General features: G+C 43.2%; 3 protein-coding genes and 1 long non-coding RNA gene across 11 annotated transcripts in view; 2 read left to right on the top strand and 2 right to left on the bottom strand.

Moving 5' to 3' along the window:
• Positions 1–53402, top strand: part of LOC144603507 (protein kinase C and casein kinase substrate in neurons protein 2-like) — a 58670-nt gene extending 5268 nt beyond the window's left edge. The window contains exons 2-13 of one of the 5 annotated variants that reach the window (XM_078416782.1): positions 9648–9732; positions 24600–24738; positions 32706–32827; positions 36758–36914; positions 38501–38736; positions 39712–39867; positions 40938–41110; positions 44163–44283; positions 46374–46501; positions 48181–48288; positions 49521–49717; positions 50900–53402. In XM_078416782.1, the coding sequence (XP_078272908.1) occupies positions 32774–32827; positions 36758–36914; positions 38501–38736; positions 39712–39867; positions 40938–41110; positions 44163–44283; positions 46374–46501; positions 48181–48288; positions 49521–49717; positions 50900–51012 (1443 nt within the window). In that variant the 5' untranslated portion in view covers positions 9648–9732; positions 24600–24738; positions 32706–32773 and the 3' untranslated portion in view covers positions 51013–53402. Of the gene's footprint in view, positions 1–9647; positions 9733–24599; positions 24739–32705; positions 32828–36757; positions 36915–38363; positions 38393–38500; positions 38737–39711; positions 39868–40937; positions 41111–44162; positions 44284–46373; positions 46502–48180; positions 48289–49520; positions 49718–50899 lie in introns of those variants that run through there. The other 4 variants (XM_078416783.1, XM_078416781.1, XM_078416786.1 and 1 more) reach the window with 4 other exon arrangements.
• On the bottom strand, positions 41965–48925 carry LOC144603508 (uncharacterized). Its single transcript, XR_013548630.1, has 4 exons — positions 48822–48925; positions 48095–48254; positions 44146–44355; positions 41965–43264 (listed from the first exon to the last, which is right to left on the bottom strand). It is a non-coding gene; the product is annotated as an uncharacterized LOC144603508 (long non-coding RNA).
• A 15688-nt stretch (positions 53403–69090) lies between the features above and the next one.
• Positions 69091–102237, top strand: LOC144603506 (ADP-ribosylation factor GTPase-activating protein 3-like). Of its 4 annotated transcripts, none has more exons than XM_078416777.1 (17): positions 69093–69308; positions 74790–74908; positions 77113–77185; positions 78828–78959; positions 79063–79140; positions 80350–80440; positions 82436–82495; positions 83789–83833; positions 84967–85019; positions 88429–88574; positions 89497–89628; positions 90765–90890; positions 91395–91526; positions 91798–91918; positions 93483–93573; positions 99020–99108; positions 100772–102237. In XM_078416777.1, exons 1-17 carry the CDS (start codon positions 69240–69242, stop codon positions 100787–100789), a joined length of 1575 nt encoding a protein of 524 aa, XP_078272903.1. In that variant the 5' UTR covers positions 69093–69239; the 3' UTR covers positions 100790–102237. The 4 variants fall into 4 exon arrangements, with proteins under 4 accessions (XP_078272906.1, XP_078272903.1, XP_078272905.1 ...); XM_078416778.1 differs by having other exon boundaries at positions 69123–69308; positions 98987–99108; XM_078416780.1 differs by lacking the exons at positions 99020–99108; positions 100772–102237 and adding an exon at positions 93759–96588 and having other exon boundaries at positions 69091–69308.
• Positions 102238–105982: 3745 nt separating this feature from the next.
• Positions 105983–138191, bottom strand: slc23a4 (solute carrier family 23 member 4). The gene is made up of 12 exons (XM_078416477.1): positions 138010–138191; positions 134329–134475; positions 132633–132790; positions 121272–121431; positions 120181–120362; positions 119416–119536; positions 117293–117449; positions 115581–115834; positions 112989–113153; positions 109971–110079; positions 108375–108470; positions 105983–106206 (listed from the first exon to the last, which is right to left on the bottom strand). Exons 1-12 carry the CDS (start codon positions 138055–138057, stop codon positions 105983–105985), a joined length of 1821 nt encoding a protein of 606 aa, XP_078272603.1. The 5' UTR covers positions 138058–138191.
• Between the last annotated feature and the right edge of the window lie 5988 nt (positions 138192–144179).

The following is a 144179-nucleotide window of genomic DNA, read 5'->3' as shown; positions in this document are numbered from 1 at the left end:
ATTAACCTAGTAAACCTACGCTGCACACTCTCAATAGCAAGAATATCCTTCCTCAAATTTGGAGACCAAAACTGCACACAGTACTCCAGGTGCGGTCTCACTAGGACCCTGTACAACTGCAGAAGGACCTCTTTGCTCCTATACTCAACTCCTCTTGTTATGAATGCCAACATTCCATTGGCTTTCTTCACTGCCTGCTGTACCTGCATGCTTCCTTTCAGTGACTGATGCACTAAGACACCCAGATCACGTTGTATGTCCCCTTTTCCTAACTTGACACCATTCAAATAATAATCTGCCTTCCTATTCTTACCACCAAAGTGGATAACCTCACACTTATCCACATTAAACTGCATCTGCCATGCATCCGCCCACTCACGCAACCTGTCCAAGTCACCCTGCAACCGCATAGCATCTTCCTCACAGTTCACACTGCCACCTAGCTTTGTATCATCGGCAAATTTGCTAATGGCACTTTTAATCCCTTCATCCAAGTCATTGATGTATATTGTGAATAGCTGCGGTCCCAACACCGAGCCTTGCGGTACCCCACTAGTCACTGCCTGCCATTCTAAAAGGGACCCATTTATCCCCACTCTTTGCTTTCTGTCTGTCAACCAACTTTCTATCCATGTTTACTTATCGAGCAATGAGCATTGTACTCCTTAAGGGAAGGGCTAGAAAGAAACAACACAATCCCATATTCAAAGAACGTATTTAATATTAGTTCCTGAAATCTAATTTAAATAACTGACAAAGATTTCCTGATGGAATTTTATGTTTGTATCAATTTATCATTTGGCTTGTTATTACTGCAAAGCATCACGGTTCTTGAATTGACAAATATCTACCCTCCATTAAATGTAAACCATATACCATACTTTGTACATTCCAGCTATTACTGTTTGTCTTTTCGTCCTTCTTTCGGCCTCCACTTGCTATGACAATAAGAGTATCATGTATAGGATGTCAGGGGATCAATTGTCAATTTGTATAACAAGCCACATGCAATCTTTGCAATTCTGGACAATTTATTTGACTATTAGTTGCTTCTTTCTCACTTTCTGCTTTATTGTGCCCTGAAAAAAAGATTCCCTGACATTCACTGAATAAAAGGAAAATAACATTGTTACCAAGATCCTGATGATCTGATTATAAATTAGACTTGGGTCAAGATAATGTGAGCAAACAGCTCAAATCAAATCACTTTAGCTCCTATTTCTGCAGTACTTGTAGAAGGTTCTAATGTTGGCAGGGATAATATCCATCTGACAAAATGTTAAGTCCACCACAAATGTTGGGCTTATGCATGTGATCTGCTACCCACAATGTTTTAATGTTTTTGTGCTTTATGATTTGCATTCAGTATTTTGGCCAGATACTTTAATTTGGTTTAGTTTAGAGTTGCAGTGTGGAAACAGGCCCTTTGGCCCACCGAGTCCGCACCGACCAGCGATCTCCGTACATTAACACAAGCTAGGGACAATAAACACTTATACCAAGTGTACAAACCCACCAATTAACCATAAACCTGTTTGTCTTTGGAGTGCGGGAGGAAACCGAAGATCTCTGAGATAATCCACACATACAAACTCCGTACAGACAGCAGCCGTAGTCAGGATCGAATCTGGGTCTCTGGTGCTGCAAGTGCTGTAAGGCAGCAACTCTACTGCTGCACCACTGTGCTGTCCAAGATGATCTTCCTAGTTTGTTATTTATGTAAAGAGACCATTAAATGACTTTGCAAGAAGGATGTGTATTTGAAAGTGGTGGCATAATAAGAAAGGAGTTAGTGAAGCATAAAATGATCCTGGAATTCATAAATAGAGGCATGGAATACCAAAACAGTGAAGTTTTGATGGCTAACTACTATTTGGCCAACACTGGAGTAACATGTCCAATTCAGTAGGATCTGAGGACTTTTATATGCTAGATTGGTTCCAGCAAATGATAGATTTCAGCAAGAGGTTTGAGTGAAGAAGTTGAGATTATTCTCTTGAGCAAAGGTTAAAAGGAGATTTGTTAGAGTTGTAACACAGAACATGGAAGTTCAAAATCATGTCATTAGCATAATCCTAGGCTGAAGGATCACAGAATACAGAAATGGGGGAATACGAATAAACCTCTTTATGTTAAGTAGTTACAATCTGGAATTCACTGGATAGAAGGGGTAGGAAACTGAATTAATCAATGTGTTCAGAGGAAATTAAATAAACACTTGAGAGAGAATAATTTGCAAGGCAATGCAGAAAGTATTGAGGAATGGGACTGATGGTAAAGTTCGAAATGATGCTTTGATTTTACAGGTTATGCTGGGATGAATGGTCGTTGTTTCTATATTTTGGTTTAGGGTTGCTTCATGTCAAATGTGGTTTGTTATTTGGTTGCAAGATAAGTTTAGTTTAGAGTTTAGAGACACAGTGTGGAAACAGGCTCTTCGGCCCACCGAGTCTGCGCCGTCCAATGACCATCTGTGCACTAGTTCTATCCAACACACTAGGGACAATTTACAGAAGCCAATTAAACCTGCATGTCTTTGCAATGTGGGAGGAAACCGGAGCACCTGGAGAAAACCTATGCGGTCACAGGGAGAACACACAAACTCCGTACAGACAGCGCCCGTAGTTAGGATCGAACTCGGGTTTCTGGTGCTGTGAGGCAGCAGCTCTACCGCTGCGACCCCAAGCAAAGCTTTGACGCGCCAAAGTAATTTATTATAACCCCAGAACAAGCAAAATGTGATATGTGGTTGATGTTTGGCAAATACTTCAGTATTTATCTAATTATCTACTTATTTTGTGTGTGTTATTAACAGTTCAGACCACAAATGCTGTAAAGCCATCCTCTAATCAATTGTCTTTTCCATTTCTATTAATTACATCCAGCTGGTTAGAGCCAGTTGTGACTTCCGAGGAGAGATGCAGTGTTCAGGACTGTTGGGAGTATTTTGAACCCATTTCAAAGGGTTCCCATAATAGATTCTAATGAATCCAGATAACAAGTAGAGTCTGTGACATAGATGAACTCAATGCATAAAATTGATGGGGATTGGTGTACACTTCATTAGAGTGAAAACAAAATCATTGAGGACATGTACTCTAAAAAGCTAATGCCATTAAAATAAAAAGCCTTAATAAAGGCATATATTTTAATAGCATGAGAGGCCATTTGCCTGTTGGGTCCATGTTGTTCCTAATTGAGCAATTCTCATCACAGCTCTTTCAGCTGTGTGGCATTCTTTGTTACCGAAGTACTGCGTCAGTTAACAATTTAGAGCTCCAGTCACAGGACGAATTTGAACTCGGGCCCTTCAGAATGAGATGACAGTGCTACGAGTTGTTACTGCCAACACGCCGTTTATTAGAAGACAGCATGCTAATTTTTTGTTGCCTCTTTATTATAATGATTTTATCTGACTTGTGCTAATTAGAGTTATTTGACTGGAATGTTCAACAATGTGAGTGGCTAACGGTAATTAAAGTTCTGTCATTAAATATTCTAAATGCAAGTTAGTTAAAGTTAGTTGACTATTTTAAGGGGAAGATGAATTGTGACTGAATCAGTGCCAGCAGGAACCTGATCAAAGACTTTGTACAGTGAGGTGACACAGCCAGCATAGCATTTGGATTCTGTATTGTCAGTTTTGAATTGTAGGTAGTAGGGAAGAAAGTGATTTGGGGAGCAAGGTGGTTCGCTAGACACCGGCACAGAAGGCAATGGGAGCAAATTGCCATGCAGTTCAAGTTTTTAGAGTCTGGATTTTGTGTCTCAAAACATTCAATAATCTCACACGAGTAATGAAGATTGAAGGTGCCTTCAACTGATATATACAATTGCATAACTTGCCTGCTCAATTCACCACACCCACATCAGTGCCTCCAGCAGTCTTATGCTACTTTCTTTCTGCTACGAGGCATCCATATCTCAAAATTTTCACAACTGATTATCGTCTGTTTGTTGCATGGCTGCAGCTGGTGCAATTCCCTTTCCCACACAAGGTAAAAATAGTGCATTCTTGAGTTGGTGATGCAATAATGTATTGTATTACTCCTGATGTAGTACTGCTGCCCATAACTGGGTACAATCAGTGATGGGACCGAAACCGTCAAAATGATAGCTGAATATTTAAACCTCCACCTTGCATCCTTCTTCACCTTTGATTAACATTGTGCTCTGTAGTGTGGTTCAACCATATTCTCTTAGGATTTGCAAGCTGCAGTTGGTATGAAAATGCTCTTCATACTCCAGCATCTACCTGCAATACAGTTTTCCACAACTCTGCAATTGGAATTGTAGCTGCAACAGGTGCCAGCTGTCAGTGAGTTCATCTGCATGGGTTTGCAGACACCTTCCACACTATTGTGGTCAACATTGATCTTCCTAATATCCTGAGTGCCTAGGTTTTCTGAAAGGCCATCTCCTCCTCACTCTCAGTTGCTTGCCCTGCTCTGCACAACTTCTTTGCATTCCCACAACCACGTGCTGCAAATAAAAAAGCCGTGTATGCCCTCCTGTCTGCACCAAATATCAAAAATGTTACAGCTAAAAGTCCTTTAGTGATTGGGAAAAGTGTAGAACTAATACAAATTTAACCAGCTCCAGATAGCTTCCAACATTTGAGGAGCTGCAGCAAGAAATCAACCAAAACTAAACTGAGTTGATGTTCGGCAGCAATATTGTATTCACCGAACAACTTTTAAAATATAATGAGACGTCATATAATCAAAAGAAGTATGCCTCAAGTTTGACTAGAATCTTGGACAAATAAGTAATCTTTAAGATGTATCTGAAAGAGAATTAAGAGGCAAGACAGCTTACGAACATCCAAAGTTTAATGCACTGATAGCTGAAACAAGGCCAAAAATAGAATGCTTACATCTGGGAAGGAACAGGTCCAGAATTAAAGGGCAGTATCCCAGAGGAGAACAGGGGAAAAGTTCAAAGGAGATGTGCTGGCAATCCTTTTTTTACGCAGCGGGTTTTGAGTGCTTGTAACTCACTGCTGTGATGGTAGTGTAGGCAGATATAAACATAGTATTTAGAGACATAGAAAATAGGTGCAGGAGTAGGCCATTCGGCCCTTCAATATAATCATGGCTGATCATCCAGAATCAGTACCCCGTTGCTGCTTTCTCCCATATCCCTTGATTCCATTAGCCCTATATCCAACTCTCTCTTGAATACATCCAGTGAATTGGCCTCCACTGCCTTCTGTGGCAGAGAACTCCACAGATTCACAACTCTCTGGGTGAAAAGGTTTTTTCCTCATCTCAGACCCTTTATTCTTAAACTCTGAGCCCTGGTTCTGGACTCCCCCAACATCATCTTTCCTGCATCTAGCCGGTCCAGTCCCTAAATAATTTAATATGTTTCTATAAGCTCCCCTCTCATCCTTTTAAATTCCAGTGAATATAAGCCCAGTTGCTCCATTCTTGTCAGAATGTCAGCCCCGCCATCCCGAGAATTAACCTATTTAAGAGGCTTTAGGATAGACATGTAGATATGAAGGGAATGGAGGTATCAAATTATGTGAGAGTTGATTTTGGCATCGTGTTTGGCACGGACATTGTGGGCTGAAGGGACTGTACCTGTGCTGTACTGTTCTACGCACTTAAGTCAAGTCAAGTCAATTTTATTTGTGTAGCACATTTAAAAACAACCCACGTTGACCAAAGTGCTGCACATCTCATTAGGAAAAAAAAAAAGAAACATACCGTGGAAGTAGGTAAGGATTGTAAAAACATTTTAAAGTGTTTGGAAACTGACATAGGATGGAGAAAATAAACCAAGATTAAATGAGCCAGAGGAAGGAAATAGCTAAAGTAAATGTTGGTTCCTTTGGTTGTTAACAAGGGGAAATGTGGTAATGGCAGAGGCTTTTAGTGCTCGTTTCTGAAGCAAATAATCAGAACAAGTCATTTTAGATGCAGTCCTGTGTATCTGCCAAATGGGGAGGTGGTTTCCAAAAGACATTTGACAAAGTGTCTCTTTACAGGTTAATGACATGGATGAAAGGACTGAATACATTGCAGCTCCATTTTCAGCCAGGATTAGAAATTGGGAAGAAGGTTGTGAAGAGGACACCATCTGCTAAAGGTTAAATGAGTGATTAAAAGTTTGATAGAGCATAATGTGGTGAAATATAAGCTTATCCACTTTAGAGCAGATACAACAGAAGAATATTGTGTCCATGGAGAGTGTTGGAATGTAGAAACATAGAAATTAGGTGTAGGACTATGCCATTCGGCCCTTCAAGACAGCATTCAACATGATCATGGCTGGTCATCCAAAATCAGTACCACGTTCCTGTTTTTTCCCCATATGCTATACAGATGAATCCAGCAGTTTTTGTGTAGGAAATACATGAAGTCACCCTGCTGGTACAGTAAGCAATTAGTACAGTGAATTTAACATTAGCCTTTGTTGCAAAGGTAACAGTACAAAAGTAAGGAGAAACGATGCTGAAGGAACTCAACTGGTCAGGCAGCATCTGTAGAGGGAATGCACAGGCAGTTTTGTGTTGGGATCCTCCAATAGACAATAGACAATAGGTGCAGGAGTAGGCCATTCAGCCCTTCGAGCCAGCACCGCCATTCAATGCGATCATGGCTGATCACTCTCAATCAGTACCCCGTTCCTGCCTTCTCCCCATACCCCCTCACTCCGCTATCCTTAAGAGCTCTATCCAGCTCTCTCTTGAAAGCATCCAACGAACTGGCCTCCACTGCCTTCTGAGGCAGAGAATTCCACACCTTCACCACTCTCTGACTGAAAAAGTTCTTCCTCATCTCCGTTCTAAATGGCCTACCCCTTATTCTTAAACTGTGGCCCCTTGTTCTGGACTCCCCCAACATTGGGAACATGTTTCCTGCCTCTAATGTGTCCAATCCCCTAATTATCTTATATGTTTCAATAAGATCCCCCTCATCCTTCTAAATTCCAGTGTATACAAGCCCAATCGCTCCAGCCTTTCAACATACGACAGTCCCGCCATTCCGGGAATTAACCTAGTGAACCTACGCTGCACGCCCTCCATAGCAAGAATATCCTTCCTCAAATTTGGAGACCAAAACTGCACACAGTACTCCAGGTGCGGTCTCACCAGGGCCCGGTCCAGACTGATGGAGTGGGGGGAGGAAACTGGAAAAGATATGTGAGGGTTGAGCAAAGGCTGGTACGTGATAAGTAGATACAGGTGGGGGGCTAATTGGCAGGTGTGTGGAGTAAGTTCCAAAGACGAGGTGAAAAGGAGACAAAAGGTTGTCAGATAAGGAGAGAAGAGCAGTGAAATGTAAAGCGGGATGGAGGGATTTGGGTGGAAGTCTACTCCAGCAGTCTGATGAATGGTCCCGACCCGAAACATCTTCCGCCCATTCCCTCCACAGATACTGCCTGAGTTTCCCTAGCACTTTGTTCTTTGCTCAAGATTCCAGCATTTGCAGTCTCTTGTGTCATCCTGTTGCCACAGGAATGTTTGTGTACTGTAGATACCGTTTTCACCTTATGTTGTGCTTCTGTAGAGTCCCAAAAAAGATTCCCTTATCCAATGTAATGCTGGCACCAATTTCCTTCCTGTGGATATAACTCCTTTTGGTTAAGTTTAATTCCATATAGCTTAATTAAAATAGCTGAAATTGCAGGTTGGTCATGTGGAATAGTCTGCACCCACTTTATTTTGTGGAATATTTTTGGGCTTTTGAGGAATGTTGGCCTATGGATATCACTGGTTAGTCACTAATGTGTTCATTGCAACAGGTTGCTGCCATTTTACTGTACTTTCTGTGAAAAAAAAGCCTTGTGCATAATAAATGTATTTGGTATATAATTAATTGATACTCCAAATATTGCCCACATACAGATGGACAGGCTATTAGTTTAGAATCTTGTATGATGGATAATGTGGCGGTGCCCGGGGATTAGGCCACTCCCTGGGTCATCCCCCTCAGCACTGAGTGGACAGGGCTGGGGAGGGGTCTGGAGCTACGGGTTTTGCCTGAAGGGGCTAGAGTGAACTCGTGCGGGAAACTGAAGAGAGTGGATGTTCTGATGCTACATTAAAGTTACTGTTAATCCTTACCTGGCGTCTTGCCTGATTCCTGCTGCGTCCAGTCCCACTAAAATAACACCATTGACAATGTAGTGCTCCGATTGTTTTGCAGTGGTGTGTCACCCACGTCCTGTGTTCATGTCCTTCAGTGATCCTTTCCGTAAAGAAAGTGTGTTCTTTGATGTTGGGGGGGGAAATCTGATTGAGGAAACAGGCACTCTTCAATTTTTTTAAGACTGAGATTGATAATTGTTTTCAGAGATCATAGGATTTGATACAAGTCAAATGTGGTCAGATTAATTTGCGGAACAGAGACTGAATATAACTTCTGTTGGTATTTTTAACATCTGGAGTCCTCCTGGTCCATTGCATATTCTCAGCAGCAAAAAAGGCTAATGCCTCTGAACTATACAAGTGTAATATAGTGAGTTCCACTGTTTCTTCTAAAGAGACTGGAGATAAGTAGACTTCAGGTTCAATTTCTAAAAAAAGTTGTTTCTCGGTTTTGGAATAATATAAAATCGTGCAGATTGCTGGTAGGGCAGCAAAAGAAAAAGATGACCTCACCTAAAATAATTTTTTTAAAGTATTTTAGTAAGGAAGCAGGTGGGTGAATTTAGACCAGATGCTTTTGATGGTCCATTGTGCATGTACCCTTGGTAGAGGTTGGTTCATAAATGTTAATAATTTGGATAATACTTTCTTTGTTATAAATCTTCACATCCTGTGTTGATAGCAGCAACAATGCATGCCTGTCATCACAGCTGTCGTAACTGTTCTGGAATAGTTTTTTTTCTTAGGCCTGTGAATGTGCATATTTTCAGTTTATGAAAACTTTAACATTAAATCTTCAGCCTGAAGAAATTATAAACGTAGAAAAGAGGAAATGAAAAAACAAGGAGTGCAGCAGTTATTGGTCTTGTTTCTGAACAAGCAATCCAAAGGCCTGGGACAGTGATCGGAGACAAGGTTTTAAATTCCACGTTGGCAGCTGCAGAATGTAAATTCAGTGAATTATGTATTCTGGAATAAATAATTAGTAAGAGATAAAGGTATCTGCAAATATACCGCGTTAAAACCCCATCCTGTAGACTAGTGTGCTTTAGGGAAATGAATACCTGATCATATCCTGTGTGGCCTGTATGCAAGTCCTGACAGTGAACAATACGGTTGACTCATAACTGCTTTTAGGAATGGAATAGCAAGCCATCATCGGTTAGTGAGAATAGCAATGCTTGGGCATTAAATGACAATGTAGTCAGAGCTGCTTGAATTTGGAAAATACGTTTAACATTAGAAAGCTGAAATTAAATAAAAAGGCCAGAAATGAATAGCGAGTTAGCATTAATTCGTTTTGAGATCCAGACATGGCCACATCTATATAGACTTTCTGCAGAATGATTATTTGTGCAATCTTGTCATTACAGAGTGCATTAATTATACATTCCTGCTGCAAGACAGGGTCAGGGTTTAAACTTATGCAAACCTGGAGGACATTAGTGAATTCATTATTCAATTTACAAAGATTATTTTAATGCAATTTACAAAGATTATTTTATGTTAAATGAATTCTTATACAAATATATTGTGTGTACCACAGGCAGCAAAGGAAACCGTGCTGTTGATGTGAAGCTTTTCCAATTGATCAACTGACTACAAAGTAACTAAGTATTTCTATGCACCAGGTACAGAAAGTTCGTGTGTACATTGAGATATATTTCTATGTCTGTGCTATGTAGTATTTGCTATGAACTCTCGTGTCTTGTATTGGAGCTCATCCTGAACACTCCTGCTATTCACCAAACAGCCCTGAGCTTATTGAGACAGCAATTCAGTTAAACAAGTCTACAACTTTATTTTCATATCTCCAAGTGGCTCACCCTATCCTTTCTCCTAATCCATTTCAATCCTCTGTTAACTTGATTCTTCACCAACCTTTGGGTTTTCTGAGCATTCCCAGCTTAAATTTTTCAACCGAGGCCAACTCCACTCAACTGTCTTAACCATTCTTTTAAGTTGTTCCATATAACAAATGATTTGAAATATCATTTGGTCATCTGCCCTAATGGCTCTATGAAATTGTATTAGTGCTCTGGACATGCTTTGAGACACTATACCAAGTTATAATTTAAATTGTCTGTTAATAAAAGATGATTCTTTATCTCTGATCATCTTTGATTTTGTTTGTGATGAAAGTTGACTATAAAGGACATGCATTTGAACATACATTTTTGTTTTTCGGTGTTATAATGTGTCTCCCATATTTGCTTGATTCAAGAATGGTTTTAAACTTTCTCTTCATAGCAAGCTTTCCGTATAACACACATTTTATAAAATACATTTTTAAAAAATTGAAAATGAAATAAACTGCAGTTGCAGGAAAGCAGAAGTGCTGGAAACTCATCAGCTTGCAGCTTCTCTGGAAAGGGAAACTACAAATGCAATTATATTTGGCAGTCTTTTTTATGTTTATTTTCTGTTTCCATGAAAGAGCTGCAAAGTTACTATTTCAGGCCAAAGGCGCATCATTGGAACAAAGGGGTCTTTGACCTGAAATATTAACTCTGTTTCTCTTTCCACAGATGCTGGCTGACTTGCTCAGCGCATCTATTTTTATTGGCCCTGAACTGAATGGCTTGGTGGTCTATTTAAAGCGTGGTGAAGTATAAGCCACATTATTGTGGGTTTGCAATCACATGAATGTTAGTCAAGGCAGTTTTCCTTCCATGAAGTGTGTCAATGAACCAGATTGATTTTTATGGCAATAAACAATCTACTGGAGGTAAGCACTTCAACTCCCCCTCCCATTCCCAGTCTGACCTTTCTGTCATGGGCCTCCTCCAGTGCCATAATGAGGCCACCAGAAATTGGAGGAACAGCACCTCATATTTCGCCTGGGCAGTTTGCAGCCCAGTGGTATGAACATCGACTTCTCCAACTTTAGATAGTTCCTCTGTCCCTCCCGTCCCCTCCTCCTTCCCAGATCTCCCTCTATCTTCCTGTCTCCACCTATATCCTTCCTTTGTCCCGCCCCCCTGACATCAGTCTGAAGAAGGGTCTCGACCCGAAATGTCACCCATTCCTTCTCTCCCGAGATGCTGCCTGACCTGCTGAGTTACTCCAGCATTTTGTGAATAAAAACCTTCGATTTGTACCAGCATCTGCAGTTATCTTCTTAATCTACTGGAGGAACTGGGCAGGTCGAGCAGCACCTGTGGAGGGAAAGCTAAGGTCGACATTGCTGGTCAAAACCTGCAACTTTCCTTAGCCCCATAGGTGTTGAACCCACTGAGTTCCTCCAGGAAATTGTGTCTTTGTTGTTCCAGATTCTAGCAATCTCTTGTGTCTCTGGATTTATTAATGACAGTCTTAATTTCACAATCATTGTTACTAATACTGACTGTTTCAGTCCCAGGTTTATTTAATGAAAGCACCCAAATAGAGTAGAGTGAGAGTGTGCTGTAGCTAATTGGAAGGAAGGGGGAATTAAAAAAATTAGATGAACTACTGTAGATGCATTCACAGCAAAATCTGATCTCCAATTGTTAGAAAGCTCTTGGAATTACTGGTGATCTCTGTATTACAAACTTCTCTTTCTATCCATCAACATCCCACTGATCAGTTCCAGACTGAATGAGAGACCTTCTTTCTTCCCAGGATCTTGCTGAACCACAGCACCTTCCACCACATAGTCGTCTAACATGTGCTTGAACAAGTCTTGTGCTGCTTGAATCACTGTGTGCAAAGGGTGGGGAATTTGTTTTCTAAGTGAGCATGGCAACGAAAGGAAGGACTGGTTTGAATTCTGGCAGAGAGATTGTACGATGAGAGGATTGGTAATTGGTACACATCCCCGCTGAGGAATTCGCCTTCCAAACTAAACAGACAAAAATGAGCAGTTGCCAACTTTTAGAAGCCCAGGAAAATGAGTGCATAAGGAGCTGAAGCAGAAGTACTTATAAATAACTGAATTGTGCAATAGTGAAGAAGGCAGTACCATCTGACTCAAGGTGCTGCTTGTGATAGACCAGGTGATTAAATGTGATTGTAGTGAAATCTTTTTTTTCCTAACTCTAGTTTGTCTTGAAGATCAAGAGGAGAGAGTACTAGAATTAGGAAATCTTCAATGATTGGAGATACAGTGTGGAAACAGGCCCTTCGGCCCACCGAGTCCACGCCAACCAACGATCATCCGTGCACAAGTTCTACCCGACACACAAGGGACAATTTGCAGAAGCCAATTAACCTGCACGTCTTTGGAATGTGGGGGGAAACTGGAGCACCCGGAGAAAACCCACGCTGTCACAGGGAGAACGTACAAATTCAGTATAGACAGTACCCATAATCAGGATTGAACCCGGATCTCTGGCGCTGTAAGGCAGCAACTCTACCACTACGCCACTGTACTGACCAACTCTACCACTGCTTACTTTAATGTATTTAGGGAAATACCATGCCTCTAGCTCTCAACATCTCATAAAACTACAACATAATGTCCCAACTTGCATACTCAATGCCCTGACTGATGAAGGCCAGTGGGGCAAAAGCTTTCTTCACCACCCTCTCCACCTGTGACACCACTTTCAGAGAAGTATGTACGTACTCCTCGGTGCTTCTGTTCAACAATCCTCCCCAGGGCCTTACTGTTTACAATGAAAGTCCTACCCTGGTTAAATGTCTCAAAATGCAATTCCTTGCATTCACCATCTGAATTAAACTCCATTTGCCATTCCTTAGCCCACATACTCAGCTGTTCATGATCCAGCTGTAATTCTTGATAACCTTCTTCACTATATGATACCACCTATTTCGATGTTATCCACAAAATCACTCATCATTCCTTTTACATTGTTATCCAAGTTGTTGATATAGATGACGAAGAACAAATGGCCCGGGCTTGGCCCTGAGGCACATCACTAATCACGGGCCTCCAGTCAGAAAAACATCCTTCACCCATCACCCTCTGCTTCCTTACCATCAAACCAGTTATGTATCCAGTATTGTCTGGTCTTTCTCCGGCTCACGTTGAACATGGTCCATTGTTCAAAATTCCCACTTATCTTGACTAGTCCAGCCTTGTTTTTCAGAGGGCCAAACCATTGTATCGGAGAAGGGTGAGGAAAGCCTTCTCTGTCACATCTTTCATGTGCAATTGGAATCTCAGTGTTGCCACATACTCACAGGTCACCCTCTGCAGAAAGGACATTTGGCCATCTCTTGGAATGTCTGTTTTCAAAGAAGGCCTGGGAGGAGAAGCAGTGTTTATTTTATCAAGGTTCATCTTTTAAATTCAGCAACACTGCAAATTGCTTCTAATCTCTTGTGTGTGTAATTGCAGGAGAGCCATAAAATGTGGCCTTTCCACTATGGACCTTGATAACAGCTTCGTGTGTAGGAAAGAACTGCAGATGCCGCATTTGGAATATTGTGAACAATTTGGGGCACCATATCTGAGGAAGGAAGTGCTGGCTCTTGAGAGGGTCCAGAGAAGGTTCACAAGAATGATCCCAGGAATGAGTAGGTCAACATATGATGAGCGTTTGTTGGCACTGTGCCTGTACTCGCTGGAGTTTAGAAGAATGAGGGGGGACCCTCATTGAAACATACAGAATAGTGAAAGGCTTGGATAGAGTGGACGTGGAGAGGATGTTTCCACTAGTGGGAGAGTCTAAGGCTAAAGGTCATAGCCTCAGAATTGAAGGAATTCTTTGCCACAGAAGGCTGTGGAGGCAAAGTCAGTGGATATATTTAAGGCAGAGATAGATTCTTGATTAGTGCAGGTGTCAGACATTGTGGGAAGAAGGCAGGAGAATGGGATTAGGAGGGAGAGATAGATCAGCCATGCTTGAATGGCAGAGTAGACTTGATGGACCAAATGGCCTAATTCTGCTCCTATCACTTATGATCTTATGATCAAATTTTCCCTCCCAACCCCATTCTTTTGCCTTCTCCCAATAACCTAAGATGCCCTTACTAATCAAGAACCTATCAATTATTGCTTTAAAAGCACCCATGGTATTGGCCTCTGCAGTCGTATGTGGTAATGAATTCCACAGATTTACCCCTCTCTGGTTATAGAAATTCTTCCTAGAATTTAGAACGTTAAAAATAACACGTTCAACTGAATGATGTCACTGTTGTTTATCAGCCGTTCCTGCCAGTAAGCCAAGTTGTTGGATGCAAAGGTCCTCTGGGACCTCAATGATCCACTATTGGGCTCAATGGTGGGGTGAGGGGGGAGGGAAGTGCTCAGATGTGCTGCTGCTAGATTAAGGAGTTTTGTATTTGCACAGTTCAATGTACAAGCACGTACATTTTCCTTTGCTTGCAATTTTCCAGATGGCAATATGGTGAAAGCTTGTCAACAATGCATCTTGCAACAGATCGCTTTGGTTGATTGGAAATTATTTCATACACTGCAAGTCAAATCTTTATATCTTTTGAATAATTAGATTTGCCATGCTTCATACCAGAGTTACATTGACTAAAGAGAGCCTTGTCTTACATTGAGATTAAATTAATGCACTATTGCTTTTTATATGGAAAGAAGACATCCTTTGTGTTACAGATAGAAACAAAAGGTCTAGCAAAAAGTATCAAAGCACAAACAAATGTGGATGTTGGAATTTTGAGCACAAAACAAATTGCTGGAAGGACTTAACGGGTCAGATAGCATCTGTGGAGGAAGTGGGCAGACAATGTTTCAGGTTGGGGTGCTTCTTCAGGCCGATTGGAGAAGAGGGAGAATCTGACAAAGAGAGGTGGGGTAGAGAAACCCCTGGCAATGATAGAGGTGAGGATGAGGGGATTTATGGCAGATGGCTGGAGATTGTGACTAATGTTGGAGGTGAAAAGGAGACAAGAGGGTGTCAGGTAAGAGAAGGAGTGAAATGTGAAGCTAGAGGGAGGGGTATGGATGGAAGGGAGCAGGGGCAAGGGGAAATTGGGGATATATCATTTCATTTTTATATCCCCTCTTCCTCCCATATCCCTTCCTCCAACTTTGCATTTCACGCCTCTTCTTTCTAAATCTGACACCATTTTGTCTCCTATTCACCTCCAGCCATTTGTAACTATCTCCACCCATCTGCCAATCATCCATTCTCGCCTATATCTACCTATCACTTGTCAGGCTTTGCCTCACCCCTACCTCTCTTTCCCAGCTTTCTGCCTCTACACCAGTCTGAAGAAAAGTCCTGACCAAAAACGTATCTTGTCCCGATTCGTCCTTGGATGCTGCCATCATTTTTTGCCCGAAGGAATTGTCTGGCAATGTGTGTGACAACTTCGGTAGTTATCTTTCAATACTGCAGTAATTAGTTGAAATGGCATGGTTCCATTTGTTTTAAAGAGGAGTTTCTGTTATAAAAGCATCTGTCAAACTTGAAGCACAAATATCTTTGTAGCCTTTTTGGAATTTTGGGGAGTGTCGACAGAAACAGCTGAGGCACAACTTATACACTGTGTTAAACCTGGCAGACAAGTGATGGGCTCTTTTAATTGTAGGCTGTGACATATAATCACAATATAATGGAGGATGCCAAAAGATTTTAAATGCACAGGTATGCTGATGCATGTTTGAAATTCGATATGAAAAAGTCTCTAAAGCATTATCCCTATAAGTTTATGACTTGGCAGAACAGGTTTTTAGGGTCTAACAATGTCCTAATCAAGTTTGTATGTAATTCTACACCTATCAGGATTTTGAAAGGCATGCTTGCACAGACATTAACATGTGGTAACGAATATGCAGTTTGGAAGTAAAGTAAAAACAATGGCGACAAAAATTAAATTCCAACAGTTTACCAAGGGCAACAGACTGACAATATAACATGAAATGCATTAACAATGATCCATTATTACAATCCTTGTCAGATATAACACGTGGCTTAATTCTCAATTGATTGGGAAAACAGAGTTTATTATGAATTGTCAGTCCATGTCAGGTCATCAAGGTTTTCGTACTCTCCATTGTTTATTTCTTTGTGGAATAAATTGTACACTTTTAAAATATAAAAGGTACATGTCCTCATGAGAGGAATACATCAGGTAGATGCACAGAATCTCTTACCCAAAGTAGAGGAATCGAGGACCAGAGGACGTAGGTTGAAGGTGAAGGGGAAAAGATGTAATAGGAATCTGAGGGGTAACTTTTTCACACAAAGGATGATGGGTGTATGGAACAAGCTGCCAGAGGAGATAGTTGAGGCTGGGACTATCCCAACGTTTAAGAAACAGTTAGACACGTACATGGATAGGACAAGTTTGGAGGGATATGGACCAAGCACAGGCAGGTGGGACTAGTGTAGCTGGGACACGTTGGCCGGTGTGGGCAAGTTGGGCCAAAGGGCCTGTTTCCACACAGTATCACTGTATGACTCTTTATGCTTTTCTTTGCTGATTTTTTCTTTTAACCTTGCATGTTATTTGCAGCTAAAAGGGCAAATACTATACTCCCGATTGTTTGCCAAAAGAAGCCTGACACTTCACTCTCACTTTTTTTAAAGTTTGAACAGTTCTGCTCGGAATGGGAGAACTGAAATAATGCTGTGGCTGGGTGGTCAGAAACACCTTGACTGCAGCATGGTCTTGTAGCAGTGAGTAGTATTGTTGAAATGTGTAGGAAGGAACTGCAAATGCTGGTTTACACCAAAGATAGGTACAAAATTCTTCAAAGAAGGGTCTCGACCCAAAATGTCACCCATTCCTTTTCTCCAGAGATGCCGCCTATTCTGCTGAGTTACTCCAGCATTGTTAGTGTTTGGGATATGTGGCTTTTCACTTCTTAACTTCATAGTTCTTGCTGAGCAAAGGAATGTTTAATTTAGTTTATTATTGTCGACGCTTAGGAAGGAACAGTTCATGTCCAAGGCCAGATTTCCAAAACAGACATGCTAGTTTGAGGTCTGCCATGGGAAGAGAATATCAGTTGAACAGAAAAAAATAGAATCAACAAAGCTGCCTTGGACAAATGCAACATCCCCACTACCTCCTGGAAATCCTTGACATATGATCACATAGCTTTTTGGATGGTTTTGTAAACCTCTAGCCCGTGCCTCAGGAAGACTGAGAAGCCCAGCCGAAATGACATGAAGAAGGGTCTCAACCCAAAACGTCACCCATTCCTTCTCTCCTGAGATGCTGCCTGACCCGCTGAGTTACTCCAGCATTTTGTGTCTACCTTCGATTTATACCAGCATCTGCAGTTATTTTCCTATACATCACATAGGGATACTTAACTATTCCAAATACTCTTAACTCCAGAAGATGCAAGTAATAATTTCTTTCAATAATAATAAGCATATTATCACTTAGTTCAAGTATCAAAAACAATTTGATTTAGTTCTCATGTAAGTTCTGGCTTTCTATCATACATTCCTCCCCTAGCATGAATTGAAGGCAGCTTCTGGAGTAGAGAGGGTAATCCTTGTGAGCTAAGTTAATGATTTGTTGATCCACAATTTTTCTTTAGAGAAAGCACCACAGGGGAGGGGATTGGTGTTAAAGACAGGAAGATTTTGATTAAACAGGAAATGGGTCAGTAAACAACAAATTCAAAATTGTTTACTTGTTTTGCTTTGTTGGACCTGTGGGGTTACTGATTCCCACAATGGATTACATTCACTGCTTGCATAGTGTCTAGAGGACACCCTTGTTTAAATAAATCATTCTTTTGAATTTGAAATTTTAATGGTCAGGTGTATGGGGCATGTGTACAGTAAAAGATAATAAGCAATAATCATCTTCGTGGTTTAGTAAGATTCTTGACTGCAATTAAGGCTGCAGGCCTGTAGTGAGGGCAGTTGCCATATAGCTCCAGCAACTCGCGGTTGATTCTAATCTCTGCTGCAGTCCATGTGGAGTTTGCATGTTGTCCCTCTGCTCTTATGTTTAGCTTTATTATTGTCATGTGTACAGTGAAAAACTTTGTTTTGTATGTTATTCAGTCAAATCAAATAATGCTATACATAAATACAATCAAGCCAAACTCAGGTCAAAAGGGAGAGTGAAGGGGAAGTTACAGAGGGCAGAATACGGTTCTCATCATTGTAGCGCATTAGTTCCAGAGAGGTGAATTGGACAGTACCCTAGTTTGTGAAAGGGCCATGCAGAAGCCTGATTACAGAGGGAAGAGGCTGTCCCTGAGTCTGGTGGTGCCCATTCTGGGTTTTATTCTGGCTGCTCTGGGTTTTCCCACATTCCCAATTGTTGGGTCTGAAGGCAGATAAATCCCCAGGGCCTGATGGTCTGCATCCCAGAGTAATCAAGGTGGTTACCCTAGAAATCGTGATTATTTTCCAATGTTCTCTCCACTCTGGATCAGTTCCTATGGACTGGAGGGTAGCCAGTGTAACTCAACTTTTTCAGAAACGAGGGAGAGAGAAAATGGGGTATTATAAACCAGTTAGCCTTGCATCAGTAGTGGGGAAGATGCTGGAGTTGATTATTAAAGATGTTATTAGCAGCGCATTTGGAAAGCAGTGACAGGATCGGTCAAAGTCAGCATAGATTTATGATGGGGAAATCATGCTTAACTAATCATCTGGAATTTTTTGAAGGAGTAACAAGCAGAATGGATAAGGGAGAGTCAGTGGATGTGGTGTATCTGGACTTTCAAAAAACCTTTGACAAGGTCCCACTCAAGAGATTAGTGGGCAAAGTTAGAGCGGAGGGTATTGACATGGATAGAGAACTGGTTGGCAGACAGGAAGCAAAGAGCAGGAATTAACGGGTCTTTTTCAGAATGGCAGACAGTGGGGTGCCGCAAGGCTCGGTGCTGGGACCCCAATTATTTACAATATATATTAACGATTTAGAGGATCTCCAAGTTTGCGGATGACACAAAGCTGGGTGACAGTGTGATCTGCGTGAGGATGCTATGAGGCTGCAAGGTGACTTGGATAGGTTGGGTGAGTGGGCAGATGCATGGCAGATGCAATATAATGTGGATAAATGTGAGGTTATCCACTTTGGTGACAAGAACAGGAAGGTAGATTATTATCTGAATGGTGTCAGATTAGGAAAAGGGGAGGTGCAATGAGATCTGGGTGTGCTTGTACATCAGTAACTGAAAGTAAGCATGCAGGTACAGCAGGCAGTGAAGAAAGCTAATGGCATGTTGGCCTTCATTATGAGAGGATTTGAGTTTAGGAGCAAGGAGTAGGGAGGTCCTACTGCAGTTGTACAGGGCCCTGGTGAGACCACACATGGAGTATTGTGTGCAATTTTGGTCTCCTAATTTGACGAAGGACATTATTACTATTTAGAGAGTGCAGCGTAAATTCACCAGGTTAATTCCTGGGATGGCGGGACTGACATATGATGAAAGAATGGGTCGACTGGGCTTGTATTCATTGGAATTTGGACGAGAGGGGATTTTATAGAAACATATAAAATTCTTAAAGGATTGGATAGGCTAGATGCAGGAAAGATGTTCCCGATGTTGGGGGAGTCCAGAACCAGGGGTCACAGTTTAAGAATAAGGGGTAGGCCATTTAGGACTGATGAGGAAAAACGCTTTCACCCAGAGAGTTGTGAATCTGTGGAATTCTCTGCCGCGGAAGGCAGTGGAGGCCAATTCACTGGATGTTTTCAAGAGAGTTAGATTTAGCTCTTAGGGCTAAAGGAATCAAGGGATATGGGGGGGGGGGGGGGGGGGAAAGCAGGAACGAGGTACTGATTTTAGATGATCAGCCATGATCATATTGAATGGCGGTATTGGCTCGAAGGGCCGAATGGCCTACTCCTGCACCTATTTTCTATATTCTATGATTCTATTTGAAAGATGTGCTGGTTAATTGGCCATTGTAAAGAATGCCTAACCCAGGAGGTAGTGGGAGAATCAGGGCGATGGGCATGTGAGGCTGAAGAAATATAAGAGGGACAGTGTTATTGATGGACTGCTCTGAGAACCAGCATAGAATCAAAGGACAGAATGGCCTCCAACGTCATAAGGAAATAATGAACTGAAATCCATGCCTTGCATTAATACTTTTTTATGCTTAGTGCTGTGGATGTAACCTCATAGTATAGACCAGACTGTAAGAATGTTAAAGTGTCACTGTTTAGCGTTGTTCCCAACTTGTTCCCCATTTAGTAGAATTTTAGGATTCAAACTACAGTTTAACTTAGTTAAATGTGTTGCATGGCAAAATGGCGGATAAATTATTTAATTTGATTACCCTGTAGAGGTGCAGTTTTTAGTTTTAGAGATACAACACGGAAACAGGCCCTTCGGCCCATCGAGTCTGCACCAACCAGTGATTCCCGCACATTAACACTATTCTATACATACTAGGGACAATTTACATGTACGCCAAGCCAATTAACTTACATACCTGTTCGTCTTTGGAGTGTGGGAGGAAACCAAAGATCTCTGAGAAAACCTATGGTCACGGGGAGAACGTACAAACTCCGTACAGGCAGCGCCTGTAGTCGGGATCGAACCCCGGTCTCCGGCACTGCAAACGCTGTAAGGCAGCAACTCTACCGCTGCGTCACCATGCAGAAAAAATTCTGCATACTCTCAGATATTCCAATTTCTCCTCTTGCACTGAGACTATTTGGAAAATCCACTTTGGAATTTGTTCCGTAAACAATTTCCATTCAACGTTAAACAACCAAATGCAAGTCTGACGTACTCAGGATTTAAACATTATTAGCACTTGAGATGGATATGTTTAACCGTGCTGGTGTAAGTGATGTGGAATGTTTATTCCAGAGTTGGATGTAGAAGAAAGTGGAATCAGAAGGGAGGCACTGGGATGTGGTGAGAGATGGTTTAATTTGATTGCAACCTTAGGGAACGATAAGCCATGAGGTTGCATAGATGGAGAGGTGCAGAAAGCACAAGGTCCATGAGTTAAATCATTGAACACAGAATGGAGCTTTGCGCTTGTAGGAATCAAGCGTGGCTGAAAAGTGTGTAGGAAGGAACTGCAGATGCTGGTTTACACTGAAGACAGACACAAAATAGTGGAGTAACTCAGCAGGTCAGGCAGCATCTCTGGAGAAAAGCAATTGGTTCCGTTTTGGGTCGAGACCCTTCTTCAGATTTATTTAGGTTGAAAAGTGATGGGTTAAGATGAGTATTTTATACCAGTACACCCAAAATCAAGAAATGCAAGGCAACAAGATTGAATTAAAAGAGGAGTAGATGGGAGGGATCTACCTAAAACAGAACAAGAGGAAAAACAAAAATAATGAGTTTAATCTAGAGGAATGCACTACCAACAAATGGGAAAAGGAGTAAGAAAAATGAAGTTATGGATCTTAGTTTGTAGTGGCACACATATAGGTAGGGAGGAATTTAAGGGATGGTAAAAATTAGAAGTGACTTTCTGTAAAACACATGAGAAATTGTGAGACCCAAAGTGTGCTCTTAATGTAGAGAATTGTAACAGGTTTGGATTTTGAGGAAGAATAATTGAGGCTAGGTTGTTTTACTTGTGCGTTTTTAAAATCTTTCCATTGTCTTGTCCCATCTCATCTTTGCAGCTTTGCAACTCTCCTGAGCCTGAAGAAGGGTCTCGACCCAAAAAGTCACCCATTTCATCTCTCCAGAGATGCTGCCTGTCCTGCTGAGTTACTCTAGCATTTTGTGTCTAGCTCTCCTGAGAACTCTGTTCATCCAATTTAAGTTCTTTAACACCCCTTACTTCCTCTGCCGCAGCCATCTAGGTGCCAAACTCTTAAACCAAACTTTCTACTGTATTGAAATAGCCCTTGAGGTGAGCCCGCACTTGTATCTAACTGTTCACACCCAGAAACCCTTCTTCTTGCGGCCTGATCCATTGTTTTCTAATGCCTCTTTTGGCCCTGATTCTGATCAACTTGCTGCCCTTTGGTAATGCTCTCTGAAAATACAGTGTATTCAGACCCCATCACTTTTTCCACATTTTGTTACGTTACAGCTTTATTTTAAAATGGATTAAATTCTTTTTTTTTAAATCATCAATCTACACACAATACCCCATAATAAAAAAGCAAAAACAGGTGTTTAGAAATTTTTCCAAAGTAATTAAAAAGAAATAACTGAAATATCACATTTACATGAGTATTCAAACCCTTTCCTCAGTTCTTTGTTGAGGCACCTTTGGCAGCAATTACTGCCTCAAGTCTTCTTGGGTATGACACTGCAAGCTTGGCACACCTGTATTTGGGTAATTTCTCCCATTCTTCTCTGCAGATTCTCTGAAGCTCTGTCAGGTTAGATGGGGAGCGTCGATGCACAGCTATTTTCAGGTCCTTCCAGAGATGTTCGATTGGGTTCAAGTCTGGGCTCTGGCTGGGCCACTCAAGGATATTCACAGACTTGGCACGAAGCCACTCCTGCATTGTCTTGGCTGTGTGCTTAGGGTGTGTCCTGTTGGAAGGTGAACCTCTGCCCCAGTCTGAGGTCCAGAATGCTCTGGAGCAGGTTTTCATCAAGAATCTCTCTGTACTTTGCTCTGTTCATCTTTCCCTCGATCCTGACTAGTCTCCCAGTTCCTGCCGCTGAAAAACATCCCACAGCATAATGCTGCCACCACCATGCTTCGCCGTAGGTATGATAATGGCCAGGTGATGAGCGGTGCCTGGTTTCCTCCAGAAGTGACGCTTGGCATTCAGGCCAAAGAGTTCAATCTTGGTTTCATCAGACCAGAGAATCTTGTTTCTCATGATCTGAGAGTCCTTTAGATGCCTTTTGACAAACTCCATACTGAGGAGTGGCTTCTGTCTGGCCACTCTACCATAAAGGCCTGATTGGTGAAGTGCTGCAGATGTAGTTGGCCTTCTGGAAGTTTCTCCCATCTCCAAGGAGGAACTCTGGAGCTCTGTCAGAGTGACCATCGAGTTCTTGGTCAACTCCCTGACCAAAGCCCTTCTCCCCCGATTGCTCAGTTTGGCCGGGCGTCAGCTCTATGAAGAGTCCTGGTGGTTCCAAAGTTTTTCCATTTAAGAATGACGGAGGCCACTGTGCTCTTCGGGACTGGCAATGCTGCAGAAATTGTTTTATACCCTTCCCCAGATCTGTGTCTCGACACAATCCTGTCTCGGAGGTCTACAGACAATTCTTTCATCTTAATGGCTTGGTTTTTGCTCTGACATGCACTGTCAACAGTGAGACCTTATATAGACAGGTGTGTGCCTTTCCAAACCATGTCCAATCAATTTAATTTACCACTGGTGGACTCCTATCAAGTTGTTGAAACATCTCAAGGATAATCAATGGAAACAGGATGAACCTCAGCTCAATTTTGAGTGTCATAGCAAAGGGTTTGAATACTTCTGTAAATGCGATATTTCAGTTATTTCTTTTTAATTACTTTGCAAAAATTTCTAAACACCTGTTTTCGCTTCTTCATTCTGGGGTATTGTGTGTAGATTGATGATAAAAAAAAGAATTTAATCCATTTTAAAATAAGGCTGTAACGTAACAAAATGTGGAAAAAGTGAAGGGGTCTGAATACTTTCTGAGTGCACTGTACATGCAATCTGATGTCCCCATGGGCACTGCCTCATTTCCCCAGATAGCAAATCTCCCTGCAAACCTCTCAAACTGAACCAGGCTGTTTACAACCTTGGTGTAAGATACAGGAATGAACTTTGGGTAGCAGGGTGCCACATCTGGTAGAGCAGCTGCCTCGCAGCACCAGAGACATTGGTTCAATCCTGACCTTGGGTGCTATCTGTGGAATTTACTGGTTGTTCCTGTGACCGTATGGGTTTCCTCCGGGTGCTCTGGTTTCCTCCCACAACCCAAAGAGGTGCAGATTTGTAGGATAATTGGTCCCAGTGTGCAGGGAGAGGATGCGAAAGTGGGAAATCGTAGAACTAGTGTGAACAGGCCTGTGCAATGTAATTTATTGCTCAAACTATCACTATTGCCTTTGCTGGGATTGAACAGCAGGCTCTTGGCTCGCCATGCATCTTCATCTTGCCCTCTGTAAAATACAGGTCATCCAAATTACTGTTGCCCATGAATTGCTAACGCTGATCCCTTTTACCCATTATCCTTGTTGATTTATATGAAGCAATGATTTAATTAAAAAATTCTTATCCTTATTTTCAAATCCCTCTTTGACCACTACTTGCTCTCTGTGATTTCCCCTCACCCTAAAGTTCCACCTGTGCTCATTTGTAGAATAAAAGTAATTGCATGGATGTGTGAGAATTCTCCAACAATTTCTTCCCTTGCCCAGTTCGTGATTAAGTCTCTTGTTGGTGTTCAGTTTTGCCTGAGGGTTTTAAACGTCAAATTAATTTAGTTTTCATCAGTAGCAGATAACATTCAGTGCATATAAGGGCAAAGTATAATAATACCTCAACAGAAAATGCAACCTGTGGAATATTCTGAAGCTTTTTAATAGCTATACATTGTAGCTAAACTGTGACTGATTAGTTTGGGACCTAATAAGCATAATATAGTTTTAATCTCTTGTGGTACATTTTAAAATAACTGTAGATTTACAATAATTATGGGAATCGAGTGACTGCTACGGCCAAATTTGCTGCTCCTTATTTTATGTACTGTTTGTGCTGATCCTTGCCTGCAATGATGCAATTTCAGCACATCCATCCAGCAAGGCTGAGTTGGCAGTACTTGGGTAAAGATGACGTGTAACTTGGAAGGAGGCCAAAGAGAGATGGCGGATGAGTCTTGTCAAGTCAAATAAAGAGAGAAAAGAGGAAATGCAAGATTAGATATGGTGAGTGAAAAAAAGACTGAGGGAAAGGAATTCTCAATTCGGTAGTAATGAATAAATAATTCTTCCACAAAATATTGTTTTATATAGAGGCTTCTTAACATTGAAGATAGGCACAAAATGCTGGAGTAACTCAGCGGGACAGGCAGCATATCTGGAGAGAAGGAATGGGTGACGTTCAGACTCAATAGTTTCACAGACAATGAAGTGACATTTTTACAATGTTCTTCCTTGCAGCGTCTATCCACATTCAATGTAAATTGAATAATGCCATGCTAAATTTCTGAATATAAACCAAATATTTAGGAAAATTAGTTCAAACAAAAGGATGGCAAACTCTGGTGTTCCCAGCATCAGCTTATTTGGTTAATTATTGTCTGGGTGTGCAAGTTAGAATTTCAAACTTTGCAGATGACGTGGTTGTGGTCAAGCGTGAGATGGAAAGGCTGGCAGAATGGGGAGATGAGTGTCAGATGAAGCTTTTAAAATAAAAAAGTGAAGGTAATTCATTTGAAATAATCAAATAACATCAATCTGAAGAAGGGTCTCGACCCGAAACGTCACCCATTCCTTCTCTCCAGAGATGCTGCCTGTCCCGCTGAGTTACTCCAGATTTTTGTGTCCACCTTTCATTTGAAAGAATGACGGGGAGACACAAACCAAATAGCACAAATCAAAAGGGCAGGAACAGAAAAATCAGGGTGTTTGCATAGAAAATTTTCGGGGGGGGAGGGCAATAAATGTAGAATCTTGTGAGAACAACAACAAAAAACATTCCGGATCCTTGCTTTGATGAAAAGAGTACAGGAAGGAACAAAGTATTGAGATAGACAGGATTACTGTACAAAAAGCCAATGCGGGCTCACTGGGTCCTGATTTATAACAATTCTGATTCTAACACTGCAATCTTCTGAGGAAGGTAAATCTTTAGGGCAGGGGAGAGTTGAGGATGATCACAAATATTACGGGGACAAATTATACCTTGTTAGCACCAGCAGGAAATGATTGAGTCTTTATGTAAGACTAAAATGGCACGGATAAGGTAAATCTGGAGTATCATTTCCATATGTGCTTGATGTAAGAACAAGATACCAAGTTAAAAAAACTAAAAAGGAAGCTTCAAAACAGATGTCAGGAGAACTTCAACCAGATAAACATCTGGCACAGTCTTCTAGGTAGAACAGTGGAAGGAAATATTTGTATGACTTGATTGATTGACTAGGTTGATTGGTCTCTTTGTTATAGGTTGTTATTCACTCAATGTACTTGAGGTAACATTTGTATAATAAACAGTCACATTTTCACTGATTAATTTAAAGCAATTGTTTTGCTTTTCAAAATTATCCATAATGTATTTTCTATTCGTAACTTCCAGCAAACTTAAGGGATGGTCTCCATAATTTTGGTCTTCATGGTTTGACTCTGGACATATAACAACTGCATGTAGCTCTACGAAAGAGCACCAAGTACAATTTCAATGTAAAAACTAAGAAACACAATTTTAATGTAATTGAATGATGAGATGAGGAGAAACTGAAATTCAGGCGGAGAGTTGCCTGCCTGCATTAAAGGTTAAAATTTCCCCCTTAAAATCTGGTCATGGTGCTCAAAATCATGTTGTTGAGAGATCCATGAACTCTTAATTACAGTGTATACAGATTCCCTGCCCCACTTCCTTTTCTTGTCTATTGTACTGTACTACTAAGATTTCCTGTTCTCACAATGAACTGGAAAATTACTGCCAATTATTTGGTGCTTTTACTGTAGATTGTTTTGCTTTGTAAACATCATGTCCTTGGCTGTTATTTTACCAGTGGATTTAGAGCCACAGTCCTACAGCTCGTGAATAGGCCATTCAGCCCTGACAAGTCTTTGCCGACCGAGATGCCTATCTACACCAAACCCATTTGATTGCATTTGGCCAATATCACTCTTTTCCTTTCCTATCTTTGTACTTATCCAAATGTTTTCTGAACACTGAAGGTGCCTCCACCACCATCTCTGGCAGCTTGTTTCACATATCTACCACCATCTGCGTGGAAAGATTTGGTCTTCAGATTTCCTTTAACTATTTCCCTTCTTGCCATAAACCTATGTCTTCTAGTTTACACTCCCTTAGTCTTGAAAAAAGACTGTTTACCCAATCTTATTTTCTTAAAAATTTTGTAAATGTCTATAATGAAACCTCTCTGCCTCCTATTACTCCAGTGACAATTTCCCCAGCCCTTTCAATTTTCCCCTGTAGCTAAAACCTTCCATTTCAGGCAGCTCCTGGTGAATCTCTGCATCAATTCTAGCGCCACCATATTCTTTCTGCAATGCAGTGACCAGAAATGCACACAAACGTGGCCCAGCCGATGAATCTGCAACACAAATCCCAACTGTGTGCTCTCTTGTCAAATTATGCTGTGCATGAATACAAATCAATCACACGCAAGTACAACGAGTAGTGCAAAGAGAAAAATACAGTAACAGTTTTCCTTTGACATCAAGGCATTTTGCAATAAGTGGGAAGTGTTTAAGAGCAAAGTAGTAAGAGTTCAGAGTCGGCATGTTCCTGTAAGGATAAGAAGCAAAGATGGTAAGGTTAGGGAACCTCAGTGCACAGAGGAAATAGAAGGTTTGATCAGGAAAGAGAAGGACGTGTACATCAGCTAGAGGAAATTGTAATCAAGTGAGTCCATTGGGATTTACAGAGGGTGCAGATGCGATCTTAAGAAAGTAGTTTGGAGGGCAAAAAGAGGGCAGTAAGTGGCTCTGGCCAACAGAATTGAACATGATTGCAAACCTTCTATAAATATGTTCAGAGAGCCTGGCTCGGGAAAGAGTAGTTCCCCTCAGAGAGCAAATGGGAAATGTCTGCGTGCAGCCAGGGAATATTTGTGGTGTCGCAAATTAATACTTTGGTTCAGTATTCACCAGGTGGAACGGGGAGGAGAAGAGATAGTTGGAGGAGAGGTATACTGACAGTTTGAAGCATGTGTGTATCAGGAAAGAGGAGATATTAAAAATATTGAAGTGCAGGCCCAGGACTTGATGAAATCTATCTATGCCCGGGTATTATGGGAAGTAAAGGAGGAGATTGCTGGGGCTCTGACTGAGATCTTTGTGCCATCTTTAGTCATGAGTCACGAACAAGAAGAGTGAAAAAAGGTAATGCTGTCCACATATTCAAGCAAGGCAGTTGGGTACGACAGGAAACCACAGGCTAGTGAGCAATATCTCAGTAGTAAATAAATTATTGGAATAAATTCTTAGGGATAGGATTTATGATCATTTGAGAAGCTGACAGATTAGGGTGAGTCAGCTTGGGTGAGTGCATGGAAAAATCTGGTTCACAAAAAAATGTTTTTTGAGAAGGTTACTCAGAAAATCAATGGCAATAGAAATTGGATACGAAGCTTTGGACAAGGTTCTGCATTGTAGAATGGTCCTGAAAGGCGGGGCACAAGGTGTTTTGGCACACTGGAACCAAATCTGACTTGACGATAGGAGGCACAGGATGGTGTTTGTGGCATGCCCTTGTGACTACAAGTCTGTAACCGGTGGAGTACCACAGGTATTGCTGCTGGGACTTTAGTTGTTTGGCACATATATAAATGACTTGGATAAGAACATCTGTGGTCTAATAAGTACGTTTGCTGATGACACAAAGAGCGATGAGTTGTAGATAATAAGGATGGTTGCGTAAGGATGGAGAGGAACATCGATCAGCTAGAAAATTAGGCAGAGCAATGGGAGATGGAAGTTATTCCATAAAAGGGTTAAATAATGAACTCTGGGGACCTTACAGTAAATAAGAACCATAGAAGTGTTAATATACAGAGGGATCTTGGGGTGTAAGTTCATAGCTCCCTGAAAATGGTGACACAGGTGGATGGGATAGTAAATGTGTTTAGCTTGTTTGCCTTCGTCGGCAGAGATATTGAGTATAGGAGTTGGGATTCATGTTGTAGATTCATTGGTTAGGCCACATTTTTGTGCATTTCTCATCACTGCTTTGTAGAAAAGATGTAGTAGCACTAGAATTGATGCAGAAGAGATTCACCAGGTTGTTTTACCTGGAATGGAAAGCTTTAGCTGCAGGGTATAATTAGTAGAGCTTTTGTTATTTACTTTCGACCTGCATGTCTCCCATTATCCACAGGATAGTCTTTTCATCTCTGACCTTTGTCCAACCATCTGCCTATCACCTGCATCCACCTATCACTCACTAGGGTTTGTCCTGCCCCTCCTCTCTTCCAGCTTTTTCTTCCCCCATCACAATCAGTCTGAGGAAGGATCCCAACTCGAAACGTTACCTATCTATGTTCTCCAGAGCCTGACTCGCTGAGTTACCCCAGCACTTTGTCTTTTTTTGTGAACCAGCATCTGTAGTGCCTTGCGTTTCCACCAGGTGCCTTGCGTTTCCACCAGGTGCCTTGCTTTTCCACCAGGTGCCTTGAGTTTCCACCAGGTGCCTTGCGTTTCCACTACTATCTACTTGTGAACTCCACAGAAGCGTGAGGTCTGATCTGTTTTCAACAATATTTTTCTAAATGTGATTTATTTTTTAATTCTAGCGGTTAGCATACATTGTTCCCTCTCTCTCCTACCTTTGCTACAAGGGACTTGGGATCAGATATTTATATTCCCAAAAGAGCACATGAATTGTCCGAAATTTCATGGTTAAATAAAATATCCAGAGGTGGGGAAATAATTTTATTGAAGGCATAATATGATTTGAGTTTGAGTGAATTTATTGAAACTGTCAAAATATCTAGAAGGCGCTAGTGTTTGGATTTTAATAATGTTGCATGTACTTTGCAGTGTTCATGAGCCAAATATTTTCTCAGATAAATTGCAGCAATAACTGGCAAAACAAAGTGAGATAAGACATTACTATTAAGTTAAAGGCCTGTGCATTTGTTTAGAAAACTAAAGGCTATTAATAGCTGAAAGCGTTATGTTGACAAATTAACCATAGAAACTACAAAACCAGATATCAAAATGTCTATATTTGGGCAATAATTGTATTAATAATGTATGGTCAATTCTAACCCTGACAGTGGCGACACAGCTTTATCCTGATCATAAGTTGTTGATTATGGTGTCGAAGAATGGATTGTGGTTTAAATTATCTGAATAAGTCAGGAATGTTCATTGTATTATAGCTGTAATACAGGAAATTATAATCATATCAAGATCTAGATTTCTGTTCCTGCCCTAACTTGGAGATCAAACTTTTTTTGCATATTTGTCTGGAATCCAATGTGAGCAATACTTAACTAGAATTAGTATTACTAATCGTTTGTCCTGCCTGTCATGATGTAGTGTTACTAATGAGTCATATTACTGATAACAGGAAGGAGGTGATGCGAAATGAAGTGGAAACTCTAGCAATAATGAGTGACAAAGTAGACAAAAATGGTGCAGTAACTCAGCGGGTCAGGCAGCATCTCTGGAGAACATGGATAGGTGACGCTTTGGGTCAGGACCCTTCTGAGCAGTTAGATTGAAAACTCAGTGACTGTTATGCCTATGACTGTTTGGTATAATAATCATGCTAGAACGATGGAATATCTACATAACATGAACAAATTATGAAATATTGAACTGCATCTGACAATATAATTTACTGTCTCGATTTTCTTTAAACTAAAAGTATAAATGGTGGGAGTATGCACCAGGTCCTTCCGACTTGACAAAAAGAAGAGAGAGATTTAACTCTGCATTGGTAATTTGTTTAAAGTTAAAATTATGAAAATTAGTATAATAAGTGCTCTCAATCTCATTAAAGTTAATTAAATTTGGATCACTGCTAATCTTGTAAACTGGCAAGTTAATTGGACTGAAATGTTGTATCCGTTTTTTTCGCCACTGATGTTGCCCCACTTTCAAGAGTACTTTGAAATCATTTGTCCTGCCTCTCCCCTCTTCCATGTTTCTTGCTTCCTCCCCCCCACCCCCCCCCCATCAGTCTGAGGAAGGGTCTTCCCCAATCAGTCTGAGGAAGGGTCTTGACTTGAAATGTCACTTATCCGTGTTCTGCAGAGATGCTGCCTGACTCGCTGAGTTACTCCAGTACTTTGTGTCCTTTTCTGTATTAACCCGCAGCTGCTGTTGCTTGTTGCATTACCCTACACTTACATTCATCCCCACTACTATAAGATTCCTGAACCAATCACCTCTTCTTGCCCCTTTCCTGGAGGTACTGCTGTATACTCTTACTCTTCAGTCTACCTCGTTTGGTTGTTTCGTTATTGCACTTTAGTGGGGTTTTTGAGCACTGCTTCAAATTGCATGACAGTTCTTGCACCATTCTGGTGTTTTGCGTCCAGTGTTGGATCTATCATTATCAGTGTATTCTGTTTCATGCTAACAAAGAATTTCATCATACTCCTGTGTATATGACAAAAACGTTATCTGTTAAATATTATGTACTTTCAGAAAAATATTAAACTTAATAGAAATCTCTCTAGAAAGGTTTTCAAATAGGTGCAGGTTTGTCATCAATTCCTGCTCTTACCCAAAGCACATTGTATCTTTGAGCAAATGGGGTTTGGACTGTGAGCCCAGTAATATTAAGTGTGTAGGAAAGAACTGCAGGTGCTGGTTTAAATCGAAGGTAGACACAAAATGCTGGAGTAACTCAGCGGGACAGGCAGCATCTCTGGAAAGAAGGAATGGGTGACATTTTGGGTCGCGACTCTTCTTCAGACTGATGTCAGGTGAGTGGGCGGGACAGAGATCGAATGTAGTCAGAGACAGTAAGACTGGTGGGAGAACTGGGAAGGGGGAGGGGATGGGGAGAGAGGGAAAGCAAGGGCTATTTGAAGTTAGTGAAGCTCTTGATTTTCCTCTTGCTGTTCGATACTTCAAATCATCTCAGCTTTCCCCAACAGTTTAATCTTTCACACCAAACTTGCCCATGGGATTTGAACTTCGTTACCACTCTTTGCAAAGGTACACCAGTAAACCTGATGTCGAGTTCAATTTAGTTTATTGTCATGTGTATCGAGGTACAGTGATAAGCTTTTGTTGCTTGCTAACTAGTCAGCGGGAAGACTATAGGTGATTACAATTAAGCCATCTCCAGTGTACAAATACATGATAAAGGCAATAACGTTCAGTGCAAGATAAAGTCCAGTAAAGTCCGATCAAAGATGGTCCAAGAGTCTCCAATGAGGTAGATAATAGTTCAGGACTGCTTTCTAGTTGTTGGATGTTTCAGGTGCCTGATAACAGCTGGGAAGAAAATGTCCCTGGTAAATCCCTGACGAAAATATTCTAGCATTTGAGTTGCATGAGTTTAGTTTATTGTCACTTGTACCAAGGTACAAATCGAAACATATAAGATTATTAAGGGGTTGGACACGTTAGAGGCAGGAAACATGTTCCCGATGTTGGGGGAGTCCAGAACAAGGGGCCACAGTTTAAGAATAAGGGGTAGGCCATTTAGAACTGAGATGAGGACAAACTTTTTCAGCCAGAGAGTTGTGAATCTGTGGAATTCTCTGCCTCAGAAGGCAGTGGAGGCCAATTCTCTGAATGCATTCAAGAGAGAGCTGGATAGAGCTCTTAAGGATAGCGGAGTCAGGGGGTATGGGGAGAAGGCAGGAACGGGGTACTGATTGAGAATGATCAGCCATGATCACATTGAATGGCGGTGCTGGCTCGAAGGGCCGAATGGCCTCCTCCTGCACCTATTGTCTATTGTACAGTGAAAAGATTTTGTTGCATGCTAATTTTTACATGCCTTCATCGATATTGTAACGTTTTATGTGAGTACTGATGTTATTTCCTGTATATTTAATATTTTATAGTGAATTTGCTCACCTCTTGAATGGCATGCAGAATTGCCCCAGTGCTCAATTCAAAAAATAAACCACAACGTCAAAACAGATTTTATAATACAATTATGTTGAAAACTAATTATTGTTGCTTTGTGTAATATTGCCATTAATATTCATTTTTCACTTTACTTTCAGCTCTTGGAAGATTTAGAACTGCCAGCTTTGGTATATAGCTGATCTACGAAAATATTCCAAACACAATCATGTCGTACGATGATCCAGTCATGATTGATGCACCCAGTGACAGCTTCTGGGAGGTATGGTTCAACTGTTGCTTTGTATTTTATCCCATGTTTTGAATTTGCCTGATTCGGTTTGCTGAATTTGCACTTCAAATCAACATCGTTTACTAAACGCTTGCTTGTATACTCTCACCACTTGTTGCTCAGGGATTTGTTATTCCTATTTTCAACTGTTCTCGACCACTATCTAAGGAACTCGGTGATCGGTTTCCAGACCACTTGTGTCAAGCGGCTCTCTGTTTAGTTTAGTGTAGAGATACAGCGTTCAGGATTGAACCCAGGTCTCTGGCGCTGTAAGGCAGCAACTCTGCTGCTGCCCAACCTTGCTGCCCCTAGATAGAATCTACTTTTTTGCGCCACTGTGCCGCCTTGTGTAACTTCTGATCCAGTATAGCATGCTGTATATTTACACAGCTGCACCTTGTCTTTTCATAACTAATCACAGCTAGCAATTAAAGTAGTAGTTGTTTATGTTAATGGTTCCTCTTAACTATATGCTCTCTGACTATGGCTCACTACGCCCTAATGTGCTCTACCAGGTATTAATATAACCCAGTCCACAGACCTAGTTAGACAAACTCTAGTCTGTTGTCAGATTGTTTCCAACCCTATCCATATACGATAATTACTTTTTAAAATATGATATTGTTCGTGTATTTTGTAGGTTATTTTGTATGGTAAGTGCTCGTATAACAGTATAACAGTATAACAGAGCTCTATTTGTCATTCGGTACCAAGGTACCGAACGAAACTACATAGCAGTCATACAAAAAAGAACACAAGACACATAACCCCAACACAAACGTCCATCACAGTGACTCCAAACACCCCCTCACTGTGATGGAGGCAACAAAACTTCCACTCTCTTCCCCACGCCCACGGACAAACAGCTCGTCCCCGACCGACCCGCACAGTCCCCGCAAGGGGATGGAAGTCCCCGCGGCCGAGTCGCACCGGGCGCTGAAACGTCTCGCGGCCGATCCAGGCGATGGAAGGCCCTGCGACCGAGCCTTGCGCAGCTAAGTCCCGTGGCCGAGCCGCACCGGGCGATGTTAAGTCCCGCGGCCAAGCCGCACCAGCGATGAAAAGTCCCGCGGCCGAGCCGCACCAGCGATGTAAAGCCCCGCGGCCGAGCCGCACCGGGCGATGTTAAGTCCCGCGGCCGAGCCGCACCAGCGATGAAAAGTCCCGCGGCCGAGCTGCACCGGGCGATGTAAAGTCCCGCGGCCGAGCCGCACCGGGCGATGTTAAGCCCCGCGGCCGAGCCGCACCGGGCGATGTTAGGCCCCGCAGCCGAGCTGCACCGGGCACTGTTAAGTCCAGCGGCCGAGCCGCACCAGCGATGTAAAGTCCCGCGGCCAAGCCGCACCGGGCGATGAAAAGTCCCGGGGCCGAGCCGCACCGGGCACTGTTAAGTCCAGCGGCCAAGCCGCACCGGGGTGATGTAAAGTCCAGCGGCCGAGCCGCACCGGGCGATGTTAGACCCCGCGGCCGAGCCGCACCCCGCGCCGTGAGGAAGAGAAAAGTTTCCCCCACCCCCCCCACCACCCACCACCCACACCACCACCCCCCACACATACACAACCAAAAAAATACAAAAACCATCGCAACACCGACACACAACAAAAAAAAAAGGAAAAAAGACGAACAGACTGCTAGCGAGCCGCAGCCGTTAGGCGCCGCCACAGCACACATGTAAGACCAATTGAGTATTTTTAGATAGGGACTCCTTGGTGGGCCGGATGGCCCATTTCTGTGTAGTATCTCTCTCATTTGCTAAAAGAAAATAAATTAGTTTTACAGATGGATGACCATGTGCCAGAACCAATGTTTTGACATAACCAGTAAAAGATGGTTATCAGAAAATTTTGCGATCAACATAGAATCCTTAGTGCTGCAACAAATCTTGATAGAAGATTAAGTGCTGATCCTTGAATTAATATTGGGCTTCCTTGAAAACAGCTTGGGTCCAAGAAGAATCGGACCTTTAATCAGACTTTACTGGACTTTATCTTGCACTAAACGTTTTTCAAGTCAGAGGTTATGGGGAGAAGGCAGGAGAATTGGGTTTGGAAGGAGAGATAGATCAGCCATGATTGAATGGTGGAGTAGACTTGATGGGCCGAATGGCCTAATTCTACTCATCACTTATGATCTTTTGATCTTATGATCTTGTGTATAATCATGTGTGGTCCTTTTGCTGACTGAAAAGCACACAACAACAAAAGCTTTTCACTGTACCTCGGTGCACGTGACAATAATAAACTAAATTAAACTAAGAATAGTCAAAGATGGATACAGAAATAAAGTCACAGGCTGAATGTCACTTTAATAAGTCATTGATTCGAAGATCATCCAACTGTAACCAGAGCTCAGCTCTTCTCGGTCTGACAGGTTTGGTTATTTCAAGCATTTTCTTATGCATCAGTTTTCCAGCAACTGGAAAATTCAGTGTTCTGCCTCTGACATTTCCAGCAAGCTCCTTCCTTTATCATTTCTCTTTGTGATTGCTGTCATTGAGACCAGATTGATCCAAAAGCATGGCGACTTGCTTGGGCAACTTTGGTCTCCACTCTGTCGTAGACCTTCCCATTGTTCTCCCCCTCCCGCTTCCCCCAGTTGCAACTTAAAACATACTCGTTTTCTGACGGGTCACTGACCTGAAACGTTAACTCTTTATCTCACTTTGCAGGTGCTGAATCTAAAATAAAAACACAGTATTTCCATATTTTTTTTAATTTTAGATTGCCAGCGCCTGAAGATTATTTGGATTTTCAATTCGAAAGAGACAAGTTTACCTTGTAATTGCATTCATATGAAATCAGTGATTTTAAAATCCAAGTTTTAAAATAAAGTTTAGATAATAATTAAAATCTTCTGGCATGTTTATTTGTGATAGCTCAGCACTTTTCTCCCCCCCACATTCAAAACATTACTCTCTTAATATTAAAGACATATTTTTAGCACAGTCAAAGTAACAGTAAGTCATTAAGATAAAATGTTACATTGATGCCTCATTTGCCCCCAGCAATATTCAAAGAGCAGCAGCTACTTTGTGCAGAGAAAATTATATCAAAAATGATCAGATGATCTGTTTGGTTTTAGAGATGCTGGTTCAGTGATTAAATATTGGCTAGAAGACAAGAGCACTTGAATCTGCTCATGTGGGCCCTCCTTCTACACAGCTTTCACTGACGACTGCACTGAATGAGGCACGTTCCCTCAGAGTTCCGATTCAAGGGCATTTATTGCTGCTGCTGATCTAAAGCTGAAACCTTAAACAAAACAGTGCTAGAGGATAGACACAAAATGCTGGAGTAACTCAGCGGGACAGGCAGCATCTCTGGAAAGAAGGAATGGGTGACGCTTCGGGTTGAGACCCTTCTCCTGAAACGCCACCCATTCCTTCTCTCCAGAGATGCTGTCTGTCCCGCTGAGTTACTCCAACATTTTGTGTCTATCTTCGGTTTGAACCAGCATCTGCAGTTCCTTCCTACACAGTGCTAAAGGAACCTAGCAGGTCGGGCAAGATCTGTGGAGGGAATGGGCAAGCCTTTTTCTGATTAGGGCTCTTCCTCAGACTTGAGTCTGAAGAAGGGATCTGACCTGAAACATTACCTGTCCATTTCCTCCATAGAAACTGCCTGACCCCCTGGTCCTCCATCATCTGCAGTTCCTTGATGACACTAAAATTTTGTGAAACCAAAATATTGCTGAAAACCAGAAGTAAAATTAGTGCAGGGAATATCCAGCGTCAGGCAACTAATATGGTGAGAGAAACTGTATTACTTCTGTCAGAGTGAGAAACAGAGCTTTCTCCAAATATGTTGCCTGACCTTCTGAGCAGTCCCTCTGATTTTTTTAATCTTAAAGTGCTACATTTATTTAACTAGTAGTAATTTGTTCCCAAACAATAATTGATGTAATTGTTCCCTTGGTGTGTAGGTTGGGAACTATAAGCGCTCCGTAAAGCGCATTGATGATGGCCACAGACTCTGCAGTGATCTTCTGAATTGTATCCATGAGCGGGCGCGTATAGAGAAGGGTTATGCTCAACAACTCACAGAGTGGGCCAAGAGGTGGAAACAGCTTCTGGACAAAGGTAAGCAGATGCTCTGACCTCTCATCATTGCCATCAAGAGGACTTGAAAGGGCTTTTTGTGAAAAGAGCCAATAAATCATTTTCATATTTCTTGGATGGAAAGACTTGTTTTTGAAGCTTATATTTGCTCGTTTACATTGGTGTAAACTATGCTGAACTGTCTGCAACAATGCAGAAGGCCGGAGAATTTAAAGTCATAAGTGATAGTAGAATTAGGCCATTTGGCCCATCAAGTCTACTATGCCATTCAATCATGGCTGATCTATCTCTCCCTTCTAACCCCAATCTCCTGCCTTCTCCCAATTATCTCTGACTCCTGTACTAATCAAAAATCTATCTATCTCTACCTTAAAAATATCCACTGACTTGACCTCGACAGCCTTCTGTGGCAATTTGAAACATGCTAGTCTATTAACCAGTGTGTAGTTGATGAAAAGAAAAAACACCCATACGCATCAGTCGCATATTAATGACAAAAAACGTCCTGGCGTTCAGAAAAAAATAAAAACGTCATGTATTACCTGTCTAACCGGGTGATTCAGTGTGGATAACATTTGTAAACAGTAGCTGTTTCAGGCGGCAATGGGGATGGGTGCAATTATGGATCAATGTGCACTGAACTCTAACTCACTGCAAGTGGTCCTGGTGACTTCAGTTCCTAATAATTCATGGAGGTTGTGTGGCGCTGCTTTCGGTCTAGGGAAGAAATAGCACTCCGTTCTCTGAAGTCAGCTGCTTGCTTATGACAACACATTTTGGCTGTGCTAGCTCCCAGCAGAGCAAGTCAATCAGTCCTATTCTTCCTTCAATTTCCCACTGGCCATGCAAATGTTCTCCTCCCGTGCCCTTTGAATCTTTGCCCACTTACCTACACTGGTGATAACAAATTATACCAGTGAAAATAAGGACTGCACGGTGGCGCAACTGGTAGAGCTGCTGCCTCACAGTGCCAGAGCTCAGATAGAGCTCTTAAGGAGCGAGATAGAGCTCTTAAGGATAGCGGAGTCAGGGGGTAAGGGGAGAAGGCAGGAACGGGGTACTGATTGAGAATGATCAGCCATGATCACATTGAATGGCGGTGCTGGCTCGAAGAGCCGAATGGCCTCCTCCTGCACCTATTGACTATTGTCAGAGACCCGGGTTTGATCCTGACCTTGGGTGCTGTCTGTGCGGAGCTTGCATGTTCTCCCTGTGACAGGATGGGTTTCCTCTGGGTGCTCTGGTTTCCTCCCACATTCCAAAGAAGTGGGTGTGTAGGTTAATTGGCCTCTTACATACAAATAAAGGGTAAGGTTATTTCAACCTTATAAATGAAAATGATTTATGTTACTAGAGCCTATAAATAAAAAAGACATATCACTCTTTAAAGTAGAATTCACCCTTTTCCAGATTGCATTTTAATATTTTCTGTTCAAACCCTTTTTTTACTTCCTGGATATTTTAAATAAGGACAATTCAAGTTTCAATGAAAATTGAAGGTAAGATAAATGTGGATATCTGTTAATATTTTGAGAAATTACTTGGGATAATCAACATAATTTGTACAAGTGTTAGAACACGTTAATCAGTTGATGCCATCTTCACAGGTCCACAGTATGGGACTTTGGAAAAAGCATGGATATCACTAATGACGGAGGCTGAAAAAGTCAGTGAGCTACATCTGGAGGTCAAGAGTGCCCTGATGAATGAAGATTTTGAAAAAATCAAGAACTGGCAGAAGGAGGCCTACCACAAGCAAATGATGGCAGGTTTCAAAGAAACTAAGGAGACAGATGATGGATTCCGTAAAGCACAGAAGCCATGGGCCAAAAAATTGAAAGAGGTAGGGAGAAATGGGTGATGTGTCAAAAATAAACTGATAAATGTTGCTAGTGTACAAATCTTTCCAAATGTGTTCTGGACAATACTGTTGAAACTAATTTCCAGATTGAATTCAGACCCTAATTGGAAAGATCAAAGGCTAAAAGTAGAGATTATGTTGTTTTATATTGTGTAGAAACAAGCAACTGCAGATGCTGGTTTACCAAGGAAAGAACACAAAATGCTCCGCGTATCAGGCAGCATCCCTGGAGAACATGGATAGATTACATTTCGAGTCTCGATATTTAACGGTCACCTACCTGTGTTTTCTGGAGATGCTGCCTGACCCGCTGAGTTACTCCAGAACTTTGTCTTTTTTTTTGTTTAATAACTTATTCGGTTACATCGAGAAAATATTTCATCTCCAGATGAAACCTGTTTCTAGGGAAAAGTTCTTGGAAAGTCGATAGACCATTCTTTTGGGATTCACACATGACAGGTATAAGATCATTGCAGAGCTGAATTTGCTTTACATCATAGCTGTCAGGAAACACCATCATTCCCCCTGCTGTTTTGGTGATTGGTTTTGCCTGTCTTTGGATATGTTTGCCCTTTAACAATGATGTCGATGGACTTGCGTCCACGCTTAGTTATAATGTGATGGCAGCCTATAAAGTAAAAGTAACCTTAAAAGGGGATATTACCCAAAACAAAAGAAGTATTCAAGCAAAATGAAATAGGAGAGGATACTTGTGCGAAGTATCAACACCTGCACCAGTGGGGCTGATGGACCAATCCTTTGCTTCAAATGCCATGCAATTCTAGCTGTATTTTGTTGTTATAAGTGGATGTATTAAATAATTGCTGCATAAAGTTGTGTACCGCCTGCCTTGATTTGGCAAGTACGACATTTATTATGAGAAGTTTTGAAAAAGAGGTTTTGAAACAAAAGCTCTCTGATCTGCCAGACAACCTGTATATTATTTTCATTTATTAGGTGGAAATTGCCAAGAAAGCCTATCATGCAGCTTGTAAAGAGGAGAAATTAGCAATATCCAGGGAATCAAACAACCGGGCAGAATCAAACACAAATCCAGAACAACTGAAGAAACTGCAGGATAAGGTTGAAAAATCTAAACAAGATGTTCAAAAGGTAAAACCATTTTACAACCTGAAGAAAAAAAAAATCTGATATTTAAGGTTCAGGTCAAATGTTTATGAAACCAGGCCTTGGCTTGAGTCTCCCAATACCTCTGCTGGGTGCACATATTGTATAAACTAGCATTGACAGACACCCAATCAGTCTGCATTCACAAGTCTCAATTTAATCAAAGTCTTCCTAAGTGACTTCTGACTATTGATGGCCAGTTTATAAAGTACATAAGGACATAAGGAACTAGCAGATGCTAGTTTACAAAAAAAGACAAAGTGCTGGAGTAACTCAGCAGGTCAGACAGCATATGTGGAGAATTTGGACAGTGACATTTCAGGTCAGGACATTGAGTCTGAAGAAGGGTCCCGACCTGAAACATTGCCTATCCATGTTCTCCAGAGATGCTGCCTGACCTGCTGAGTTACTGGTGCATGATTTCATTATCAGACAGTGCCAAAGGATTTTACCTGCCACCCACCAACTCAATTAATGGAAGGAAACTCTTCCACATTAGAGTAAGCAAGGGCACAGAAGGTAGTATAGGTGAGCTATATCAATGGTCATAAGGTCAGTAGGCCATTCGGCCCATCGTCTATTCTGCCATTCAATCATGGCTGATCTATTTCCCACCTAACCCCATTCTCCTGCCTTTTCCCCATAACGTCTGACACCCATACCAATCAAGAATCCAATAGAAATGACTCTTGGTTTTACTGGTTCTGCAAGATGTGGCCACAGTCAACCTGCATTGGACAGTAAAGGAAATAATTTACAAAAAGTTGGCTCACATTAGTCTACCTGTTGCAAATAGCTGACACATTGATTGGAACGACTGCCAAAATAGGTTGTAAGATTGAATGATATAAGTTGGACTGTAAAATATACAATTCATTCTTTTACACTCAATTTTAAACAATATATATTTAGAATATAGTTTTGTTTATTTCAATAGAAGTATGGAAATATTACAAGCTAGTAATTACCTTTGGAGTAATGGTTATATAAATTGTGCTGGTTGGATTATGAGACTCAGCTGATGCAACATTCTCAATCGGTTTCATATGTTCCAGACAAAGGAAAAGTATGAGAAAAGTCTAGACGAATTAAATAAATGCACTCCGCAATATATGGAAAATATGGAGCAGGTGTTTGAGCAATGTCAACATTTTGAAAAAAAGCGGCTAGATTTCTTTCAAGAAGTCCTCTTGGAAGTTAAGCAACATCTTGACTTATCTCCCACCAGGTAAGGAATAAAATATTTGTCATATGTTCATGTCATAGGAGCAGAAGTAGGCCATTTGGCCCATCAAGTGTATTCCGCCATTCAATCATGGCCGATTTATCTTTCCCTCTCAGCCCCATTCTCCGACCTTTTAAGTGACCAGTAACTATTCCGCCATTCAATCATGGCTGATCTATTTCCCACCTAACCCCATTCTCCAAAGCACCTTACAATTAATAAAAATTTAGGTTTAATAACATAATAAAATGCAATGGAAAATTATGCACAGCAGGGACTCACAAACAGACATAAAGCAAATTAAACATTTCATTAAGTGATGATAACTGAGGGACACATATACTGGAATTGTTCTATTTTGTTTTGAGATAATACTCGAGGATTTTGGTTTGGCATCACATTGAAAAGTTGTGGTTTTGGTATTCCTGACACTTAAGTGTCGAAAGTTTCTGCTCATCTGCTTAGGATGTTTGATAAGCAGATCGACTGTTCAGGGGAAGCAGCAAAGGCTGGATGTTGTAAATGAAGATGTGAAAACTCACTGTTTCTGGATGAGATCTTGTTACTGAAGGAGATCTTGTTAATAGGCAATAGGAGGCAGCCATGCACATGTCTAGTGGGTGACAGAGGTAAAGAAATGGAAGGAGAAGCCATTTGGATGATTCTCTGGCAAACTCCAAAATTAGTGAAGTAGTCCTACCTGTTGTGATTTGACAATTAAATCATTTGGAGGCTGTAGCTGGTTGATATAAAAATCTTTATTTATCAAGCAAAACAGACATTCTCTTGGAGACCCTTGGTAGAATCTCCTAGCTCAAAGTACATTGAGTTTTACAAGTACAATGATAACAATGAACAATTAACTACAGTTTTAAAGGCTATCTGTTTCACATTAACATTTTGGGAGTAGACAAATACCTTTACAGAAGCACACATTTACAATGGCAGCAAACTAGCTGTCAAGACACCTCTGAATATGCAGACATCTTTGCTGGGACAAAATAATTCATTTGGATGGTCGAGGTTTCTGTTTTGTTTTTGTTGTGGAGTGGCCCCCAAGATACACAAACAGCAAAATCGTAAATTATCTCATGAACTGTGCATTGAATGGCAGAGATATCATTCAGTCAGTCTGTCTGAAGAAGTTGTCGCGACCCAAAATGTCACCACCTGTATTCTCCAGAGATGTTGCCGTCATGACCCACTCTGTTACTTCAGCGCTTTGTGTCTTTTTTAAATGCCTTTAACGATATGTTAATACCTGAAATTGGCTATTTAATGCCTTTCCTGATCTCATCATGGAGGTTTCCACGGGGGTGGGGGGGCATTGACATGATAATTGATCTATTGTCCTCATTGGAAGATAGACACAAAATGCTGGAGTAACTCAGCGGGACAGGCAGCATCTCTGGAGAGAAGGAATGGGTGACGTTTCGGGTCGAGACCTTTCTTCAGACTGGTTCTCAATGGTGCTGATTGGAATGTGCCACACCCAATGATTGGTTTCAACAGCCTTCAAGTGTCCTTGCAAGTTAACCTGGGAACACGTTGTTTTGCCATTTTGAAGATTGTTTCTTATTTTAATAAATTTCTCCAATCCACGTAATTCTATAATTATGAGCGTTCCCCAACTTGGCACTGATGGGAAGGCATTGTAAAATTAACAATTGGTGTGGTTATAATGTGGAGACCAAGAACTGCAGATGTTGGTCGATTCTCAAAGGGACATAAAGTGCTGTAGTAATTCACCGGGTCAGGAAGCCTCTTCAGCCAAAGCATCGCCAATTCATGTTGTCCAGAGATGCTGCCTGGCTTGCTGAGTTATTCCAGCACTTGGTGTCTGATTGGTGTGGTTAACAGTGTTAAAGGCAGAAGGCTGGCCAAGAAGAAAGAATCGTTCATTTTTGTTCTTGTCAGAAAGGATGTAATTTATGCTTTACAAAACCTACATTGGGGCTGTGGCTGAGCAAAGGGTTAAGTGGAGATACATTTAACATCAGGGCCAAGATCGGAGACAGATTTGAGAGGCAGTTTTAGATGCACATGGTCCCTCATCCAAGTCCCTTATGAGATTTCTGATGAAATTTCTTGTACGTTCCCATATCCTTTATAGTTTTTCTGCAGCAGGACTTTCAACATTCCCCTCCAGGTAGGCTCCTGCAATAAAATAAACGAAACAATATGCTGTGCACAGTTCCCGAATAAACCAACTTGATAGAGATGTCTGAATTATGAAGGACTAGAACATGCTGATAGAAACAGGCTCTTTAAGCAATGAATGGTCCAGCATAAGAGGATAAAGAGAAAAGATTTAGGTGTAACTAGACCAAGTGGACCCATTGGGCCCAAACCTCTTTTGCATTGGTGCAGCACCCTCTCCGTCCCTCCCTCCCCCCCACTCTATCCCCCTCAACCCCCCTTAGCCTCCCCCTCCCTCCCTCTCTAGGAGATAGATTTAAACCATAAAATGTGAATAACTTTAAAAATATAACACCGATTTCAATGAAACGTCTTCCATTAGCACCAAAGGGACGACGGTGAGTAAGGTGAGCCTAAAATTGTCGCGCTATCGTGTACCGTTTTGGCTGTAGTTCAGGAACAAACAAACAAACAAACAAACGAGAGTTTTAGTATATAGATGTCATTTAAAATCTAACTATCACTTCAGAAGAGAGATTTTTCTTTCCTTAACTGCATGACTAAAACTGCTTGCTCTTTAAAAGTGCATTGTAATAATAAGTCTTGATCGCATGTTTCTTATACTTTCTGACTCAAGAGATAGGTGTTATACATGTTTTAATTTTAATCAAAGTTGATATTCTCTTGTGGTTTAAAAACAATCACGTGCCAATTCTTGAATAAAGATTAAGAGTAACTACAAAATTGTTGAATGCTTTAGAGATGTATTCTGAACAGGTGCAATGGGTGAGAGAATAACTCACTAATGTAGTGGTGCATCATGTAAATGTGTGGCTAAAGAGATTTTAATTTCTGATACTTGATATAAATTGATATAAATGACTATTCCTTTAACATACCTCTTTTGCTTTCAAAGCTATACCACAATATATCAAGAGTTGGAGCATGTTATTAAAACAGCCGATCCTCAGGAAGACCTTAAATGGTTCAGATGTACATATGGTCCAGGAATGCCGATGAACTGGCCCCAGTTTGAGGTATGAAGGCTGAGTTACATCCAGTGCCACAATTAGAAATTTGCATCCTTCAATCCATGTGTTTGTTTTCCTCTAATAATAAATAACATTGTAATTCGATGCAACAAAAATGTTGACATAACTTCAAGTGCATAACATCAAAATAGGGTTATTTAAAACTGAGGATATAATAATACTGCTTACACAAAGACTTTACCTCCAAACCTGTTTCATCTTATCTGCCGCTGAAACTTTGCTTACTCTGGGTATTATTGTGTTGTTATAATTATAGCTATTCACCCATAATAATTTTGTTTTCAAATTCTGTCTGACTTTGGTTTCTCCATTTCCAGTCTACAGTTTCTTATGATTTTCCACACTGCGGATACAGTCAGTTCATTATAATCTGTAGAGGATTGACATTAATCTGTAGAGTGATTATGTTATTGATCTAGTAACCTGTGGCCTGGAATTTCAATTCTGAGGCACAAGTTCAAATCCCATTATCACGGCTGGGGACCTTGAATTTGAGTAATAAAACAACACAGATTTTTTTAGTTTAGTATTCTGGACTACACATCATCCCACCCTGCCTCTTGCATAGATCCCCTTCTCCACTCTCGATTCTCCTGTCTCCACTGTATCTGCTCCCAAGGTGAAGCTTTCTATGCGAAGATAACCAAAATATCCTTGTTCTTTAGTGAATGTGGTTTCCCACGGCTGTCATGGATGGATCCCTCCCTCACCCACGTCTCTTCTGTGACCCACAGTTCTGCTCTCGTTCCCTCTTCCTCCAGATGTAACAAGGACAGAGTTCCCCTGGGCTTCGCCTTTCCCACCAGCCCCCACATTCAACACATCATCCTCCAACATTTCCATTACCTTCAACATGATCCCACCACTCATCACGTCATCCCATCCCCACCCCTTTCTGCCTCCCACAGAGACTGCAACTCCTTGGTTCACTCATCACTTCCATCTAAATGTGCAATGGCAGTTTTATTTTTAGTGTCAGTAAATATATAATTGGATATGTTATGATTGTTAATTTTCAAGAGTTAGACCACTGTCATTAAAACTGAATTTGTTTTAACATGCAATACATTTTTGATATGACGGGATCTGTGAAGTGTGGGATGAGGGAGTCCGATCCAAGATAAACATTTCAATTCGATTTTGAAACGTAAAGAGGATTACATACTCATTTATTTGAGATGATTATTTAACCTTAAGATAAATTTTACATCTAGTTGGCATACATTAAGTTGGAAATTTTAAATGCATTTCAAGAATTATGCAACAACAGATGGTGTTACATTTTGTAACCCTTTCTCCCAATTTTTTTCTGGCTATCGTTTATCAGGATGAGGTTAGTATTACTTCTGCTTAATTTTTTTTAAATGAAAATGAAAAAAATTCAATGGCTCAAATAACTCCAGTTAATTTGTATTTTCTTGACTAGGCAAAGCAGCGTGTGAAAACCTTTCCACGTACAGGTTCATGGCTGAAAGTGCATGCTCCCACTAGGAGCACTCTTGTCAGTTTCTGGTGTCACTGCTGAGCAATAGATAAACAAGGCTGGAAATAAAACATATCCATTTAAAAGACATTAACTTGTACATAAGGCTTTCTTTTCTCTTACCGTCTCGTGTTATCTGAAATGCAGTCAATATGTTAATAATTAGTTGAGCTGTAAAGTTTGCATAAATAATTAATGAAAAGATAATTTCTTAGCTGATGAGTGGGTAGTCCTCACCAGAATACCAGAGAAGAACTGGTTTCATTCAAGAAATAATAGACATCTTAATCAATCAAGAAATGACACACTTCTTGATCTTGATGAATGGTGCAGGTGCCTTGATTTAAATCTCATCTAAAAGATTAAATCCTGTGGTTTAATACTCCCCTTTAGTACTCTATTAATACTTAAACGATTATGGAGCATGAATCTACAAATCTTTGGTCAAGAGTTGAATGTGCTACCATTGAGCCTAGCTGACGCACGACTGCTTTATTCCACTTTTATCTTAACTGCTGGAGCAGCATTTTAATACAATTTAGCTAAATGGGTCTCAATTCAGTTTTGTTTAAATTCGATCTTATAACAACAGGAATGGAGTGCGGATCTTAATCGCACACTGAGCAGGAGGGAAAAACCTAAAAAGACTGTCGATGGAGTGATCTTGACAAGTGTCAGTCAGACAGGCGAACAGGTTTCCCAGCCTGCAAAATCCGACAGGTAAGAGACTTGAGCTATTGTATGTGACCGTCAGTTTCCTGTAGGAGGAAAATGAACACAATATTCATTGGCAATATCAGAGTATGTTGATAACTCTATTCCGACTACAAGATACTTTGGTACAGGAGAACTGAGTACACTTGTGCATGAAACCCAGTAACAGCAAGTACAATAAGTAGGGAGGCAAATATAATGTTGGGCCACTGTTACGAAGGGGACAGGGTAAAAGGGGTTAAATTAGAAGGGAAGATTGAGCAGTTTGGGCCTCTGCTGTTTGGAAGTTAGAAGACAAAGCGGTAATTTTATTCAAACAGGTCTGATGTTGAGAAGATATTTTTCCTTATGGGTGAAATTTATAACAAGGGGCAGAAGAAATAGGACATTTGCCACCCTTGCGTCCCCTTTTCCTTTCAGCAAGGCCGTGATAGATCTTTTTGCCTCAGCATTGCCTTGCAAATACTCAGCAAATGAGTCTCCACAGCCCTCTCAATTATGAATTTCTAGAGCATAGTTTCAGAGTGCCCCATTTAAGATAAAGATGAGAAGAAATTTCTCCTTTTAGAGGGGAGTCAATTTTTGGAATTGCATGTCGGAGTGAGCTGTGGAGGTTGATCACTGAATAGGTGGAATGGTGAAATAGCCCGAGAAAATCTGCCTTTAGGGTATTGAAGTGTAATGGGGAACAGGCAAGATAGTGGACATGAAGCCAAAATCAGATTAGCCATGATCTTAATGACAAAGCCAGTTAGAGAGGCCCTATAGCCTGCTCCTGCTGTTCTTGTATTCATACATTACACTCAAAATGTATTCATACATTTGCAAATTCTTAAAACATGTTTACAATCATATTTTGCAATGTTTATGAAATTGTGGTATCTAAACAGAACCATATTTGTAACCAATCAAATATGCATGGAACCGAAACAATTTAGTAATGAACCAAAGATATCAATGCTTTCCTTCCAAATTCTTTATTTGATTAGTAACTTCAAGATTCATTCTTAAAACAAATTGCCTGTTTCGATTGCACCAAATTTTAATTGAGATTATTCTCAGTCATTTTAAAGTTTAATGTTTCACAAAAGTCATTTTTCTATTGTTTTACTGTCCCATCAGAATTATTCCCAGATTTTATACACTTGCTTGGTTTGTCAGTGTCCAAATAAAAGTAATTTTTCAAGACCCACTACCGTTAACGGCTGTTGACTGAAGCAAGTGATTTGGAAAGCTACAGCCAACTCCTTCATGAACTAATAAGCTACCAGCTGTGAGCAATGCTACACCAGTTGCAAAGATTTACATTGGTTCCATTGGCAAAGAGACAGTCAGCTTAAAGTGCAGATAAACCACGTTAAATATCCACAGAAATGTGACTAAAATTGCACTGAATATAAAATCTTGACATGCAGAACATGTGTATCGCTGCTAAAGTACATGTTGGAATTAGGTTCAAATGCCTAGAGCATGAAACAATCCTGATTTACAGGAATGCATCAGTCAGCAAAAGGTGCATTTTCCCAAGGTGTTTGGGAAAAGTCAAAGCTATTTGTTTTTAACGTGTGGATAATGAAGCTGTTAAATGGTATAACCAACCTTGTATCTGGCAGCTGGTGGAAGAGTACTATTTGAATTTAATTGTGAAAGAATCCTGCTCTTAATGATGTTATTTCAAATGACAGTCTTAGTGTACGGAGCACTACTAACTCGATACGTTCCAGTTGTAACCCGTTTGAGGAGGAGGAGAATGAAAAGTCTGTGGATGAGAAGGAGAACACAATACCAAAAAAGTTGGTGAAATATTGTTTTTGATGAACTTCACAATTACATTCTGCTGCTTAGTGTTTCCTCATTCTTGGATCAACAAATTATTTGGACTGATTAATGCATGGATTGTGCAGTGTGGTTGTGTACTTCAATGAACTACAAATATATTGTTTCTTCCAGTTTTACTTGCAGCATTATCTTTATACTTGCCCCATCAAATGTTGTTATACCGTTTGTCACCTTAATGCTGCCTATTTGTCTATTTGCTTCTCCTGTTTCTGTGTACTCTGTGATGTTCCTGAACTCAAACATTTACGTGTGTTTGCATGAAGTTATTTTGAAAAAGCTTTTGTGAGCATCTGCTACTTTGGTAGGAACTCATCACCCGAGTTGGAAATTGGAAAAATTATTAATGTGATTGTAATACTTTTCTTTATTCTTGTTTTCCATACCCTTTTAGGTAAAGGTTAAAATTCCATTATGGCTTTTACTAGTTTTTGTAACTGGACATTGTGAATAAGTTGTTCAGTTTCTATTCATAATAATAAAGCCTCACCCTGTCTCCAGTAGATACCCACTCTGGCACAGTTCCATCAGCAGCTCACAGGAATATGAATGCAGCACAATCTTCATGTGTTCAGGGCATGCACAGTGCTCCCACTCCACTAGTTTAAATGACGATCAAGCAGCTGTGTGTAGATCAAAATCCAACTTCAATCTTTCTCTCTGTATAGCTCAGTTGATTTAATTGTTGAGTTAATTTTGAACTACAATGAAAAAATGGGGTTGGTAGTATAATTGAACATGGGGAAATTATCCCTCTGGTTTTGAACAGTAAATAAATCAACCATTTTCATGATAAATACAATATATCTGTGCTGTCCGAAATGAATAATCAAAATATTCCAACGTACATTTCTTTTTCCTTTTCTAACGTCGATCCTGAGTAAGGTCATGTGGAAGATCAGAAATCTGCTCTCAGACCTTGGACCCTCCCGATGTTCACTACTTTCATTGCCAAGTTCACCTCATACCAATAACCAGGCTGCTTTTCTCATGACAAGGGTTAGAAATCACGTAATGATCCTGGACTCTTTCACTGCCAGATACTTTGCTCATCCTCTGACAACATGTTTGGCTTGATTTGTGTATGAATGAACAGTTTACCTTAATACAGAATCAGTCTAAATTGCTCTGAGAAGTGATGTTTAATGGTCCTTGCAACTTGTGGTAACTCCATTTTCTTTTGACACAGTGCTACTAGCAGCTATGAAAAGAACCCAAATTACACCACAGAGTGGTCAGATGATGAAAGCAATAATCCTTTCGTCAGCAATGAAGCAAATGGTGATAATCCGTTTGAAGAGAATCATTCAGCTGTGTTGGAAGTGAAAGTGCGTGCATTGTATGACTATGAAGGACAAGAACACGATGAGCTGAGTTTCAAAGCAGGTGATTGTCTACACACTTCTAAACTAAATCAGAATTTTATTTCTAAAACTTAAAATTGATGGATAGTAATTATTAGAGTGGGCTATTGTTTTCATATTGTTTGTGGGGAGGGAGAAACAGCCCAGGAAGAGTGGCTGCAAAAGTAGTTGCTTTCTTTTGAGCAACTGTGATAATTGTTTGGAGCCCGAGGCTTTCCAGGTGATTCAGCTAGTTGTTCACCGAGTAGCTTCCAGCATATGTTTTTAACCAGAATGCTGCCTGGATCAGAAGGTTGCAGCTACAGGGAGAGGTTGGATAGACTAGGACTGTCTTCCCTGGAACATTGGAGGATGAGGAGAGAATTGATCGAAGTATATACAATTATATGAGGCATGGATAGGGTTAATAGAACTGTTTTCCCATGGTCCAACACTAGAGGGCATAGCCATAAGGTGAGAAGGGGAAAGTTTCATGGATATGTGCAGGGCAAATTCTTTTTTAATACAGAGAGGTGGGGGCCTGGAACGCATTGATTGGTGTGGTTGTGGAGGAAGATATGGCAGTGTCTTTTAAGAGGCTTTTAGCTAGGCAAATGGATATGCAGGGAATATGGACCCTGTGTAGGTAGTTGAGATCAGTTTAACTTGGCATTGTGTTTGGCATAAACATTGTGGGCCAAAGGGCCCGGCCCATTCCTGTGCTGTATTGTTCTATATGTTTCCACCAGGGCGGGGGGGTTTGCCAACACAGATACTAAACGGGTGAAGAAATAGAAAACAATTTCAGTAAAATTACTGTTTTAAGATTGAAGGAAATATGCCTTGAGGTTGATGAAATGGAAACACTTTTATTGATATACAATAATGACATGACTGAGGGGAAAGTCAATTAAAAAAATTGTTGATAACATGAAGCTTGTATCTGGAGGAAAAATGTAATAGATTTTGGGGATAAAAACCAATAGAATTTCATAAAGTATCAGTGCAAGAAAATTTACAAATTGGCATGGGAAAACCAGAAGACGTTCAAGAATTTGTGCTATATTATCTGTAACAAATTACTCAATTTTCACATTGAGATTACTTTATGGTTTAAGTATAAACTCTGCAAGAAAAACCAGTGTAGTGCTGGGAAATGCATCTTTCCTCCCACCATGAGCTGTGCATTGTATTATCATGGCTCTCAATGGTCTTTACGCCACAGGTGATGAACTGACAAAGGTGGAAGATGAAGATGAGCAGGGATGGTGCAAGGGACAACTAGAAAGTGGTCAAGTTGGCCTGTACCCTGCCAATTACGTCGAAGTCATCCAGTGAAGCAGAACGATCCACCACAGATGCCATGACGCTTTCACATCTAAAAACACAGTTACATCAACTTAAAATAAAAATATAGTGGAGTAGAGAATGTACAAATTCATTATATTAAGCATTATTGCTTTGGAAACTGCTTGGCTTTGAGAAGAAATCAAGTTTTTATCAGTGAACAAATGCACATTTTAGCGAGCTCTTGTCTCATCTTATGAAGTACAACTGAAGCTTCATGGTAACTGTGACATTGGTTTTAAATGTTAACTATTAGTCTATGGCAATTTTAGTTTTCAAAGACACTGATTGTAAAAAAAATGATTTTAATTACTTGCCTTTTTGACTGCTGAATATTAATTTTAAATGTCCGTCTTTGCTTTATTGCATCCTTGAGTAATTCCCCACAGCTTTCAGTTTTTAAAAAATGACTTTTGTTTCTGTTTTCTACTTTGTTTTTAAAATTAAGGCTTCCACTATTTTCCTCTTGGTTATCTTATTATTTAATTTAGTTGTAGTTCCTCCTGTGTAGAAAGTACATTTATATGCACAAGGTACAGTTGGAAAAAGTGTCCTTAAGCTCCATTTTAATGTCCTCCCTATAGTGTAGAAATATTTAATCATTTATACTTCTGTGCAAAACCGTGTGCTTTGGTGTGCTAGCTAAAACTTCCTGCACCATGCATTTAGCATGTCAGTGAAACACTGGGATGTGTTTTAATTAAGTACTACTGCACTTGTGGCCTGTTACTTCAAGGGTGATGTATCATAATTGATATGGATCAATAGAAAATATATTGTTAAACTTAAGCAGTCCGCATTGTGAAAATTGTGGGTTGCAATGTGGACTCGATGCAGGGCTCCATGACTTTTTGTATGATATAATGTTCATTTGCTCCTAACCAAAGGATTTGGAAGAGGAGCAGCCTGTTTAATGGTGGATGTAGAGAACGTACGCGATGCTACCTTTATTTTCACTGTTACTACACTGTTCTGCAGATCTCTCAGATAATTGGGGAGTTTTGAAAATCTGCCTTATGGTGCAGCCTGGAATTCTCCAATAAAACAAAGACTGCAGGATCCTTGTCATATTAAAAGTTCAACATGAACAAATAGGTGGGAATTATGATAAATGTTTTTGAAATTTTGTTCTGTGAATCCTTCCAACTAGTCTTCACTGCTAGAATTAAACTAGAAATTGTATGTAATAATAACAAATGTAGACTTATGATTTTTGAATGTGATTCTGGGCAATCCCAAAGGAATATTAAAGCTCTCCTATTGAAGGTAAGTAGCTGTATTGGGATAGTTTATCAAACTAAATAGTTTGTAGTTTAAAAATTGAGTTTCCTTAGTATGCGTTTGACTGATGATATGAAATGAATGACTCGTTTAATTGAGTAATTTAATGACCAAGGGTGCCTTAGAAGACTTTTCTCAAAGTTTTCTGTCAAATCTTTAGTCAATAGGTCTATTTAGTATTGTTGTACACTGGTTAGAGGGTGATACTTTTGAAATTAAACCCGTCTCCTGTCTCCAATATTTTAAATTTCCAACATGAGATTACTTTTATAAAACTAATTATTTTGATAACTTGTGTAGGTTTTGACTTGCTAAAGTTTAGTATGACTTCCTGATGTTCATAATATTGGCAAATCACTATTTAATTTTGTAATTGGACCATTAATTACATGAAAATCTTGCGACGGAAACTATTTTTAAGCTTTGATATTTCAGCAGGTTTATTTAAAGAAATCTTTAGCAGGAACTTACTTTGCACAGGACTCTAGAAAACAGTGAAGACACAGAGATGATGATAGAGCCATCTGATCATATGAACACACGGATTGTAAATAGGACTAGCCCACATGACCCTCCTGATGGCAATCTCGGCCCTGAAATTCAGACTCCCCATGGTACCCTTTTGATTATCAAGGGTAACTGTCCACTTCTGCCTTAAAAATGACCAAAGCCTCTGTTCTACCACCCTCAAAGAGTTGCCACTATGAGGGGGAAAAACCTCAGTCTTAGACCTGCAAGCCTTTATTTTTAACCTGTTCAGTGCCATTCCCAGGTAAACTCTGGTCATGATCAATAGTGGGGAAAAAAACGTGGCAGTGAACAGGTTAAACTCTGACCACCTAGCTCTACGTTTCCCCACAGGGGGAAATATCCTCTCTGCATCCATCCACTGGGGACATCTCAGGTTCGTGTGACATCTTTCTGGAAGAAAATGCTATTTAAGATAATTGTATTCTTTTTTTCCTGCCAGATGTTAGCAAATTGGGTAGAGTAATTAAACATATATAGCTCTGTATGTTTGAGTTCTGAATTTTTTCCATGCTGTTAAAACAATGGACATACCACATTACAAACTTTCAATTGCTCTACTTTGTATTAAACAGACAATTTACAAAAGACAAATGTGTAACTGGATTGCATTTACGTTCTTACAAGTCCCACAACAGATGCATAAGTTGGTAAAATCTGTCAGTGAATTTGATTTCTTAATCGCTTTGTGTTGCTGCTAAACTAAACAGTGGAATTTATTGGTTTTCATTGCAGAGCCTTTCTTGTGTATATATATTGACAGAAAAGTCAATTATGCAGAGACTTTAATCTTGCATTTATTAGTTTAAAGACACCAAATACATTCTCGTGAGGCGAATGTGTATTACATTGATTTCAAAAGCTGTTAAGAGTAATGGTGGTGGTAGTAATGATATGAATTCAGTCTTTGACAGTGAATGTTATATTTATGGTCCAAACTTTGTCCAGGATACATCGGTACCATGGAAACAGTAATACAAGTTTTCTATTTGGTTCAGCCACAAACATGTATACAACTAGTCACAACAGTTTGGACTTAAATGTAAATTGGTTACATGGATTCCTTTTAAAGGATACACATTTCTAATCGGGTGCAAGAAGTATCCACACATTCCTCAGTTCTTCATTCATAACACTTCAACTCAAGGCCCTTCTAATGGCAATCTCAACTTTGAAATTTAGTGTCCCCATTCAACCTGAGGCAACCTGTGGAATTAGCAGGTCAGGTAGCACCTATGGAGTACAGCCACCCAGTAACATTATAGCTACACTTCACATCATGTTAACAAATGATTGATCCACAGCATCTCTTATCTCCTAGTCAACATCTAACAAATGCTTTCCTCCTATGTAAGAAGGAACTGCAGATGCTGGTTTAAACTGAAGATAGACACAAAATGCTGGAGTTACTCAGCGGGCAGGCAACATCTCTCCATTCCTTTTCTCCAGAGATGCCGCCTGTCCCGCTGAGTTACTCCAGCTTTTTGTGTCAATACTTTACTCCTATTTGATGCCACTAAACATATTCCCATATTGCTGATTTTATAAACTGAAAGTTGGTAACCATGTTCCTTTCCCCATTTCTGAAGTCCCAGGCTGCCATGTTTCCCTAATACTAACTGCCTCCACATTGTGTCGCTGTGTGACTGATGAGCTGCTTGTACTAAGTTTGCAATGCTATTAGTGAAGTGCCAGTATTTTACTGGAACAATCAGTGTCTCAGAATCTAATTGATCATGGAACTCCAGGAGTTTGTTAACAAGTTGGCCCCAAATTTTAGCTTTGTCTTTTAGCTTTGTCTTTTAGCTTCTTCAGAAACCATCATAATACCCATTTACCCAATGTTTCTGCTGGATACTGCCTCCTTTTGCTTGACACATTTATAATTACAGATTTAGTTTACTTTAGAGATACAGCACAGAAACAGGCCCTTCGGCCCATTGACCAGCGATTTCCCCCAGCACACTAACACTATCCTACACACACGCTAGGAACAATTTACGTTTATACCAAGCCAATTAACCTACAAGCCTGCACATATTTGGAGTGTGGGAGGAAACTGGAGATCCCGGAGAAAACTCACGCAGGTCACAGGAAGAACTTACAAACTCCATACAGACAGCTTCTCTAGTCAGGATCGAACCCAGGTCCCTTGCACTGTAAGGCAGCAACTCTACCGCTGCGCCACCGTGCCGCACAGTGTGCCAACGAGACACATGAATCCTTGGCTAATTTTAATGCATTGAACTGTTCTAATATGTTAATTCTTTATTGTGTGGACACAAGAGAGATTGATGGCCAACAGAACCTACTTGGCCATATTCCACGAGTTCAAAATGTACAGGAAGATCCTGCTCCAGGTAACAATGAGCCTGCAGCCAATTCTACTGCGAGGTGTACTACCACTATCGGGGAAGCCAAGGAACACACTCCCTTTCCTCCCTTTGCCTGCTGTGACTTTATGCATTGGTGCTCTTCCCCAAAGTTTCAGATGACTGTCCCTGTTATATTAGCCCCACTGTTTCCTTTGACTACAGACTTTTTTTTTTGTCCTATTGTAAGTTTTCTTTCTCTATGTTCTTGGAGTTTCCAACAGGTGGAAACCCTAACCCTTAGGAGTTGCAAGAGGACAGTTCCTTTCTCTTCATTATTCTTTGTTGGTTGAAACAATCATTTGTGTTTTTCTTTCCATCGCTTGTCGAAGGCAAGTGTTCTAAACAAAATACTAACAGTTGTATGCTCAAACTGCATTGTAGATTAGTTAAAAATTAATTTTAGTGATCACATTCAGGATTAGAAGAGAAAAGCTGCCTGGAGCAGATTTGCTCATTCTTGTTATAATGTAGGCAACAGATACTCGATTCTAGTTACATCTCTATTGGAGAAATGTATGTGTGTTCGAGCTGTAGAGGAAACTATGAAAACCTGTAAGTGCTCATTTTCTCAGCAAATTAGTCTCCTGAAATACTTTGGGGGGGGGGAGGGGAACGCTTGGAACTAATCTCATGGGTAATCCTTCAACACTCAAAACAAAGGGCATGTTTTAAATAGGACTTCCCTATTGTTATATAATAGAGATGCTCTAGCATTGAGGGGATTGGGAAAGGCAAAGGGAGATCGAGATGGGGGTGTGCAGGAAGGAACAACAGATGCTGGTTTACACAGAAAATAGACACAAAATGCTGGAGTAACTCAGCAGGACAGGCAGCATCTCTGGATAGAAGGAACGGGTAGACACAATGCTGCAGTAACTCAGCAGGACAGGCAGCATCTCTGGAGAGAAGGAATGGGTGATGTTTCAGGTCCAGACCCTTCAGACTGAGACGGGAGAGCGAAAGACAAATATGGAAAGGCAAGGTGTGAAAACGAGACCTCAAAGGGGACGAAGATCAAGGAAAATGTAGGATAGATCAATGTTAGCTCGGGGAAGATGACAACGAACCATACGAAGATAAAATTTTAATCAGGAGGACAGTCAGACTGGTCGGAGAACTAGGATGGGGAGGGATGGAAAGAGAGGGAAAGCAAGTGTTACTTGAAGCTAGAGAATTCAATATTCATACCGCTGGGTTGCAAGCTGCCCAAGCGAAATATGAGGTGCTGTTCCTCATTTGCGTTGGGCCACACTCTGATAGTGGAGGAGAGCCAGGACCAAAAGGTTAATATGGAAGGGGGAGTTGGTGTTTAGCAATTGGGAAGTCATGTCGGTTTAGACGGACTGAACGGAGGTGATTAACGAAATGATTGCTGAGCCTGTGCTTGGTCTCGCCGATATATAGGAGTCCATACCTGGAACGGGATACAGTCGATGAGGTTGGAGGAGGTGCAAGTGAACCTCTGCCTTACCTGAAAGGACAGTCGTGTCCTTTGGACATATGGACAAGTATGAAAGCCACTTTCTATACAGCAAGATGCCAGAATCATTTAATGAGAAGGCTAAACTCACAAATTTTTAATTGGGTCATACGTATTCTTCGGCCTTTATTCCAAACATCTGCCTGTCAGAAATTCCCCCTCGCCTGTGTCGACCTATTACCTGCCACGTTTTCATTAGCTCGGGGAAGATGACAACGGGAGGAGTTGGCTGCGCCTAACGGCTGCGGCTCTCTGGCAGTCTGTTGTCTTTTTTTCTTTTTTTTTGTTTGTGTCGGTGTTGGGATGGTTTTTGTTTCTGTTTTTGGCTGTGTATGTGTGGTGGGGGTGTGTGGTGGGGGTGTGGGGTGGGGTGGGGCGGGGGGAAACCTTTATTTTATTAGGTCTCTTCCCCGGGGCGCGGCTCGGCTGCGGGCCTTAACATTGCCGGCGCAGCTCGGCTGCGGGACGTTTCAGTGCCCGGTGCGGCTCGGCTGCGGGCCTTAACATTGCCGGCGCAGCTCGGCTGCGGGACGTTTCAGTGCCCGGTGCGGCTCGGCTGCGGGCCTTAACATTGCCGGCGCAGCTCGGCCGCGGGACGTTTCAGTGCCCGGTGCGGCTCGGCCGCTGGACTTAACATCGCCCGGTGCGGCCGCGGGACGTTTCAGTGCCCGGTGCGGCTCGGCCGCGGGACGTTTCAGTGCCCGGTGCGGCTCGGCCGCTGGACTTAACATCGCCCGGTGTGGCCGCGGGACGTTTCAGTGCCCGGTGTGGCCGCGGGACGTTTCAGTGCCCGGTGCGGCTCGGCCGCGGGACGTTTCAATGCCCGGTGCGGCTTGGCCGCTGGACTTAACATCGCCCGGTGTGGCCGCGGGACGTTTCAGTGCCCGGTGCGGCTTGGCCGCTGGACTTAACATCGTCAGCGCTGTTCGGCCGCGGGACGTTTCAGTGCCCGGTGCGGCTCGGCCGTTGGACTTAACATCGCCCGGTGTGGCCGCGGGACGTTTCGGTGCCCGGGGCGGCTCGGCCGGGGGGGCCTTCCATCCCCTTGCGGGGGCTGTGCGTGTCGTTTGCCTCGGTAGGGGTCGAGCTGCCTGTCCGTGGGTGCGGGGGGAAGAGAGGGGAAGTTTTGTTGCCTCCATCACAGTGAGGGGGTGTTTGGAGTCACTGTGATGGATGTTTGTGTTGGGGTCGGGTGTCCTGTGTTCTTTTCTTTTTGCTGTATTTTGTGTGACTGCTGAAATTTCGCTCGGTGTTGTGCCGAGTGACAATAAAGTGTTGTTATGTTATGTTATGTTATTAGTTCCAAGAGCAGAATCAGGCCATTTGGCCCATCAAGTCTACTCTGCCATTCAATCACGGCTGATTTATCTTTCCCTCTCAATCTTTCTCCTGCCTTTTCCCCATAACCCCTGACATCCTTACTAATCATTTTGTCCTGCCTCTCCCCTTTTCCAGCTTTCTTCTCCCCCTCTACAGTCTGAAGAAGGGCCTCAACCTGAAACGTCACCTATCCACGTTCTCCAGAAATGCTGCCTGACCCGCTGAGTTACTCCAGCACTCTGTGTCCTTGTGTGCATTAACCAGCAGCTGCAGTTCATTATTTCTAAATTTAGTTGGGAGCCTTGGTTCCCATAGCAATGAGTGAACCAGATATCAAATAGGTGGCTTGATTGATGGGGTGGCTTAAGTATGTTGTCACTGTAAACCAGGAGGTATTTAAGATTTGGATTGTAACTCCTGAATATACATTAAGTTAGATAAACGATCACAAGCAGATGCTAGCAATACAACAGTATTTGCAATTCTGTTAAACAAGACAATGCATAGGAAAACCAAGAATGCAATATAATGAAACATTCTAATTTGAGAGGCACAGATCGATTACTGTACGTGTTTGAGGACATTGAACTCTTGAGAGTGTGGAGATGAGGAACGCAGAGCCAGATCTATCTTATTTGTTTGCTTGGGCCACTGGACTTTGCATGGGCTTTGCAACATTGTGTGCTAGGTTAAATCACAGGCTTGAGGCTCTCTCTCTCTCACCTGCTTGAGGCTACATAATCACAAAAATGCTGAACTTGCTAAAGCTAGTAGTAATCAGTAACCCAAACTGCAGAATGTTCCAGCTCGTCTTCAGAGGAGAAAAACACAATGTATAAGAACAAAAACAGTAAACAGACGCCGGCTAAACCTTGAATAATAGCATGTTAGGGCCTTATAAGGGAAAACTGACTTTGTTCCAATATTGATTGGTTGTAATAACTGTAAATTTTGCGGTTTTTGGGAATAAAGTGGACTTAATTCTAGGGGCTGTTGTGACACGTTTCCACTGGCCCCGGAGTCCGCGACTCTGTGTGTGCTTTTAGAAACCTGTCTACGAGATCTCTAATAAACCTGCCGACTACGCCAAGCATGTGATTTAACCTAGCATACAATGTTGCAAATCCCATGCAAAGTCCAGTGGCCCAAGCAAACAAATAAGATAGATCTGGCTCTGCTCATCTCCACAAGAGGAATAGATTACCCAGAATAGGTGAATCGAGGACCAGAGGACATCGGTTTAAGGTGAAGGGGAAAAGATTTAGTAGGAATCTGAGGGGTAACTTTTTCACACAGGGTGGTGGGTGTATGGAACAAGCTGCCACAGGAGGTAGATGAGGCTGGGATTATCCCAACGTTTACGAAACAGTTAGACGGATACATGGATAGGACAGGTTTGGAGGGATATGGCGGGTGGGACTAGTGAGCTGGGACATGTTGGGCGGTGTGGGCAGGTTGGGCCGAAGGTCCTGTTTCCACGCTGTATCACTCTATGACTATGACTAGTATTTTTGATTGTATTTTAAATGTTGATAAATTAGATTAAATTTACCTTGTCTATTATATTCCAGTATTTAGTTTTGAGCCTTTAAAGTACAATACAATATTCACAAAAATGACTGTTTTCAGAATTGAAACTGAAGCTTAGACCAAGTTAAGTTCTTGGTTCTTAAATCACCAAATTAAAACTGCAGATCTACTCTGATCTGTTAAGTATTCCTGGAATACGAGTTCATTCAAAATAAATTAATTTCTCCAACTTGTGAATCGAGAATAAAGGACATTACATACTTAAAAATACATACCGGATCCAGTGTGACTCGGGCAACATTTCAAACCAGTCTCAAATAAAAACTGGCTGTAGCTCAGACCGTCTTGTGACTAAATTACGCAGATTACTGATTGTAATCCACATGAGTTTTTTGTTTAACCAAAATAAGCTTTATTCAGAATAAAAATATACAAAACAAAAACTGCAAAATTCCTCTGACATTCTCAGTGGCTATACATACATGTCCGAAGAAGGGTCTCGACCCGAAACGTCACCCATTCATTCTCTCCAGAGATGCTGCCTGTCCCGCTGAGTTACTCCAGCATTCTGTATTGATCTTCAGCCCAGACTGCCTCCAATTATACCATCAGTGTATTGTGATTCCAAACAACTCTTGCATCATACTGTTAAATAACATAAGATGTTCATTTATATACTTCCAATTGTCCCATTATCTCATAAAACTAAGCTACTCAAATAGTATTCTATTCTACGTAAAATTGATAAACTTGTGCAGATTGCACCCTAAAGTTATTATATTATTTCAATAGAAGACACCATTAACACATCTTTGGAAGAGGAAGGAGAATAATAATTAGACTCGTTTATTCTATTAATTTTTCACACCAGTGATGAAAATCTTGGCAGTCTGAAGAAGGCTTCCGACCCAAAACATCAGAGATGTTTCCAGAGATGCTGCCGGACTGAGTTACTCCAGCACTTTATGTCTATATATTCATGAAAATGAAAAGGTGCTTTTCTAAAGTGTATAATTTTAAAATTATATATCTTTTATCCAGAAATTGGAGACTACCTTTTTGATGCACTGAACATAACGTCGTGTATAGTATTGTGTGGGAAGGAACTGCAGATGCCGGTTTACACCGAAGATAGGCACAAAATGCTGGAGTAACTCAGCGGGACAGGCAGCGTATATAGAGAGAAGGAATAGGTGTTGTTTTGGGTCGAGACCCCTGTGAGGTGACCTGTACAACATCAGACAATTGGCCAATAACATGTTTTGAGAATTGAGAAAGTGATTTCTGCCTCGAATCGGAAGTTAAAATGCATCTTGCAGAGGCTGCAAGAGAAAATGGGGGGGGGGGGGGGAGGAGGCATGTATTTTTAATGGGGCTGGGTACACTTTCCCTCCCCAACCAACCATGGGATTATTAACATGGTTAAGATTCTGTGCCCCATTCCTCTGTAAGGCACAGGCTGACACGCTGGCATGTACATCATATTCAAACTAGGTAGAAATATTACAGTGCTACAGGAGGGGGGGAGGGAAGCAATAAACAGATGTAGTGAAATGCTTTTGGTGGAACATTGAGAACTCTTTAAATGATTGCCTCATTTCTGATCAAAGAGGTTTATGCCTAGTTTTTGAGTTATAAATCTTGGTGCTAGGTGCATGTTGCAGCCAATTTCAGTTAGTAAATTATGCACTGGATGGATGACATCATTAGAAATGCTTTGGACACCAGGCAACCTAATGTGAATTCCACCTTTAGGTGCCCAAGCCGATTTCTTCAGAATTGTTCGCCACAATTCATAAATCGCCCCTAAAGACTGAGTGATTTTAAGCAATGTTGTGGAGCAGACAATCCTGGGGTCAAAATCTGACGTTATTGGAGTTGACAATATCTATAATTGCAATTTTTTTTTCCCAGTCCCTATATTATCTCATTTATTTCAAGACCCATATCTTTGCCAAGATTATTATTTATGCCAATTTTTTTATCAAGTTGATAAAAAAAAAGATGGTACCGAGAGCAAAGAATGGATTTATCCTGCTAGATGTGTTGGTGAATGAGCAGCTTATCAGCCGGTGAATGGATTCCCTCTCGAGTTCTAATAAACTCGACAGAAGGGTCAGTTGCCATTGTTAGAATAATTTATCATTTACCGCCACCAATTTGGTGTTAGGTGGGTCTGTGTGCTAGTTAGTTTTGTTCATTGTCACGTGTACCGAGGTAGTGAAAAGCTTTTGTTGCACAGTCAGCAGAAAGACAATACATAATTACAATCGACCCATTTACAGTGTATAGATACATGATAAGGGAATGACGGTCAGTGCAAGGTAAAGCCGATCAAGGATAGTCCGAGAGTCACCAAAGAGATAGATAGTAATTCAGCACTGTGCTTTGGTTGTGGTAGGATGGTTCAGTTGCCTGATAACAGCTGGGAAGAAACTGGATCTGGAGGTGTGCGTTTTCTCACTTCTATGCCTCTTGCCTGATGGGAGAGGGGAGAAGAGGGAGTGGCCAGGGTGCGACTGGTCCTTGATTATGCTGCTGGCCTTGCCGAGGCAGCGTGAGGCCTAACTCGTGGTGGGAAGGAGGGTTTGATGTGAGAGCCTGGACAGAGAGATCTGGAGGAAGAAGGTTAAAGTCGGGGAGAGAGCAGTGTAAATGTAACCGGTCTGGGTTCACATGGAGGGTGCAGACTTTGGAAGAAGCTGCAAGTTCTCATCTCTCATCAGTCACCACATTTTCAAATACTAACTACTGAACAAATGAAATTCTAGGTATTCCGATACTGATAAACAGATGAACGTTAACCTTTTTACATTCTGATACGTCAATTACTTTGAATAGTGACTTCAAATGTTAACCTATCCATTGTGTTTTAATGTAAAGGAACTTAAATTGATTTCCAGTTTCCAGATAGGTTCACTAGGTTAATTCCCGGAATGGCGGGACTGTCGTATGTTGAAAGGCTGGAGCGATTGGGCTTGTATACACTGGAATTTAGAAGGATGAGGGGGGATCTTATTGAAACATATAAGATAATTAGGGGATTGGACACATTAGAGGCAGATAACATGTTCCCAATGTTGGGGGAGTCCAGAACAAGGGGCCACAGTTTGAGAATAAGGGGTAGGCCATTTAGAACGGAGATGAGGAAGAACTTTTTCAGTCAGAGGGTGGTGAAGGTGTGGAATTCTCTGCCTCAGAAGGCAGTGGAGGCCAGTTCGTTGGATGCTTTCAAGAGAGAGCTGGATAGAGCTCTTAAGGATAGCGGAGTGAGGGGGTATGGGGAGAAGGCAGGAACGGGGTACTGATTGAGAGTGATCAGCCATGATCGCATTGAATGGCGGTGCTGGCTCGAAGGGCTGAATGGCCTACTCCTGCACCTATTGTCTATTGTCTATTATATAACTGAAATAAAGCTTTATTTGTATAATTAAAATGCCAAAATAATTTTATTTAACCAATTGTCACCTAATATTTTGGTTAGATATTTAATTTAAAAATCACTATTCAAATGATTTAATTACCACATGCAGGGTGGATATTTCCACTGTGTTTTTCTCTCAAACAATTCCAGAGACTGCATGTCATTCCAGCACTCAGAAAGTGGCATTCTTAATGTCAGGCAGCCTTTGGCAATGAAGGAACATCCAACTGACAAGTATTTAATATATAATCTAGTCTTTTATTCTCATTGGCCAAATTGTGGAAGAGGATGGTGTAGACTTGAACCTATCAGTCGAAACACCTCTACGTTTCTTCAACAAGTAGATTTTGTTTCTACAAGGAGTGTCTGAAACAGTTTTTACCCAGTGTTTGACAGGAAGCTTTGTATTACTAAATTTGAACTGGACTGAAGGTCAGATGAGATGTCCATTCCCAGCAGTAGTTGACGATTGCCCTGGAGTGTGGCCCTGGAGCCCTGCCTTGCCCAGTTGCCAGGGATAAACAGCGACTGGGCCGCTCCCTGCATCCCCTTCCAGTCTCTCATAATGCACACACACACACACACACACAAGGAGATAGATTATTGTCTCGGTCACACCACAGCTGTCTCAGGGGCAGTATGTTTAGTTTAGTTTAAAAATTCAGTGTGGAAACAGGCGCTCCGGCCCAACAGGTCCGCTCCGACCAGCGATCCCCACACACTAACACTATCCTCCACGCACTAGGGACAATTTACAATTGTACCAAGCCAATTAACCTACAAGCCTGTATGTCTTTGGAGTGTGGGAACAAACCGGAGATCCCGGAGAAAACCCACGTGGTCACGGGGAGAACGTACAAACTCCGTACAGACAGGATTGAACCCGGGTCTCTGGCGCCGTAAGGCAGCAACTCTACCACTGCACCACTGCTGTGGCACGATGTATGGTGTGATTTGAATAATAGACAATAGATGATAGGTGCAGGAGTAGGCCATTCGGCCCTTCGAGCCAGCACCGCCATTCAATGTGATCATGGCTGATCATTCTCAATCAGTACCCCATTCCTGCCTTTTCCCCATACCCCCTGACTCTGAAAACATTTGATCATTGCAAAAAAGACAATATTATTTTGCTGGTTTAAATTAGGAGGGGGTGGAAATCTCAAGGGGAATTCACAGAATCAAAAATTCAGTCATTTTAATGTCAAAGGTTATGGGGGAGAAGGCAGGGGAATGGGGTTGAGAGGAAAAGGGAATGATTGAATGGTTGAGTAAACTTGATGGGCTGAATGGTTTAATTCTGCTCCGAGAACCTGTGAACGTATCTATTTAAAACAGATGAATAGATTTCTGGACATTTAAGAGATCACTAGACCAAGTGGACCTGTTGGGGCCCAAACCTCTCTTGCATTGGTGCACCATCTCCTACCCAGTCCCCCCTCCCCTCTCTCCCCCCTCCCCCTCCCCCCCCTCCCCTCTCTCCCCCCTCCCCTCTCTCCTCCTCCCCCTCTCCCTCCCCCCCCTCCCTCCCCCTCCCCCTCTCCCTCTCCCCCTCCCCGCCTCCCTCCCTCCTTCCCTCTCCCTCCCCTCCCTCTCTCCCCCCCCCCACTCCATCCCCCTCAACCCCCCTTATCCTCCCTCCACCCTCCTCCCTCCCTCCCTCCCTCCCTAGGAGATAGATTTAAACTTTTAAATGTGAATAACTTAAAAAATATAACACCAATTTCAATGAAATTTCTTCCATTAGCATCAAAGGGACGACGGTAAGGTGGGCCTAAAATTGTTGCACTATCATGTACTGTTTTGGCTGTAGTTCAGGAACAAACAAACAAACAAACAAGAGTTTTAGTACATAGACGCAGGAAGATGCCCTGGAGGAATATCAGCCATCGTCTTCATGAATAGCTCAAGGGCTGGGCGGATGAATCCATACATCCTCCTAATGCGTTGGTTAATCAAAGGAGACCTGGCAATGGTTCGGGAAGAGAAGCTGGAATAAACTCCGTGGAACCCAGCCTAGCGTTCGACCTATATCAGCAGAAACAGGCCTAGTTGGGCACAGTGAACAGCATAGAACATAGAACAATACAGCACAGAAACTGGCCTTCTGCCCACATCTGCACCAACATAGCCAAATTAAATGAAACCCGTCTGCATGTGGTCCATATCCTTCCATTCCCAGCCCACTCATGTGTCTCTTAAATGTAGTTCATATCTGCTTTCCTCGCCTCTGGTCGCACATTCCAGATGCCTACCAATCTGAGCAGAAAAAACAAATTGTCTCACAAATCTTTAAATGTTGCACCCACCCCCACATTAAAGCCAAGCCCCCTGATTTGACATTTACACCTTGGAGAAAAAGACCCTCTACCTTATCACCTCTTCCCCAGCAAACAATGTGCCATTATGGGCTCCACCCTTCCTTGGACATCAGTTGTCGGCCCTGGTCTGTTTTGGCCCTTTCTTACCTCCAGTTCCCTCCCTCCCTTTCAGTCTGAAGAAAGGTCCCGACCCGAAACATCACCCATCCTTTTTCTCCAGAGATGTTGCCTGACCCTCTGAGTTACTCCGGCACTTTGTGTCTATCATCAACCTTATCGATGATTTTATATAGTTCCATCTGGTCTCCTCTTGGCCTCTGAAATCCCCAAAACAATCCAGGTTTGTCAACTCTCTCCTAATGGCCAATACACACCAATCCAGTCTAAAGAAGGGTCCCAACAAAATGTCACCAATACATGTTCTCCAGAGATGATGCCTGATCTGCCGAGTTACTCCAGCACTTTGTGGGGTTTTCTTCTAAACCAAGTTCTGCGGTTCCTTGTGTCAACATCCTGGTGAGCCTCTTCTGCACCCTCTCCAGGGCCTCCACATCCTTCCTATAGTGTAGTAACCAGAAGTGCATGCTGATACCCCATCTAAATTAGTCCCAAGTGCCCACATTTAGTCCATAACCTTCTAAACAAGATATTCCCCTGTGAGAAAGGATCTCCAACAGTTCACCTTCATCACAGGTTAAAGCCAAATTTGATGGTGACCTGCATAAAAACACTTAAAATACACCCAAAATCACAGAAATTTCCTCTCTTCTCCACAGTGCGCACTATACATCTTTAAAATCATGCCTCAAACTTTAAGAAATACTATAGCAGTGGCCAGTCATTATTTCACAAAGCACTGTTTCACAGCTTTAAGCATTAACCCTCGGAGGTACACTTTCCCATCTCAGAGGGAAACGGTTGATCTACATTTGATGCTTTCCAAATCTCTATTCCCCTCTACCGGAACCCAATTCTTCTGAACAGTACCTTATCTAACTCCGGCAACGCGTTCACATCACAGATGAACTTATCCAGTGTCATGATTCAAAATCTCACAAAAATGTTAAACACTTCTAACCAGACCAATATCATCATGAAACCTCACTTCTGAAGATGCCACTACTCAGTCACAGGGTTGCTCCTTTTCAATGACCTTCAGTATACTCTGGTATTTATTCACAAAATGCTGGAGTAACTCAGCAGGTCAGGCAGCATCTCGGGAGAGAAGGAAAGGGTGACGTTTCGTTTCGAGACCCTTCTTCAGACTGATGTCAGGGGGGCGGGACAAAGGAAGGATATAGATGGAGACAGGGAGATGGAGGGAGATCTGGGAAGGAGGAGGGGAAGAGAGGGACAGAGAAACTACCTAAAGTTGGAGAAGTTGATGTTCATACCACTGGGGTGCTTTTGGGTGTATTCTCTGGGTCGATATTAGCCCATCTGCATGGAGGCCACTCCAGAGTCCACTCCGGTCACCTCAGTGGACTGCTCCTGTGGTAAAAATAGAAACATAGAAAATAGGTGCAGGAGGAGGCCATTTGGCCCTTCGAGCCAGCACCGCCATTCATTGTAATCATGGCTGATCATCCACAATCAGTAACCAGTCCCTGCCTTCTCCCCATATCCCTTGATTCCGGTAACCCTTAGAGCTGTATCTATCTTTTAAATTCATCCAGTGAATTGGCCTCTACTGCCTTCTGTGGTAGAGAATTCCACAAATTCACAACTCTCTGGGTGAAAAAGTTTTTTGCTCATCTCAGTTTTAAATGGTCTCTCCTTTATTCTTAGACTGTGGCCCCTGGTTCTGGACTCCCCCAACACTGGGAACATTTTTTTCCTGCATCTAGCTTGTCCAGTCCTTTTATAATTTTATATTTTATTAAATTATTTATAACGGTAGTTTAGCAATAGTTTCTATTGCCCAAACTCCCCTTCTCATCTGCCAACAATTACGGGTGGCAGCTCATTTCAGAAACGGACATGAGGCCGGAAAGCTCTCAATGGTTGGGGCTCATTTCAACTCAACAATGTGAGTTAAGGAGTCTGAAGAAGAGTCTCGACCTAAAACCTCACCCATTCCTTCTTTCCTGAGATGCTGCCTGACCCGCTGAGTTACTCCAGCATTTTGTGTCTAATGTGAGTTAAGGATTGAGATGAGTGCTAGATTATTGTACATATTACTTCTGTGTCTCCTTCATTCCATATCTCAATTCCAATATTACTTTCAATAGCTCATTCAGAATCATTTATTCTTTGTGCACTTTACTCTCTCCCTTTCTAATCAATTTGTATTACTTACAGCGTAGTACCCTTTTTATTTCCCCATTATTCATGAGCATTGAATAATGACTACACTTCTTAATCCTATTATTGTCTATTTCTGACACCAAGACACATCCATTGCCTTTATTATCTATTACCTTTAAATGATGCTCTCAGCCTTATTCAATGATTATATTTGGTGCCTATTTCTCCCAATGTCTCATTCAAACTTTATTTTTTGTAAAAGGGCACCAGGATCATGTTAAATTAAATCTTCTTAAAATGAATAAATATTCTAAAGTAAAAACATTACAATTCTCTGGGGAAATGGCAGAGGAAAGAATTAATTAGACATTTCCTTTGAAGAGCTACATCGGTACAAAGGACCCACTGGGATATCCATGTTTTTGTTTCTATGATACTCAATGTCTCGGTCTGTTACTGTTAATGCTTTGTAACCTGTAGCACTCAAGAGATTAAATGTCATCTTATTTATTTTTAAACATCATTCAAGAGCTTCTCATTGTAGATCAGTGTACACTGCACACTTTCAACAATGTTTCTGTTCACCTTGTTGTGTTTGATTCATGCTCCGTGGCATTTAATGCACAATTCTCTGTGGTTCAATTATCCTACATAACGCTGCTGGTCCTCTGTTTGGTTCAAATCCGATATAACTAGTGCCTGATACATACGTTTAAGGTGAGAGGGGCATAATTTAAAGGAGATGTGTGGGTAACCTTTTTCATATACAGGGTGGTGGGTGCCTGAAAAGTGCTGCCAGGAGTGATGGTGGAGGGAAATATGGTTAGTATTGTTTAAAAGGCTTTTAGATAGGTACATGGATATGCATAGAATGGACTCTGTGCCAGCCTGGTTCAGGGCCCTTCTGTGGTAGTTAGTGTTGATGTTGGTGGTGTTGTCCCTGTCCACAGTACCTGTGTCTGTGCTAATCTCTGTTCAGGACCTCCCTCCTCACCTTTGGCAGTGTTGGTATCTCTGGACCTGTGAGTTGTGTCTGTCTCTGTGCCTGTGTAAGTGCCAGCCCTGCCCTGGTTCAGGGCCTCCCTCCTGTGGTGGTGTCTCTGTGAAAGTCTGGGTCACGGCCTCCCTACTCTGCTGCGTAGTGTTGGTGGTATCTCAGTGCCTGTGGGTTGTACCTGTCCCTGTGCCAGTACTGGTTCACCGCCTCCCTCCTGTGGTAATTGGTGTTGATGGTGGTGTCTATGGCCCAGGGCCTCCCTCCCTCCCTCCTGGGTGGTCAGTGTTGGTGGTGTCTCTGTCCCAGTGCCTGGCTCAGGGACTCCTTCCTGCGCCTTGTTAGTTAGTGTTGGTGGTGTCTCTGCCCACTGTACCTGTTTCTGTGGGTTGTCTCAGTCACAGTGCAGGTGCCAGTGCCGGGTCCATGAGCTGGATGATCAGCCATGATCATATTGAATGGCGGTGCAGGCTCGAAGGGCTGAATGGCCTACTCCTGCACCTATTTTCTATGTTTCTATATTTCTATGTCCAGTGTTGGTGCCGGGCGCCAGGACCAGTGGCAGGTGCAGTGCCAGTGTAAGGACCAGTGGCAGTGCCAGTGCCAGTGCCAGTGTAAGGACCAGTGGCAGTGCCGGATCCAGTGCCTCCCTCCCTCCCTCCCTCCCGCGCGGTGCCGGAAGTGTGACGTTGCGGTGGCGGCGCCGCTCGACAGCAAGATGTCGGCCCCGAGCAGGCAGGACATCGGCTCCATCTTCAAGCGGCTGCGCTCGGTGCCCAGCAACAAGGTGGGGGCCGGGGGAGAGGATGGTGAGGGGCCGGGTGAGGGTGAGAGGCGGGGGCCTGGGCCGGGCCCGGGCGGCTGCTGCCCCGGCGGTGGCGGCGGGTGGGCGGCCTGGAGTGACACGTCGCACAGCCGGGCCTGGCTGGGCCCTGGGCCTGGAGCGGCCGCCGGCCGGGGATCGGGATCCTGGGCTGCCGGACATCACACGACATGACAGGCGGGGGCTGGGGACCCGCGGGCCGGGCATGACCGGGGCTGCTGGGGATCCGGGATCCAGGGAGGGCCGGGGATCCGCGGGCGGCTCGCAGGCTGGGGGCCGGGCAACCACGGGCCGGGGGCCGGGCAACCACGGGCTGGGGGCCGGGCAACCACGGGCCGGGGGCCGGACAACCACGGGCCGGGGGCCGGGCAACCACGGGCCGGGGGCCGGACAACCACGGGCCGGGGGCCGGACAACCACGGGCCGGGGGCCGGGGGCCGGGCAACCACGGGCCGGGGGCCGGGCAACCACGGGCCGGGGGCCGGACAACCACGGGCCGGGGGCCGGGCAACCACGGGCCGGGGGCCGGGCAACCACGGGCCGGGGGCCGGGCAACCACGGGCCGGGGGCCGGACAACCACGGGCCGGGGGCCGGGCAACCACGGGCCGGGGGCCGGACAACCACGGGCCGGGGGCCGGACAACCACGGGCCGGGGGCCGGACAACCACGGGCCGGGGGCCGGACATCCACGGGCCGGGGGCCGGGCAACCACGGGCCGGGGGCCGGGCAACCACGGGCCGGGGGCCGGACAACCACGGGCCGGGGGCCGGACAACCACGGGCCGGGGGCCGGGCAACCGGGGGCCGGGGGCCGGACAACCACGGGCCGGGGGCCGGACAACCACGGGCCGGGGGCCGGGCAACCGGGGGCCGGGGGCCGGACAACCACGGGCCGGGGGCCGGGCAACCGGGGGCCGGGGGCCGGACAACCACGGGCCGGGGGCCGGGCAACCGGGGGCCGGGGGCCGGACAACCACGGGCCGGGGGCCGGACAACCACGGGCCGGGGGCCGGGCAACCGGGGGCCGGACAGCTCGGAGGTCGGGGGCTGGGTGTCCGGAGATCGGCCGGTCGCTGGTCTGGGACCGGACAGTTCGGAGGCCGGGGGTCCGTGGGCCGGGGGTTGGGGTTCGGGGTCGGGCCTGGAGTGTGATCGCCGGTGGCCCCGGGCAGACTTTGTACCCCAGTCGGTGTGTGGGAGTGAAGTGAAGTGAGGTGAGGAGGCTGTAACCCCCCCCCACTCACTGCCCTCTTACCCTGATGAGGGGAGAACATTGCCCCGCATCGTGGCAAACCCTGGACATTATTCCAGTCCACACAAAGTCTGTATTTAGATCCAAACGCCTGCTTTATTTTAAAAGTAAACTCAAGCTCATGCAGATTTAGCGACGTCAACAAATGTTCCCTGGTCTGTGCGGGCGTTCACCGACCCGAGACATTGCTTAGTCTTCTGTTTATTATTTGCTGTCAAATGCATTGCAAATGTTTGCTTACAAATGCAGTACTTTTAATTTAATTGCATATTTAACGATGATCTTAGAGTGATGTTTTTTTGGCGATGATCAGTCCCATATGGAAACTCAAGAGCGAACGGTGTGAAACCTGTCAAAAATAATACTTGTGCATTGTCATAGATGGCACATTGTTTACATTGTGCTAGCTAGGAAATTGTTTATTTAGTTGAACGTTGGATTAGAATTTCACGTAAATTGCTTCTCGGCCGTTTAAATGGCATTTCCCCCTAAATTGGAGTGCACAGCATTCTTGAACTTTAGCCAGTGGAAATTAATGGAACAGAATACAGTACAAATATCTTTGGTCGAGGGAAATATTTACAAGTGGCCTCAGGAGGTCAGATCAAAACGGAGCTATTTGGGCTTATCACTGGAGAACATCGGATTTTGAAATATGATTTGTGGCTTGAGAGAGAACATTGATACTGTGCTACATAATTGAACAAGAAAAATGGCCTTCCTGTTCTAGAATGTAAAAAGCATCAAAGTACAACACAAAGAAGATTTTGATGAATTGTATGCAAAACAAAGAATCTCACTGTATGTAGTAGGTACATGTGACAATAAGGTACCATTGAACTCCAAGAGGCTACAGGTCTCCTTCATGTCAAGAAAGATGAACAAATGAAACGAACAATGAATGGAGTTGGATCTTTTAATAATGCAGAGTTGCTAGAATGCCATTATTAGGATATTAATGAAAGCCGATAGCTTTTGATAAGATTGTGAAAAAATATTTGAAGAAGACGTTAAAGTACGGGAGGAAAAACAATCAAACTAAGTGGATAGCTCTTTCACAGAGACAGCACAGGCACAATGGTCTGAATATCCTCCTTGTGTTGCAATGTTCTATTTTAACAATAATTATGATGCAGCAAAAACTTGATACTGCTTTCCACTGCTTGCAATCTCTGATTTGAGGAGCTAGCATGTTAGTTCTAAAAATAACACTTGGCACCATGTTTTGTACAGTGTTATGTAAAACGCACAATACCAACAGGTTACGGCAGACGTTTGAAACTCACTGTAACGTTACTTTCCCATGCATTCTCCCCGGTCCATTTCTTTGTGTTTCTGTTTCTCTGTGTTTCTGTGTTGCTTGTTTGAGCAAATCGTCTGCTTTGAGATGTCTTCAAATGGCACTGACCTTAGCAGGTTTTAGGGTTAAGTTTATTATTGTCACGCATTTGAGGAATTGTGAAAAGCTTTGATTTGTATGCTATCCAACAGAACAGATATACCATAAACAGTTCAAAAGTCCAAAGTCTAGTACAATAGAAAGAGCAAAGGGGAAGATGCAGATTGCAGAATATAGTTCTCAGCATTGTAGCGCATCAGTTCCAGAGACAAAGTCTAATCCACCGTCCTCAATGGGATAGAGGTGAATCGGAGCAGTACCCCAGCTTATGGAAGGATGGTTCAGAAGCCTGATAAGAAGGGAAGAAGCTGTTCCTGGTCTGGTGGTGCGCGCATTCAAGCTTCTGAACCTTGTACCAGATGGGTGCCAGAGGAAGAAGGAGCAATCTGATTGGAAAGCATACAAAACAAAACTATATACTGTTTAAAAAAAAAAAGAATGCAAAACAAAACGTTACACTGTACACTGTACAGGTGATAATAATAAACCTAAGCATTAGAGGTAACAGTTTTTGATTTAAAATGAGTCCCAGATAGCATAAATATCTTTCAGACATTATTTTTGTTCCACAAAACTGGACATTTTAAGTTGTCAAGCTGGAACAGAAAAAGGAGCAGACTTTGTTTCAGGTTTCAAGCACCAGGTTCAGAAGTCAGGTGTATAGCGCTTTTTACTTGCCTCTAAAGAATCACCAGTGTAGTGAACACAGGATAATTATTACAACTTTGAAAGAACATCATGTAATGTCGTTGTTATGATGTTTTGGGGATGCAGGCTGAAAAGCAGGAAGGAATTACAGAGTCCTTAGCCAGGGCACCCAATGTATACCAGTGCTGGCACATCTGAAATCATTGATTTGATGATCGCACAGTCATTTGTGCAAGAGTTGATCTGTCCTTAGTACTGTCACCAAATTTAGCAGAAACAAGGATCTGCAGATACTAGTTCACAAAAAAAAGACACAATGTGCTGGAGGACTCAACAGGTCAGGCAGCATCCCTGGAGAACATGGATTGGTGACATTTCAATCTGAAGGAGGGTCTCAACCCGAAACGTCACCTTTCCATGTTCTCCACGGATGCTGCCTGACCTGCTGAGTTACACCAGCACTTTGTGTCTTTTTTAGCTAGAATCCTTGCCTGAAATGGATGGCGATATCTCGGCAGTCTTCCCTGATGCTGACAAAGGCACAACAATTGTTATCAAGCCGGCAGTCGACCTTTGGTCTTTGAGCTTGTGGACACGTCGGCACGGAAATGTAAGCAGCCAAATCAGTCATTACATTGGATTCCTGTTTATTGATGCAACTTAGCACCCGGAAACAATCTACTGCAAGACTTGAAATAATGCATGGATTATTGAAAACAATCCAAGCTGCAAGACCTGGGCCACTGTACCTCCTTTGCAAATGAATCCTTGACCTTCTGTGTTTGCGTTCACTGCTGTTCCACAAAACCTGCCAAGGATGTGGGCAAAGTGAACTTCAAGTAAAAGCTTTGTGAATGAATGCTTGCAAAGAAGGGTTTTTGGAAGGTAGAGAAAAATAAATGAACAGTGTGAAGGACAAAAAACACACAAATATTTTGATGTTGATAGGTGAAGGAATGAAATGTAATATAAGAAAATAACTGCAGATGCTGGTACAAATTGATTTATTCACAAAATGCTGGAGTAACTCAGCAGGTCAGGCAGCATCTCGGGAGAGAAGGAATGGATGGTGGTTTGATGCCTATGAAACCAATCTTGGATAACAGGGATTTGGGGGAGATCAGGAGGGGTGGATAGGACAGGAGGAAGTTACAGAACTTGCCAAGATCAAGGGGATTTAAAGATGAATAGATACTTGACCACCATAGTGCTTATTGAAAGATCTATTAATAAAATGATAATGCATTTTGCATCATAAGCATTGCAGATAAAAAGACACAAGCTATAATAGTCACGTCATCAAATACATAGCATGTTCACAATAGTAGAACATTTCAAGCAGCCAATATTAAAATTGTTTCAATCAGATGGCCCACCGAGTGCGTGCCGACCATCAATCCCCCATACACTTGTTCTATGTTATCGCACTTTCGCAACCTACACGCTAGGGGCAGTGTACAGAAGCCACTTAATCTAAAAACCTGCACATCTTGGGAATGTGGGAGGAAACTGGAGCACCCAGAGAAAACCTGCATGGTTACAGGGTGAACGTACAAACTCCACATAGACAGCACCCGTAGTTGAAATTGAGCCCGCGTTTCCAGCGCTGTGAGGCAGCAGCTCTACGGCTGCGTCACTGTGCCACCCACAAAGGCCACAGAATGAAGACGACTGACAAAATGAACCAAATTGACGTCAAATCTTTTTGTGCCCAGTGAGTGGTTATAGTCTATTGTTGGTAATGGAGGCAGATTCACTTGTAGCATTCAAATGTCTAAATATCTGAAAGGAAAAAAAAAAAAATAGGGTTAAGAGGGAATTGAAGGTAAATGCAGCGCCCGGGCCTGCAGCGCCCCCCGGGCCTAATACGGGGCAAGCTGGATTGCCATAACGTAGAGCTGGTATAAACGCGATGGGCCAAATTACCTCTTTCTGTGACTGTATGTGGGACCAACAAAAGTGGGAAAAAAACAGCTAGCAGCAGTGTTGGCAATTTTCTCCTGTCTGGCAGAATGAGAAAGCCGAGCTAGTTCTTACTTCCCATGAGAACATCAGGCTGTGGCTTTGTTCAATTATTACAGCAACTGATTAAGTGACAAGCTAACCTAATGAGCAGTGGATAATATATTTCAATTCAATTTTTCAGGTTTGCTTTGACTGTTCAGCTAAGAACCCGAGCTGGGCGAGTATTACCTATGGAGTCTTTCTCTGCATCGACTGTTCTGGGACACATCGATCACTTGGTGTTCATTTGAGTTTTATCAGGTACAGTATAACAGGTATAACAGAGCTTTATTTGTCGTTCGGCACCGAAGTACCGAACGAAACTACATAGCAGCCATAGAAAAAAAAAAAGAACACAAGACACATAACCCCAACACAAACGTCCATCACAGTGACTCCAAACACCCCCTCACTGTGATGGAGGCAACAAAACTTCCCCTCTCTTCCCCACGCCCACGGACAGACAGCTCGTCCCCGACCGACCCGCACAGTCCCCGCACCGGGCGCTGAAACGTCTCGCGGCCGAACCGGGCGATGAAAGGCCCGCGACCAAGCCTTGCGCAGTTAAGTCCCGCAGCCGAGCCGCACCAGCGGTGAAAAGTCCCGCAGCCGAGCCGCACCGGGCGGTGTTAAGTCCCGCAGCCGAGCCGCACCAGCGGTGAAAAGTCCCGCAGCCGAGCCGCACCGGGCGGTGTTAAGTCCCGCAGCCGAGCCGCACCAGCGGTGAAAAGTCCCGCAGCCGAGCCGCACCGGGCGGTGTTAAGTCCCGCAGCCGAGCCGCACCAGTGGTGAAAAGTCCCGCAGCCGAGCCGCACCGGGCGGTGTTAAGTCCCGCAGCCGAGTTGCACCGGGCGGTGTTAAGCCCCGCAGCCGAGCTGCACCGGGCGGTGTTAAGCCCCGCAGCCGAGCTGCACCAGGCGATGTAAAGTCCCGCAGCCGAGCTGCACCGGGCGGTGTTAAGCCCCGCAGCCGAGCTGCACCGGGCGGTGTTAAGCCCCGCAGCCGAGCTGCACCGGGCGATGTAAGTCCAGCGGCCAAGCCGCACCGGGATGTAAAGTCCAGCGGCCGAGCCGCACCGGGGGATGTTAGGCCCCGCAGCCGAGCCGCACCCCGCGCCGTGAGGAAGAGAAAAGTTCCCCACACCCACCCCCCACACACCACCACCCCCTCCCACACATACACAACCAAAAAAATATATATAAAAATCATCCCAACACCGACACTCAACAAAAAAAAGACGGACAGACTGCTAGTCAGCCGCTGCCGTTAGGCGCCGCCACGTAGCTATGAGGATGAAAATCATGCTGGCTATATGAAAAGTATGTACCTCCTGGGATACCTGCCTGTTTCACTGTACAAATATTCATGCTTTTACATTTAAATATTGGACAAAAATAAGTCCTGAAAAAAAATAATTCTGTTATTGATTAAATTTCATTCATACACAAAGCTATTAAAAACTCGAGGTATCTTTGAAATTGAAATTCAGTAACTTTTCTGTTCGTATTCATTGCAACCTAATGCAGAGGTAATCCAGGAGATTACAGGTACTCCCCAGGTTACGATGTTTCGACTTGCGATAGTTCGACTTTGCGATGGTGCAAACGGCAGCGAGCCGCTGCTCGCTTCCAGGCACGTGATCACGCGTTTTCAATGCATTTCGACTTACAATATTTTCGTTTTCCGATGGGTTTCTCGGAACGGAACCCCATCGTAAGCTGAGGAGTACCTGTATAGGCAGGCGAGCCTCACATCAGTGGTAGGGAAGGTATATGGAGAGCATTCTTTGGGATAGGATTTACTCACATTTGGAAGAGAATGGGCTAATTAGTGACAGTCTGCAGAGATTTGTCCGCTGCAGGCCACATCTTACCAACTTGCCTGAGTTTTCTGAGGAGGTGACAAAGGTGGTTGATGAAAGTGAGGCAATGGATGTTGTCCAAATGAATTTTAGTAAGGCAAACGATAAAGTCCCTCATGGTAAACCAATCCAGAAGATGCATAGAATTCAAGGTGGCTTGGTCGTATGGATTCAGAGCTGGCTTATTCACTGGAGATTGAAGGTACTGGAGGAAGGGTTGGTTAGTAAGTTTGCAGATGAACACAAAAATTTGTGGAGTTGCAGACAGTGACTGCAGGAGAATATGGGTCAGTTACAGATAGATAGGTGGAGAAATGGACTTTAACCTGGGCAAGTGTGACCTGTTGCACTTTGGAAAGGCAAGTACAAGAAGAAAGTATGCAATTAATGGCAAGACCTTAACAACATTGATGTGCAGCGGGATAGGATTCAAGCCGGAAGCTCCCTGAAATGTGGCAACATAAGGAGATAGAATGGTAAAGAAAGCGTTCAGAATATCTTAATCAGTCTAGACATTGAGTATAACAGTTAGGAAGTCATGCTGCAGCTTTATATAGCATGAATATTTTCCTTTTATACATATTTTTATTGATTGTCCTCACAGGTCCACAGAATTGGATTCTAATTGGTCCTGGTTTCAACTGAGATGCATGCAAATTGGAGGAAATGCAAATGCTGTAAGTATAGATTTCTTTCAGTTCCAAAACTTTGTTGGCAATTGGGACTATTTTATGATCATATCTCTCGTGTACATTTGGAGCTTTGTATTTTAACAAGGAGTTAAAAGTAAAACCTGTAACTGCAAGGCTCAATGCATTTTTTAACCCTTTGTAGTGAGAAGATGCAAGTATTTAAATAGTGAAAAAGTATAAGAAGTAATCAATAAGCAAAAAAGAACTGCAGATGGTGAAAATATGAAATAAAACCAGAACATAGGAAACATTTAGTATGTCAGGCAGCAGCTGCGGAGATAAAAACAACATGTTTCAGGTCAATATTGAAAGGTCATTGATCTGAAATATGAATTCTGTTTATCTCTCTGTATCTGCTGGCTACCTATTCCGTTTCAGTCCACGATCTCTTGACTGAAATATGGCAGCTCTGGATTTAGATCACCATCAGGTTCTGAACTGTTCTGAAGCCAGGAGTGATGCCAGGGGTCTTACATATTTTATAATCAAACAGTGATCACATCAAGCAACAAGGAGCACGACTGAAATAACAAACTAAATGATTGTTTTACAAGGTTCTTTGTGTTTGCTGAAAGTTGTATTGCCCATTTATAATATTCCTCTGAAACTGGAATGATAATTTAGAATGCTAATAGTGGTTCTTGCATTTATAATTGCTACGTGATCAAAACATGACACCCAAGAGAAATGTGTAAAAGGAATTGTGTCCTAGTTGTTCACTTAAAAAAAGGCATCTTTTTATTTACAACTATCCCAGTCTTGTTAGTTACCTTACGAACAAGATGCAGAATTAAACAGAGTATGCAGCACCTCATATTGGAGGAGCAGCACCTCATATTTCGCCTGGGCAGTTTGCGGCCCGGTGGTATGAACGTCGACTTCTCCAACTTCAGATAGCTCCTCTGTCCCTCCCTTCCCCTCCTCCTTCCCAGATCTCCCTCTATCTTCCTGTCTCCACCTATATCCTTCCTTTGTCCCACCCCCGACATCAGTCTGAAGAAGGGTCTCGACCCGAAACGTCACCCATTCCTTCTCTCCCGAGATGCTGCCTGACCTGCTGAGTTACTCCAGCATTTTGTGAATAAATCGATTTGTACCAGCATCTGCAGTTATTTTCTTATAAACAGAGTATGCGTTGAATATTTTAAAGCTTAATATCTTTGTGTTTTTACAAGTTAAGTTCAAGGTGAGGAGAGAAAGGTTTAATAGGAACCTGAGGGGCAATGTCTTTACACAGAAGGTGGTGGGTATATGAACAAGCTGTCAGAGGAGGTAGTCAAGGCAGGTACTATCACAACGTTTAAGAAACACTTAGATAGGTTCATGGAAAGGACAGGTCTGGAGGGATATGGGCCAAATGCAGGCAGGTGGGACTTGTGTGGAAGGGGCATGTTGGTCAGTGTGTGCAAGCTTGGCTAAAGGGCCTGTTTCCATGCTGTATGACTCTAAGTACACAGCTTTTACTTGCAACTGTTCTGCATTGTGTCATTGCAAATTGCAGAATTGACTGCACAAAAGTCACAAAGTTCTCTGGGAAATAAAGTCCATTGCTTTCTTATATCTTTTGCTTTCCGTAGCTTCTGGCTATACGAATAAAGATAACTTTTCCGCTTTTTGTTTTCAACAGATTGCATTCTTCAGTCAACATGGGTGCAACAGCAATGACACCAATGCAAAATATAACAGCCGTGCTGCCGTGCTTTACCGAGAAAAGGTCCGCTCACTGGCAGTTACTGCAACAAGAAAGCATGGAACTGCGGTAAGCTTGATCATTATAATCTTATTTATGAAACATTTTAATTAAGGAATGTCTGTTTTGAACACATAATACAGTTTTCTTTTTTACTTATTGTGTAATTCAGCTGTGGATCGATAATTTGGCGAATCCACCTTTATCCCCTCACAATAAAGATGAAGACTTCTTTGCCTCACACACTACAGTAAGTTATTAAACTCTTATGTGGCACATTGGTACCTTCTTCGATGGGGGTAGCAAGGGGCATGTCATAAAAAATATTCAGGCTTAATATTGCAGCACTTTATTTCAGTCCATATTGCTACATTATGTTGACAATAGTAGTTAATTTAACTTGCAAGGAAAGAAATATTGTGCTGCACAGCAACTTAACGCTGAATCTGAAACAACTTCAAGAATTGGAAGGTAGACATAAAATGCTGGAGTAACTCAGCGGGACAGGCACCATCTCTGGAGAGAAGGAATGGGAATCAATCTACATCTCTGTGATATTGCCCACTAAGAGTAAGCATTTTAAGGAGTTGGGAGAGAAACCATCAATGTTCTCCATACAAGGTTTTCCGCGTGCACAAGGAGCTTTCAGGATGCGTTGGGAACCGTTAGGGAATTAGGGATCACAAGGAAGCCAAGCCTAAATGGATGAAGGCAAGCGCCCATCTCTTAAACTGTCTACACCATCCACCTCATTAAACAACTGCTCCACGTGGCACTATCCCTGGGTCCCACGTTGATTCAGCCATCTCAGAACCCACAGTGCCGGTTTGCAAACACGTTACCCGAGTCCCTCACATACAACATACAAAGAAGAATTTATAGTACACCCAGTCAAGGTTTATACAATACATCTGAGCCAAATATTGAAAACTTCCACCTTGTTTACAATTCTTGACTTCACATCCCAGGGTTCATTCTAACTTGTCTTTACTGTGTTTTTTTAAAAACCCACGTTGAAACTACATGATCATGAATTACTATTGTATAGTCAATTAATAATTAAAAATAAGTTCATAAAATTAATAAGACACAAAGTGCTGGAGTAACTCAGCGGGTCAGGCAGCATCTCTGGAGAACATGGATAGGTGACGTTTCACAGCGTGCTGGAGTAACTCAGCGCGTCAGCAGCATCTGTGGAGGACACGGAGAGGCGACGTTTCGGGTCAGGGCCCTTCTTCAGGAGAGGGGTTCAGACCCGAAACGTTGCCTATCCGTATTCTCCAGAGGTGCTGCCTGACCTGTTGAGTTACTCCAGCACTTTGTGTCATTTTTTGTAAACCATCATCTGCAGTTCCTTGTGTCCTCTTTTTAAAATTAAAATTGTCTGAAGGAGTTATTGCTAATGAATGATATTGACTTCCTACTGTGGATTTTCACACTACCTTTTGTCTAATTCCAGTCCACCAGTGTTCAGTCATCAGATCAGAGCTTTGATCGCATCCTTCCAGAGTTGTCCTCTTCTGAAAAAACACAGCAAGCAGACAACAGTGGTAAGCCTTGGGTTTGTCTTTTGGCAGAGGTTGGGAGCATGATGTGGTGGTTGCGATGTGTCACTGCAACATGTGAAAAGGAATCTGCACTGAGACCAATTATACCGCACTCTATGGCCTTGTACATATTGGCTAAATCTGCCTCTTGAACCACCTTGACGGATGTGGAATTCCTTGCCACAGAAGGATGTGGAGGCCAAGTCAATGGATATTTTTAAAGCAGAGATAGATAGTTTTTGATTTGTACGGGTGTCGGGTGATGGGGAGAAGGCAGGAGAATGAGGTTGGGAGGGAGAGATAGATCAGCCATGATTGAATGGCGGAATAGATTTGATGGGCCGAATGGCCTAATTCTGCTCCAATCACTTATGATCTTATGACAATGGTCTACCTTACCCATGCCTACCTTAAAAATTCTGAAAAGTTATTTCTTGGTTTCCTCACGTTAAGGAATATATCCCTGGTTTAGTTTAGTTAAATGATGCAACATGGAAACAGGCCCTCTGGCCCACTGAGTCCACGCCAACCATAGTTTACTCTAGTTCTATGTTATCCCACTTTCTCATCTACTCTCCCACACACTAGGGGCAATTTACAGAGAATAATTAACCTTCAAACATGCACGTCTTTTTTCACCTCTAGTGAATTTGGCGTGACTATCCTTTTAAGCTGGACAGTAGACTTAGGGGTGATCAATTCAATGATTTAATTATAATTTATTGTCGCATGCACCTAGGTACAGTGAGGTTCTTTGTTTTTGGATACAATCCAGTAAAATCATACAGCAGACTTTACCTAGTCAGTGCACGTTTCTAGTGCCAACAAAGTTTCTAAAGTCCTTGTAATGTTCAAAATAAAACCAGGCAAAAGTAGTTAGTTTTTTGTAAAATGCTGTAAACCCAAGATATATCCCTAGAAGTGAACAAAACCTGTTCTGCTGGTTCTTTCTTTATTTCCTTTGCTTTTGATTGATCCTCGTAATTTGGGCAGCATCATGAATTTACTATGAGGTAAATTGTGGTGGCTGATTAGGATGTCACTGCAACAGTGAAAGAATCCCCAGGAAGAATTGTATTGTAAAATATATACAACCCAGTGATATGAATATTGATTTCTCTAACGTCAAGTAACCCCTATATTCCCTCTGTTTCCATTTCTCCCCCACCCAAGTCACACCAGCTTCTCGTTTGCACCTAGAAAACAGCTAACAATAGCCTGTTTCCTTTATCATCGTTTTTTGCATATCTTTCATTCGTTTGTTCTATACCTCTCTACATCATCTCTCGTTTCCCTTTCCCTGGACTCTCAGTCTGAAGAAGGGTCTCGACCCGAAACGTCACCCATTCCTTCTCTCCAGAGATGCTGCCTGTCCCACTGAGTTACTCCAGTATTTTGCGTCTATCTTCGGTTTAAACCAGCGTCTGCAGTTGCTTCCTACATAGTTACCAATTGCCTTTTTTAAATTCTTAATTTTCTATGTCTAATGGTGAGAGTTAGCTTGTTGCCAGACTTGAATTATAAACTTAGAGAAAAAAAAACCTGGCAGCTCTACATGGAAAAACTAAGTTTTAATTTTTCTGATAAATTTGTGCTGCCAATAAACCTCAACCACAGAGAATTTCCAATCCATTCAGTCAGTCTGATAAATGCCACTGGTCGCAGTCACGATGCAGATATAGACGACTGATCAATTCCAGATGTTTGGGGTGTCAGTGCATGATGGTTGTAAATTTTAATAGGCTAGTACGACTTTGAATGTAAGCGTGCTACTATTGTGGATTTCACTTTAGCTGCTCTTTAAAGAACGTGAAAGTTGGCACACTTTTTTACTCTAGACCCTTTTGATAGCCAAAAATGTCCAATTTTACAGGGGGGAAAAAAGAGAAAAAATCACTCCAATCCTGAACTAAGCGTAAAAAAGAAAAAATGTTGGAGCTCTGTTTGGAAAGGCAAATTTTTCTTCGCATGAAAATTTTGTGTGTTTTTTTTTTTAAGGTGAGCAAGAACATGGTCCAAATGTTGAGTGCCTCAGCGTGTCCCCTAAGGAAGCATTAGGTACATATTTTTGCCTTGGTGTTGCTGTACTGTTTTGGAGTATTCTTGTAGATAACTCATCTAATTTTGACATTTATATATATTTTTAAAGTAATGCTAAATGCATATTTGAAAGCTTCAAGAAAGTATATGTAGGTAACTTTGCATATGTACGATATTTTGAAATGGAGGCAAATAAAACAGGCTCATCGATTTACTATGATAGTATAAGATATCGTTACTGATACCCAGATGTTATCTGACACATCTGTAATAGAATGGGATTCAATATGACTTTTAAACTCCATTTAAGTTGCGTTATTTGGGGCCAGTTTAGTGTGTCAGCCTTGATGCCTGCATGCTGCTAATCTAGCTTGCCACCTTTATTCTATTGCTCGAAAATAAGACACATATTAAAAAACAAAAATACCAGTCGATGGTGTTACATTTTAGATACTTGTATCAGAAATTGCTATTCATCACTATTTCAATGCTTCATTAATTGAAAAAATATATACTTTGGGGATTTAAAAGTCTCATGAAGAACAGAATAGAATTGTGGAAAACTAAACTAAATATCTGGCGACATCAAAAGTTGAATTAATTACCGGATCTATTTTACTGATTTGTCATTTAAGAAAAATGTGGATGACAGTTTCTCTCCTTTGTTTATGTGGCTGTCTGAATATTAAATTTTCAATGGGGTACCGAAAACCCTAATGCACTGAGAGAGTTAAGATGAAAATATACCTTAAGCTGACAGAAATTTATACTGAAATGGAAATGAAATTGCTTAGAGTACTTGTGATCTTGAAACAGGACAAAAATGTTGCCAGGGGTAATACAGTTGGCTTTTAAGAGGCTCGTGGATAGGCACGTGACAATATAGGGGATACAGGGATATGGATCATCTGCAGACAGATGAGATCAGTTTAACCTGGCAGTGTGTTCAACACAAACATTGTGGGTCGAATCGTCCATTCCTGTGCTGTACTGTTCTAGGTTCACATTAGTAAATGAATTGTTTTTATTGAATGATGAATATTCTTGAAGGTTGCCTAAAACTGGGATTATTTTCTGTCTCAAAACATTAACTGAGTCTTGAGAAAGCTTGTTTTACATGCAGATCTGCTTTGCCGAATGCCACTGTTTTTCTTTGTTTATATTTAATGTTTCATTTCAAATGTGTAAATTTTTAATTTTTTGATATTGAAAAATGCCATATTATAGAATATATGAAACATGTTACTGTGAGGTAAAGATTTTGTTTTTGGCTGTTACTCAGAAATTCTCATTTGTGTTTCCCTATTTTAGCTGACTCAATGAGTTTAGTTTCTGCAGGAGTCACACCTAACAAAGGTGACTTAAGGTGTCTGATCTACCATTGGGTGCTTCGATTTTCTGAACCAAAGTGTACCGATGAACTTGGGCACAATTCCACGAATTTGGAGAGAACTACTATTTAACTCCTCAAAAGACTTAAAGCATTAAACAAACTTGTTTGCAGTGTTTATCAATAACTTTAGAAAAAAATGTTTTGGGATCAAAAGATTATTTTAACACTTTCCAGCTTGTATTTCCTCCTTGTCCGAGTCATTTCAATCACCGCTTATGATTTTATTTTTTGTGAGTTAGTAAATCTTGCTTTTACAAATATCACTCCTTATTTCCTTTCCCTTTCTCAAGTTCTCTTACCCTCCCTTTCTCTTTTTTTTCCTTATTGGTTAGCTTGTTCTCGCTCTCTTAATTTTGTTTTACCCACTCACCTCCCTCCACCATTAATTATCTTCCTGCGTGCCTACGTAACTGTTAAAGGTGCAAAAATTATTTGTCTGGATAAGCATCCAAGTGCTTTTGTGTTCTGTCCCTTGATGCATAACATTATTTAATTCTGTGGCTCCACTAGAAAGGGACAATTACTTTTCATCTGCAAATATCACTGATAGTAACGTTATTCTCTCCTTTGTTTTTTATCAGCTTTGTATTGAATGACTTAACTTACGCAATTAATTTCTTTACAAATGCATAAGATACTAGAAAGGATATTTATGTGATCTCCTTAGCCTTAATCGCTGTGTGTTTATAAGTGGCTGGAAAGGGTTAATTTAATCATTTTGCATTGTTTTATCTTCCCATAAAACTAACTGGTGAAATGCTTATTTTAATTTATCTATAATTGTGCATTTCTTAATTTTTTATGGGTGATGGCACTCCCCAATTCACAACATGCTGCTATTGCTTGCACATAAATCTTTTAGAGAAGACAAAATACTTTTGTCAGCAATTTTCTAGTTTACTGTTAATGTGGGCAGTAAATCTGTAATTGTACCATGTGCATTCTGTATACTGCAGTATACTTGCCATTGCATGAAAATGCATTTTTTATTGCATACAATAAAATATGATTTTTAAAAATATATATTTGGCTTAACATTCACGTCAAGTGGCTGAATGGGAAAATATAACAATTTGTCATTTTGATTTGTTGGCAGAAGTCAAGTCCTCTATCATAACAAAAAAGAAACCTTCAACTGCCAAGAAAACGGTGTGTATTTCAAGCTGTTTCTTTTGTACAAATGTGGTTTGAATCGGACTTGTGCACTCCCAGCCGTCTTGGACTTTGCAGTTTTTTTTAGGTTAAAACTATCAGCATCGTGGTCCAGCACATTGCTGCTATTATTAAGAAAGCCCATCAACGCCTCTACTTCCTCAGAGTGTTCCTCAGTATGTCGACGAACACTCTCTGGTGTATACGCTAGAGAGCATATTGACTGGCTTATCACTCCCTGGTTCAGCAACTCATTTCACTGTGAGTGTTCGTTTTGCTATGAAAACACCAGTGACGGCTGGGAGTGCGCAGTGATGGATTGGCATCTCCACAATCTCATACTTGCAAATTCTCTGGCTTCAAAAATATATATTTTTTGTATTATTTGGATTGTTATTCATTCACATCAATATTTCAAAATGTAATAGATTTTAAATGAATGTTTTTTTTTCTCCATTGTTACCTTCTCCCACTGTGCTGACCATCAAATACCTACCACATCAATCCTATTTATCACCTCTTTGTCTGCTTTGGCAATTGAAGTGTTCATCTAGACACTGCTGAAGTGATGTGAGAGTACATTGCTCCACCTCCTTCCCAGTTACACGAATCTGAAAACTGACCTCCTGGTTCAAGAACAGCTTCTTCCCAGCAACCATCAGGCTCTTGAACACTAAACTTCGAGCTATGAACTGTCTTTGTTACAGTAGGGACTTTGAGCTTTTGTTTTGCACTAATATATATATTTAATTTATTGAACTTTTGTTTATTGTGTTACCTTTTGAGTATTGTGTTTTCCGGCCCAATATGCTGCTGCTGCAAGTAAGAATTTCATCGTTCCTTTTCAGAACTTTTGACATTTAAACACTCTTAACTTCTTGTTAGACAGTGAGTCTATGTGTAGTTACACATGAAGATCCAGGGGTAGGAGAGATAAGTAGACTGAGCTGCAGGTTTCCTGCAGAAGCCAATGTGAACTAATCTTTAAACGTTTTGGTCTTTAGCAGCACATGCAATAAATTGCATTTTAATAAATCGTTTAAAATTTGCGGTTGTATGAAATGTGAGCATTAACTTTCCAGTGCACAGTAATTGAGTGACTCCTCCGCTTTTAATCTCATTCTGTTGCCTATAAAATAGATTTTTTAAGCTAAACGTGTATCCTCTAGTAATAAACACCTCTGCTACCATAATCCTACCATCCACTTTACTTGGCCTCTCATTCTTTTGTACCTTAAATCAGGTCCATTTCCCCCCAGCCCCTCAACTCCTCTGTTCCAAGAAAAACAAACACGTCCCATCTAGTCTAACGGGAGAGCCTGGGACCAGAGGGCACAGCCTCAGAATAAAAGGACGAACCTTCAAAATGAGATGAGGATGAATTTCTTTAGGCAGAGGGTGGTGAATCTGTGGAATTCATTGCCACAGAGGGCTGTGGAGGCCGTAATTTGTCGTTTTTAAGGCAGAGATTGATAGGTTCTTGATTAGGAAGGGCGTCAAAGGTTGCGGGTAGAAGGCAGGAGAATGGGGTTGAGAGGGAAAATAGGGCGGCACGGTAGCGCAGCGGTAGAGTTGCTGCTTTACAGCGAATGCAGCGCCGGAGACTCAGGTTCGATCCTGACTACGGGTGCTGCACTGTAAGGAGTTTGTACGTTCTCCCCGTGACCTGCGTGGGTTTTCTCCGAGATCTTCGGTTTCCTCCCACACTCCAAAGACGTACAGGTATGTAGGTTAATTGGCTGGGTAAATGTAAAAATAAAATAAAAAATTGTCCCTAGTGGGTGTAGGATAGTGTTAATGTACGGGGATCGCTGGGCGGCACGGACTTGGTGGGCCGAAAAGGCCTGTTTCCGGCTGTATATATATGATGATATGATATGATATGATAGATCAGCCATGATTGAATGGCAGAGTGGACTTAATGGGCTGAATTGCCCAATTCTGTTCCTGTGACTCATGGTCTTATAGCCTCTCCTCATAACTGAAACTTTGCATCCTATGCAATATCCTGGTGAATCTCATTTACATCTTCAATGCAGTCAGGTAATTCCTGAAATATGGCACTCAGAACTGTACACGGTGTCTAATAGTGGCCTGACCAGTTTTACAAAGCTGTATCTTCACCTGCTCATGCATTCTGTCCTCCACTTAATGCAGGCATGAATCTCGTATAGGTCTCAGCCTTATTAAAGCTGCCAAAGTACATCATCTTGCACTGATTAAGATTAAATCCCATCAGCCATTGCTCTGCCTATCGTACCAACTGATCAGTATTAACTCGTAGTTTAAGATTATACTTCTGGCTATCAACAGCACCAATTTTTGTGCTGTTACAAGAGGCAGGAGTCAAGAGAATGTAATTATTACAGGTAAAAAATAACATAACATTGCAACAGCTTAACAGGCCTGTAAACACAACACACATGGATAAATAAAATATCCCTACAAAGTTCAATAAATTAATGACTGTAATACTGGTGTAAATAAAAGGTCTGACGTACAACTGAAGACACAGTCCATAGCAGTGCATAGTTGCCGAGCCAAGCCGTGATGCAACCAGTCAGTGTGCTCTCTACAGTACATCTGTAGACGTTCTGTAGTTACTAATCATACCTCCTACATTTATATCTATTGTATGTCCTCGGGTATATTTTGCACTGTTTAAATCATTTCAAATATTCGTTCAAAATGTGTGTTTTGCTATCTGTGAAAATCCTTCCGTATGATTTGATGCTGAATCAACTAGATTTTATCACCACCGCTGGGTGCCTGCTGAACACTACCCATCAGCATTGAAAACAGGGGCGATCGGTTGCCGGGGAACTGACTCTGGCTTATCGTAGGTTGGCATCACCCAGCAGGGGCTAATTGCAAACTTCAGGTTTCACTTTACTGTTGAAAAATCCTCCTCATTAATGTGGGCAAAACTACCAACCATCATCAATCTGAAGAAGGGTCTCAACCCAGAACGTCACCCATTCCTTCTCTCCAGAGATGCTGCCTGTCCCGCTGAGTTACTCAATCATTTTGTATCGATCATCAGTCTGAAGAAGGGCCCTGACCCGTAACATTGTCTGTCCATTCCCCATCCCACAGGTTGCCTGACCCACTGAGTTCCTCCAGCACACTGTGTTTTTACCAACCACATTTGCACTTTACAAAAATCATACATTTGATGGCTGTTGTTTATTCTTTGGTGATTTTATTAATGTAAAGATTTTAATTCTTCTTTGTTTTCTGTCATCATGGAGGGATCTGGACCACTTGTGGGCAAATCCCTTGTGTTAAATCTTTAATCCCTTGCCACCTCAATTATACTCTGACTAAATTTTGCAGAAATCAACTTGGCTGAAAGTGCTCCTCTAAGTAAAATAAATGAATTGTGCTCTCTTCCCTCTTTTTAAAGCTGGGTGCTAAGAAGGCCGGTTTAGGAGCACAGAAGGTGACTAGTCACAGCTTCAATGAAATAGATAAACGGGCTCAGGCTGCAGATCGAATGAAAGAACAAGAAGATTTGAATACCAGGAAGAAGCTGGAGATAGAAGATTCAGTGTATGTAAAGTTTGCATGGTCAATGTCTATCTTAACATGAATTGCTCAACAACATGTTCAATATTTGTGACATCAAAATCAGCTAACCTTAATAATCTTCTAGGACAATAGGTAATTTGCAACTTATTTCAGACTGTGCACTCTGAAAATGGTGGGGTAAACTTATCCTGCATCTTTCATGAAGTTATCAACGCCTTGCTTGGACAAAGAATGACCTGTCACAGTGCGTGATACCAGTTGCTGAGGTTTACTGAGAGAGATGGGATGTGAGATTTCATTGGGTTGAGACATAATGTTGAGGACTCTTATGGGCTGGCTACCTGACTACACACAATGCTGACCCTACTGGTGATCTCTCAAGCTGGTGAAAGAGAACAAAATCAGGAAAGCTTTAGTTTATAGTTTGAAGATACAGTGAGGAAACAGGCCCTTTGGCGCACCAAGTCCTTGCTGCCCAGCGACCCCCATGCACTAGCACCATCCTACACACTGGGGACAAATTACAATCTCCACCAAGGCCAATTAACCTACAATCCTGTACATCTTTAGAGTGTCAGCAGAAACCAGAGCACCCGGAGAAAACCCACACGGTCACAGGTGGGAATACAAATTCCGTACAGACAGCACCAATTATTCTAGGTTAATTTAATTAACTGGCTATTAAACTCTAACTCCATTGATGAGATTCAAGCAACTGTGTGGATCATGGGTTCAAACTTTGGGACTACTTGCCTAGTATATAGAATCCATTATATCAATGTTGCCATTTGCACACGCTATGTACTAAATTAGCGTTAATTTTCTCACTCTAAAACTCTGCACATTGGTGAGTTTTGTTTTGTGTAATTAATTAGACTTTTAGCTGTTCAGTTGATTCATTACTATAAGGGCAAGGAAATAAGTAAGGAAATCTTTGTTACAGAGTTTCGTCCCTTCGTCTTGCGTATCAAGACCTGGAAATACAAAGAAAGAAGGAAGAGGAGAAGATTAAGAGAATGGAAGGCAAGAAGAAGGAGCAGGCCGAGCGGCTGGGCATGGGGCTCAGTGGCAGAGCGTAAGGACGCTGTAATAAGATGTGACGTTGCATATATGGGTAGAGAGAGGCGGCAAAGTGGAAGGAATATTAACCATAATTGAAAAGTAAAAACTTGATTGCGTGGAAAATGCAGAGTTGGGCAGCAGCAGAAATGATACGGTGATCGCACTCGGTCACTTGCAGCTGTCTACATCGTAAGGCTGCAAGAATGGGTTAAGGAAGACTTGAGATCGGACTTTACCCACTTACAGCCATTCCCTTTGCTCCAGCCATCATTCTATCACCCACATCCTCTGCTACTTGGACTAGGTTTCTTGCTCTTTTTCTCTTCTGATATAGGGCCTTCAACCTGAAACATCAACATCTCTTTCTGTAGATGCTGCCTGATCTGTCAAGTCTTCCTACCTTTTTTGATGTTATAATAATAATAATAATAATAATGCATTTTATTTATATAGCGCTTTTCATATACTCAAAGACGCTTTACAGAGATTTAGAGAACATAGGGAAATGAATAAATAGATAAATAAGTAAATAAGTAAACGAACAGAGAAAGGAGACAGAGACAGTGAGGTGACCTTCAGTGGTTGAAGGCAGTACTGAACAGGTGAGACTTCAGCGATGTTTTGAATGTGGTGAGTGTGGAGGAGTCTCTAACGGTTATATCACGTCTCCAGCATCTGCAGCTTTTTTTACCTTCATTAATAACTTTTGTGTCTGGGATTTCATTTTTTAATTTTATTTTATTGTAACATGTATCGGGGTATGGTGAAAAGGTTTTCGTTGAAAGACTACACAAGATGCAATTGAACCATCCACAGTGTACAGATACAGGATAAAGGGAATGACATTTAGTGCAAGATGAAGGCCGATTAAAGATAGTCCGAGGGTCTTCAATGAGGTAGATAGTAGCTCTCTAGTTGTTGGTAGGACCTGATAAAGCCCATCAGTTCTTTATGCTAGGTTGGAATTGAAGTTGAAATGAAATCAGAGGGATATGGTAGCAGGTGGGACGAGTGGAGATGGTGCATGTTGTTCGGCATGAGCAAGTTGGGCTGAAGGGCCTGTTTGCTTGCTGTATGATTCAATGACTAACCAAGTAGAGTTTTGTGTCCTACTGATGTCTCCATTTCATGTGCTTGTATTTCTCGCAGTGGAGTGTCCCATTCTGTACTGTCAGATATGCAGACTATAGAACAAGAAACACCAACTATTGCAAAATCATCCAGAAGAAAATATGACGACGATGAAGAACCAGCATTTACTACTTCTCGTTCCAGGTCAGTGAGTTTCATATTTTATTTCAAATTTCTTTATGATGGGAGGAACTTGGAGAAAAGTAGTAATTTGAGAGAATGGGCTAATTTGGAACAGTCAGCATGGGCTTTATGTGGGGCAGGTCATGTCTTGCATATTTGATTGAGTTTCTTGAGGTGGCAAAGGTGATTGATGAGGGTAGGGCAATGGATATTGCCTACATTGACCATCGTAAGCCATTTGAAAAGGGGTCTCATTGACGGCTGATCTAGGAGATTAAGATGCATGGAATCCACAGTGACAATGAATTTGGGTTCAGGACTGACTTGCCCTTCAGACAAGACAGAGTCTAGGGGAGGAAAGATGTTATTCTTGTTGGAGGTTGTATTTTTCCGTCTTTATTATGCTGACTATTTTGCAGACCAGTTAAATATGTTGCCGGATTGCTACATTGGTGATGCCATTGTGCCGCACAATGGCAGAGTTGATATGCCGTGCTATATCTTGTTTCTTCTACTGCACTCTAGATATTTTGATGATCCACTGGATATGGGAGGGTCATTTTCAAAATGGGACGACAGCAGCGATTCATTTTGGAAGACAGAGAGCAGCAGCAGAGAGAAGGAGACATTTACTTCAAAAATGTCATTAAATGATGGGTATTATTTTTAATATAACATTTCTTTGCCGTGATGCTACATTATTGAACGAAACACATGGTTTAAACAATTGAGAATAACAGAACATTTTATTTTTAAATTCCATTCTAGTTAAATACCAACATCTATTTTCCTTTTGCTCTAAATCTACAATATTTCAACTTTAAATGGGTGAATGTTTAAAATGCTTACACACATGCTCACGTGACTTAGCTTTATAAATCTCTGTTAATTTTTGTATTATTACTCATTTCTACTCCTCTGTTCCCAGACCCGCACGTCGTAAACCAGACTTGGATTATGGAGTAGTCTCTGAGGAAGCGCAGAGGAAATTTGGCAACGTCAAAGCAATATCTTCGGATATGTATTTTGGGAAACAGGAACCGGCAGATGTGAGTGTTCACTATTTTCTGCATCTGTGTGACGAGTCTATTAAAGATTCCTTTGCAGAAGGATTGGTGTCTGAGAAATGAACATTTTCAAGCTGAACAAATGGCTGTAAAAATAGACTTCATCAGTACAGCACAAGTTCTATCCACTAACTCGTTTGTCAGTAGTGAAATCAATATTTGAGGTCGCTGCCACCTGCCTGGAGTATTTATCAGACGGGCAGTGCGCTCGTGTTGACTGGTGGGTTTTGAAGCAGAAAAGCAATTTTAGCAGCCAGAATGGAAATAACTAGTGACGCTGGCTGGACGCTGGAACATTTATAAAATACACTGCCCAGCAAATATTTCACATGGAATATCTTGATTAGTACAGGTGTCAGAGGTTATGGGGAGAAGGTAGGAGAATGGGGTTAGGAGGGAGAGATAGATCAGCCATGATTGAATGGCGAAGTAGACTTGATGGGCCGAATGGCCTAATTCTACTCCTATCACTTATGACCTTATGATCTCAGGTCACGAATGCTAGATAATTAACATCTCATTTGCATTTAAAATATATATATTTTCATCGCTCAGTTTTTTTCAATGGGTGAAGCCATTTCCTTGTGATCTCAGATGTGATCTCAGCAGTATTACTCCAGCTAGATGTGATCTCAGCAGTATTACTCCAGCTTTTTGTGTCTATCTTCAGTTTAAACCAGCATCTGCAGTTCCTTCTTACACAATGTATAGAGGGAATTGATCAAACAAAATAGCTACGCTACAACAGTTGGGTGTTCAGCAACACAGGCTGAACTTTAGATCGGACAAATCCTGTTGTACATTTAAAAAAGCCTTTTCCTTTGGTGTCTCTGAACAAGAATTTATTTTGAAGAAGCAGGAATTTAATTTAGTTTAGTTTCGTTTTTTAATTTAGAGATACAGCGCGGAAACAGGCCCTTCGGCCCACCGAGTCGCCACCGACCAGCAATCCCCGCACATTTAATACTATTCTATACACACAAGGGACAATTTACACTTATTCTAAGCCACTTAACCCACAAACCAGTATGTCTTTGGAGTGTGAGTAGAAACCAAAAATCTCAGAGAAAACCCACGTGGTCACGGTGAGAATGTACAAACTTGGTGCAGACAGCACCTGTAGTCAGGATTGAACCCTTGTCTCCAGCGATGTAAGGCAGCAACTCTATCGCTGCGCCTAAAATTGCTTTAATACGTTACATTTTTTTAATTCATATTATCTTCAAAATGATCAGTCGCTTCCTAACTCAGCGTTAAGACCACAACTTGCGTGCATTCTTCGATCTTAGCTAGATTTAACTGCTTATTATCCCAGAAGCAACCCCTATTTTTAGTTCAAAACACAAAGTGCTGGAGAAATTCAGTAGGTCTGGAGGGAAATGGACAGATGACGTTTGGGGTCAGGACCCTTTTTCAGACCATTTCCCTCCATAGATGCTGCCTGGCCCGCTGGGCTCCTCCAGCACTTTGTGTGTTTTCCTCATGACTCCAGCGTCTGCGGTTCCTTGTGTCCCCGCTGTTAATCACTGGTTTGCTTTGGCTGCAGTATGAAAGCAAAACACGCCTGGACCGGTTTGCAGGAAGCTCATCCATCAGCTCGTCTGATCTGTTTGAGAGTGAAAAAAATCAAACATCAGGTAAGATACAGCAGCGTTTGAAGCCTGGAGATAATTAATGACCTCCTCAGAAATAACCGAGGCACCGTTTGGTTATGACTGTTTTTTCTCTGATCTCCAGAATGTGTTTTCAGTTAATGCACCTCGCCTCTTTTTTTTTTCTTGAGAATGATTAGTTTCACTTTAATTTTTGTTTTGTACACCAGTGGTTAGAAGTTCCAGAATGCTGAGGAATGGTTTTTCCAGCTCTTAAACCAGGGATCGTGATGTGCTGGCTCCCTGTAGCCCTGGTTCCTACTTTCCTCCATCAAGCCCCTGAAATTCTGCAGCTTCTCCCAACTTTGGAGTCGTCTGAAAGCTGAAGGAATATCACGTCATTTACATGACAGTCCTATGATAAAAATATTACATGTACTTTCAGCTACTCTTTCACCTGACAGTTCTGTTGTGTTCAAGTTAAGATTACATTGTTGAATTTATTCTGTTATACACCCAAGTAACACCTAAATCTGTTGTTTGCCACGAGCAAAGTTCACGAGTAATATGAACGTGAAATATGTGGGTACAGTGTTCATTGTCACATGGCCAATCATCCTCATTTAGCCATTAATTTATCTTCGTTCTCATATGTTTATCACGAGATGTAAACCATCATGACATTTCCTGCAAACCAATACACAGAGTGCTGGAGTAAAACTTAGTGGGTCAGGCAGCAACTCTGGAGAGGATGCAAAGTACTGGAGTAACTCAGTGCAGCATCTCTGGAAAACATGGACAGGTGACGATTTGGGTTGGGCCCTTTCTTCAGCCTGAAGAAGGGTCCCGACCCAAAACGTCACCCATCCATGTTCTTCACAAAATGCTGCCTGATCCACTGAGTTAGCCCGTCACTTTGTGGGGTTTTTTTGTTAACCAGCATCTGCACTTCCTTGTTCATGTGGAATTTGTTGTAATTGACCCATTCCCATAGTTGTCACTATATTTAAGTAAACATCGCCACATAATCACACCTGCCAACGAGATGACCTCCTCAATTACTGTACTGCAATATAAAACGTTGCAAGTAATCTCTGTGAGTGTATGGCATTCGCATGTTTAGTGATGAAACAATGCATTGCACACTGCACTGGTGCACCATGCATCAAGTATCAATTACCATCACACTGAGAAGAGTCTATTACAGACTCCCCAGCCATTATACATTACTATCCCTCTGTCCTTTGCAAACAGCATTTCATCCATTTTTCTGTGAGTAACATTGCATGAGATTTGCTTGTCTACCTGGCGCATGTTCTTTGCTCCATAACCTTGCCCATTCTTCTTGCACTGAGAAGGTTTCGTGATTGGTTAAGTTAAAGCCTCAAATGGTGATTAACCAGTGACGTGTCTGGTTGTTTAAATGCCAGTGAACCAGAAGCATTCAGTTCACTCAGTAGATGGACTCGACAGAATAAAATTGATTAGATTTTACCTTTTATTTTTGAAAGCTGGCAGCTCAAAGACTTGCTCATTAATTAGTTTGAGCTACTCTATTGAGCCTTAGTTGAACATATAACAGTAAGGCTAACATTTATGTCCGATGATCCCCACAAAATAATGTGCAATCTTTAATGTGCTTCTGGTGGTACAGGATTAATAATGTCTTCAGCAGGTATTGAGAATCATGTCCTAATTCCAAATCAGGTTTTCAAGCCCTTGACCATGGAGTGCATGTTGATACTTTTGATTCACATTTGATGATTAACCACAGAATATTGATTGTGCTCATCACTGGAGCTTTTTTATTTCATTTTATCTGGACTTGATATTAGACTGTCCTCTGGTGTTTGCGATCCATTAGCATGTACAGCAGTCAAAGACTTCCCATACCACATCCAGGTTTTTTTGGTATTTGCCAATGAGGATACAATCAGCTCTGATCCCTAAGTAAAATCATGAGGGGAAGAGATGGGTGAGTGGTCGGGGTCTTTTACCCTGAGTAAGGAAATCAAGAACTAGAGGACATGGGTTTAAGGTAGGAGTAGAAAGATTTAATGGGAACCTGAGGGGCAACTTTTTCACACAGAGGGTGGTGGGTATATGGAACGAGCTGCCAGAGGAGGTAGTTGAGGCAGGAACAATAACAACATTTAAAGGACACTTGGACAGGTACATGGATAGGAAAGGTTTAGAGGGATATGGGCCAAAACGCAGGCAGGTTTGAGTCATAGAGTCATACTAAGTACAGTACTGAATACTAAGGTGACATTAGCCTTTTAGATAATTCATTAAAATGCCACATCTGCACCTTCAGTTAACTATGAAATCCAGGGTCATGCATGTAGTTTGCTGCCTATGGAAGCTTCTTGTGTGTACGTACCTTCATGTGTTATCACTGTGATATCGGCAGTTCCTCATTGCCTCTAAAGCACTTTGGGGTGCTGACGCTGTGAAAGGCACTATATACAAGTTCCAATTACTTGATTCATTAAACTATAAAATATTGTAAATGTAATGGTTTTGCAAAAAATGTGTCCTGTCATTCACCTTGGATTTAGAGACAAATTGGCACATTTATTTAGTGACTGACTAGACAAGAGTCAAGAGAGAGATTTAGCACTGAGGGCTAATGGAACCAAGGGATATGGGGGAAAAGCCGGAACATGGTATTGATTTTGGATGATCTGCCATGATCATATTAATTGGCGGTGCTGGCTCGAAGGGCCGAATGGCCTACTCCTGCACCTATTTTCTATGTAGAAACTGTAAAGATGCACTGTGTTCATGCACAGAGATTGCTTAAAACTGGTCGGTGTCTAGATACAAATAGTAATTAGAAAGCTTAATAAAATTAGCCATAAACAGAAGAGGCCTGTGTTATGAAGAGAAAGCATGTTGTGCGTGGAGTATAGCAGTCACCTCTGGGCACTGGATTGCAGATGATACTAAGTTGGGGGGTAGTGTGAATTGTGAGGAAGATGCAATAAGGCTGCAGGGTGACTTGGACAGGTTGTGTGAGTGGGCGGATACATGGCAGATGCAGTTTAATGTAGATAAGTGTGAGGTTATTCACTTTGGAAGTAAGAATAGAAAGGCAGATTATTATCTGAATGGTGTCAAGTTAGGAGGAGGGGGAGTTCAACGAGATCTGGGTGTCCTAGTGCATCAGTCAATGAAAGGAAGCATGCAGGTTCAGCAGGCAGTGAAGAAAGCCAATGGAATGTTGGCCTTCGTAACAAGAGGAGTTGAGTATAGGAGCAAAGAGGTCCTTCTACAGTTGTACCGGGCCCTGGTGAGACCGCACCTGGAGTACTGTGTGCAGTTTTGGTCTCCAAATTTGAGGAAGGATATTCTTGCTATGGAGGGCGTGCAGCGTAGGTTCACTAGGTTAATTCCCGGAATGGCGGGACTGTCGTATGTTGAAAGGCTGGAACGATTGGGCTTGTATACACTGGAATTTAGAAGGATGAGGGGGGATCTTATTGAAACATATAAGATAATTAGGGGATTGGACACATTAGAGGCAGATAACATGTTCCCAATGTTGGGGGAGTCCAGAACAAGGGGCCACAGTTTGAGAATAAGGGGTAGGCCATTTAGAACGGAGATGAGGAAGAACTTTTTCAGTCAGAGGGTGGTGAAGGTGTGGAATTCTCTGCCTCAGAAGGCAGTGGAGGCCAGTTCGTTGGATGCTTTCAAGAGAGAGCTGGATAGAGCTCTTAAGGATAGCGGAGTGAGGGGGTATGGGGAGAAGGCAGGAACGGGGTACTGATTGAGAGTGATCAGCCATGATCGCATTGAATGGCGGTGCTGGCTCGAAGGGCTGAATGGCCTACTCCTGCACCTATTGTCTATTGTCTATTGTCTATTGATTCAGAAATATTTTTTTTCTGTATCAATTCAGTAAAATTATATCAGGTCTTTGAAGGTTGTATTCAAAGGACAGGCTGTCTAAATAAGATCTAATTTTGGTGAGGACAGAGCAAATTGTGTAATAAAATTCAGGAGTTCATTAATAAAAATATTAAAAGATAGTTGCAGAAATATACTCTGTAACATACTAGGTAACATACTCCAGAGTTACATACTCTGGAAACACAAGATTAGAAAGTAATTTGGAATAAGGTGATAATTTATTTTCAGAATTAAAGTGGAAAAACAATAAGTGCTGCATTAAATGAAATATTCAGATCTGATCCATATTTTCTTCCCCCACTGGGAAGGGTATCATAGACATGGGTGAAAGGTGGGCGATTGGATTGAGATACACAACGGGCATGGTCTAAATAAGGAGAGGAACAGTCTCGACTGACTGAATGAATGAATGACTGTCTTTTCCTTGGAAGAAAATCCACTCATTACAGAGTAATAAAACCAAAGTCAGGGCAAATTCTGACATTTAAGTTTATATTTTCAAAATGCCTTTTAAAGAAATAAAGATTTGCTGTTTCTTTTCTGGTGGCCGAAGGTATAAATAACACAAGCACATATATCAATGGTTTGTTGATTGAACCTCCCCTTGGTGAAACAGTAGATTTAGTGCCACTTTGTATCCCATGGTATGCTTTACAAGAGGCTGAACACACATCTGATCATTCTCCTCCCACATACATCACAGGGCTTCACTGTTCTTGATACTATTCATGATTTTGCCACCCCCTCCCCTACCCGGAAGACCATTCTGCATGTTGATCCTTTGCTTGAAGAATTTCCTGATACCAAGTCTTGAATTAGCCTTTGCTGTCTCTTGGCCTGTCCCCATCTCATCCAGCTGCCACAGTTTAACTTTAAACAATTTTACGGATTTACTTTTTCTTTGTAATTTGCCATTGAGTACTTGCATGAGACCCCTTCACGGTTACCTTTTTTTCACAATTAAAAAGCTGTATTTTCTCTGGTCTAATATAATGCCACAACCCTCTGGCTTGAATGTCTTCCGGTGTCTTTTGATGTGGTTCGATAATAAAGACAACGCATTAAAATGATGTTCCTTTGTATTCTTTTTTTATTTATCAAGTTTTTCCACTTGATAACGCTCAGCTTGCAATCAATGTGAAAGTAACTAATTACACAAAGTGTGAACGCTGCCAGAATCTTACCCTTTATATCATCCCATTCACCCCTGCTGGGCTGCAACAGAATACTTAAAAATATAATTCTCTGAGCTCTTTTAAATTCTTGCATTCCCATTGAACCTTTGGGCATTTCAGCAGATGCCTCCAAATGCTCCTGCTCTCTGCCTGGTATCTGACACAAGGAGAATCCTTTCAATTTTACCTGGGGTAAAAATGAATACAATTCTAATGGGTGCAATAAAAAAAAGGACCTTTTTTTTCTGCTGTCAGTTTTATTTTCCTCAAATTCGTTTTCATAGTGATTGTATTTTACTAAGTTGTGAGTAATTTTAAGGCTGATGAAGTCTTTATTATTTGGTTTGATTTGTCATTCTCTTAAGCTAACGTGTCTCTGACCAACGTCCTACCATCAGCTCCTGATATGGCACAGTTTAAGCAAGGTGTCAGGTCTGTGGCCGGGAAACTTTCTGTGTTGGCTAATGGAGTGATGACTTCCATTCAGGTTGGTATAACTTATATAACAAATAACCTTTCGGTGCCCTCTACAGGAAAGTTACCACGACCCACGTGTATTTGCTTTTTGCTTGTATGCAAAACTGTGCATTAAACCTGCATCCTTTATACTGTGGAGCAGCAGGCATTGTTAACGAGAGGAATGAATCAGAAAGCCAGAGTCCTGATTAGCAAGTATAAGCAGCTATGATTTCACACATTACATTACTCAGCACTTCAGCCTTGAGGGGTCATGTTAAGCAGCTGAAACTATATTGCAGATCTATTGAAAGATCCACTAGAATGCTCTTAACTTTTTAAAAAATTGAATTTTATCTTCTATTAATGAAATTAACTACCTCTATCTTTATTTATGATTTCGGAATTTTGCATATGCGTTCAGTTATTTAAATAATCTAAAGTGGGAACCAATATTGCTTCGGAAATGTATTGGAAGAGAAATATTAATATTTAAGCTTTAAAATATAAAATGGCAAGAGAGATGAGTTGAGGCAGTGGTATGACACATCTCTAACCCACGGAGGTTTATTCAGCGCTGACTGGAATGTATGGTTAAACTCAATTTCACTGTGGGTGTAAAAATGTCCGTAATAAGACACGATTTTAAAATCCTGTTTTGTAAAATGGAAAACCTTTCAGTCTGAAAGCTTCTAGGATCTGTAAAATTATGATTTTTATCATATTCAGTGGAATTTTATCATATTCAATGGAATATTTAAAATAATTGTTAAATTCACCATTTATGCCCAATGCACTGTTGTTCTGTTAGACATTAGAAACATAGAAGTCTGATCAGTCTGAAGAAGGCTCTCGACCCGAAACTTTACCCATTCCTTCTCTCCAGAGATGCTGCCTGTCCCGCTGAGTTACTGCAGCATTTTGTGTCCACCATAGAAACATAGAAAATAGGTGCAGGAGTAGGCCATTCGGCCCTTTGAGCCAGCACCACCATTCAATATGGTCATGGCTGATCATCCAAAATCGTACCCGGTTCCTGCTTTCCTCCGCCCATATCCCTTGATTTCGTTAGGCCGAAGAGCTATATCTAACTTTCTCTTGAATACATCAATTGAATACATTGATGGGCTTTTGCATCTTATAGATCTTTCTTGTAAGGTTGTAATCGCCAGCAGCTTGAGTGAGATTTAAATTCAGCGTACCCTATGTTAAACCTCAGATGGTAGGTACACTGTTGACTTGTTATAAAAGTTGGCTTTAAAGATGCTTGGTATTCTTTTGTGGTGGGTACATGTGCACTGAAAACCATGCGAATAATGGTTCCATATATTCTCTTCAAAGAAAACAGAATTTCAGTAATTCACATTGCTTAGTTGAGGTGTTAGTTAAGTAAACTTGCGAAGATTCTAGCATTGTATATGCTAAATATGAACTTTGTTTATCATTGATTCATGGCTATATAGTCGGGAGTTGTTGGGAACTGCAGTGGTTCGTCAGAACCTAGTTTGCTTTAAGACCCTGTAACAAAATATACATTACATAACTAACATTACACAAACCCATAAATTCTCAACGATTTTTGCTTGAATTTGCTGCAATCAGTTCCTTTTGTGCTACTTGTATTTGGTAATAATAAGTTTACAGTAGTCCCAAAGAGCTTTCCCTTCAACAGACCATGTACTTGTCTTTTGCAGGATCGGTATGGCTCCTAACTGGACGTTAAAAATATAAAGACGTGAATATGAAACCTTTCAGAAGTGATTTACATTTGGGTGCCTGATACACCTTTTGATTATCAAAATATTTTGAAGGATTTTTCATTTAACATGGAAATGTTTTGTCACAGTCGATGCTGGTTTGACATCTGTTGATGTCGGTTCTCAGTCCTCTTCGAGTTCTCCCAGAGTCGCACTGTCTCAGGTAAAACTCTGCTTTGGAAAGAGAGGGAGTGGGGAAAAACTCACAGCTAGGCTGGGGAAATTACTTTAAAGTCATTAGAATGTGTTTTCTTTTTCTTGTTTAAACCAGGCAGGAAGGTATTTAGTATGTAGAGCTTTAGTTAGTTTGGGAAAAGGGTGCAATATTCAATTTTTAAAAAAAAAGAAAAATGCTATACAGATATATATTAAAATATGGGTAAATGCACAACGAAGAAAGTGCTCTTATAAATTGGGATTTGCTTCTTTAAAGAAACAGTGTTTGCATAACTAAAACACTGTACTGAACTCGGAAACGAGTGTGCCCTTTCTAACGTGGATTGGAACTCGTCACCTTTTGAGTGTGTTGGACGGTTACAAGGTAGGATTGCCTGTGGGTACACAGAACAGACGACATGCCAAACACCCCCTTGTTAGTCTTTAGAAATATGTATCCTGTAGGAAATTGAAAATATGAAAATTTAAACAAAACAAAGACTGCAATACACCATATTGAGAAAGACAGGCAGTTGGAATGTGACTCAGTCACTTCTGGTCACAGCCTGTGAGGTGTGCTTTTTGGAAACCAATTACTTCTACTCATGGGACCAATTAAATAAATGTAAATGGTAATATACTGTCATTGTATATTGTAGTGAATCTTTAATTTTGGATCATTATGTTTAAATTGCACACTTTTCCGGTGGCAAAAAGCTGGACTGAGATTTGTAACAACATGTATTTCTAATAATAAAAAAACCAGATGCATTTGCTTCATTTAAATGATTCAGTATTGAAACTGAATGAGGTAGGCAACCCCAAGCAATAAATGGATAATTATAATAAGATTTCAACAAGTGAATGATGTAAATGTGTTACACATTGGGACTAAAATACCAAAGTTCATCAGGTGGGGAGATGTTATTAAATGCTTGGCATTTGGTCAGCAGAACGGCAGGCTAGATAGATGCGTTACTCTGACAAAACCCGGCCTATCTTGTGCAACGAAGGGGAGGAAAATGCTTCCCCTTGTGAAGATAAATTTCTCATCTGGGGTAAATAAATATTAGCTCTAGTTTGGAACTTCTAATGCGGTGAGCAGGTGCGGAAAAGTTTCAAGAGTGATATTGTTGCCAATAAACTTTGTGTGTGTGTGTGTGAAGATTAACAGTCACCTCATAGCATTAAGGTGGAAAGCATGCTGAATCAGAACTATCAGCTGAAGAATAAAGAATTCTGTCTGTCCTTGCTTTCTCGTCTAGATCTGCTTCTTTCACACGTTTCTAGAGTTAAACAGGCAGCAACGTCTGATGGATCCAAGTGATGCGGGTGGATGTAAGGAGGGTCGGGGTTAGATGCAAATGGGAATATTTGACATTTAAAGTGATGATGAGAGTTAGTACTGGGAATCCACCCTGTCTTGTAGCAGTGTCTCTTTCTGGTCACAACTAGTGAAGCCTGCATCTTAACACTAGCTTTATACTTTGTGCATTGCAATCACTGTAGAAAGGGGACTGACCACACATAACCATTAGTCTGAAGAAGGGTCTCGACCTGAAATGCCACCCATTCCTTCTCTCCAGAGATGCTGCTTGTCCCGTTGAATTACTCCAGCATTTTGTGTCTCTTTGGTTTAAAACAGCATCTGCAGTTCCTTCCTGCACATAGCCTTGTTCTGTTCAGATATGACGCAGGATAATGGGCAGGCTGCTGCTAATAACATGATTGCAGAAAAGAAGTTTGAAGGGAATCAAATCAAATTGCAGATGTATCGTGAATTCAATTACCTAACAACTGATTTCTACATTATCCTGATTCTCAATTCAGTGCAGAGGTATCTCTATTAAATCATTGCTCTTGGCAGCAACTGTGCTCGTCATCGCCCTCAAGTGGGAAGAACTGGTAAACAATTTATTTGTAATTCAGTTTTATCAAAAGTGAAGAGATGACAATGGGAAGAATTGATCTTTACATATGATGACGCGTTTTAACAAAATGCTCAGGGAATTCTGCGCCCTCAGGGACGCCTATTTCCACCATTCATTAGATATTTCATTTCTGGGGAAACTTCAGGAGTAGAATTAGGCCATTTGACCCATCAAGTATAGAATTTGGGAGGTCATGTTGCAGTTGTATCAGATGTTGGTGAGACTGCATTTAGAATGTGTTCAGTTCTGGGCACCATGTTATAGGAAAGATATTGTTAAGCTTGAAAGGGTTCAGAGAAGATTTATGAGCATGTTGCCAGGACTAGAGGGTGTGTGCTATAAGGAGAGGCTGGGTCTTTATTCCTTATAGCGCAGGAGGATGAGGGATGATCTTATAGAGGTGTACAAAATCATGAGAGGAATAGATTGGGTAGATGCACAGAGTCTTGCCCAGAGTAGGGGACTCAAGGACAAGAGGACATAGGTTCATGTTGAAGGGGTAACTTTTTCACACAAAGGGTAGTGGGTGTATGGAACAAGCTGCCAGATGATGATGTTGATGCTGGGACTATCCCAACATTTAAGAAACAGGCAGGTACATGGATAGGACATGTTTGGAGGGATATGGACCAAGTACAGGCAGGTGGTACTAGTGTAGCTGGGACATGTTGGTCAGTGTGGGCAAGTTGGGCTGAAGGGCTTGTTTCCACACTATCACTCTTTGTCTCTAAGTCTACTCTGCTATTCAATCATGGCTGATCTATCTTGCCCTCTCAACCCCATTCTACCTCCCCATAACCCCTGACACCTGTACTCATCAAGAATCTATCAATCTCTGCCTTAAAAACATCCATTGACTTGGCCTCCACAGCCATCTGGAGCCATGGATTTTTGCATTGGTTGTGTGACACGACCAGAGTCCATCATTGGAGCTGGTTGAATTCCTGCTTCTCATTACCCAACAGCAAAATGTTCAACCTTCATCGGGACTGCAGCAGTTCAAGGTCATTCATTTACCACCTTAAGGGTAGGTGGGGCAGCACCTCCTGAGCCTATGATCATTGCCACCCAGGGCAGCAATCAGGTACAAGCACCAACTGACACGGAAATAGGTCACCGTTTCTTTGCCGAGGCTGGGTCTAAATCCTGGAACTCCTGCCCCAACAGCACCGTGGAATCTGGAATTCTCTGCCATAGAAGGCAGTGGGGGCCAATTCACTGGATGTTTTCAAGAGAGTTAAATTTAGCTCTTAGGGCTAAAGGAATCAAGGGATATGGGGAAAAAAGCAGGAACGGGGTACTGATTTTAGAGGATCAGCCATGATCCTATTGAATGGCGGTGCTGGCCCGAATGGCATACTCTTGCACCTATTTTTCTATACACTTCCTTATCTATGTACCTCCCACTCCCCTGACATCAGTCTGAAGAAGAGTCTCAACCCTTCTCTCCAGAGATGCTGCCTGTCCAGCTGAGTTATTCCAGCATTTTGAGTCTATATGCATGATTAAGGGAATAACATGAATAATGTTTAGTGCAAGGTAAAGTCTGATCAAAGCTACTCTGAGGGTCTCCAATGAGGTAGATAGTAGTTCAGCACTGCTCTCTGGTTGTGGTAGGATGGTTCAGTTGCCTGATAACAGCTGGGAAGAAACTCCTTGAATCTGGAGGTGTGCGTTTTCACACTTCTGTATCTTTTGCCTGATGGGAGAGAGGAGAAGAGGGAGTGGCCAGGGTGCGACTGGTCCTTGATTATGCTGCTGGCCTTGCCGAGGCAGCGTGAGGTGTAGATGGAGTCAATGGAAGGGCAGTTGGTTTGTGCGATGATCTGGGCTGCGCCCACAATTCTCAGCAATTTCTTGCGGTCTTGAGTGGAGCTGTTCCCAAACCAAGCTGTGATGCAACCTGATAAAAGTTAGTATTGGTGGTGATTATCCAACGAAGTGAAGATTCAGCAATCTGAGTCACTGCAGCACGACAAGTGAGTGCAAAGAGCAAAGTCTGTGATCAAACCTCTTCATTCAGCAGTGCTGGATAGTTGATCACAATATCATGTTTGTAAATAGTCTTTAACGTCTGGACTGTGGATTATTTTCATTGTGGCTCGTAAACCTGTAATACCAGCATATTGTTTAGATGTGGTGGGGTGAATAGTTTCATTGTCCATTAACCTGGGATCTGGGTGCGACCAAAAGAGGCACAAAAGCTGCCGTTGGAGAGGAGCATCATGATACGTTCTAAGCAGATGGACACAATGGGAATGCTGTTGCCAGCAGAGGTGCCTCTGCGACTGAGACTCCCCACCTCACACTAACCCCTCTTCTTGTGTCACTTCCACATCCCATCCTTTACAATTGCTTTGTTGGTCGATGATGTGATCTGTGATGCAGGGAACACCGAAGGCCATGTTACACATTGAAATATTTGCTTGACAGTTCTACTAGATGAGAAAACATTTCTTCACACAGAGTGGTGAGTCTGTGGAATTCTCTGCCACAGAAGGTAGTTGAGGCCAGTTCATTGGCTATATTTAAGAGGGAGTTAGATGTGGCCCTTTTTGCTAAAGGGATCAGGGGGTATGGAGAGAAGGCAGGTACAGGCTACTGAGCTGAATGATCAGCCATGATCATATTGAATGGCGGTGCAGGCTCGAAGGGCTGAATGGCCTACTCCTGCACCTATTTTCTATGTTTCTACTTCTGTGTTCAGTCAAATTTCTGGTCATCGTGATTAGTACGGTGTCAAGGGTTATGGAGGCAAGGCAGGAGAATGTGGTTGAGAGGGAAAGATCAATCACTCCTGTGCTGTAGTGTTCAATGTTATTGAAACGAGAATGATGTGGTTGGGATGGCCATTTTGATGTGCTGTGGCAGTAATATTCTCTCATAACCTTGCCATCTGGCAAATCCCTGCATTTATTTACAACCTCATTGGAATTGTTTTCCTTTTTTTCTTTAATGGTACAGAAGAGATTAAAATGAACTCCCAGTTCAATATGAATGAAATATACAACAATTTATTGCACATGTGATGATGTTTGATTGAAAGAAATGATACAGGTTGTTAGAATGGAGTTTCCTTGTGGATTTCAGTGTTGACTTCCATCTCCTCCTGGTCGGAAGGTCCTGGTTTTGGGCAGAAGGGGAGATACCTCCTCCAGGATCCTGTACAACACCTGGTGCCGATGCCGAAGGGGAGATTGTAGCAGTCGCTCTGGGTCTTCACATTGCCCCCCTCGTCTGTGACCGCTTGCTTCCAGGTGGCAATGCCCCGTTCCTTCTCTGTACCTGGAGAACAGAAGGTCATAACCGGCTCACCGTCGCGGCATGCGTGTGCTGACCAATGACAGTGTGCTGACCAATGACAGTGCTGACCAATCACAGTGTGCTGACCAATCACAGTGTGCTGACCAATGAGTGCTGACCAATGACAGTGTGCTGACCAATGAGTGTGCTGACCAATGACAGTGTGCTGACCAATGACAGTGGGGAACTCTCATCCGCTCCGTGCTCGCACGAGTTGCAGTGATCGCATTGTGTATTGGGAAACAAGTGCAGTGACGTACTAGTTTAGTTTAGAGGTACAGCGCGGAAACAGGCCCTTCGGCCCACCGAGTTCGCACCGACCGGCGATCACCCCGCACACTAGCACTATCCCACACACACTAGGGACAATTTACAATTTTTACCGAAACCAATTAATCTACAAACCTGTACGTCTGTGGAGTGCGGGAGGAAACTGGGGCACCTGGAGAAAACCCACGCGGTCACAGAGAGAACGTACAAACTCCGTACAGACAGCACCTGCAGTCAGGATCGAACCCGGGTCCCTGGCGCTGTGAGGCAGCAGCTCTACCGCTGTGCCACGGTGGTTTTCAAGGCTGCGACGTGGATCTACCGCTGTGCCACGGGGGTTTTCAAGGCTGCGACGTGGATCTTCTGCGTGTTGTGGAGGACCAGGAGCTCACCATCGCTTCCCATGTTGCCACCAGCAATGGCCATGCCCTCACCCCTGTCCCCACCCACCCCCACACAGTGCCACAGGCTGTCTGTGCCAGCTGGGAGTTGGTGCAGAGATGTTGGTGACTGTTGGCGAGATGCAGATGGCAAAGAGAAGGTGAAGCAAGAGCGGGAGGGAGATGAATGGAAAAGCGTGACGTGGATCGGGGAGACCAGCAGCCGGCAATCAGAGCACGGGTGCAGCTCTAGTTGGCAGAGTAAAGGATAACTTTCATATCCTGCAAGGCTGCCAGGACAACAGGCCTTCATTGTCAGGTCAAGAACGCTGCACTAACAACTGGGACTTGAAGATTGCTATTGAGGGCGTGCAGCGTAGGTTTACTAGGTTGATTCCCGGAATGGCGGGACTGTCATATGTTGCAAGACTGGAGCGGCTAGGCTTGTATACACTGAAATTTAGAAGGATGAGAGGGGATCTTATCGAAACGTATAAGATTATTAAGGGGTTGGACACGTTAGAGGAAGGAAACATGTTCCCAATGGTGGGGGGAGTCCAGAACCAGGGGCCACAGTTTAAGAATAAGGGGTAGGCCATTTAGAACGGAGATGAGGAAAAACTTTTTCAGTCAGAGAGTTGTAAATCTGTGGAATTCACTGCCTCAGAAGGCAGTGGAGGCCAATTCTCTGAATGCATTCAAGAGAGAGCAGATAGAGCTCTTAAGGATAGCAGAGTCAGGGGGTATGGGGAGAAGGCAGGAATGGGGTACTGATTGAGAATGATCAGTTATTATCACATTGAATGGTGGTGCTGGCACGAAGGGCCGAATGGTCTACCCCTGCACCTATTATCTATTGTCTATGGCTCCAAACTGGTGATTCTGTATACTGGCTCAGTGTGCTACTGCTGCACATTTCTGTATCTGAGATGCTTATCTAATATGCATCTAAGTGCTGATGTACAGTGATACTTGTACCATATACAAAAATGAATTTCACTGTGCCTCGGTACATGTGACAAAATAACGTAAGGTACCATAACAGACCAAGGTACAGAGTGCAGAATATAGTTCTCAGCATTGTGGCATAACAGTTCCATAGGCAAGATAGACCCAAAATGCTGGAGTAACAGAGCGTCAGGCAGCATCTCTGGAGAGAAGGAATGGGTGAGGTTTTGGGTTGAGACCCTTCTTCCATGGGCAAACTCTAATGTCTGCAATGGTGTAGAGGTGAATGAGACAGTACCCTAGATGGAGTGAATGAGCCGCAGGGACTGAGCTTTGCTTGGCAATGGTCAGGTGAGGACGTGTGTGTGTCCATGTCCCATTGTTGGACAAGACCACTGCCTCTCTCATGGGGCCGATGGAACTCGACATCAGGCAGAGTGACGTGGCTGCCTTTGTGCCCCAACCCATGTCAATCGCACCCCTTCTCCCCAATTTCACCTCTGCTTTACCACAACATCATTCCTTCAAACACAACAATGGCCCAGAGCTTACCTGGGATGGTGTTATCCAGAAAAAAGCCCAGAAATCCTCCCACAAACATACTGGTGGTTAGAAGTACACGGATTACTTGATCCAGTGGAAGTACTCCTGAGAAGCAGAACGTTTTGTTTTAATGTTTTGTGCACAGATTCCAGTCTTCATGGATTCCTGGCTGAACTAAATAGGATTTCCTTATTGTTATATAATCATGCGATGCTCGAGCATTGAGGGGGTTGGGAAAGGCAAAGGGAGATGGAGAGGGGGGTGTGTAGTAAGGAACTGCAGATGCTGGTTTACACAGAAGGTAGACACAAAATGCTGGAGTAACTCAGCGGGACAGGCAGCATCTCTGGAGAGAAGGAATGGGTGACGTTTCGGGTCGAGACCCTTCTTCCATTCCTTGGACAGCATCTCTTTTGATGTGTAGTAAGGAACTGCAGATGCTGGTTTAAACCGAAGATAGACACAAAAAGCTGGAGTAACTCAGCGGGTCAGGCAGCATCCTGGAGAGAAGGAATGGGTGATGTTTCGGGTCGAGATCCTTCTTCAGACTGAAGGGGGTTCTTGCATTTGGCCACGTTTCAGTAGCTTTGAGCCACCATGGCAGGAGTTGAGGCCAGGCACACAGAGACAGACAGTGTGTTCGTGGAGGGACAGATGGGCCTTTAGGGTCACACACAACAGAAACAGGCCCTTCGGCCCAACCTGTCCATGCCGACCAAGATGCTCGCATCTCTGCTAGTCCCATTTGCTCAGGTTTGGCCCTTTCCAATCCATGTCCCTGCCCGAGTGTCTTTTAAATGCTGTTATTATGCCTGTCTCCGCTACCTCCTCTGGAAGCTCATTGCATACACCACACCGCATTCTGTGCAAGGAGGTTGCCTTTAAGGTTCCTATTAAATCTTTCCCCTCTAACCGTCAGCCTGTGCCCTCTAGCTCTTTATTTCACAACCCTCGGTAAAAGACGCTGTGCATTCACCCTATCTATTCGCCTCATGACTTTGTACACTCTCTATAAGTTCACTACTCAGCATCCTGTGCTCCAAGGAATAAAGTCCCAGCCTGCCCAATCTCTACCTGTAGCTCAGGCACTCAAGTCCTGGCAACCTCCTCGTAAATCCTCTCTGCACCCTTACCAACAATGGCGTCCTTCCGAGAGCAGGTTGTCCCAAACTGAACACAGTTCTCCAAGTGCGGCCTTCACAACTAGAGCCTGAAGTGTCATCTCTCGGTCTCTGTAAAGAGTCTAACATGAGTGCACACAAAGTTTTCCACTTCCAACTGGACTCCACACCTAAACTACTTTTGAAATGGCTGGAATTTGATTTTTTCCAGTCAATCTAGAGTCATAGAGTGTTACAGCGTGGAAACAGGCCCTTCGGCCCAACCTCCCCACACCAGCCAACATGTCCCAGCTACACTAGTCCCACCTGCCTGCGCTTGGTCCATATCCCTCCAAACCTGTCCTATCCATGTACCTGTCTAACTGTTTCTTAAACAATGGGATAGTCCCAGCCGCAACTATCTCCTCTGGCAGCTTGTTCCATACACCCACCACCCAACGGGTAATTCTTCACAGATCTGGGCATGGAATGACACATTCCCTACCTGTCTGTATTGACTCAGGGTGTTTGTTCATCCAGTTAGGTATGACCATGCCGGCAAACATGGAGAATCCAAAAATAAAGATGTTTCTTGAAGAGTTCATATCCACAAACTAAAGGGCAACAAAAGGAACAGCAATCACAGCTTGGATTTTATCATTCAGATAAATGGATATCCACAGTTCAATGATATGAACATACCCGACTTATAAATGCCAAACAATTATTAATAAACATTTCAATGAGGAGAAACCTCTTGAAACTCTACTTAATAGAGCAGAAATATAAACTCCCAACATCACAGGACACTGCTCGGCAATTTAAGGAATTAAGCCCTCAACACCCAAGAATTATATTTTTCTTTCCTTGTGAGAATGTGGCACGGTGGTGCATCGGGTAGAGCTGCTGCCTCACAGCGCTAGAGACCCCGGTTCCATCCTGACCTCGGGTGCTGTCTGAGTGGAGTTTGCACGTTCTCCCTGTGACCGCGTGGGTTTTCTCTGGGTGCTCCGGTCACCTCCCACATCCCAAAGATGTTTGGGTTTGTAAGGTAATTGGCCCCTCTGTAAATCGCCCCCCAGTGTGTAGGGAGCGGATGAGATAGTGGGATAACATGGAACCAGTGTGAGCGGGTGATCGATGGTCGGTGTGGACGGTGGGCCGAAGAGCCTGTTCCTGTGCTGCATCTATAAACTATAAGGCTATTTCTCAAGGAGTCGAATGGTGGCCTCACCATCCGATGTACTGAGCAGGAATTGCAATGATGAGTTGGGACTGTCCCATGTGGCACCTCACTAAAGGCCAGGAGTTCAGTGCACAGCTCACACCTGGAGCAGATGTGAGGCACTCTGCTTACTAACCTCTCTGCAGTTCCTCCCTTCCCCAAGGAGACTGCCACTAGGGTTGCCAACTGTCCCCTATCAGCCGGGACTTCCTGTATTTTGGGCTAAATTTGTTTGTCTTGTATGGGACTGCCCTTGTCCCGTATTAGGCCCAGGGGCCGCTGTAGGCCTGGACAGTGTAGGCTAACAGAGTATGTTCGGGGAGCGGGGGGGCTGAGTGTGTTCGTGGGGGGGCCGAGTGTGTTCAGGGCTGAGTGTGTTCGGGGAGCGGGGGGGCTGAGTGTGTTCGTGGGGGGGGCGAGTGTGTTCGTGGGGGGGCTGAGTGTGTTCGGGGAGCGGGGGGGCAAGTGTGTTCGTGGGGGGGCCGAGTGTGTTCGTGGGGGGGGCGAGTGTGTTCGTGGGGGGGCTGAGTGTGTTCGGGGAGCGGGGGGGGGGCAAGTGTGTTCGTGGGGGGGCCAAGTGTGTTCGTGGGGGGGCCGAGTGTGTTCGTGGGGGGGCCAAGTGTGTTCGTGGGGGGGCCGAGTGTGTTCGTGGGGGGGCCAAGTGTGTTCGTGGGGGGGCCGAGTGTGTTTGGGGAGCGGGGCCGAGTGTGTCGGGGAGCTGGGGGGGCCGAGTGTGTTTTCCTAACGGAGGTTGCATAGCAACCCGTCTCCCAGCCCGGGCGGCGGTCATTGGTGGAGCGGGAGCACGTGGCCGCTGGCTGGGTGAGGTCATGTGGGGCGCGGGCGGTGATGTCACTTTGTCCCCTATTTTGGAGTTCGGAAGTTGGCAGCCCTAACCACCGCTAACATCAAGCATCCCCACCCAGACCAAGCCAGAGGAAGCCCTGAGTCTGCTACAATAACACCATTTGTACAGGTACATGGATTGGAAAGGTTTAGAGGCAGCATGAAGTGTAGATTGAGTCATTAGACTATAGACTTAGATACAGCACGGAAACAGAGAGCCCTTCGGCCCACCGAGTCCGTGCCGACCAGCGATCCCCTCACACTAACACTATCCTACACACTAGGGGCAAATTACAATTCTACCAAAGCCAATTAACCTGTAAACCTGCACGTCTTTGGGATGTGTGAGGAAACCGGAGCACCCGGAGAAAACCCACGCAGTCACGGGGAGAACATACAAACTCTGTACAGACAGCTCCCGTAGTCTGATAGAACCTTGGTCTCTGGCGCTGTGAGGCAGCAACTTTACCGCTGTACCACCGTGTGATGGGCTGGCCAAGTCAGTGGATATTTTTAAGGCAGAGATAGACAAATTCTTGATTAGAACAGGTGTCAAGGGTTATGGGGAGAAGGCAGGAGAATGGGATTAGGAGGCAGAGAATCAGCCATGATTGAATGGTGGAGTAGACACGATCGCCCGAATGGCCTAATTCTGCTCCTATGACTTATGACTTTATGAAACATTGATTTCTATTCCAATAAAATTAAAGCAGGTATAAAGTTATTTCTGACAAAAGCACCGGAATTCGCACCTCATTTAATGAATCAGAATTGTAAAACACTGTAGAGAGACACAAAGTGCTGGAGTAACTCAGCGGGTCAGCCAGCACCTCTACAATACCACATTTTGTTTCTCACTCACTCAGATCACTTGGTCTGCACCTTTCTTATCTCCATTCCAAACTAGTGACTGTCTGGAAGGTGGAGCAGAATACTTTACACACGAATTAGAAGAAGACTCTGGGCAGGAGGTAAGGAGCATATTGCCACCCATGCACTCAATGGGTCATAAGTTCATAAGTGAAGGGAGCAGAATTAGGCCATTCGGTCCATCAAGTCTACTCCGCCATTCAATCATGGCTGATCTATCTCTCCCTCCTAACCCCATTCTCCTGCCTTCTCCCCATAACCCTTGACACCCGCACTAATCAAGAATCTATCCATCCCTGCCTTAAAAATATCCACTGACTTGGCCTCCACAGCCTTCTGTGGCAAAGAATCCCACAGATTCACCGCCCACCGACTAAAGATGTTGGTCCTCATCTTCCTATAGGAATGTCCTTTAATTCTGAGGCTGTGCCCTCTGGTCCTAGACTCTCCCACTAGTGGAAACATCTTCCCCACATCCACTTTATCAAGGCCTTTCACTGTTCGAAAGGCTGAAGTGTTGGAAATGGAGACACGGAGCGGTTTGGTAAAGTGGGAATATTAAACAAGCTTTTAAAACTGTACCTGCAGATTTGAAATTCCCACGGCGGTAATAATCCCAAACATCACCATCAACATGCCACCAATCACTGGCTGCGGGATCGTGCTGAAAATGGCTCCAATTTTCACAAGCAGTCCCACGCAAATCATTAACAATCCACTGGTGAGAATAACCACTCGACTGCCCACCTGAAAGCAAAGAGGAAGAGAGGCATTGCACCCGGATATCCCAGCTCAGCATCTAGACGCCAGCCATCCTTCTCCAAACAACATTATCAATTGACAGCAATGGGCTCCACACAGGGGAAAGAGCTTTACAACTGAAAGGGTTAAGGATGTACGAGCAAAAGGAGCAGCTCATGCAAGAAATATGTGGAAACAAGATAAGACGCCCAAGTACCAATTAAAATTCTAGCTAATTAAATTATTGCATCGTATGGGAGGTGCATTCCCAATCTCGTTGTACCCCTGTACAATGACAATAAAGATATATTGTATTGTATTGTAAAACTGCAGAGAAAAAGCAAGTCGGTTCCAGGCACAGGCTGAACTGTTACTTTAAATGTGCTGATGATGGAAGAGGGATAGAATGTAACCTCGCCATGGGTTTATAGGCCCGGCTTTTGTATCGGACCTTTGTGTGGGACCACGAGGGACAGCGAGTATGTAGCTATACGTACTCGGGGTTGCTCTCCCACACCCACATGCGTAATAAAGAGGTATTGTTTTATTCTTAAGGTGACTAAGTTGTTTTTTGTTGTCTGCCAGCACTGGTAGAACTTTAACACCAGTACGTGGAAAGGTCATAAAGTCATGTGATAGGAGTAGAATTAGGCCATTCGGCCCATCGATTCTACTCCGCCATTCAATCATGGCTGATCTCTGCCTCATAATCCCATTCTCCTGCCTTCTCCCCATAACGCTTGACACCCATTCCAATCAAGAATTTGTCTATCTCTACCTTAAAAATATCCCCTGACTTGGCCTCCACAGCCCTCTGTGGCAATGAGTTCCACAGATTAACTACCCTCTGACTAAAGAAGTTCCTCCTCACCTCCTTTCTAACAGAGCGCCCTTTAATTCTGTGGCTATGACCTCTGGTCCCAGACTCTCCCACCAGTGGAAACATCCATAGCACAGGTTTGGAGGAATATGGGTCAAACGCGGGCAGGTGGGACTAGTGTAGCTGGGACATGTTGGCCTGTGTGGGCAAGTTGGGCCGAAGGGCAAGTTTCCACACTGCATCACTCTATGGTTATGACTCTGATAGCGTGCTAGAGAAACTCAGCAGGTCAGGCAGCATCTGTGGAAATGAAATGGACACACAATGTTTCAGATTGGGATGTTTCAGGTGTAGAAGGAATAGATGACAAGATGGAGAGTATAAAGTTGGACACAAGGAACTGCAGATGCTGGAATCTTCTGCAAAACACAAAGTGCTGGAGGAACTCGACGTGTCAGGCAGCATCTGTGGAGGGAATGGGCTGGCGATGTTTCAGGTCGGGACCCTTCTTCAGACTGATTGTAGTGGAGGCGAGAAAGCTGGAACATTCAAACTCCACACAGGTGGCACCTGAGGTCAGGATTGAACCTGCAGTCAGTCTGAAGAAGAGTCTCGACCTGAAACGTCACCTTAGCTATTTCCCCCCACAGATGCTTCCTGACTCATTAAATAAGTGCAGGCTTAGATTAGATTAATGTAGGATTAGTGTAAATGGGTGGTTGAGTCAGTGTGGACTTGATGGGCCAAAGGGCCAGTTTGCAAACTGTATCTCTCTATGTCTCTATGAAATGGTAAATAATTTTAGAGCAGGTTTAATTAATGGCAAAAATACACTGGTAAAGGATTGAAATGACGAAGGACACAGAGTGCTGGAGTAACTCAGCAGGTCAGGCAGCATCTCTGGAGAACATGGATAGGTGACGTTTCACAGAGTGCTGGAGTAACTCAGCAGGTCAGGCAGTATCTCTGGAGAACATGGATAGGTGATGTTTCACAGAGTGCTGGAGTAACTCAGCGGGTCAGGCAGTATCTCTGGAGAACATGGTTAGGTGACGTTTCACAGAGTGCTGGAGTAACTCAGCGGGTCAGGCAGCATCTATGGAGAACATGGAGCCTTATTCAATCTGATTGAAGGCTTGATCTGAGGACCCATGAGGCCACTGCCTCAGAATAAAAGAACACACAGTTAGAATGGAGATGAGGAGGAATTTCTTTGGTCAGAGGCTGGTGAATCTGTGGAATTCATTGCCACAGACGGCAGTGGAGGCCAAGTCTGTTTCCAAATGTATTTTTAAAGCAGAGATTGGCAGATTTCGATTAGCATGGGTGTCAGGGGTTGTGGAGAGAAGGCAGGAGAACGGGGTTGAGAGGGAGAGATAGATCAGCCATGATTGAATGGCGGCATAGACTTGATGGGCCGAATGAGATAATTCTGCTCCTATGACTCATGACATTATAAAACATTGATTTCATTCCAATAAAATTAAAGTAGATATAAAGTGATTTCCATTCCAATAAAATTAAAGCAAATACAGTTATTTCAGAGGTTGCTTTGCGATTATCAGCAGGTGTACGTGAGGGCATCAGTCTGCTGCTGCCGCTACAGTGCCCACCTTGGTGATGCCCAGAGCACCCACGTTCTCGCTGTAGGAGGTGGTTCCGTTGCCCGTCCCCCATGCCCCCGCCAGCAGGCAGCCGATTCCTTCGATGCCAATGCCGCGATTGATGGCTTCTCTGGGAGGGAGCGGAGCTCCACAGAGCCGGGCACAGGCGTGGTAGTCTCCCACAGACTCGACCATCGATGACACCACGCCCGCCAGAATGCCAAAGGTGCCGGCCAGGCTGACTGTCGGCATGCCCCACTGCCCTGAACACAGAAACACAACATGACACTCAACTTTACACACAGCACGGAAACGGCACATGCACGAGAACCATGATCTCCAGCCTCTTCTCCAAGTGGCACTACATCCTGATGTGATTGACCAACTGACTGACTGACTGACTGATTGAATAATTGATTGATTGAATAATTGATTGATTGAATAATTGATTGATCGATTGATCAATTGATTGTTCGATTGTTTGATTCATTGATCGATCGATTGATTGATTGATTGATTGATTGATTGATTGATTTGATTGATTGATTGATTGATTGATTGAGCGTGGAGACAGGCCCTTCTGCCTACTGAGTCCACGCCGACCATCGATCGCTCGTTCACACTGGTTCCATATTATCCCACCTTCGCATCCACTCCCCACACACTCAGGCAGACAGTTTTCATTCAGCAATCGGCTTGCCGCCACTGAAGCCAGTAATCTTATTGGCTACATCACAGTGGAGGTCGATGAGTCAGTGTGCTGATGGCACCTTGTATCTTTCCACAATTCGAGGAAATAAACGGTTCATAACTCTTAAAACACCTCAAATGAGAAAATCACAAGATCGTTTTAGTTATTTGGAGACACAAGAAACTGCGGGTGCAGGTTTACAACAAAAGATACAAAGTGCTGGAGGCACTCAGCGGGACAGGCACCATCTCTGGAGAACAGTGGGTGTTTTGGTCGGGGACTGATTGTGGAAGCAGGAGGGTGGGGCGTACCAAAGCTTCAAACAGTCTGAAGAAGGGTCCCGACTCAAAATGCCACCTGTCTAAGAAGAGGCATTTCTCCCATGGCTTTGGGGTGAGAAGGACAAGTTTAAAGGAGATGTCGGGGCAAGTTTTGTTTACACAGAGGGTGGTGGGGGCCTGGTGCCTGCTGGTGGCAGATATGATGATGTGACTCTGAGATGGAGACGCAGGAGATGGGTGGAGATGGATCATGTGTGGACAGAGATTAGTTTGTCATGGCATCACGTTCGGCAAGGACATTGTGGGCCGATGGGCCTGTTCCTGTGCTGTTCTGTTCTGCAGTGGGTCAGGCAGCATCTGTGGAGGACATTTTGGGACCCAAAACATCACCTATCCTTGTTCTCCACAGATGCCGCTTGACCTGCTGAGTTCCTCCAGCACTTTTTGTCTTCTTTTGCAAGACCAGCATCAGCATTTCCTTGCGTCTCCACTGCTCTGTTTCATGTTCTCTGCATTAAAGTTTCGTTTGATAGCGCTCCAGTTTAATGCTTTGAGACGCCACCAAGCATTGCAGGAGCATTATAATTAATTTGTTGCCGATGAAGGAAGAGCATCAATTGCTTGAAGGCACCATGGGATGGGGAATAAATGTCTGCTTTGCTGATAGCACTCATGGTCTTCAATGTGTACTTTAAACAAGGAGGGATTTTGATCAAGACTACAACAGTAGCTGTTAATGTTTTGCCTACCGGGGTATGGAATTCGAAACCATTCCACTCGGCTGATAACATCGGACTTTATATCGGTCCTTGCGTAATATCCGTAGGCATTGGGATCATCAGGAAAGACGTTAAAATAAGTCAGGATAAAACTAATGACCCATGAGATCACAATCCCAAAAAGCACCTGCACACAACATCAAATGATAAACATCTTCTTTAAAGTAATCGCACTGGCAGAATAATCACAACCCGTCAGACTATGCCACATTGGTAGAGACCATTGCAAATACGACAGTGTTTTCACACAAACGGTGGTGGGTACATGGAGCGAGCTGCCAGAGGAGGTGGTTGAGGCTGGGACTATCCCAACGTTTAAGAAACAGTTAGACAGGTACATCGATGGGACAGGTTTGGAGGGATATGGACCAAGCGCAGGCAGGTGGGACTTGTGTAACATGAACATGTTGGGCGGTGTGGGCAAGTTGGGCTGAAGGGCCTGTTTCCACACTTTATCACTCTATGACTAGTGTAGCTGGGACATTGTTGGCCGGTGTGGGTAAGTTGGGCTGAAGGGCCTGTTTCCACGCTGTATCACTCTATGATTCTATGACTTGAGTGATGTTTAAGAGGATCTTAGGTAGGCAGGGGATGGAGGGATGGAGGGATAAGGATCATGTACAGGCAGAGATTAGTTTACTTGACATCATTATCAGCATGACTATTGTGAGCCAAACGGCCTGTTCCTGCCCTCTACGGTTCTGTGTTTATCCCATTTGTCACTCTATTGTTAGTTTGGTTTAGAGATACCGCGTGGAAACAGGCCCTTCGGCCCACCGTGCAGACCAGCGGTCCGCGTACACTAGCACTATCCTACACACACTACGGATCATTTATAGTTTTATCAAAACCAATTAACCTACAAACCTGCACGTCTTTGGAATGTGGGAGGAAACCGGAGCACCCGGAGAAAACCCACGCGGGGAGAACGTACAAACTCCGTACAGACAGTACCCGTAGTCAGGATCTAACCCGGGTATCTGGCGCTGTGAGGCAGCAACTCTACCGCTGCGCCACCATGCCGCACAAAAAGATTATTTTCTGATTTTGCAAAGAGGCACCATTTTAAAATAACTCATTTAATTCTCTGAGGCAATATGTTGTTGATATTTCATGATAATGTGGGTCGGGGGATTCCGGAACGCTGCTGGAAACAGGAGTCACTGCAATTGTGAATAAACTCGAAATGGTAAGAGTCCTGTGTGGACTGAGCCGGCTGCTTGTCAATTCAATTCATACTGGTAAAAAAATCACAGAGTGCCGGAGTAACTCAGCAGGTCGGGCAGTATCCTGAGAGGACATGGATAGGTGACATAATGGTAGGCACAGGTTGGCGCAGCGGTAGAGTTGCTGCCTTACAGACCAGGGACCTGGGCTCGATCCTGTCTACAGGTGCTGTCTATCTGGAGTTTGCATGTTCTACGTGTGACCGCGTGGGTTTCCTCCGGGTGCTCCGGTTTCCTCCCACATTGCAAAGATGTGCGGGTTTGTAGGTTAATAGGCCGTTTGTAAATTGCCCCTAGTATGTGGGATAGAACTAGTGGGAAGGGGTGATCGCTGGTCGGCACAGGCTTGCTGGGCCGAAGGGCCTGTTTCCACGCTGTTTCTCCAAACTGAAAAAGGTGACATTTTGAGTCGGGACTCTTCCCAAAGCCTCACCCATCCATGTTCTCCAGAGATGCTGCCTGACGTTCTGAGTTACTCCAGCACTTTGTGCCTTTTTTTGTTTATAAACCAGCATCTGCAGTTGCTTGTTTCTAATTCGAACTGGACTTGGCACCACTGTTGTGGTGTGAGATACTGAGAAAACCCACACAATTATTAGGGAGTTGTCACTCCTAGATTGGCGGTGTTTTTCCATGGTGGAACCGAGAGAAATCATTGACTTGTCTTACATCTAACAAAGACCTAGTGATCTTATTTGGGTGTGTCCTCTGCTGCTGGAAGAAATAAATAATTGTTCTTGCCATTTCAACATGCCTGAGGTAATGAACACTAATTACCTCTAAACAAAGACCGTCGTAAAGGCATTCTTTCATTTTAACATTTTACAAAGTCTATTATTTGTACTTGTAAATATTATTGATACGTACCGGGAACATTTGGAAAATTTTGAGCCAACTAATGTGACACTTTTTACTCCTGCTAAAAGCAGGGAGTGGTACCGGAACATTCCTCAGATACTGGGAGAATAGTACAATGAAACCTGTCGTCCTGAAATACAATTGTATTAACATGAAAGTTAACGTTCAAATGCATTCTGAACCATCCTTATTATAGTTGTAATAATCCATAACTGGTTAATTGGAACTCTGTTATCAGGCTTTTACCATAAGCCAGGTCACAGGGAGAACGTACGAATTCCGTACAGACAGCAGGATTGAAACCGGGCCTCTGGAGCTGTGAGGCAGCAACTCTACAGCTGCGCTACCATGCCGCCAACTTCCACAGAAACATAGAAACATAGAAAATAGGTGCAGGAGGAGGCCATTTGGCCCCTTGAGCCAGCACCGGCATTCATTGTGGTCATGGCTGATCATCCACAATCAGTAACCCGTGCCTGCCTTCTCCCCATACCCCTTGATTCCACTAACCCCTAGAGCTCTATCTAACTCTCTTTTAAACTCATCCAGTGAATTGGCCTCCACTGCCCTCTGTGGCAGAGAATTCCACAAATTCACAACTCTCTGGGTGAAAAAGTTTTTTCTCACCTAAGTTTTAAATGACCTCCCCTTTATCCTTAGACTGTGTGACCCCCCTGGTTCTGGATTCCCCCAAACATTGGGAACATTTTTGCTGAAATAATTTTATTGAAGTGCTTGCAAACTTTTGAACTATTGGAAACGTTGAGTACTTACATGCCTGAGATCCCCCAGTGGGCTCCTGCATCGTTCCCTGCGGTGTCGAACAAGGACAGCCCAATGAGGGAGATGGTTGGAGCGATGGTTAAAGGGCCGATGTACAGCATTAAGTATCCAATTATTCCAGAAAACCCCACAAATATCTGGAAGCAAGCTGCCACCATAACTGCTCCCTGAATCTACAAACAATGAGAAGCGTTTGGTTAGAAGGCTGCTTCGTCTTGCAGCCAAGACATTCAAAAAATTGATTGATGAAAGATGCAATAGACAATAGACAATAGGTGCAGGAGGAGGCCATTCGGCCCTTCGAGCCAGCATCGCCATTCAATGTGATCATGGCTGATCATTCTCAATCAGTACCCCGTTCCTGCCTTCTCCCCATACCCTCTGACTCCGCTATCCTTAAGAGCTCTATCTAGCTCTCTCTTGAATGCATCTCAAGTTGATAAGTGATAGGAGCAGAATGAGGCCATTCGGTCCATCAGGTCTACTCCGCCATTCAATCACGGCTGATCTATCTCTCCCCCTCAACCCCATTCTCCTGCTTCTCCCCGTAACCCCTGTCACCCGAACTAATCAAGAATCTATCTATGCGTTAACAAATATCCACTGAGTTACACAATAGCTCTCTCTTGAATGCATTCAGAGAATTGGCCTCCACTGCCTTCTGAGGCAGAGAATTCCACAGATTCACAACTCTCTGACTGAAGTTTTCCTCATCTCCGTTCTAAATGGCCTACCCCTTATTCTTAAACTGTGGCCCCTTGTTCTGGACTCCCCCAACATTGGGAACATGTTTCCTGCCTCTAATGTGTCCAACCCCTTAATAATCTTATACGTTTCGATAAGATCCCCTCTCATCCTTCTAAATTCCAGTGTATACAAGCCTAGTCGCTCCAGTCTTTCAACATATGATAGTCCCGCCATTCCAGGAATTAACCTAGTAAACCTACGCTGCACGCCCTCAATAGCAATGATTACAATGGAGGCATTTACAGTGTATAGATACATGATGAGGGAATAGTGTTTAGTGCAAGGTAAAGCCAGTAAAGTCCGATCAAGGACAATCCGAGGGTCCCCGGTTGTACCTCTCGTAGGCGTGTCTGCCAGATTTCAATGAAGATCGGATCGCTGACATTGACCAGAGTCTGGTTGAAGGTCCAGGCTGGGCATTTATAATTGGGCAATGACAGCATGGCCAAAGTGGGAGTCAGGAAAGCAAAGGTCCCTCCTTGAATGATGGGCAACCTGAAACAAAGACGGCATTTTGGTCAACATTCCTCACTGCACAAAGATCACATTTATTGACCTCCCCAACATCGAAGGGATCTACAGGAGGCGCTGCCTCAGAAAGGCAGTCGGCATCATCGAGGGCGGGGCCCCACACCATCCTGGCCACGCTCTCGTTTCACTCCTGTCATCGGGAAGAAGGTACAGGAGCCTGAAAACCGTGACCTCCAGGTTCAAGAACAGCTTCTTCCCAACAACCATCAGGCTCTTGAACACAGCACAACACTAACCTCAAGTCTCAAGGGTCGAGAGTGTTTTATTGTCATATGTCATGTGTCCCAGAAAGAGCGCTGAAATTCTTACTTGAACCTTCATGAAATTGAACTTGTATGGACTGTCTTTGTTTGCATGAAGGACATTGGGCTTTATCGCACCAGTTATTGATTTTTTGAGGCCCACCGGAAATTGGAGGAACAGCACCTCATATTTCGCCTGGGCAGCTTGCAGCCCAGTGGTACGAACATTGACTTCTCCAACTTTAGATAGTTCCTCTACCCCTCTCTTCCCCTCCTCCTTCCCAGTTCTCCTTCTATCTTCCTGTCTCCACCTACATCCTTCCTTTGTCCCGCCCCCCCTGACATCAGTCTGAAGAAGGGTCTCGACCCGAAACGTCACCCATTCCTTCTCTCCCGAGATGCTGCCTGACCCGCTGAGTTACTCCAGCATTTTGTGAATAAATACCTTTGATTTTTTGTTTGTTATATATTGTCCGAGGGAAGGGTGGAGTGGAAGGATAAGGTTCTGACGGAGAAGTCTTTAAAGGTGGAGACGATTGCATCTCAAAGAGTTGTCGGCTTAGCAGAGAGATGGGGCTTAAATTGTGTGCGGGGATGATGTTGTTGACTTGAACATCAGCAGGGGTTTGCGTGGTTCCAGACGGTGTAGAGGTCACGGTGAGATATGACTGAAGATCAATTTAGTTCAGTTTACTTTAGTTCACGAAATGTGCAGGAAGGAACTGCAGATGCTGGTTTAGACCAAAGATAAACACAAAATGGCCGCCTCGCCACCAGTCTGTCTGACCCTTCCTTCTTTGTTGTTTCCTTCGTATGTGTTAAATGTATGTTTTAGTGTTCTTTAGTGTTGTGTACAAGAATATGATATGCATATTGAATGAGTTGCTCTACTGTACGCATGCGCGGGGGAGACTCACGATGGCGATAACATGACAACAGCACGTTTAAATACTTGTGTGTTCCGAGTTTTATTCTGAGTCCGATTCCAGCACAAATACATAACAATTTGGCGACGAGGGTGGGATTCCTCTAACAGGAACAGTATTGCGGTCAATTTGAAGCTTTTCTCACGGCCGGACATGAAGTTAATGACGCGTTATGTATTCGGGAACTTTGTCGCAAATTTTGGACTGGAATCATGGAAGGCACGATCACCAAGTGCACGCCACTCCATCGATGGAACCTACCGTACAAGCAGTACTGTAGCTGTGCAGCGCAGCTCACCGAATCAGCCTATAGTCAGCAGAACATCAATCGTGTTCGCTTGCCAGTAATGTGCTAAGCCACCGGAACTATACGCGACACTGCCAGTGAATTGGCAGAGCATGAGAATTATTGAGTTTCCAGTGCCATGCAGCCCATGGCCGAAGTCCAGCCGCCGCCATCTTATCACCAGCAACCATATAACATATAACCATATAACAACTACAGCATGGAAACAGGCCTGTCCGGCCCTACCAGTCCACGCCGACCATTCTCCCTGACCTAGTCTCATCTACCTGCACTCAGACCATAACCCTCTAATCCCCTCCTATCCATATACCTATCCAATTTACTCTTAAATAATAAAATCGAGCCAGCCTCCACCACTTCCACCGGAAGCCCATTCCATACAGCCACCACCCTCTGAGTAAAGAAGTTCCCCCTCATGTTACCCCTAAACCTTTGTCCCTCAATTCTGAAGCTATGTCCCCTTGTTGGAATCTTCCCCACTCTCAAAGGGAAAAGCCTACCCACGTCAACTCTGTCCGTCCCTCTCAAAAATTTAAAAACCTCTATCAAGTCCCCCCTCAACCTTCTACGCTCCAAAGAATAAAGACCCAACCTGTTCAACCTCTCTGTAGCCTAAGTGCTGAAACCCAGGCAACATTCTAGTAAATCTCCTCTGTACCCTCTCCATTTTGTCGACATCCTTCCTATAATTTGGCGACCAGAACTGCACACCATACTCCAGATTCGGCCTCACCAATGCCCTGTACAATTTTAACATTACATCCCAACTTCTATACTCGATGCTCTGATTTATAAAGGCAAGCATACCAAACGCCTTCTTCACCACCCTATCCACATGAGATTCCACCTTCAGGGAACAATGCACAGTTATTCCCAGATCCCTCTGTTCCACTGCATTCCTCAATTCCCTACCATTTACCCTGTACGTCCTATTTTGATATTTGTCCTACCAAAATGCAGCACCTCACACTTATCAGCATTAAACACATACCTCCGTCACCTGACCCGTCTCATTTCCTAACAGGAGGTCCAACACTGCCCCTTCTCTGGTAAGCACCTCTACGTATTGCTGCAAAAAACTATCCTGCACACATTTTACAAACTCCAAGCCATCCAGCCCTTTAACAGAATGTGATTCCCAGTCTATATACGGAAAATTGAAATCACCCACAATCACTACTCTGTGCTTACTACTAATATCTGCTATCTCCTTACATATTTGCTCTTCCAATTCTCGTTCCCTATTTGGCGGTCTATAATACACCCCTATAAGTGTTGCTAAACCTTTCTCATTTCTGAGTTCCACCCAAACAGCCTCCCTAATCGAGCCTTCTAGTCTGTCCTGCCAAAGCACTGCTGTGATATCCTCCCTGACAAGCAATGCAACACCCCCACCTCTTGTCCCTCCGATTCTATCACATCTGAAACAATGAAATCCTGGAATATTTAATTGCCAATCGCAACCCTCCTGCAACCATGTTTCACTGATCGCCACAACATCATACTTCCAGATGTCAATCCAGGCTCTAAGCTCATCCACCTTTCTTACAATGCTCCAACCGCCACAGACAACGAGTATCCGAGTATCCGAGAGCAGACCAGCACCGGTGATACCGTTAGGACAACACATTAAGCGGTTCAGCCCTGATGTGGTCAACTAGCCCAGGCAGTAACGTCGCGTAGCCTGAAAGTGAGATGGTACCAGCAGTAGCATCAGCCAGCAAAGCCAGCCCAGGAGGTCAGCCCGAGAAGTCACCCATTCACCTGAGTCCAGAGACAGTTTGGTCCACAGTCAAGTTGAGCGGTGAATTCATCGCAGCAAGATCTGGACTTAATGAACTCAGTTGGTATTGATCATTGATGAAAATACATCGATGTGACATATTTTGTGCATGCATGTATATGACGTGAAATATGATTAGACTAACGTTAGAATTGAGAATATCTCAAAGAAGCTATTAGAACCAAGATTTGGTCCTAAGTTAGTAATCGATCTATTGGTTGTGATGATCGATTGCGCAGTGTTATTTATGAATGAATGTTATGCCAAGTAATTGGTCATATGCATGTGAACTGGTGACTGTATTGAGTTACATAGTGTTGCTGTGTAACCGAGTATTAATAGTGTAACCATGGCTAATCCAATCCTTGGGAATGTGCCCCAGTTAGAATCTGGTTATACTTTTGAGGTTTGGTTCACTTCAAACGATATCACGTCAGAAGAGAAGAAAAGAGCATTGTTCCTTACAGGTTTAGGAAGCAAGGGTTACCACACCCTACGGGCATTGCTGCAGCCAGCTAAGGGTTACCACACCCTACGGGCATTGCTGCGGCCAGCTAAGGGTTACCACACCCTACGGGCATTGCTGCGGCCAGCTAAGGGTTACCACACCCTACGGGCATTGCTGCGGCCAGCTAAGCTTGCAAGTAAAACGTATCAGGAATGTAAGGATGCTTTAATTGCCCATTTCTCGCCAAAACCAACAGAAATAGTGCAAAGATATCGATTCTATACCTGCACACACAAGCAAATGAAACAATCCCTCAGTTCCTAGCAAAGCTTCGGCAGTTAAGTGATGGGTGTAATTTCAAGGAACTGGAGAATATGCTGAGAGACAGATAGGGTGTGCAGATGTGAACATCCAGCGGAAACTGTTGGGTACACTAAAACTAACGATGGAGGTGGCCAAACAAGATGTCGAGCAGATCCAGAAGATCGGAAGGCCTCAAGAGGATCCTACCTCCGTCAATCAGCTTCAAAGGAAGGCGTCAGGACGACAGAAGACAAGGAGTCAACCAAGGACACCCAAAGACAAGGGTCACTCCTCTAAGAAATGCTGGAGATGTGGTGGCAGCCACGAGCCAGCGACGTGCAAATTTCGAGATGGCAGGTGCTTCAGGTACTCTGGAATGGGTCACACTAAGAGTCAGTGTGAGGCTGTTAGAGCCGACCAGCGGAGGAGAGGACAATCACAGAAAAAAGCAAAGCACTTGGAGGAGGCAGCTTCGAATTCATCAGAGGCAACCATGAGCCACTTGGACAATGAATCGATCAACAAGTTGACGAACTCTGACCCGTGTACAGCCACTTTGATAGTGAACGGCAGTGAGGTACAACTAGAAGTTGACACGGGAAGTCCATGGACTATCGTACCAGAAGAAGTCTTCAGCAAACTTGGTCAAGACCCTAGACTAGATCCCAGTAGCATCAAGCTGAAATCCTACACTGGAGAGAAGGTTGACATCTACAGACAAGCAGTGGTACAGGTACAGCTCGAACCTCACAGTAAGCCAGAAACGCTGACTCTAGTGGGAGTAAAGAAAGGTGCAAGTCTAATGGGAAGAGACTGGTTAAGGAAGTACCCTGGATTGTTGCCAGAACACGCCAGATCAAAGATTAAGTCCAGCGAGTAGTATGCACAGTTTGCAAGATGCCATAGACAAGTACTCAACAAACACGCCAAACTGTTTGATAACAGCAGCCATGGAGTACTGAAGGGATACCAAGCCAAGGTATATCCACAAGACGAAAACAGTGGAGCACAGTTTTACAAGGCAGCTCCTGTTTCATATGCTGCTAGAAAGCAGATTGATGCGGCATTGGATGACTTTCTGCAGTATGGCTTTATCAAGCCTGTGAAGACAGCAGATTCTGCATGCCCGATCATATCTGTTCTGAAACCAGATGGGAGAATGAGAGTCTGGGGCAACTACAAGCTCGCAGCAAATAAGGTGCTGAAAGTTGAACAGTATCCCCTTCCAACTTTGGAGGATCTACTGCAGGAACTAGAAGGAGGAGAAAAGTTCTCTAAACTAGACCTCTCCCATGCCTATCATCAGATAGAGTTAGACCCTGGAGCTCGAAGATTCACCACGATTAACACACACAAAGGTCTCTTTGAGTATACCAGGCTGCCCTTTGGGATATCCAGCGCACCAGCCATGTTCCAGAGGACAATGGAGAGTCTGCTAGCCGATATTCCCATGTGCAAGCCATACCTTGATGATGTCATCATCAGTGGAAAGACTGACCAAGAGCACCTCAGGAACCTGGAAGCGGTCCTGTCAAGACTAGAGTCCAATGGGTTACGTCTGTAGAAGGAGAAGTGTGCACTGATGCGAGAGTCAGTCGACCATCTCGGACATCGACTGAACAAGAATGGTCTTCATCCTCTTCAAGACAAAGTTGATGCGGTGCGGGAAGCAAAGCGGCCTGTGAACCAAAGCCAACTCCAGGCAAACCTCGGCTTACTGGGGTATTACAGGAAGTTTATACCCAACCTGTCACAGGAGATTGCACCATTGACTCAGACGCTGAAGGCAGATTACAGATTAGCAGATTCAAAGAGTGGGAGGAGAAGCAGCAAGCCTGATCCCAAGTTCAACTGGGGAAAGGAACAAGAGCAGGCAGGCATTCCAGAGATCCAAGCGTCTTCTTCAGAGTGACAGTGTGCTGACTCATTACGATCCAGCCAAACCCATCCTGCTCCAAACGGATGCAAGCCCCTATGGCTTAGGTGCTGTGATCAGCCATGTTGAATCAGATGGACAAGAACGCCCGATAGCTTTCGCTTCACGCACTCTCAAGCCCAGCGAAGTGAACTACGCACAATATGAAAAGGAGGGTTTATCCATAATCTTCGGACTGAAGAAGTTCCACAAGCAGTTACATGGAAGGTCTTTCACCATTGTAACTGATCACAAGCCTCTGATGGGACTGTTTGGAGACCACAGGCCGGCCAGCCCGATGGCCTCTGCTCGCGTAGCAAGATGGCATATGATCCTGTCTGCCTACAGTTACCAGATAGTCCATCAAGAAGGCAAGAAACACCAGAATGCAGATGCGTTGTCGCACTTGCTGATCCATGAAGAGGATTCTTCATGGAATCATCCGGAGCTCGCCGAGCTTGATGAAGCACCAGAGACATGCATCAACATACTCACCGATCTGGACACGCGCCCTGTTGATGCACAGGAAGTGAAGAGAGCGACCAAGAAGGACAGAGGTCTCTCCAAGGTGAAGAACCACATCATGGAAGGGTGGCCAAGTGCAAGGAATCTTCCAGAAGAAGTAAAGCCCTTTGCCAGCAAGAAAGAAGAGCTGTCAGTGGAGGATGACATAATCCTGTGGGGACCACGAGTGGTTATCCCAATTAATCTGGAGATGAGGACTAGAATCCTTGAAGAACTTCATAGCACGCACCCTGGCATTGTGAAAATGAAGGCATTGGCAAGATCATACGTCTAGTGGCCAGGAATCAACAAAGAGTTGGAACAACAAGTGAGAAGTTATCCAAGCTGTCAGCAGAGTCAGCATAGTCCTGTTGCAGCCCCAATCCATCCATGGGAGTTCCTTGAGAGACCGAGGAGTAGAATTCACTGTGACTATGCCAGCCTCGACAATGAGGAGGTGCTGATTGTGGTCGATGCTCACAGCAAATGGACTGAAGCCATGCGGGTGAAACAGGCAACAGCAGCAGCAACAGTGATTGCCCTGAGGCGGTTGTTTACAACTCATGGGTTATCATGGGTGGTCACAGACAACGGTACGCAGTTTGTGTCTGAAGAATTTGCCAAGTTCCTCAGCAGCAACAACATCTGCCACATTCAAACATCACCCAAGCACCCGTCCAGCAACGGACTAGCGGAAAGAGGGGTGCAGACAGTGAAAGCAGGTGTGAATAAAGGAAAAGGAACAGACCTGGAACTAAAGATCCAGAGGTTCTTGCTGACGTACCGAGTCACACCTCAAGGAACGACTGGAAAGTCACCCAGTGAACTGATGATCCGCACTAAACTTGACAGTCTGCGACCAGATCTCAGCAAAACTGTTTGAAGGAAGCAAACCTCAATGAAACAGGAAGCAGATCGAGGAAGCAAGAAGCCAGTCTTGGATGTGAATGATCATGTCATGGTCAAGAACTTTACATAAGGTCCCACTTGACTTTACAGAATGATAGCAGAAGTCATCAGTGAAGTCCTGTACAATGTAAAGTTGAGTGAGGTAAGAGTCGTTCGTCGGCATGTCGATCAAATGAGAGCGTCCTTGCCAAAAGGTGACGAACACACCCACTTCCAACAAAGAGAAGTGGTTCAACCAAGCGAGGAGCCACTGATAGTTGTGCCAACTCCAACCGTAGGTGTAGATCCTGAAGGCACTCCAGATGGTGTAGATCCTGAAAGCACTTCAGAGAGTAACGAACCTTTCATCCAGTGACAACACAACATCACAACCAGAGCCTGATATTTCAGATCACATGAAAAATCCAACACAGACAGATAGGCACAGGTCTAATAGAACTACAAGAACACCTAAAAGATTTGATGATTTTGTTCTTTATAAGTGAACCTACATATACACAAAGCAATGTGTCATGTATTTTGTTTGTCACACATTTTAGTTACGATATGCAGGTCTTTTGGTTGATATTATGTGACTTTAGACATGGGTATGTGGGTAGTTGATTTAAAGAAAATCCATTGGTAATATTACAGGTTTTGATATATGGGGTTATGATGAATCTAATTGTAAGACGATTTTCATAATACTATTTGGAGAACAGTGTATGGTTCAATTATATACACATTGTGGTTTTACACATTGCACCTGGATCACGTTGTTTTGTGAGTTACATTACATTTATTATACATAAGAGAAGAGGAATATTATCACTAAAGAATATATCCAAGACCGGTTTAAAGTTGTAAACTGAGGTTAGTTGAATTAGTAGGCAAGAAGAAGTCACTTGTACAAGCTAAGTTTTGGAAAATAAATTTCATAGGTTTTGGGGTCACAGAGTATGGATTTGTGTAAAAGATCATATACAGTGAAGATGAAATTGTGTTACCTGCCTCCAAGTTAAAGAGGGAGGAGTGTTGTGTATAAGAATATGATATGCATATTGAATGACATGCTGTACTGTACGCATGCACGGGGGAGACTCAAGATGGTGATAACATGACAACAGCACGTTTAAACACTTGTGTGTTCCGAGTTTCGACGGCCCTAACAGATGGTTCGACTGCCCCGACGGATGGTTCGACTGCCCCGATGGATGATTCGGCAGCCCCGACGGATGGTTTGACGGCCCCGGCGGATGGTTCGACTGCCCCGACGGATGGTTTGACTGCCCCGACCGCAGGAGAATAAAGACGAAGAAGATTGGACCTTATTGCCTTCCATCACAGTGAGGAATGTGGGGAATCCGCTGTGGTGGATGTTTATGTTAACTTTTATGCAGTTGTGTGTCTTATTGCGTTTTTTTAGTGTGGCTGTGTGGTAAATCCAATTTCACTGTACCTTGATTGGTACACGTGACAATAAACTGACCTTGAAACCCTTGAACCCTTGAAAATGCTGGAGTAACTCAGCGGGACAGGCAGCATCTCTGGAGAGAAGGGAAAGGGTGACTCTCGACCCGAAACGTCACCGGTTCCTTTTCTCCAGAGATGCTGCCTGTCCTGCTGAGTTACTCCAGCATTTTATGTCTGTTTAGTTTAGTCAGCGAAAAAAATATACAAGATTGCAATCAAGCAGTGCACAGTGTACAGATACAGGATAAGGGTGTAACGTTTAGTGCAAGATAAAGTCCAACAAAATCCGATTACAGATAGTGTGAAGGTCTCCAGGACTACTGCAACTCCCTATACACTGGGATCAGCCAATCATCCCTGTCCCGCCTGCAACTGGTCCAAAATGCCGCAGCGAGACTCCTGACGGGTACCCATAAAAGGGACCACATCACGCCGATTCTGGCCTCTCTCCACTGGCTCCCTGTACGGTACAGAATCAACTTCAAGCTCCTCCTATTCACATATAAAGCCCTAAATGGACATTCCCCCCCCTACATCAAAAATCTTCTAACCCACCTCTCTAACTCCAGGTCCCTCAGGTCGGCCGACTTGGGGCTACTCACTATCCCGCGGTCTAGGCTTAAGCTCAGGGGTGACCGCGCTTTTGCGGTTGCAGCTCCTAGACTGTGGAACAGCATCCCTCTCCCCATCAGAACTGCCCCCTCCATCGACTCCTTTAAGTCCAGGCTCAAAACCTATTGCTACTCCCTAGCGTTTGAGGCCCATTGAGGAGGCGCTGTGAACTGTTTTGTATGTGCTGTCATGTTTGTGTGCTACTGTATGTTTCATTTTTTCCTTAGTACCTAATCAGATGTACAGCACTTTGGTCAACGTGGGTTGTTTTTAAATGTGCTATACAAATAAAATTGACTTGACTTGACTAAGTAACTGTCCCTGAATCTGGAGGTGTCCATGATCTCCTTTAATAAAGGGCGGCACAGTGGCGCAGCGGGTAGTGCCGCTGCCTCACAATGCCAGCACCAGAGACCCGGTTCCATCCTGACCTCGGGTGCTGTCTGTATGAAGTTTGAACGTTCTCCCTGTGACCGCGTGGGTTTCCTCCGGGTGCTCTGGTTTCCTCCCACATCTCCAATACGTGCGGGTTTGTAGGTTAATTGGCTTCTGTACATTGCCCCCCAGTGTGTGGGGCGTGGGATGACGTAGAACTAATGTGCACAGGTAACCAATGGTCGACGTGGACTTGATGGGCCAAAGGGCCTGTTTCCATGCTGTATCTCTAAACTAAACTAAGCATAATACACACAAACATTTGGTTTTCCAATCCAATCTCAATAAATTGCTCTTTTCGTTAACGTTCATAAATCAATTGAGAAGTAAATTATTGGTGCTGATTACTAAAGCAAATAGATTCCTCTGTCTAATCACGAGTCATCATTTAATTGCTCATGATTGCTATCACTGTTTTACTTATCTACTTTCACAACACTTTTCTCATTTAATTCTCAGACATTACAAATAAAAGATGCCAGTCTTTCGTTTGTTTAGTTTAGTTTAGAGACACAGCACGGAAACAGGCCCTTCGGCCCACCCTTCGGTCCCACAGCGGGACCCTGACGTCAGCCTGAAGAAGGGTGTCAACCCGAAACGTCACCCATTCCTTCTCTCCCGAGATGCTGCCTGTCCCGCTGAGTTACTCCAGCATTTTGTGTCTACCTTCGATTTAGACCAGCATCTGCAGTTTGTTTCCCCCAGCAGATTGTTTGTTTGCTGTGGTTTAATCTCCTCTGCTCCCATTATACCACGTTTAGGGGAGGTCCTAGCAGCCGCTGTGATGCCATGGCAGAGCCATTGAACCAACTTTGCCTGTGTTTCCCCAACTGTGCTCATTGACCTCTCACACAGGTGAGGTGAGCAGCAGTTTGATGCATGCCTGACCGCACCCTCTCCCGATATCACACTGTGTTCACTCCCTCTCCCAGGGCCAGCTCTGATGAAAGGTCTTTGACCTGACCTGATGAATGTTTATGGCACTATCTGCTTTTATGGTAGATCTCCAGGGCTTTTAAGACCTTCGTTGTGATAATGCACCAGGGTTCCATCCTGACCACGGCTGCTGCCTTGTAAGGAGTTTGTACGTTCTCCCCGTGACTGCGTGGGTTTCCTCCGGGTGCTCCGGTTTCCTCCCACATTCCAAAGACATGCAGGTTTGGAGGTTAACTGGCTTCGGTAAATTGTCCCCTACTGTGTAGGATAGTACTAGTGTAAGGGGTGATCGTCAGTCGGTGAGGACTCGGTGGGCCGAAGGGCCTGTTTCCTTGCTGAATCTCTGAACTAAACTAAAACGAAGGTCAAATATTACGATGTATGCTAACTTACCTGACACCAAAGAGAACTTGAAGCAGTGTGCAGATTCCTGACACAACGAAGATGGTGCTGATGAGATGGCTCTGGGTGACGTGGTCATGTTGCAAACAGAGCTCTCGAGACAGTAGGAGAGGAATGGCCACAATACTGCCCAAAGCCGTCAGGTAATGCTGTGGAAAACACCATTACCAACTGAGGTTTAGTCACCGTTCAACGGTGCTTTACCATCACATTTGCCTAAGTACTGAAGCTAACGGAATCAAGGGATATGGGGGGAGAAGGCAGGAACAGGCTACGGATTTTGGATGATCAGCCATGATCATTTTGAATGGCGGTGCTGGCTCAAAGGATCGAATGGTCTACTCCTGCACCTATTTCTAATGTTTCTATGTACAGTGAAATTTCAATTAAAATGAACTGCAGATGCTGATTTATTACCAAAGATGGGGACAAAGTGCAGGAGTAATCCAGCGGGTCAGGCAGCATCTCAGGAGAAAAAAAGGAATAGGTGACGTTTCAGGTTGAAACCTGAAAGAGACCTGACCTGAAATGTTGCCTGTCCATTTTCTCCAGAGATGCTGCCTGACACACTGAGTTATTCCAGCACTTTGTTCTATCTACAGTGAAATTCACAGTTTAGTGACAATCCTACTATGCAGTAGGCACCATCATACTCAGTGTAAGAGTGTAAGATTGTAGACATACACAGGTCTAAACAAATGTCTTTAACATTGTTAACAAAGTGTCACTTGTTTCTCTTTCCTTTCTTCCTAGATTGGTAGAGCTGCTGCCTCACAGCGCCAGAGGCCCGGGTTCCATCCTGACCTCGGCTGGTGTCTGTGTGGAGTTTGCACGTTCTCCAAGTGACCACGTGGGCTTCCTCCGGGTGCTCCGGTTTCCCCCCATGTCCCAAAGACGTGCGGGTTTGTAGGTTAAGTGGCCCTCTGTAAGGTGCCTCTAGTGTGCAGGGAGTGGGTGAGAAAGTAGGAAATCATAGAACTAGTGTGAACGGGGTTATCGATGGTCGGCTTGCACTCGATGGGCCGAAGGGCCTGTTTCCATGCTGTATCTTTCAAATCCATTCAATTAATCTCTCTCATCAGGACGTTGCAATATCAGGAGATGAGGCTGAAGATGACGGAGGTCCCATGAACTTGGTGTTCTGAGCGGTTTCGGCACTGGGCCTGTACTCACTGGAGTTTAGAAGGATGAGGGGGGACCTCATTGAAACTTACAGAATAGTGCAAGGCTTGGATAGAGTGGATGTGGAGAAGATGTTTCCACTAGTGGGAGAGTCTAGGACCAGAGGGCACAGCCTCAGAATAAAAGGACATTCCTTTAGGAAGGAGATGAGGAGGAATTTATTTAATCAGAGGGTGGTGAATCTGTGGGATTCATTGCCACAGAAGGCTGTAGAGACCAAATCAATTGATATTTTTACAGCAGAGATAGATCGATTCTTGATTAGTACGGGTGTCAGGGGTTGTGGGGAGAAGGCAGGAGAATGGGATTTAGGAGGGAGAGATGGCTCATCCATGATTGAATGGCAGAGTAGACTTGATGGGCCGAATGGCCTATTTCTGCTCCTATCATTTATGAACTAATGGAAGTGTCTTCAAAACACAGTGATGCCGACTGCAGGTGGTGCACTATGTGATGTTTAAGACGAGGAATACATCTGGCCACTCATTCTCCCTGCAACTCTTACCTGTGTGCCAAAGAGTATACATAAATACCAGGGCGGGTTATCAGTGACAAGGTACAGCATCTTGTCTGCTGTACCCTCAGATGGAGGATGGCTGCTTGTTCCACCTTTGCCGAGGGTGCTGGTGTGATGTGTACTTTCATCTTCATTCTAAGTGACAAGAAAGAATATCTCAGCATCTGCCAACATTTCATGAGGACTCTACGTTAAAATGGTATGAACGATGAATTTTCCAATTCAAGGTGGAACCCTCCTTTTTCTCCCCCCCTGAATTTTCCAATTCAAGGTGGAACCCTCCTTTTTCTCCCCCCCTCCCCCCTTCCCCTCCCCCCCTTCCCCTCCCCCTCCCCTCACCCCTCCCCCCCTTCCCCTCCCCCTCCCCTCACCCCTCCCCCCCCCCCATTGTTAGCTGTTGCGAGGAGAGAACGCAAAGCTGGCGTGACTAGGGTGGGAGAGGGGCGGAGAGAGAGGGAATGCAGGGGTTAGTTGAAGTTAGAGAAATCAATATTCATACCACTGGGTTGCAAAACTGAATTAGTAAAATTGTAACTGAATTAGTTTAATTTATTATTCTCACGTGTACCAAGATACAGTGAAAAGCTTTTGATTGTGTGCTATCCAGTCAAAGAAAAGACTGCATGAATACAAGCTTTACAGACAAGGAATAAAGAATACAACATTTAGTACCCACCTCTCGCTGGTGAGATGATGGTTCAGTTGTCTGCTAACTGCTGAGAAGAAACTTTCCCTGAAACTGGACGTATATGTTTTCAAACTTCTACATAAAAACAATCACTGCCTGTTGTAACTCATTCTTTGAACTTTGGACGATGTTGGAAGCCTGGAATAATCTCAGCAAACAAGTTTCCCAGTGTTATCAGAAAGACCTTTTAAAAAGTGAACACAACAACTATTTAATAAGACGTGCGCTGGTAAAGCCGTGACAGGTTGTCGAGTGCAATTTGGAGCCCCAGGTTACGTCAGGAGAACAAAATGGTAGTTTCGAGAAACAGTGCGGAAACAGGCCCTTTCGGCCCACCAGGTCCGCGCCGACCAGCGATTCCCGCACATTCAAACTTCCTCAAACTCAATTGCAACAAATCTGAAATCATCATCATTGGTCCAAAAATGCTCACCAAATCCACCCAAAACTTCATCCTCAACATTGATGGTCTCCCAGTATCCACCTCACCTCACATCCGGAATCTTGGAATCATCCTTGATCAAACCCTCTCCTTCGACAAACACATCAAACACATCACAAAGACAGCCTTCTTCCACCTCAAAAACATTGCCCGTCTCCGTCCATCCCTCTCCTCCACAGCTGCAGAAACCCTCATCCACGCCTTCATCACCTCCCGTCTGGACTACTGCAACAGCCTCCTCTATGGCGCACCCTCAAAAATCATCAATAAACTTCAATACATTCAAAACTCCGCTGCCCGTCTACTCACACACACCTCGATCCGTGACCATATCACCCCCGTCCTTTATAAACTCCACTGGCTCCCCATCCCCCAGAGAATCCAGTACAAAATCCTCCTCATAACCTACAAAGCCCTCCATAACCTGGCCCCATCCTACCTGACCGACCTCCTCCACAGGCACACTCCCACCTGCACCCTCCGCTCTGCCGCTGCCAATCTCCTATCCCCCCACATCCGGACTAAACTCAGATCCTGGGGGGACAGGGCTTTCTCCATCGCTGCTCCCACCCTATGGAACTCATTACCCCAAACCGTTAGAGACTCCCCCACACTCACCACATTCAAAACATCGCTGAAGTCTCACCTGTTCAGTACTGCCTTCAACCACTGAAGGTCACCTCACCTACTGTCTCCTTTCTCTGTTCATTTATTTATTTACTTATTTATCTATTTATTAATTTCCCTATGTTCTCAAAATCTCTGTAAAGCGTCTTTGAGTATATGAAAAGCGCTATATAAATAAAATGTATTATTATTATTATTATTATTATTAACACCATCCTATACCCCCACTAGGGACAATTTTTTCTTTCATTTACCAAGCCAATTAACTTACAAAACTGTACATCTTTGGAGTGTGGGAGGAAACCGAAGATCTCGGAGAAAACCCTTGCAGGTCACGGGGAGAACGTACAAACTCCGTAAAGACAGCACCTGCAGTCGGCATTGAACCCGGGTCTCCAGCGCTGCATTCGCTGTAAGGCAGCAGCTCTACCGCTGCGCCCAAGTATTGGAATAATATCACACTAGAGGTGACACAAGGGCCCGGCCCTTCTCCCACCTTCAGATATGTTACCCTTTCAACCTCTGCTTTAGTAGGGGTGGCACAGTGGCGCAGCGGGTAGAGCTGCTACCTCACAACACCAGAGACCCGGGTTCCATCCTGACCTCGGGTGCTGTCTGTGTGGAGTTTGCACGTTCTCCCCGTGACTGCGTGGGTTTCCTCCGGGTCCTCTGGTTTCCTCCCACATCCCAATGGGTTTTGTAGGTTGATTGTCCCCTCTGTAAGTTGTTCCTTGTGTGAAGGGAGTGGATGAGAAGGTGGGATAACATTGAACTTGTGTGAATAGGTGATCAATGTGGACTCGGTGGACCTGTTTCCATGCTATATCTTTCAATCACTCACATAAATAGCGTGCAGGTTTGGCACCATAAATTGTTATGGAACCTGAGGGTAGTTGTCAGATGTACAATTTGGGTAGGGAATTTCAACCAAATTTGTACCTGATGCATTTAAATATTGGCTGCAACAAAGCCCAACCCTTGGCCACCATCTTCAACAATAAACTCTTTACAAAGAGCAATAGGATACACAGACGGAGCCTTGTAAATTATACATAATCTCACGATCTCATGATCAACAGAACTATAATCTTGGCTAAAGAACAAGCTCCCTGTAAGTAGTTTAACTACTTCCATGGCCAGTGGAATAAACTAATCTCCATGTGCCTGTGAGATGGTACAATGTTGAGTTTACTTTCGATCTACTGCGTGGAAACAGGCCCTTCGGCCCACCGAGTCCGCGCCGACCTTCGATCACCCGTTCACGCTGGTTCTACGTTATCCCACTTTCTCATCCACTCCCTGCTCACTAGGGGGCAATTTACAGATGGCAATTAATCGACAAACCCGCACGTCTTTGGGACATGGGGGGAAACATGAGCAACGTGCAAACTCCACACACAGACGGCACCCGAGGTCAGGATGGAACCCGTGTCTCTGGCGCTGTGAGGCAGCAGCTCTACCCGCTGCGCCACCATGATGTTGCCATTTCCGATGGTTCTTTGTTATCTTGTTCACCAAGATACAGTGACATTCTTTTTTGAATGATATGCCGACAAAGCCAGATACACTTCAGGATAATCACCATTTTGCTTTGTCTATTTACTTAGAGTCCGTGTCAGGATGTCAGATTGTGTATTAGAAAACCTCAAATTATATGTAATATATTACATTTATATTATCAATTTACATCATTAAATAATGCAAGCTGAATAATCTTAATAGCAAGCAAAATAATTAATTGCATAAGTTCATAAGTTCATAATGAACTTAGGAACTTAGGAACTTATGAATAATCTTAATAGCAAGCAAAATAATTAATTGCTGTTACTACTTTGGAATGAGCTTGAGCTTTTTGTTGATTTTTTCCCCTTATTATTTAATGGAAGGCATTGAAAAATAAAATGTTACTTACTGGAAAGCCATAATTATCCAATCCATTGAGTTCTTTTTCTGAAGGCATTGCACTTGAAGGCAGAGGAGGGCAGTGGAATTTACTAATCCGATCTTTCAGAAGGACAGGCAGAAAGGACTTAATTTCTGAGCACGTCAAAAAACCATATAAAGTCGGATTGAATTTCTGTACAAAAACTTCCTCCAACGTTATTCTCTCTCGGGAGTTAGCAGTTGTTAAAAGAGTTTGCTCTAGTAGGGGTCTTCTAGATGAGCTTCATCATTCCAGGGAGAGTCCAGTGGGGTGTTTGACGATCATGCAGTGTAATAGCCCAAGAAAGTGCTGAACCAACAGAGGAAAAAACCCTAGGTTACAGCTTAATCATCGAGCCTGCAATTTGAACAAACTAACTCCACCCACTGTTAACTAAACCAGTCGTCATGTAACTACACAGATGTGTCATTTAAGCTATTCCCATTGTAAATGGTTCTGAAATGTCTTTTATACAGGACTTGTCCCTGGTGTGTGAGGACAGGCCAATTGTCCCTAATGTGCTGGTGTACCAGATCGCTGGTCTGAACGGACTCGGTGGGCTGAAGGGCCTGTTTCCACACTGTATCTCTAAAGTCTAAAGAAAAATCTGGAGGACTGTAAATGTACCTCCACTACAATCAAAACACACGACTGGTCCACACAAGCCATGGGAGCATGTTGATGCAATAGAGTTTCCCTCAGTGAAAACAGGGAGAAATTCAATGTTGCCCGACTAGATATGATTGATGAAGAAACATGGAACCTCTAGTTTACAAAGGAAGACACAAAGTGCTGGAGAAACTCAGCGAGTCAGGCAGTATCTCTGGAGAACATGGTCAGCCATGATTGAATGGCAGAGTAGACTTGATGGGCCGAATGGCCTAATTCTACTCCTGTTCCTTATGACCTTATGGATAGGTGGCATTTCGGATCAGGCCCTTCCTTCTACTACCCCTCCTCTCTTCCAGCTTTCTTCTGTCACTACCCCCCCCCCCCCCCACCTTCCCAAAATCAGTCCGAAGGAGGGTCCCAACCTGAAACATCACCTCTCCATGTTCTCTAGAGAAACTGCCTGACCCACTGAGTCACTCCAGCACTTTGTGTCTTTAGAAAGGAATGATGTTTGGTATCTTTCCCAGATAGTTCGTCCACAAGACCAACTTTAAACACCTGAGCATAAAGCCGACAATCTACTCCATCAAGGAATGGATGCTCCAGCATCAGGGTGTACATTCCCATTTTAGATTTTAGACTTCAGAGACACAGCGTGGAAGCAGGCCCTTCGGCCCACCGAGTTCACGCCGACCAGCGATCACCCCGTACACCGGCACTACCAAACACACGAGGAACCATTTAGTTTTACCAAAGCCAAATAACCTACAAACCTGCACGTCTTTGGAGCGTGGGAGGAAACCGGAGCACCCGGAGAAAACCCACACAATCACAGGGAGAAAGTAGAAGCTCCGTACAGACAGCACCCGTGGTCAGGATCGAACCGGGGTCTCTGGGGCTGGAAGGCAGCAACTCTACCGCTGGGCCACCATCCCACCCTAAGTTTGTCATCATTGTTCATCATAATTCTTTCGTCATCACACAATTCCCTGATATTGCCCTTACTACCTCTTCTGGTGATGACCTTTGTACATTCCCACGTCTATCAGCATTGGCCTGATATTGCCCTTAGTCTAATTTAGAGATACAGTATGCAAACAGACCCTTCGGCCCAAGGAGTCCATGCCAACCATCGGTCACCTGTTCACACTAGTTCTATGATGTCCCACTTTTTACAGATAGCCCTTGCTTCCCCTTGCCTTGTAGGTGATGAACCATGGAAAAGGTACAGATGTCACACTTTGTCTCTCAATGCTCCCTGTACCGCTGATGTAGTCAGGCTGGTGAATTCAATGTGTGCACTCAGCTGATGTCACATGGACATTCTTCCACTACTTTGCAAACATAGAGTAACTGTTTCAATATTTCAGTCGGAATCTCCTATGATCCAAAGACTCGGGAAGGTTTCTCAAGTTTCCATAAGAGATTCCGACTGAAATATTGGTACTTGAGGTAAAGTCATTCCTTGCTATGTTGAAAGGCTGGAGCAATTAGGCTTGTATACACTGGAATTTAGAAGGATGAGGGGGGATCTTATTGAAACATATAAGATAATTAGGGGATTGGACACATTAGAGGCAGGAAACATGTTCCCAATGTTGGGGGAGTCCAGAACAAGGGGCCACAGTTTAAGAATAAGGGGTAGGCCATTTAGAACGGAGATGAGGAAGAACTTTTTCAGTCAGAGAGTGGTGAAGGTGTGGAATTCTCTGCCTCAGAAGGCAGTGGAGGCGAGTTCGTTGGATGCTTTCAAGAGAGAGCTGGATAGAGCTCTTAAGGATAGCGGAGTGAGGGGGTATGGGGAGAAGGCAGGAACGGGGTACTGATTGAGAATGATCAGCCATGATGGCATTGAATGGCGGTGCTGGCTCGAAGGGCTGAATGGCCTACTCCTGCACCTATTGTCTATTGTCTATTATTGTCTATTGCTAAGCCAGCGAAATGTACGTTCTTTAAAAGCATACAGTGCAATATCTTTTATTGCCATTGTACAAGTACAACGAGATTGAGAATGTCACTTCCAAAGTGTTCCGGTGACGTTATCTCCTTGAATGGCAGCATAAAATAATAGCTCCTCCGAAAATACTTAACTAGCCCGGTTAGTTTGCCAAATATAACATTTATTGAGAATGACTGACTTGATGAAACGGGCAAGACGAGATGTAAACAAGAAAAGCGCCACTGAGAGAACAAAGTAAACACGGCCTGCTCACCTACAAAGGCACAGGAAGGCAGAGCGAGTTGGCAACACGCACCAGAAAGACGTAGAGCTAAGTTTAGCCACTGTTTTGGAGGAGATACGGGACTTTCACAAAGGCACAAAAGAACGGTTAATTGATATTAAAGACGAGCTTACCAATGTTAATCGAAAAATAGCGGTGGTGGGGACACGGCTCGAAAGGGTGGAAGACCTTGTGTTAAACGTGGAGCAGGTGCTGGTGAAGATGATAAAAGAAGGTAAGCTGTTTATTCACAAAATGCTGGAGTAACTCAGCGGGTCAGGCAGCATCTCGGGAGAGAAGGAATGGGTGACGTTTTGGGTCGAGACAGTCTGAAGAAGGGTCCACCCATTCCTTCTCTCCCTGAGATGCTGCCCGACCCGCTGAGTCACTCCAGCATTTTGTGAATAAATCGATTTGTACCAGCATCTGCAGTTATTTTCTTATACTAAGAAGGCAAGCCACATGCCCAAGAAGGGCCATCCAGACGGGAGAATATACGGGTATATAATGTTCCCGAAGGAGCTGAGGGGTCGTCTATGGTATACTTTGTGGATCGGCTACTGTGGGATACACTCGGACTCCCACCCACCATGGAATGTCACATTGAGAGAGCGCTCGCCCCTGAAACCCCCTGGAGATAAACCACCATCCATCATAATCAGATTTCTCCACTACAAAATGAAAGAGGAGAGTTTGCGCAGGGCTTGGGGAAAGAAACAAGGAGACTGATATACGTCGATCAAGTCTATGCCCCAGCAGTGCTACAGAAGCACAAAGATCAAGTCTATGCCCCAGCAGTGCTACAGAAGCACAAAGATCAAGTCTATGCCCCAGCAGTGCTCCAGAAGCACAAAGATCAAGTCTATGCCCCAGCAGTGCTCCAGAAGCACAAAGATCAAGTCTATGCCCCAGCAGTGCTACAGAAGCACAAAGATCAAGTCTATGCCCCAGCAGTGCTACAGAAGCACAAAGATCAAGTCTATGCCCCAGCAGTGCTACAGAAGCACAAAGATCAAGTCTATGCCCCAGCAGTGCTACAGAAGCACAAAGATCAAGTCTATGCCCCAGCAGTGCTACAGAAGCACAAAGATCAAGTCTATGCCCCAGCAGTGCTACAGAAGCACAAAGAATATTCTGAGGCGAAACGCGTGTTAAAGCAGAATAAGATCCACTTCCAGACTCCGTTCCCCGCCAAGTTGCGAGTGTTCTACGATGACGAGACACGGCTGTACCAGACGGTGGATGAGGTGACCACTGACATGAGGAGCAGAGTTTGGTTGACCAACTGTCCCGCACTGCATGGGAGACGACCTAGCTGGCCAATCCGAGGGTTCGACTCTCAGGACCAATCCCTATGGTCGCTACAATGGGAAGATTAAGACCACAGAGGACGGCCGGGGAGCGGGAGGAGGACATCGTGGAGAGACTTTGGGCCATCAGAAGTCGGCCTCCATCTTTAGAACAGCTTTAAGTTATAAATAACTTTAAAAACGTAGGAGAGAGAAACTGAACTAAAAAACCGACGGTGCTTTATTTCATCTGTTACGTCTGTTTTCCCTTACTTAAATGAAGAGGAGGAATGCACAGGGAAGTGTGTTCTGCCTTATGGACGGAGGGGGTTTTCTTTGTGGATGCTGCAGTGGCCCTCAGCTCACAGATGAGAGAGGCTGGCTATCCCCCCCAACTAGGCTCTTCATCAAGCCTAGCCCAGGGTCACCCACAGGAGACCCCTACCTTGGAATCATGTCTGTTTTTTCACATGTTCTTTTGTTCTTGTCTGTTCAGGAAGCAGATTTGTTATGTCTTATCTCACAATGTTATTGTTACGTCTTATTTTACTTACTTTGGAACCACACCTTTGTTTTTTTCGTACGTGTTTTTGTTCTTGTCCGTTTAGGGAGCAGATCTGTTATGTCTTATTTCACCATGTTACTGATGTAAGTCAAATACAAATGGCTAATGGCAAGGTAAAATTCATTTCTTTTAATGTGAATGGACTGTTAAACCCAATCAAAGGCCGTAAAATTCTAACTAAAACGAGGAAAGAACAAGCCCTTATAGTATACTTACAGGAAACCCATCTAAATTACAAAGAACACGAAAAACTTAAAAGAATGGGTTTCACTGACCTCTTTTTGTCCTTTTTGTAGGAGAGGAGTCGCTACTCTCATCTCAAGCAAGTTACATTTTGAGAAAGTATTTGAAATGAGTGATAAGGAGGGTAGATATATTTTAGTAAGGGGGAATATAGATGGGAATCAAGTTACGTTGCCGAATGTGTATGCACCCCCTGGAAGTGATTTTAATTTCTTCCAGAGAATTATTAATATCGTGATAATGGAAACGGAAGGCCTTCTTATTTGTGGGGGAGACCTAAATATACATTTACAACCAGAACTGGACTCATCCAGTAGACAAACTTATGATATAAAGTCTCCACATAAGAAAGTCAAAATTCTTCTTAAAGAAGTGGGTTTAATTGATATATAATAATATATGACAGATAGTATCCTATCCCTAATAGGATTATACCCATTACTCGGCCCCACATTCTTTATACACAAGAATGGACTATTTTATAACATTTGGAATGGATCAAGATAAAATACACACCTGTGGAATTGGAACAATAGACTTAAGTGACCATGCACCTATTTACTTGTCTGTTGATTTCGACCCACGTCCAAAAAATGCCACATGGAAACTGAACTCGAGCCTTCTCAATGATCTTAACTTTAAGGAACAAATTAAAAAGGAGATAATAATAATAATAATAATACATTTTATTTATATAGCGCTTTTCATATACTCAAAGACGCTTTACAGAGATTTTGAGAACATAGGGGAAATGAATAAATAGATAAATAAGTAAATAAATAAATGAACAGAGAAAGGAGACAGAAGGTGAGGTGACCTTCAGTGGTTGAAGGCAGCACTGAACAGGTGAGACTTCAGCGATGTTTTGAATGTGGTGAGTGTGGGGGAGTCTCTAACGGTTTGGGGTAGTGAGTAAGATAAGTAATAGATAAGATAGTAGATAAGTTTTTATTTAGAACTCAATGATAATGGAGAGGTCTCTCCCCCTATTTTGTGGGGTGCTTTGAAGGCTGTTCTAAGAGGAAAAATTATAGCAATATCTTCATATAAGAAAAAAACAAGGAATAAAACATTTGAGGATTTGCAAAATACGTTGAAGGAACTAGAGAGGAAACACAAATTGACGCTGGCATGGAATATATTGGAGGAAATTAGGAATACTAGGAATGAAATCAATAATCTAGCTGCACAAGAAATCAAGAAAAAGTTAATGTTCCTTAAACAGAG

The sequence above is a fragment of the Rhinoraja longicauda genome, chromosome 20 (genome assembly GCF_053455715.1).
Source record: "Rhinoraja longicauda isolate Sanriku21f chromosome 20, sRhiLon1.1, whole genome shotgun sequence".
NCBI classification, from domain to species: Eukaryota; Metazoa; Chordata; class Chondrichthyes; order Rajiformes; family Arhynchobatidae; genus Rhinoraja; species Rhinoraja longicauda.
Note: the sequence above shows the minus strand (reverse complement) of the source record. Positions and strands in the feature narration are given on the sequence as shown.

Coding starts and splice junctions, on each gene's coding strand:
- LOC144603506 (XM_078416778.1), top strand. CDS start 69,240: ATGTCGGCCCCGAGCAGGCAGGACATCGGCTCCATCTTCAAGCGGCTG. Junction 78,960..79,062: donor CAAGAAAGCATGGAACTGCG/GTAAGCTTGATC, acceptor TGTGTAATTCAG/CTGTGGATCGATAATTTGGC. Junction 85,020..88,428: donor CTTCAACTGCCAAGAAAACG/GTGTGTATTTCA, acceptor CTCTTTTTAAAG/CTGGGTGCTAAGAAGGCCGG.
- slc23a4 (XM_078416477.1), bottom strand. CDS start 138,057: ATGCCTTCAGAAAAAGAACTCAATGGATTGGATAATTATGGCTTTCCA. Junction 134,476..138,009: donor TGGATAATTATGGCTTTCCA/GTAAGTAACATT, acceptor CTTGTCACTTAG/AATGAAGATGAAAGTACACA. Junction 117,450..119,415: donor AAATTTTCCAAATGTTCCCG/GTACGTATCAAT, acceptor TGTTGTGTGCAG/GTGCTTTTTGGGATTGTGAT.